Consider the following 144,179-nt stretch of genomic DNA (forward strand, 5'->3'; position numbering starts at 1 on the left):
TAGAAGCGGATAGCATCTTGGCTTCTTATTAAAATGGAATAGTGTAACCAGACCTGGAATTTGTAAAGCATCCATCCCAGGTAATTCTTCCAATTTCAATCCTCCAACCCTCTTCCTAACACAAGTAAATTAGAGACAACTTATCAAATAGAAGACCAACAGTCAACATAGGAATAAAAGTGCACATTATCATGAGGTATGAACAAATAAATTAAAGATGTACATAAGTCGCTAAAATCATACTCAGAACAGAATATATTCTATACTGACATTATTTTAGATATGCTCAAAATCATGCTTTTGCCTCAAAAAGTCAAAATAAGTTAGAGAGAGAGAGAGAGAGAGAAAGAGAGATGTACCAAAGGATTTTGGAACTTCCTCTTTGTGAGTGTGTGTGTGTGTGGCAGCTGTAAATTAATTTCCTATGAGTTTCCTTAACACCCAAATGTTGTAGGGTCAAGCGGATTATACCGTGAGATTAGTCGAGGGTGTGTGAGCTTGCCTAGACACTCACAAATATCAAGAAAAAGAAAAACTTGCCACCCATCCAATTTGGAACAAAGATTCATGAAATTAAGGGGTAAAAAGAAAAAGGTATAGAAGCGGATAGCATCTTGGCTTCTTATTAAAATGGAATAGTGTAACCAGACCTGGAATTTGTAAAGCATCCATCCCAGATAATTCTTCCAATTTCAATCCTCCAACCCTCTTCCTAACACAATTAAATTAGAGACAACTTATCAAATAGAAGACCAACAGCCAACATAGGAATAAAAGTGCACATTATCATGAGGTATGAACAAATAAATTAAAGATGTACATAAGTCGCTAACATCATACTCAAAGCAGAATATATTCTATACGGACATTATTTTAGATATGCTCAGAATCATGCTTCTGCCTCAAGAAGTCCAAATAAGCTAGAGAGAGAGAGAGAGAAAGAGAGATGAAAACAAAAGGATTTTGGAACTTCCTCTTTGTGAGTGTGTGAGTGTGTGTGTGGCAGCTGTTGTGGGGCACCTATTCAACTTATACTGAGACAGTCTTGAAGCAAATAACTCCAATTCTTGGGGATCAACAATTCTTTCCTGTTCTGCCGTCCAGACACGTACTACTCCATCTAAACAAGCTGTGACAATATCTCCATTTTCCAAAAACTTGGCATCCCAAACGCAACCAGGATGCTCAATGCTCTAGACACAAATTCCATCTGCAACAAAATAATCCAACTTCGTGATACTAAAATGCTATTAGGGTTTAGGGTTTATAAATAATTATAGTATAATAAACATAATTCAAATTTAAAAATCAAGCTACAAAAAAAAAAAAAAAAAAACCCACTCTCTTAAAGAAATTCAATTCAACACATAAACTTCAGCCAACTTCAACACCCCTTCAGGGCTTCACCAGTCCTTCGCCTTTCCACTAAAAGTTAGTCATCTCTTCCCAACCAAATGCTCCATCAAACAGACTTCAAATAGATAGAGAAACATTTCTCATAAATACATGAAAGGTTCAACTCACAAACTCGGTTTGGCCACAGTGAAGGATCTTAAACGAAGCTCAGTATCTCATAATTATGATAGAACACCACAGCAGTGTTCGTATATGTTGATATAATATGAAAACTTACACAAATTATTGAGACTCTTCGTGGATCAATAGAGTATTGATCGCGATTACAGATTCAAAGCAAAAATTACTCAAACTAATAGCAACCAAATAAAAGACTCAAGGACAATTCAAAGATGAACTTGGACCCTCTGCTTTCCCTCTCTCAAGGAGTAATGCAGATTTCCTTCCTCAAAGTTCCACACCCCTTCCCTCTGTAGCTTCCTTTCTTTTATCTCTTTCCTCTAACTCCCGGCCCTACCAAAGTGGTCCCCCCTGGTAGGTTCTTGTTTCACCTGCAAAAGATTCAACCCACACCCACACCCACACAAATACACAGAATATTTCCAGCACACTCACAAACACAATACAACGGAGAGAGGCTGATATATGTGTGTATATATATTCAATATGGAATCATAAGCTTCAACCAAGTAAGAGGGTTGCTCTCTCCCCAATGAACAACGTTCATTCAAAATACATAATAACCAAGATAATCAACCCTAGCAAAAAACGCCTATATATATATTCCCTTTCTGCTGCTGCCACGTGTTGTTAGGACCACTGGTCATCCTAACAACCATGTTGTCTAGGTGGAATTTTTATTATTTTTACCCCTCCTTTGGTAAACTTGGGTGATTGGAGGCCTAGTGTAACGGACATACTTGTCCAAGGTGTGTTTACCTATGGCCGTATGCTCCGATTAGCCCCAATTTATCTTGTCTTTATGTCTTGTATGTAGTTTAGGTAGTTGCTTTAAATTTCAAGTCGATATGCTTGGGTGTGACGTTTCGGCATTTTCATATGCAAGCCTACCAGAGATGAAAATGTTAAAAATGTACTATAGGGGAGGCATACCTGTTGAATCCCCGCCCAAGCCTTGTCGTACACTTTGCAATCTATGCTTTCTTATTGCAATTGACAGTCTTCAATGCTTGTTTTAACAATGTTTTCAATCAATTTAATCATCTTTCACGTTTTCTAAAAATATTTTCCAAGAACGTGAGGGGAGGTTGAAGCATGTGTTGAAGTTGTCTGCGATTTGTGGATTTTGATCGGCTGACTTGTTCGTCGAGCTAGAACAAGTGCCGCACTATCGTTCACATCGTGTTTGAAGAATTACGATTGTGACACCTAGCACCCTCTCTATTATTTCCCACCATCGTTACGTGTGATATTAATTTTACCTTCATCATCACGTGTGTTATTATTTTTATTTCTCCTACTATATTTAAATATCAACGGGGGCCTAACGGATTATGAATTAGATTTTATTCTTTTAGATTGGAGTCCCATTTTTGTAGCTTACTGGGATCCTTTTGCCGAAGTTCTTTAATCCTCTAGTAAATATTTAACTTTCTTTATTAAAAAAAAGGAAGAAGAAGAAAGGAATAACAAAAACTGACAAACTCCTTTAGATTGAAGTATTAACCTTTCCATATCTTTGCCGAACAATCTTCACTCCCACTAACAATGACTTCGGAAGCATGTGAATCCACTGAATACACAATGGAAGTGTCACCAACCATCTCCATCAATGTTTCACCACTTAGTGCCCATAACCTAATGGAACTGTCTAAATGGAAAAGAAAATCAAAGTCAACTTTCTAATTAATTCAATATTCTAATATAAAGAATATAACAAATAGTCCTCCCATGTGAAATGAAAAGTGGTTCTACAGATTCAGAGAAGGCAATAGAAATCACTCATTTTAATATCATTTAATATTTCATCAACAACCTATAGAGTTTATTAATCTTTTTCTTTCCTACTAAAGAAGCTCTAATTTATTACTCTAGGAATGGTCCTTTCTAACTTATATACAGGTAACAAAAAATAAATTGAAGAAATACTCTGAGCTTTTCCATTTAGAAATCCCAATGAGCAAAGACTAAAGTCTTCCCGGGTTCTTAGGATGCCAAACTCCTCTCATTGGATAGACATCAATATATCTTAGATGAGAAGCTACCTTGAATAGCCTTGCTTCCTCAGCATATAAACATAAATATATTTGTTGTATTCAATCAAAAATAAAAGATAAGCTTGTTCTGAAACCAATTCCAAAAATTTCTTCGAAAATATGCTGGGAGAGTTGTTGTTGTTTAAATACTTGGTCCTTCGAAGGTTGGAATTACAATGTAACTTTTCACATATTCATGAAAAGTTATGATTCTTATTATGAAAGAATGAAACTTCGAACTAGTTCCTAAAGGTAGTACTTTTAGCTGATGTGGCAATTTGGATCAGCCATGTACGGTTGCATTCTGTTGGAATTCTTTCCTTTTTTCTAGGCTTTTTCCTTGTTAGAATCCTAGAATAATTATGGAAAGATTATGGGAATGTATTCCTTATTTTCCTAAATCTTTTCCTTTTTTATTCCATTGTGTACTCTATTTATTCTCCCTTGTACCTATTGCTTTATTCATTAGAAAATAATAACAACACAAACAATCGTGGTTTTTCTCCCGGTACTCGGGTTTCCACGTAAATTGGTGTGAACTCGTTGTCTCTCTTTTCAATATGGTATCAGAGCGGGACAATGAAAACACCCTAGAAACCAAAAAAACCAAACCACTTATGAAAATCAAACAGAAGGGACAGCCATCAATTTTAGTGCTGCCGTAGCTGCTGCCATCGATGCTCGGATGAGTGCTGCCATGGACGAATTATTAAGCCGGCTACAGAAAACGTCCGAAAATAATTTTTCGTCATTACCGCAGCCGTCCGCGCCGCCACCGGACCACCACGCGCCGTCGCCGGACCACCACGCGCCGTCGCCGGACCACCACGCGCCGCCGCCGGACCACCACGCGCCTGGTTTTCTTCCTCAGACGGCGCCGACCATCCCATCTGTCCAACCCTTTCCTTCGTCCGCGGCCTTTATTGCTCCCCACGCCCCGATTTATGTTCTGCCATCTAATTCCAATCGGCTACCACCGCTTCTGCCGTCAAATCTGTATGGCCAGCCACCCAATGATCCTAGCTACCATCCCGATGTTAAAAACTCTCAAATTCACTCAACATTTGAGGTTGGTGAATCTTCGGCATATTCTAACCGTAACGTGCAAGCTTCCTCGGGAATAGTTCATCAACAATTGGAAGGGCTTCGACAACAGATAGCAGCACTTGAGGCTACCTTAGGGACGACATCCACTCTACCGATGTATTCTGAGAATCCGGTAAACTCGTTCTCTAATGTATCCTCTCCTTATTTGACTAATACGGTGGCTCAGTCTTCCATGTATCATCTTTCAGGAGAAAAGTTGAATGGCAACAACTATTTCTCATGGTCTCAGTCAGTAAAGATGGTCCTCGAAGGACGACAAAAATTTAGCTTTCTGACAGGGGAAATACCTCGCCCCCAACCGGGCGACCCACATGAACGATATTGGAAGGCAGAAGACTCTATTCTTCGATCCATATTGATCAATAGTATGGAACCTCAAATTGGCAAGCCGTTATTGTTTGCTGCAACAGCCAAGGATATTTGGGACACAGCCCAGACACTTTACTCAAAACGTCAGAATGCCTCTCGTCTATACACGCTGAGAAAGCAAGTTCATGAATGCAAGCAAGGAACCATGGATGTCACATCCTTTTTCAATAAGCTTTCTCTTATATGGCAAGAAATGGACCTATGCAGAGAACTAGTCTGGCGTGATCCCACTGATGGTGTACAGTACTCGAGAATTGAAGAGAATGACAGGATTTATGACTTTCTTGCTGGTCTTAATCCTAAGTTTGATGTAGTTCGAGGGCGTATACTAGGTCAAAGACCGATTCCCTCCCTGATGGAAGTTTGCTCTGAAATCCGCCTCGAGGAAGATCGCACAAGTGCTATGAATATTTCCGCAACCCCTACTATTGACTCTGCTGCTTTTAGTGCAAGATCTTCTAACAGTAGCAGTGACAAGCATAATGGAAAACCAATTCCTGTCTGTGAGCATTGCAAAAAACAATGGCATACCAAAGAACAATGTTGGAAGTTACATGGTCGTCCCCCAGGAAGTAAGAAACGCCCTTCCAATGACAAACAGAACACAGGGCGGGCGTATGTGAGTGAGTCTGCTGAACCTCCTCAACAATCCGACCCACACAAAAACCAAACTGATCTCAGTCTTGCCACTTTAGGTGCCATTGTCCAATCAGGTATACCTCATTCCTTCGGTCTTGTTAGTATTGATGGGAAGAACCCCTGGATTCTGGACTCTGGTGCCACAGATCATTTGACTGGGTCATCTGAACATTTTGTATCTTACATTCCTTGTGCTGGGAACGAGACAATTAGAATTGCAGATGGCTCCTTGGCCCCCGTTGCTGGAAAGGGGAAGATTTCTCCTTGTGCAGGGCTCTCCTTACATAATGTTTTGCATGTGCCCAAACTATCTTATAATTTGCTTTCGATAAGCAAGATCACTCATGAGTTAAACTGCAAAGCAATATTCTTACCTGATTCTGTCTCTTTTCAGGACTTGAGCTCGGGGAGGATGATTGGCACTGCCCGGCATAGCAGGGGACTCTACCTCCTTGATGACGATACCTCTTCTAGTAGCATTCCTAGGACTAGCCTCTTATCTTCCTATTTCACTACTTCTGAACAAGATTGTATGTTGTGGCATTTTCGTTTAGGCCACCCTAACTTTCAATATATGAAACATTTATTTCCACATCTCTTCTCTAAAGTTGAGATGACTACCTTATCTTGTGATGTGTGTATTCAGGCCAAACAACATCGAGTCTCTTTTCCCTCACAACCATACAAACCAACCCAACCCTTCACTCTTGTTCATAGTGATGTCTGGGGACCATCCAAGACAACAACCTCATCTGGAAAACGGTGGTTCGTAACCTTCATTGATGATCATACCCGTCTTACCTGGGTCTACCTTATCACTGATAAATCTGAGGTTTCCTCTATGTTTCAAAATTTCTATCACACCATTGAAACACAATTCCATCAAAAAATTGCTATTCTTCGGAGTGATAATGGTCGGGAATTCCAAAACCATAACCTTAGTGAATTTCTTGCTTCCAAGGGGATTGTTCATCAAAACTCGTGCGCCTACACTCCTCAACAAAATGGAGTGGCCGAGCGAAAAAACCGTCACCTTCTGGAAGTAGCCCGTTCCCTTATGCTTTCTACTTCCCTTCCTTCATACTTGTGGGGAGATGCTATTCTTACAGCAGCTCATTTAATCAATAGAATGCCTTCTCGTATTCTTCATTTTCAAACTCCCTTAGATTGTCTTAAGGAGTCCTACCCATCGACTCGTCATGTTTCTGAAGTTCCTCTTCGTGTGTTTGGGTGTACCGCTTATGTCCATAATTTTGGCCCTAATCAAACCAAATTTACCCCTCGGGCTCAGGCATGTGTGTTTGTTGGGTATCCCCCTCACCAGCGTGGTTATAAATGTTTTCACCCACCATCCAAAAAATACTTTGTCACTATGGATGTTACTTTCTGTGAGGATCGACCCTACTTTCCCGTTAGCCATCTTCAGGGGGAGAGTGTGAGTGAAGAGTCTAACAACACCTTTGAATTCATCGAACCCACTCCTAGTGTTGTGTCTAACATCATTCCTCATTCCATAGTCCTACCCACAAACCAAGTCCCCTGGAAAACGTACTACAGGAGGAATCACAAAAAGGAAGTCGGTTCCCCTACTAGTCAGCCGCCGGCTCCAGTCCAAGACTCTGAACCTCCTCGAGATCAAGGTATGGAAAACCCTACTGAACCCTGTACTAAGAATATGATAAGTGAGAATGACAGGTCTAATGTTGCTGCTCTTGAAAACGTGGAAGAAAAGGACAGTGGTGATGAGATTGAGGTCAGAATAGAAACCCGTAATAATGAAGCGGAACAGGGTCATACAGGAAAATCAGATGAGTATGATTCCTCTCTTGACATTCCCATTGCTCTGAGAAAAGGCACCAGGTCTTGTACTAAACACCCCATTTGCAATTATGTTTCCTACAATAGTCTCTCTCCTCAGTTCAGAGCTTTTACAGCAAGCCTTGACTCTACCATAATACCAAAAGATATCTACACTGCTTTAAAGTATCCTGAATGGAAGAATGCTGTCATGGAAGAGATGAAAGCTCTTGAAAAGAATAGTACTTGGGACATTTGTACTCTACCTAAGGGACACAAAACTGTGGGATGCAAATGGGTGTTCTCTCTCAAATACAAAGCTGATGGTACTCTTGACAGACACAAGGCAAGGTTAGTTGCGAAGGGATTTACTCAAACCTATGGTATTGACTATTCAGAAACTTTTTCTCCAGTTGCTAAGTTGAATACTATTAGAGTTCTGCTATCTGTTGCTGTGAACAAAGATTGGCCTTTATATCAGCTGGATGTTAAGAATGCCTTTTTGAATGGAGACCTCGTAGAGGAAGTCTACATGAGCCCTCCGCCTGGATTTGAAGCCCAGTTTGGTCAGCATGTGTGTAAACTCCAGAAATCTATATATGGTCTGAAACAGTCTCCCAGAGCATGGTTTGACAGATTCACTACCTTTGTCAAGTCCCAAGGGTACAGGCAGGGACACTCTGATCATACTTTATTTACAAAGGTTTCCAAAACAGGAAAGATTGCTGTTCTAATAGTTTATGTGGATGACATTGTTTTGACTGGAGATGATCAGGCAGAAATCAGTCAATTAAAGCAGAGAATGGGCGATGAGTTTGAAATCAAGGATTTGGGAAATTTGAAATATTTCCTTGGAATGGAGGTGGCCAGATCTAAAGAAGGTATCTCCGTATCTCAAAGAAAATACATCCTTGATTTGTTAACTGAGACAGGTATGTTAGGATGTCGTCCCACTGACACTCCTATGGAATTCAACTGCAAACTAGGAAACTCTGATGATCAAGTTCCAGTTGATAAAGAACAGTATCAACGCCTCGTGGGTAAATTAATTTACTTATCTCATACTCGTCCTGATATTTCCTTTGCTGTGAGTGTTGTCAGCCAGTTTATGCAGACCCCTAATGAGGAACACATGAAAGCTGTCAACAGAATCTTGAGATACTTAAAATCAACACCTGGTAAAGGGCTGATGTTTAGAAAAACAGACAGAAAGACCGTTGAGGCATACACTGACTCGGATTGGGCAGGATCTGTTGTTGACAGAAAATCTACCTCTGGTTATTGTACCTTTGTTTGGGGCAATCTTGTAACTTGGAGGAGTAAGAAGCAAAGTGTTGTGGCCAGGAGCAGCGCTGAGGCTGAATATAGAGCTATGAGTTTAGGAATATGTGAGGAAATTTGGCTTCAGAAAGTTTTGACAGATCTTCATCAGGAATGTGAGACACCATTGAAGCTTTTCTGTGATAATAAAGCCGCTATTAGTATTGCTAACAACCCTGTTCAACATGATAGAACTAAACATGTTGAGATTGATCGACATTTTATCAAAGAAAAACTTGACAGTGGGAGCATATGCATTCCGTACATCCCTTCGAGTCAACAGGTTGCTGATGTTCTTACCAAAGGACTTCTCAGACCAAACTTCGACTTCTGCGTTAGCAAGTTGGGCCTCATTGATATTTACGTCCCAACTTGAGGGGGAGTGTTGGAATTCTTTCCTTTTTTCTAGGCTTTTTCCTTGTTAGAATCCTAGAATAATTATGGAAAGATTATGGGAATGTATTCCTTATTTTCCTAAATCTTTTCCTTTTTTATTCCATTGTGTACTCTATTTATTCTCCCTTGTACCTATTGCTTTATTCATTAGAAAATAATAACAACACAAACAATCGTGGTTTTTCTCCCGGTACTCGGGTTTCCACGTAAATTGGTGTGAACTCGTTGTCTCTCTTTTCAATACCTCAATGTGAGTGATAATCAAACCCAAACTACCTCAAAGGAATTATTTTGTACAGTAACTCCATCTTTACCAACTGCGACATAAAACTATCTAGGGTTCATGGGTTGGGGTAAGAAAACTTTTGGACCCAACCCACCAAGTCTTTTTATCATTAAGTTTTCTTCATTTTTATGTCAATTGGCATGTATTTTATAAGCTTTGAGAGAAGAAACTTAATATAAATGTATACTTGGTCAGAACCCCGTCATTTAGCCTCAATTTTCACAATGTAGAGGTATAGAATTCAGAGAGGTTATTTTATTTTCTTAAAATTACTCCCCAACTGTTAATCTATGATTAACTTTTGCTATAAAAAATTAGTCCTTATATCCCTCTTCTAGAAATTTGACAAACATATTAATCAGGCGCCTTTTTCTGAAAAATAATTGTTCATATTTTTTTTTTGAAACAGAGACAACCCTTTTTATTAAAGATGTAAGTAAAAGAGACTAATGCTCAAACTATAGGAGAATTATACTAAGAGCGAAAAGAATGACCAAAACAAAAGTACAGACAAATTGAACAAAACAATCAAAATCCTGAGAAAACAATAGAAAACTGAGAACAAAGCGAACTTAAAACCTTTCAACAAGAAGCCCAAAATCAGCTGAAAATTGCAGACTAAAAACTTCAGACTAGATGGAAGGAAACACCAAGGGAGAGCTAACAACAATGCAGCTTTGTTGAAAAAAATATCCCTCCCAAGTCATCCTTCGATCTTGAGTGAGTGACTAGAACCAGAATATTTCATAAGAACTTTAGAGGGCCAAAATAATAAAAGCATTCGTCGAACCTCATGTGATCCACTAAAACAAACCTAAAAGATAATTGGCTGAAAAACCAAGATCAAGTTATTCTATACTCAAACCAAAGTAGTTCCACATCGCTCAACAATTGACTTCAAGCGATCTGGAACTTCACATTGTCGAGCTTGTGAGGGAAATAAAGAGACTTGTTTCTCAGTAATTAAATCCTCCCTTGTCTGAAAGCGGTATTAAGATCAGATTCTAGAGGATCCTTAATCAACTGATCAATGTTTACAATGAGTAGTGGAGGCACTTTTGATTCAGATTTTACCGAAGGAGCTCAAGGTATCGTGCAATGTGATCGATTTTCTTGGGACACATAAATAAATCTAACGCCAATTGAAACATAAGGACTAGTATTTGGAGCATGATATTTCTTCCTATCTCTACATGTAAAGATCACAAGAAAAATAAGAATTTCACAAAATAACAGAAAACAAAATTAGACAAAATCAGGGCATGGCGAGGATGAGATTAGAGATGAAGCGGTGATTAGTATTTATTGAAAATGGGAGAAAAGTAGAATGTCAAACCAATCCAAGAACATACCTCACAAATCTTCGGAGAGACGATCGTGGTCAAAGCAGTGGTTGTGGTCGAGGATGAGATTAGGGATGAAAGGATGTTACGAAAGGTATATCAACAAGAAGAAGGTAAAACAACAACATCCTGTCAAAAATCACTTAATGTGATTGAGATCTTTTAGCATGACTGCTTGAGAACTAAAGAAAAATTTAGAATGTGACTGAGAACTTTTAGCACAACCGGGCAGCAACTTCAATAACAGAAAAACATGCATAATGTAGGAAGACAGCAGATTTAAAATTATGACAGTGTATTTATGAATGTCAGGCGATACATTAATGTTCCAAAATTCAACCAAAGTATGGGATGAAAGATATACAAGAATCTTCCATGATAAGGGCAAGACCAGGATATCCTTATCCAAAAGAAAGAAAAAAATAATCAACCAAAGTAAATTCCATGTATGATTGGAAATTATGGCCAAGGCGAAGGATGAAGCGGAGAATAGAAGGAATATTGAGCAGGGTACGACTTACCATTAGCTTAGATCAAAACCAGCATCCGCATTTATGGCATAAAGAAATTTGTTTGCCAGCTGCTCCTTGCTGCATTGCTCACAAATCATAGAGTTGTGAAAATGAAAACTTATGCAAGTTTTTTTATCCTTTTTAGAAAAGATGTATATGTTTTAGTTCATCCACAAATCAACAGACTTAATAAACTGATGTAATTCAAGTTGGACTTAGTTTTTCACAATGAACTCTCCACCAATAGTGGCTAAGAGATGGAGTATATATTGAGGATTGTAAGTAGTTACAAGTAGTTGAAATAACTGTTTTTATGAAACAGTTTTAATTGCAGTCTTAACAGCTAAACAGTTTAATTATTTAAACTGTTTTACTAACTAACTACAGCTGTTTAGCCATGGCATTCTATATTACATCATTCCACCCCCTAGCATGGAACTCGACCCGAGTGACTTAGTTGACAAGGCAGAAATCATCTGGGGCATAGTACTGTTTCAGGTCTGCCACGTTAAAAATAGGATGAATGTGCAAGTCTGGTGGTAGTTCAATTCTGTAAGCGTTATCTCAAATCTTTTCTAGGACACGAAATGGTCCTAATTGTCTGTCTTTCAGTTTGTGTTCCAGTTGGAAATCGAATTTTTCTGAGGTGAATCATTACTAAGTCTCCCTCAGTAAGGGTAGCTTGTCTTCTCTTTTTGTCTGCTGCCTTTTTGTAGGACTGAGTTGATTCTTTTAGGTGGTTATGGACTTCTTCGTGTAAATTCTGAATATTTTCTACCATCTTTTCTGCTTCTGAGCTAGTGTCAATAGCTGTGGGGAGTGATGCTAGGTCAAAGGTTGTTAGTCTTGGCTGTTTTGTGTATACGACCTCAAATGGACATTTGCCGGTTGATCTATTCTTCATATTGTTGAAGGCGAATTCTGACTGTGCAAGAGCTAAGTCCCACTGTTTTGGTTTGGATCCACTAAGACAGCATATTAAGTTGTCGACAGTTCTATTTGTAACTTCTGTTTGGCCATCTGTTTGAGGGTGTGATGTTGTGCTATATTTCATTCAAGGTTGTGTCAAATTTGCTCCATAATGTCTTCCAGAAATGGCTTAGGAACTTGACATCCCGATTAGAAACAATGGTCTTTGGTACTCCGTGCAGCCGAACTATCTCTCGACAGAATAAATTAGCTATGTAGGTGGCATCATTTGACTTCTTACAAGCCACAAAGTGTGCCATTTTACTGAATCTGTCGACTACAACCATGACTCAGTCATACTGCCTTTGAGTTTTTGGTAATCAGAGCCCGAAATCAATTGATAGATCTTCTCAAATGGAAATTGGGGTAGGTAATGGTGAGTACAGGCCTGCGTTTACACTTGAACCTTTAGCTCTTTGGCAGATAGGGCACCTTTTAATAAAGTTGTTACAGTATCTTCTTAATTAAGGCCAGTAGTATCTCTTAAAGATTATTTCAAAAGTTTTATCCTGCCCGAAGTGTCCAGCCAATCCTCCTGAATGAGCCTCTTTTAGTAGTGCTTCTAGAAGTGATGTGTGTGGGATACACAACTGATCTCCTTTGAATAGATATCCTTCCATTATATGGAAGTCTTCCGCCTTGGTGTAGTGGCTGCATTTGGTCCATGTCATGGCGAAGTCAACGTCTTCCCCATATAGGTTAGGTAAGTGTTTGAATGCCTCGATCTCCATGGATAGAATAGTGAGTAAGGAGCTCTTCCTGGATAGTGCATCTGCCACCTTGTTCTCCTTACCATTTTGGTGGCCTAATGACAAAGTCGAACCTTTGTAGGAAGGAGATCCATCGTGCGTGCATCCGAGTAATATTCTTTTGTGACTAGAGATCTTTCAAAGAGAAGCGGTTCGTTAGGAGTACAAATTCCCTGCATAGGAGGTAATGTTCCTACTGTTTGAGTGCTCGGACAAGGGCATAAAGCTCTTGTTCATAAGTGCTCCAGGACTGTCTTGTTGTGCTCAACTTCTTACTGAAGTATTCAATAGGGTGGCCTTGCTGTGATAACTCGGCTCCAATTCCGGTTCCGTAAGCATCAACAGCTACTTCAAAGGGTGATGCGAAGTTCGACAACTGTAGAATAGGGCTGGAAGTTAGTCTTCTTTTTATCTCTTCAAAGCTCTGCTGTTGCTCTTCGTTCCACTTATAGTTCCCTTTCTTTAGGCAGTCGGTTAAGGGGGTCACTATTGAGCTGAAGTTTCTGATGAATCTTCTGTAAAAGGATGCCAAGCCAAGGAAGGCTTGTACCTCCTTGATGGAGGTTGGTATTGGCCAAGACTTTATGGCTTCTGTCTTCTTTGGTTCCATACCTACTTTTCCTTCTTTGATTACGAAGCCGAGAAAGACAATTTCCTTGGTGAGGAATGTACGTTTCTTTGGATTAATGTACAGTTCAGTTTCGGCCAGGACTTGGAACAATTTTCTTAAGTGCTGAATGTGGTCCTTCAGTACTATTGTTGTACAAGAGGATGTCATCAAAGTAAACCACTATGAACTGGTTTAGAAACGAGCACTGGTTCATCAACCTCATGAAGGTGCTCGGTGCATTGGATAAGCCAAAGCCATCACCAACCATTCAAATAACCCTTCATTAGTTTTGAAGGTTGTCTTCCACTCGTCTCCGGGCCTGATTCTTATTTGGTGATAACCGCTTCTTAAGTCAACTTTTGAGAAGATGGTAGCTTTACCTAGTTGATCTAGTAAGTCTCCAATTCGAGTAATAGGAAATCGGTATTTTACAGTGATTCGGTTGATAGCCCTGCTGTCTACACACATACTTCAACTTCCGGCCTTAGGTGTGAGCAGTGTTGGCACAACACAAGGGCTTAGGCTAGGCTTCATGTGACCCTTTTTCAACAAGTCTTCAATGTGGTCATGTAAATTAGGTAGCGAGGCTCCTGGGGTAAGATCAATTTGGTGTTGGATGTCACGAATTGGTGGCAATCCTTGCAAGTCCTTCTTTAGGTGAGGAAATCTGCAAACAAGTTCTCTAATCTAGTCTCACCTTCTTTCTCCAGGGGTTTGTCAGCCACTACAAGTCCCAAAAGGTCTTGCTCCCTTTCTCTCAAGATCTTCTTCCCGCTCACTGTGATGAAGAGTTGTCCTTTTTTCTTCTGCTTCAGGCCTTCAGAGTTTTTCTTTGTTAATGGGAGTTGAATTACTTTCCTTCCCATCCACTGGAACTCATAGGTGTTTTCCCTCCCCCTGTGTTTGGTTCAGGTGTCATGTTGCCACGGTCGGCCTAGGAGTAGATGGCACACGTCCATGTCTAAAACGTCGCACACAATCTGGTCTTTGTAGCTACTTTCGATGGATAGGGGCACGGTGCAAATTTCATTGATTGTGGTCTCTCCTCCTTTCTTCACCCATCCTATTTTGTAAGGATCAGGGTGAGGGTCTGTTTTTAGGCAGAGAATGGTCACAATCTTTATTGCTAAAAAGTTCTCACTGCTTCCACTATCACTTATAATGTCCTCTATAGCCATGAGCCATGATTGTATGGGTGGTTTGCCGAATCTCTGTCTATTTATCTCCAATTGGTCCCACCATGTTAAGGCTCCTCCTCCAATTTTAGAGCCACAAGTTCTCGGTGTTTTTTATCCAATCCAAGAAAGATTCTATATCCCGTTTACCATTATAGGTTGGGAGGTCAATTTTCATTTTGTAGTCGTGATGAATCTCTCGTCATGCTTTATGTCCTCTATAGCCGTGAGCCATGATTGTATGGGTGGTTTGCCCTATCTCTGTCTATTCATCTCCACTTGGTCCCACCATGCCGAGGCTCCTCTTCTCAATTTTAGAGCCACAAGTTCTCGGTGTTTTTTATTCAATCCAAGAAAGATTCGATATCCCGTTTACCATTATAGGTTGGGAGGTTAATTTTCATTTTGTAGTGGTGATGAATCTCTCGTCATGCTTTATGTCCTCTATAGCCGTGAGCCATGATTGTATGAGTGGTTTGTCGAATCTATGTCTATTTATCTTCAATTGGTCCCACCATGCCGAGGATCCTCCTCTCAATTTCAGAGCCATAAGTTCTCGGTGTTTTTTATCCAATCCAAGAAAGATTTGATATCCCGTTTACCATTATAGGCTGGGAGGTCAATTTTCATTTTGTAGTCGTGATGAATCTCTCGTCATGCTTTATGTCCTCTATAGCCATAAGCCATTCGATATTCTCCGTTGTCGTTCCAAATATTTCCTTGGTCGTCGCCACTGGAAGAATCATAATCTTGCACGTTTTGCCACTCCTCGTCGTCATCTTGCTCATCATCGTCGGCGTGTCGTAGTGGGATTCCTCCCGGTCTCCTTCTTTGATCATTTCTTTGGTTGGCCAGTTTCTAAGGTTCCTTTGAGCCCGTCAGCCACCTCTGTTTCCTGCCTTCCAGTCATAATCCTCGTTCCTTGCCGGTGCCGGTAGTTCATCCATTCTTCGAGTGAGTGAGTCTAAGTTGTCCATTACTTTGTTCATTTTGTCATGTAAATCTCCCAAGGAGTCTTCGACGGCCAGCAAGCGTACAGTGGTGGTCCTTGGAGAGAGGGTGGCGGTCTCTTCCACCTCTTCCTGCTCGCGGTTGTCCCCTGCGGCGGGGATTCTTCTCCGGCCAGCCATCCGTCTGAGGATCGGGCTGCTCTGATACCACTTGATGTAATTCAAGTTGGACTTAGTTTTTCACAACTGCCAATAATGGCTAAGAGATGGAGTATTTATTGAGGATTGTAAGTAGTTACAAGTAGATGAAATAACTGTTTTTATGAAACAGTCTTAACTGCAGTCCTAACAGCTGAACAGTTTAATTGTTTAAAACTGTTTTACTAACTAACTACAGTTGTTTAGCCATGACATTCTATATTACATCATAAACCTAACCAAGTTATTCAACCAAATTGGTGTTAGTTTCACGTAATCACGAAAAATAAAAATTTCTTGGTGGACTGGATGTTGTATGGCCAAGTAAAAAAGAAAACCCAGCCATAATGGACGAGCCGTGAAGGTGAAAAACATAGGATATGTTTGAGAATGATTTTTTAGAGTTAAAATCACTCCGTATATGTTAGAAGCCACTCTGGCATGCCCTTAACTATTGAGAATTTTAATCAATTTAATGTTTGATTTAATACTTAAACCCGATTTTCATAGCACCAAATTTGATTTTCAATGACTAAAATGTGTTCCTCAGAGTAATTTTGGACATGACATGTGATTTTTATCATTTTAAAATGTTGCTATATACTTAATTATTTTGAATCTAATTGTTACATTTGCAATTATCCCATTTTTTTTATGTTCCACGCTAATCTATATATGCCTGAATACAGTTTCAAGCATGTAGCCAGGAATGTCTCGCAAAGTACTGAGTTACTTTTTCACATGATTTTTGCTAGCAGGATAAATTAGTTTAAGCTCTAGAAGGAACCAACTTATCCCCTTAAGGGAAACCAAAACAAATAATTAAGAATAACGAGGATACGAATTTTACCCAGGAAATGGAGAAAAATGAACAAAACACCAATTTCCTTTGTATGCAAAAACATGGCTCAAGATATTTAAGGCCAAGAAGAGGTCCTCGAGAGCAACCAGTTACAAACCTAATGAAAAAGCAAGATCCAATTGTTATATTTCTGAAGTTCAGTTTTTCTCTAAGCCAACTTGAGACAAGAAGTAATGACCAACTGATGTGTAATGAAAATACTCACTTCAGAAATTTCTTTTGGTTTTCCACGGAGAAACTTTTGATAACTTCCCAAAACATCTCAATGACATAATGCTCCTGAAAGCATGAAATAAAAATTCAAATTTCGATGTTCCCACATTTCAAAAGCATAAAAGAACATGATTAAAAAAGTGAAGATGTTTCTCAGTTTCCTATCACAAATTTCTTGATCATGGTTGTGCCTGACCAAACAGGGCATTACAAACAATACAAGTCCAAAGTTTGTTTTCATAGTCATAGAAACATAAGAGAGGACTAGAAGTCTGAATAATGGTAATCAATTTATCCCCCAGTTTCAAACACAAATACAGGCATACACATTGTAAGAATTCGAAATTAATTGAAAAATATTAAAAAGAATCTAAACGATGACCAACTCCCTAAGCTCCAAAGACTTCAAAACCATCTCCCAATTACCCGGGTGAGATCCTCCAACATCATCTACAATTATGAAATTTAATTGACTTGACATCACAATTCCGATTGCACTACAATAAATCTAGTATTCGATATCCTAAACCAAGAATTGTTCAACCTCCAAAGGAAGATTAATTGTAACTAATCTTCTTGCAAGATTTCAAATTTTCAAAATTTTATCGAACACAATATGCAAAAAAATTATGCAGAAAAGAAAAGAAAAGAAAAGAAAATACATATGTAGAAAAAAGGGTTTAATAGAACTTACCCTATGAACCTGATATTAAAAGCTGAAATGAAATAGACCAGTCAAAGACAGCAACTCGATTTATCTTGGAACCACAAAAGACTAGCAACAAAACCTCACAGTATTTAGCCATTGGTCCATGATTTGACCTAAATTAGGGTTCTCTTTATGTTTTTCTTATCATTTCCCATCGCAAGGGAATTTTTTTCCCACATCTTTTCCCCTTACAAGGACTTCAGTTGTCACCACTTAGAGTCCATGTATGGCTAAAAACAATCTAGTTCACTTCGTTTATTTCTCAGATTTTAATGATTAGTAAAATTCTGCCTCTACACTTTTACGAGCATTATGCCTCTTCGAAAATGAACAACTTGAATCTTAAGGAAGACTAGTTTCCTTATCCTGAACCTGAATCTTCACATCATCAAGGAAACCCACATCTATTCCTTCAGGTGAACTCAATAAGGAAGACCCTTATTCCTCTAGGGTTTAGGCTTTGGTTAGTTGCTGCCCAGATCACAAGATCAAGTGTACTCCTAATCATTCTAGGTTCTTGCTTTAATTAGTTTAGTGTTTCACGTCACATGAAAATTAAAGGTCGACAATGGCACATTATCAAAACTACTAACCTCCTCCCCCTCCCCCTCCCCCACCCACACACCCACACACCCACACAAAAAGAAGAATAAAAATGCAAATCTAAGTGCTTAACCCTACTGACTTCGTATGGTCTAGGAGAAAAAATGTTCCTCCTTTAACATACTTCTTTCCCAAATAGTATAATTAATACTAGCATGAAATAGGATTCAAGGCACATGAGGCAGTTGATGTGCAATGATAAACGAGTCATCAAGAGATTATATAACAGCAAACCAGCCTTTTCATGCAAACCACGTTACTATCTCAGTGAGCCAGTGATACCTGGAATTCAAGCTCATTGAACATGTCGATCCATTCTTTCTGTATAAGCTGCTGAAACCCTCTCAAAAAATGAGAACTTTGCTGTCGTATCTGAGGAGGACATGTTTTCAATCAACATTGGAGTAGGGAGACACATTGGATAAACAAGGGACAAACTATGCTGAAAGTTCAAACGATGATTGGCAACAAGATGAATGAATGTGATGACATTTTCACAGGTGACACGACGGTTTCTTCCTCCAGGAAGTAGCTCTTCTTCAGTTTGCTTTCCATATTCATTGTTTATAATAACAAAATATAGCCCTAGTTCAGAAATGTCACCTTCATAATGCTGTCCAGAAAAATCAGAAGGGAAGACCCAAAATTTAAGATAAGGAGTGAGAAAAAGATTCTATGAGGATACTAGATTGATCTAGATCATCGATCAACAGGCTAAGTGTGGTATCAGCTAAAAGTGATACCAGGGAATACACACCTTTAAGAAAATAAGGTGGCGATACAATTCAGGATCCAAGCATGGCAAGTCATTTAGATAGTTCTACCTGTTGTGATGATAAACATTGGAAATATTCAATGTTGGGTTAAATATTATTCCATCTTTATACCATGCAACCATGCAATATTAAACTCTCATAAATTATATAGAAAGCTGATAGACCTCCCATAGTAAAGGTGCATTCCCGTAGAGACAAGAATAGAAAGAAGAAAGAATGATTGAGTGTTAGTTGGTATTTTTCCATTTGTGTGGGCCCTTAGGAATGTGTTTGTTAGAGTGGGGCCAAGTATTTTATTATTTCTCTGAGCAATTACTTAAGTGTCTTGAGTGGGAGGGTATGAGTATCTTTTTGGACATATGATTTTGGTCTAGACTCTCATTAGAGTCTGGAGAGACTTGGGAGCTCTCAAATCCTTTCCCACAGTTGATAAATAAAATTTTGGCTAAAGCCTTAACAGTTTTGGTATCAGAGCCAACGTTCCTGGTATGGTTGGTAAAAATTGAGCGAGGATATGAAATTGTTAATACACGGGATGGGAGTGACGGGAAGTGCCTCAAAAGGATCCACATCTAGTGAAAGAACGATTACAGACAAGGGAAAGGGAATAATGAATGAGGAACAAGTTCAGGAAGAAAAAAGTGAACAAAAAACTAACCCGGTGGTGGATGAGGGAGTTGGAGTACCATGTGCACCAAATATTTGTGAGATACCCCTTTTTGACACGAAGCTACGAAAATTGGAGGTGCCGATATTTAAAGGGGAGGAAGAAGAGAACGTGGATGGATAGCTACATCATGTGGAGTGCTATTTTGTGGTGAATATCTGACGAAGAGAGATAAGTTGGATGCGGCGGTCCTGTGCTTGGAGGGGAAGCTTTGGACTGGTATCAATGGAAGGAGGATAGAAAGAAAATCTGCAGCTGGACAGAATTCTGACAGCTTCTGTGGACGAGATTCAAAGCGTCCGACCAGGGAGATAAACACGCAAGGTTGATGAAATTACAGCAGGAGACCACCGTGAGGGATTACCGGCGGCGATTTGAACAATTTTCGGCCGGCCTTAAAGATATGAGTAATGCAGCCCTAGAAAGTAAGTTTGTGTGTGGGCTGAAGGAAGAGATCCAAAGTGAGATCTGAAAATTGAATCCAGTGGGCCTACAGGCTAAAATGTTAATGGCCCAAATAATTGAGAAGATGATCAAGTGGTTCAATTGAAGAGAATTCATGGGGCAAGTGGAAACCCTAATTTATCACTTAAAATGTCGAATAGTGGGCCAAGCGGGTCGGGAAGTCAAACTGGGTCAAAGGCCTCAAATCGGGTCGCTACATCACGAACGATTACGATTAACCCTAGCCAAAATTCATCGTATTCATCCACGACGATTACTTCATCGCAGGAATCGGGCGCGAAGAGTACGATGTCTCAACCATACCGCCGAATGACTGACAACGAAGTGCGGATTAAGAAGGAAAAATATTTGTGTTTTAGATGTGACGAGAAGTTCAGTCCGGGGCACCGCTGCAAAAGACGTGAATTGAACAACATTGTTGTTCAAGAAGGGGAAGACTTAAGTGACAGAACCGATCAAGTGGGGGAAGAAATCGAAACCAACGGGAAATAGTGAATCTGTCGATAAATTCATTGGTAGGTTTCAATTCGCCGAAAACCATAAAAATTAAAGGAGAAATAAGGGGACGTGAGGTTGTGGTGCTGGTCGATGGGGGAGCCACACACAATTTAATTGCAGAAGAGATAGTCAAAGAGCTAAAAATTTCAGTAGAAACCATGGATGCATATGGGGTTGTTCTGGGAACCGGAGGCGTAGTCCAAGCAACCGGTGTGTGTAAGGATGTAAACCTGACAATCGCCAATTTATCAATCACTCACGATTTTCTCCCTCTACCACTCGGGAGTGTCAACATTATATTAGGAGTTACTTGGTTGGAAATGTTAGGGAAAGTAATTTTTTATTACAAGTTGTCGGAGATGGAATTCTCACTGGGTGAATGGGTGGTAATTCTTCAAGGGGATAGAAGTTTAGTAATATCCCAAGTGTCACTTAAATCGATGATGAAAACCTTTGAGAAGGAAGATCAAGGTGTGTCAATCGAATTAAGTGCAGTTGAACAGTGGGGAGCAAGGGAACACATAGCAGACTACTTGAGTAAACTACAACCAAATTTCAAAAAGTTCTTCAGTCCTTTAGCGTTGTGTTTGAACCAAGCAATCAATTACCCCCACCTCACGATCATGATCATGCTATTGAATTAAAACTAGGGGCTCGTGCAGTGAACGTGCGCCCGTATCATTATCCCCAATTTCAGAAAGATGAGATAGAGAAACTAGTTAAGGAAATGCTGCTAGCCGGAATAATTCAGCCAAGCAAAAGTTCCTTTTCAAGCCTGTGCTCCTTGTTAAGAAAAAAGATGGTAGCCGGCGATTTTGTTGATTACCTAGCACTGAATCTTGCCACTATACCAGATAAGTATCTGATTCCTGTTGTTGATGAACTGTTAGACTTATTATTTGGGGCAACCATATTCTCCAAAATTGATTTAAAGTCAGGTTATCATCAAATTCGGGTGCGGGCGGCCGATGTTCACAAAACAGCGTTTCGAACCCACGAGGGGCACTATGAATTCCTTGTGATGCCGTTTGGGTTGAAGAACGCTCTGGCAACATTCCAATCAGTCATGAGTGATGTTCTTTCCCCATATTTACGCAAGTTTGTTTTGGTTTTCTTTGATGACATCTTAATTTACAGCAAGTCCTTGGACGAGCATTTGCACCAATTGGCAATGGTTTTGGAAACTCTAGTAGCTCATCAACTGGTAGCCAACTTTGAAAAATGCCAATTTGCGGTTGACAAAATTGAATACTTGGGCCATGTTATTTCTTCAGAGGGGGTGGCAGCGGATCCAACAAAAATAGAAGCGATGGTTAAATGGCCAGCACCCAAGAACGTGAAGGAGCTAGGTGGGTTTTTGGGGCTAACGGGGTATTATCGGAAATTCGTTGCAAACTACGGTTCTATTGTGCTGCCCCTCTTGACACAATTGTTAAAAAAGGTAACTTTAAGTGGAATGAGACGACCGAGAACGCATTTCAGCAGTTAAAAGTCAGCAATGATGTCTGTCCCGATGCTAGGTATTCCTGATTTTTCACAAAGTTTTGTGCTGGAAACTGATGCTTTGGGTGTGGGTATTGGGGCTGTCCTAATGCAAAATCAACGACCAGTGGCCTTTTTCAGTCAAGCTTTACCTATTACCCATAGGTTTAAGGCTGTTTATGAACGGGAGCTTATGGCAATAGTGCTGGCTGTTCAAAAATGGCGACCATATCTATTGGGTAAGCCTTTTGTGGTGCGTACAGATCAGAAAAGTTTGAAGTTTCTTCTTGAACAACGGGCTATCGGGGAGAATATCAGAGATGGATCGCTAAACTATTGGGGTATGATTTTGTGATTGAGTACAAGAAAGGATTGGAAAACAAAGCGGCCGATGCCTTATAGAGATTACCACCGGTATTTGAATTGGGCCTCGTAAGTATTGTGGGCGGGCTAAACCCTTCAGTTTTCATCGATCAAGTGGCTGGAAATGAATCTCTTAACAATATTCGACTATCCTTGATAAATGGACAACAAGCTCCAGAGGGATATTCGCTACAAGGAGGAGGATTCACCTGATATTACTTTATTATTAGCTGAATTCCATAACAGCCAGATAGGGGGACATCATGGTGCATTGAAAACATATCAAAGGCTAGCAAGGGAGGTATATTGGCGAGGTATGACAGCCCATATCCGCACCTATGTTGCTGAATGTTCCGTGTGTCAACAAGCCAAATACTTGTCTTTAACTCCGGCTGGTTTCCTTCAAGCATTACCCATTCCGGACCGTGTGTGGGAAGATATTAGTATGGATTTTATTGAGGGCCTCCCCAAATCCGAGGGTTATGATGTTATATTGGTAGTTGCGGATCTTCTTTCCAAGTATGCACATTTCATCCCTTGAAACATCCATTTGGTGCAAAAGTGGTTGCTGCTGTTTTTATGCGAGAGATTATTCGTTTGCATGGATGCCCCTGAAGTATAGTGTCGGATCGTGATCGTATTTTCACAAGTCTATTATGGGAAGAGTTGTGGAGGTTGTTGGAAACTCAGTTGAGACGAAGCACCACTTACCACCCCCAAACAGATGGTCAAACGGAAGTTGTCAATCGAGGGGTGGAGATATATCTAGGGTGTTTTTCTATGAACACACCTAAACAATGGGTTAAATGGCTAGCTTGGGCTGAATTGAGCTATAATACAACAGTCCGTACAGCCACATTGATGACCCCCTTTGAGGCCCTCTATGGGCGACCACCCCCTCTATATTACCATATGTGAAGGGCTCGAGCCAGGTGAATGATGAAGTAGACCATTTGATGAAAGAAAGAGATGAAATTTTGGGCGTTTTGAAGGCCAATTTACTGAAAGCACAGCAGCGAATGGTCAAATATGCTAATGCTAAAAGACGGGAGGTGCAGTTTGAGGTTCATGATTGGGTTTATGTGAAGTTACGCCCTTACCGACAGTCCTCTCTCAGCCGTTTTAAGCACTCCAAATTGGCCCAAGATTCATTGGTTCATTTATGATCGTGGCACGAATTCGTTTCGTTGCATACCGTTTGGCCCTTCCCAAGGAATCGCTTATACACCCGGTCTTTCATGTTTCTGTTCTTCGCAAGGTCGTGGGTTCAAACAGGCCATTATTCCCAATTTCAAAAGATTTGGCTGCTGATTTGTCTATGCAAGTGTCTCCGGTAGAAGTATTGGGAGTTCGCAAAACAATAGAAAAGGAGGACAACTTAGAAGTTTTGATCCGTTGGAGTGAGGGGACACTTGAAAGTGCAACGTGGGAACAAGCTGCTCTTATTCAAGAAACAGTTTCCTGAATTCCACCTGAGGACAAGGTGGCTATTTGGGGCGGGTAATGATAGACCTCCCATAGTAAAGGTGTATTCCCGTAGAGACAAGAATAGGAAGAAGAAAGAATGATTGAGAGTTAGTTGATATTTTTCTATTTGTGTGGGCCCTTAGGAATGTGTTTGTTAGAGTGGGGCCAAGTATTTTGTTATTTCTCTAAGTAATTACTTAAGTTTCTTGAGTGGGAGGGTATGGGTATCTTTTTGGACATATGATTTTGGTATAGACTCTCATTAGAGAAGTGTGTAGAGATTGGGGAGCTCTCAAATCCTCCCCACAGTTGATAAATAAAATTTTGGCTAAAGCCTTGACAAAAGCTAATGTAGAACATCCCCTTCTTTATGTTTCTTGGGTTTTATCCTAGAGGAGGTGTTTGAATTACCATTTTTATAGTTTAGGATTAGTTATTTGAATTAACAATTTTGTATCTTGACTTAGTTATAAGTAAACTAACTCAACCCCAAGTTAGTTTAACAACTCTTGTAATCTCCAGCCTATAAAAAGGCTTCTCATTTTCATTAATAAATCATAAAAAAAAAGGCATTATACATAAAGATTTCCTAGCTTTGCAATTACAGCACCAAAAGCAATGTACAGTTCAGATGAGACTTTATTCCAGTATAGAGTAGCTCTGTAATTGCAGATCAAGAAAGTGAATGTAGCATGGAAATCCCAAATTCAATATTTGGAAGTTAGCAATTGACAATCTCATTAGTAGGAAGACAGCAGATTATTAGCAAATTCAATGTGATTGAGATCTTTTAGCATGACTGCTTGAGAACTTTTAGCACAACCGGGCAGCAACTTCAATAACAGAAAAACATGCATAATGTAGGAAGACAGCAGATTTCAAATTATGACATTGTATTTATGAACGTCAGGCGATACATTAATGTTCCAAAATTCAACCAAAGTATGGGTGAAAGATATATAAGAATCTTCCATGATAAGGCCAAGACCAGGATATCCTTATCCAAAAAAAGAAAAAACTAATCAACCAAAGTAAATTCCATGTATGATTGGGAATTATGGCCATACCTTTGCCAAAAGAACTTCGAGGAAATGGAAAAACTGGAGATGTTGCTCATGTATCATTCCCGAACCAGGATTGGGGTAGAGCAAATGGTCAGCGATTTGCTGGATTACAAGCAGAAAATAACTTATATTAGAAAAAATGAACAATACATACCCACATATTACTGAAATTTTATGAAATAGATTTCAAGCAACCAATTTTTATATTGAAATGTGATCTCACAACTATTTTTATTTTGAAAAGCGATTTCAAACAACTATGGCTGTCTCATCACGCTTCATGTTATCCAATAATACTACAGGATTAACAAACCCATGCCATGCTAATAATAAGGAATGTCGTGATAACCTTAAATAAACCATACTGCACGTCAAAGGCTGCCCGTGTAATGTTCTCCATGACATCTTTAAAAATACCACCACCATCAATTCCTGCCTCCTCAACTCCAAATTCATTAACAAAAGACACACGTATCTGCATGCAGAAAAGTGAAGCAATTGACCCAACACAAACAAGAAAAAACTAATAAACAATTACAAGTAACTCTGCAACTATAGGATGCAGAAGAGGGAAGGGGTCGTTTTCACGAGGGCAAAGAAAAAGATAGAAAAAAGTAAGATAACAATTTCATTTTTCATAAATCATGGAAGTCTGAAATTACCGATCCTCGAAGATCAACTTCAGACAATGCACTCATCTGACTGAAAGCATCTTCCAATATATGATTTCGTCGAATTCTAAACCGGTTTCTGGCAAAAACAGCAAGAGATCCATTCCTTTGCCTAGCTGCTGCTAGTTGTGTCTGTGAAATGAGTTATAGAGAAAGTAACCATAAATAAAAAATATCTTACATATTTCTATAACTAACAGTCATCCAAGAAATTCAATATTGTGGATAAGGAAACCAAAAAAATAACTTGCTTACAGTGAAAATCTTAACCCTGCTAGTAAACGGTACTAAAAAGGGAACTCGCTTGTGTATATCATTTGCTCTGGTATTTTCCATCACTGCCTACAAAGAAACAAGGCCAAGTAAATAATTAGAATTACGATCAGATAGTGGTTTCTCTCATGGAAATTCCATTGCAAAATGGAAGGTTCACTTGGTCTAGAGACGGTAATTCTCCTTGAAGATCATTATTAGACAGATTCTTCATAAATCAGATGTGGGATATTTGTTTTGAAAATTCTCGGGTTTCTCGAAAAGCACGCATCTTCTCGGATCACTTTCCTTTATTCTTGGAGGCTGGTTCTTTTCTTTGGGGTCCCTCTCCTTTTCGGTTTTGTAACAGCTGGTTGGTGTCCAGTGATTCTAATCAGATTATTGTTGAAACAGTGAGCAACTCTAACTTCCAGGGATGGGCTGGTTTCATTCTTCATGAGCAGTTGAGATCAGTTAAATTGGCAGTAAAAGCTTGGAATATTGCTGCGCAAGCTAAGGTAAAAAAAAAACAGAGAAATCCTTGATGTCAAAATTAGAAAAATATGATTCTGTGGCTGAGTTGATTGGATTAAATCAAGAAGAGTTGAATTCTAGAGCTGCTTTGCAAGCGGAATTACTTAGTATTTATCAAAACGAAGAGCGTAATTTTATTCAGAAGAGTAAACTCAATTGGCTTTCTTTGGGTGATGAGAATACGGGCTTCTTCCACCGGTTTCTAAATGCGAAAAAAAGAAGGAACCTCATAACTGAATTAAAAAATGATGATGGGGTTGTCTCGACTTCATTCCGCGACATTGAAAGGCTTGTGCTGGAATTTTTTGAGTCACTTTATACCAGAATTCCGGGGGACAGATTCATCCCTATTAACAGTAATTGGTCTTGTGTTTCCTCAATTCAGAATGAGGCTCTTGTTACCCAATTTTCAGTGGAGGAGATCTTTAAGGCATTAAAGGCACTTGGCAACAATAAAGCTCCGGGCCCGGATGGCTTCACAGTGAAGTTCCTAATCACCCAATGGTCTATTTTCAAGGATATCTTCAAATCACTAATGTCTGATTTCCACAGAAATAGAAGATTAAATGCTTGCATCCAAGAAAACTTTATTTGTTTAGTGCAGAAAAAAGAGAATGTGACTCTAGTCAAGGATTTCCGTCCAATCAGCCTTACTACGTTAGCATACAAGGTCGTTGCAAAGGTTTTATCTGAACGTCTAAAACAAGTTATGGATGCAATTATAAGCCCCACTCAAAGCGCCTTTATTGAAGGTAGGCAAATTCTTGACCCAATATTAATTGCTAACGAGGCCGTGGAAGATTATAGGGCAAAATGGAAAAAAGGATGGATTTTAAAACTTGACTTGGAAAAAGCCTTCGATAGGGTGAATTGGAACTTTTTAGAAAAAAATTTATCTTTGAAAAAGTTTAGTTCAAAATGGACATCATGGATAATGGGCTGCCTAAAAATTCCAAAGTATTCAATCTTCATCAATGGTAAGCCTAGAGGCCGGATAACAGCATCTAGAGGTATCCGCCAAGGGGACCCCCTCTCCCCCTTTTTATTCCTCCTAGTAAGTGAGGTTTTAGGAGAAATCATAAACAAGCTTCATATTAACAGCCAGTTTGAAGGTTTCCTTGTTGGCAAAGACTTGATCCACCTCCCTTTGCTTCAATTTGTCGATGATACTCTTCTCTTTTGTAAGTATGATGTGAAGATGCTCCTTAAACTTTAAAACGTCATTAGTTTATTCGAATGGTGTTTGGGGCAGAAAGTAAACTGGGAAAAATCAGCCCTTAGCGGCGTTAATGTGGGAGAGGAAGATTTGTTTCAAACAACAAATCTGATAGGGTGCAAGGTAGAAAAGCTTCCGATTATATATTTAGGTCTCCTTTTGGGAGGCTACCCTCGACAAAAGTCTTTTTGGCAACCAGTCATTGATCGAATTCACAAGAAACTTGAAAGGTGGAAAAGATATAACATCTCTAGAGGCGGAAGACAAACCTTATGCAACTCAGTTCTGGTTAGCCTTCCTACATACTACCTACTTTATTTTCTATACCTGAAAATGTGGCTGCCTCTTTGTTAAAGTGAGTTTTTGGATTGAAGGAAAAGGTCTGCAATACTCCTTGAAAGACAGGGGAAGCAGAAGATTGGTGTTCTATATTCTGGTTTGCTTATTAGTATTTTGTTGTTTGGAATTTTGGATTAGGAGGTTTTCTTTGTTTGATGTTTGTGAATTATATGTAACGTGACTCATTTTCTGAGGTTCACGGTTTGCTTATGTTGTAAGTTGTGTTTGAATTGTCAATATAATAGAAACACTACATCAGTGTTCTATCATGATGTCATCCTTGGAATGCAATGGCTGCACACGTTGGGGTAACTGAAGTGGATTGGCGGAAACTCACTTTAATTTTCATACAAAATGAAAAGAATGTTGTTATAAGGGGTGACCCGAGTTTGACAAAGACTAGAGTGAGTCTGTAACACATGATGGAGACATGGACACCATCTGATTACGGTTTCTTGACAAAATGTCGAGCTATGGAGGGAGGAATGACATTTACCGAACTATATGGAATTGATGATGTTCCTACATTTCAAGAGTTACTACCAGCAGACAATTTTGGCTATCCTAAAAATCCAGCAACAAAGAAGTGGGAAGTGCTTGTTAGTTGGAAAGGAATACCACCTCATGAGGCTACATGGGAGAATTGTGATGATTTTACACAAAAGCTTCCTCATTTCCCACCTTGAGAACAAGGTGTCTTTGGAGAGGGAGAGTAATGATAGACCACCAATTGCAATACGATATAGCAGAAGAAAGACAAGTGGAATTGCACGTGCACAGGTGATGGAATTGGAGGAAGTGGAAACCACCTTAGTGGGGACAACAGTTAGTTACAGGGGGAGGTTAAAAGGGAGAGATGGAAGGAAAGATGGGGGTTGGTTAATCAGTTTCTGGAAGTGGAGGGGCTGTATTTTCTGGAGAGCAGAATTACAGAAGTTGTTCAGTTTAATCTTAGAAAGTGTTTTCCATTATCGTAAACTACTTTTGATGTTTGAATGTTTTATTTTGTACTTGGTTATTGTCTGTAATAGTACTTATTTGTTCTGTGTTTTCAAGACTGGTTTGAGTATTGTATTCTGTAATAGTTTGGTTGCTTAATGAACAAATAAGAACCATTACTTGGTGTTCTATCAGCTTCTCAATCAAGCATTAACATCTCAATAAGGTATTATACATGCAATCAAACAATCACAACATACATACCATTTACTCGAAACGACCTAAAACATGCTCAAAACGTGTCTAAGTTTCACTTGAACTTTCAAAACGACCTAAAACAGCTTACGTGTAGGTTCGTAACTCATAACCTACGAAAAAAGTTCAAATATTGTGAAAAAAGCACTACAAGACCCAAAATGGCAACCAAGTGTGTAAGTGCAACAAACTTAATTCAAACCAACCTAAAACGTGCTCAAAACGTGTCTAGGTATTACTTGAGTTTTCAAAACGACCTAGCAAATCCTAAGTGTAAGTTCGTAACTCATAATCTACCAAAAAGGTTGAAAAAAGCATTTCAAGACCAAAAATGACAACCAAGTGCAACAAACTCAATCTAACCTAAAATGTATTCAAAACATGTTGAGCCAACAAAGATACACACCAGCAAACTTTTGAACATAGGACCCTCCTAAACTACTCACTTTTGAACATAGGACTTCCTCAACTATCTACTCACTTCTGAACATACAACCTTGATAGAACACTTATGTACTGTTTCTATTATATTGATATTTGAGACTTAAAGTTGCAATAGAAAGAAAATTACAGAGAAATTACAAACAACAAGCAAAGAAACCCTCCTAATCCAAAACAGAAATAAACACAATTCAAAATACTACAATTAAAACCAGAACAATTCTGGCAGGCCCTTCCTTTTACTAAAAACTGCCTGCCCTTTCCCATCTCCCTCTCATCCATTTAACTTCCTGTTTTAGATAACTGTCATCCTTTTGAATAAGTAACTGTGTTGATTACTAACGTGCCTTACTTTCCTTTCTTCTATTATAAGTAAAATAACAATGGTGGTCTAACAGACCTCCTAAACTATCCACTCTAGAGCATGTTAAATCACCAATTCATCCAAAAACTAATGACGTAAATGTAATATTATATCTTCAACGTAAATGTAAATGTAAACTAATGACACTACAAGTGATTTTGAAACTAAGACATTGAAGCAGTCTGTTAGGAAGGGTGATGGAACCAGCAAGAGTGGGGGGAGTTCTTTAAAACAATCAGAGGTCAAGAGAAAGAAGGGATCAGCTAAATCTATTTCTGGAAAAAACGTGAAAAGATTGTCAGGTGATGATGATAAAAAGGAAACCACACCTGTGCTGAAACCAGCCTCCAAAAATTGGAAGTAAATCAAAGGATCAAGGCACTCTTGAAATTGGAAGTAAACGTGGTAGCACAGGTCCAAAAATCGCTGGCAAGTCGAAGAATGATGATGCCGAATCCAACAAGACTAGCAAATCTAAGGACGATGAGACATCCACACCTGCCGCTGTTGCAAAGTCCAACAAGCAAGATGTATCGAAGACGGGGAAGTCCAAACAAGAAACCCCAAAAACTCCCGTTTCAAAAGGCAAGTCTACCAAAACAGGCGATAAGTCTAATAATACCAATCTCTCCACCAAGGTTAAGTTCACATCTTCAAAAGCAAAAGAAAAAGAAAGTGGAGATGTGAAGCATTCATCAACTTCTGGGAAAACAATGGAGAACTCAAAGGGAAAGTCACTAAATTCATCCAATGATCAGGGCAGTGAATCCAAGTCAGGAAAGAAAAGAAGAAGAGAGTCAAAAGGTTGATAACCACGTCTATTCCAAAAAGGTTGGAGTTGTCTATTCTTGGCTCAGTTTGCACCACATATTTGCAAATTCTACTATGAGTAGTTCTTGGCAAACTTGATCTCTGGATCTGATGATGTCTCTCATTGGCACATTTTCGAGATTGTCGTATATTCTTAGTTAGGTAGGTTAGCAGCAATTATAGGAGTATGGCAGTTCTCTTTGTAGTTGTTTGGCGCTATTCATGTCATCTGTGGGAGGTAAATGACCAATAAAAAATAATACGCAATAAAAAAGAATCAGAAAGAAAACAATATGCATTTTTGTTTTCAAATTCTTGGTGAAATCACAATTCAGAAATGAAATTTGGTTCATTCTCCACGATAATATGGTGACCTAAATAACATAAGTTTCAGAGTCATGGGAGATTAAAAGCCTTGCTAATTGCTCAAACTCTGAATGCAAAGGCTTTTCCCATGTGAAGGAACCCAGAGAACCAGCCAAAGCAGCATGCTTCTTCCCAATGCAAGAACATTCAGTGTATCTTCTGATTATGTACTGAATGCAGTAGGAAAAATGATATGAAGTTGTAATTCAAGCTAAGGTTTTGTTGCATAAACCAAAAACTTAAATGGATAAAACACAAAATGCATCCTATTCCCACCTTATGCCTACTACATCGCTAACAATACACTTACTGCAGCACCAAGATACAGCTTGTAGCCAAATTTCAGAAGGAAAAAATATATTCAGATTTCTGCATATCGAGAATTCGGTGAAACGCACCTGAGTTTATTTACTCAACTAATCCACAACAATTTGTGATATGAACACTCTTGGCAGAGGTCCATTGACCCCATCACCATCGGCAGCAGCATTAGAAATGAGCTGTTTCCACCAACATATTACTACATTGAACCAAGCAAGGAAGGACCAAAAACAGTGTAAATGGGACGTATGGTTACTCCATTTTCCCTGTTGTTGGGTCCAAAACTACCCATCGCTCATTCCATTTCCTCAACTGCAAACATTGTAATAGAGAAAATCAGATTTGCTACAATGAAGGCTCATTGCCATAAAAAATGCTGTCTAAGAACAGAAACGCAGAAAATAGAAGGCTGATCAAACGTGACCACAATTCTGCATATGCGCACTACAAAACAGTCTGAGAATACTATCACATCGACGGCCATATTCATAAACACAAATATGCCGACAGTTAGATCACGAACATGGGCATTTCTCACATTTCTAATCTCCTTGAAATCACAAATCCCGACGTCCTAATCTTAATAAGTACTTCTAGGTGATTTAATTAAGTCTTCAAATATCACTAAAACAGTCGGAACGATTTAAATGGAAGACCTAAAGGCAGCGCAATTAAGCAGTAACCATCAATTCAAAACAAAAGGAAAGACAGAAAGAGTTGCAATGCGTTAGTTTACTGTTTCAGATCGCTTTAGAAGGGGACCCTGCAACAAATTCCGACCAGACCCAGAGGCCAGCTGCCGCTTGATCTTCTCCAAACTGTCCCCGGCATCTTCCGCTCTCTCCACCAACAACAATCATAAATTAAAAACATGTCGAGCCAACAAAGATACACACCAGCAAACTTTTGAACATAGGACCCTCCTAAACCTTAAACAGATTTTGCAGTGGGCTTCCGACTCAAATAAACAGCCTCCATGCTCCCCAAAACGTTCCTAAGAAAGGATTCATCTCCCTACCAACCAACATGCATCACATCCCATAACTTTCATTTCTTCATAAAAAATGTAACTAACTCAAGGTAAAAAAAAAAAAAAAAAACAGAACAAGAACACTAACCAACTTCTAAGGAATCAGCTCCCTGCCAACATGCACCACATCCCATAACTTTAATTTCTTCAAATACAAAGGATTTAACTCAAAGTAAAAAAAAAAAAACAGAACACGAACTCTAACCAACAAAAATAGAAAAACCAACCTTAACCCTTGATCCTTGCAGTCCATCGAGAGGTTCAGCACTGGACATGATCGAGAACATTCGGTTCCCAGCCACAGGTTTGGCCATCGACGAAGATTTTCAGAGGGAAATGAAATTTTTGGAAATGGGTAGTGAACAAAAGTAAGGCTGAAATGATTTTGTTTGGAGAGTGGGCAAAATTCTGGCGAGTGAGGAGAAAAGGGAATACATGGGGTTCGGTTTACAGGGATTTTTCTTAATGATTGTTGGAAGAACAAAGAGATTGTGAGGAGATTTAAGGGTAACGACACAAATGCAGAATGTTAAATCCAAAAAGGCGAAATGGCCAATTGAATATTTAAGGAAGTTTGATCTGCCTGCTAGCTGTTTTCTTGCTTCTTTATGGAAATGTTGCAGAAAGAGTAGAACGATGACATAGTGCATAATGTGTTTCTCTTTACAAAGTAACCAATGACTTACAAGAAAGACACCACACAACAAATGACCATTGGAAAACAATATACATATGAAAAGCTAAAAAAATTTGCAGAAATTGAAAATGAAATTTAAAGTAGAAAAGAAATGAAAGAAAAATACCCTAAAAGTTGCAAGTGCAATATGATCATAACCAATTAGTATCACCATCAAAAGATCGAACAAGCTCCAAAGTGGATTTTACAGTGTGATTCTGACTCACATAAGCAGTCTCCAGGACTGCAAAACCATTTCTAAGAAAGGATCATCACAACCCATAACTTTAAATTCTTCAAAAACAATGCAATGAAATCAAATCAGAAAAAAACAGAACAACAATAACTAAAAAATAAACCTTAACCCTTGATCCTTGCAGTCCATTGGAAGGTTCGGCACTCGACAAGATCGAGAACAATCGATTCCTAGCAGCAGGTTTCGACATCGACAAAGAATTTCCGAGGGAAATGAAAATTTTGGAAATGAGTAGTGAAGAAAAATAAGGTTGAAACGATTTTGTTTGGGGAGTGGGAAAAATTATGGCCGATGGGGAGAAAAGGGAAGACATGGGGTTCGGTTTACAGGGATTTAACAAAGACATTGTGAGGAGATTTAAGGGCAACGACAAGAATGGCAGAATGTTAAAACCCAAAAGACTAAATGGCCAATTGAATGTTTAAGCAGATTGATCTGCCTATTAGTTGTTTTCTTGCTTCTTTACGGAAATGGGGTAGAAAGAGTAGAACGATAACATAGTTCACTTTGTTCTTCTCTTTATAAAGTAGCCAAAGACTTAAAAGAAAGACATTGCACAACAAGTGACCATTAAAAAATAATATACATACGAAAGAATAAAAAATAAGCAGAAATTGGAAGTAGAAAAGAACCAAAGAAAAATACCCAAAACTTCAAAATGCAATATGATCATAACAGATTGGTATCATCACGAACAGATCGAACAAACTCCAAAACAGATTTTGCATTGGGCGTCCAACTAAAATAAACAGCATCCATGCTCGCCAAAACGTTCCTAAGAAGTGACACCATTTCACAACAAGTAGCCAATGACTTAAAAGAAAGATATTGCACAACAAGTGACCATTAGAAAATAATAAACAGAAGAAAGAATAAAAAGATAAGCAGAAATTGGAAGAAGAAAAGAAATGGAAGAAAAATACCCCAAAACTTCAAAATGCAGTATGATCATAACAAATTTGTATCATCATGGACAGATCGAACAAACTCCAAAACAGATTTTGCAGCGGGCTTCCGACTCAGATAAACAGCCTCCATGCTCCCCAAAACGTTCCCAAGAAAGGATTAAGCTCCCTACAAAAAACAATGTAACTAACTCAAGGTAAAAAAAAAAAACAGAACAAGAACACTAACCAACTTTTAAGGAATCAGCTCCCTGCCAACATGCATCACATCCCATAACTTTAATTTCTTCAAATACAAAGGATTTAACTCAAAGTAAAAAAAAAAACAGAACACGAACTCTAACCAACAAAAATAGAAAAACCAACCTTAACCCTTGATCCTTGCAGTCCATCGGGAGGTTCGGCACTGGACATGATCGAGAACGTTCGGTTCCCAGCCACAGGTTTGGCCATCGACAAAGATTTTCAGAGGGAAATGAAATTTTTGGAAATGGGTAGTGAACAAAAATAAGGCTGAATGATTTTGTTTGGAGAGTGGGCAAAATTCTGGCGAGTGAGGAGAAAAGGGAATACATGGGGTTCGGTTTACAGGGATTTTTCTTAATGATTGTTGGAAGAACAAAGAGATGTGACGAGGTAAATGTAATATTATATCTTCTAACCATTGTCAACTTAAATATGTTTTTTACTATAACCAGTGGGTTTGCTGAAATTGAATGATCAATCCATAAAATAAAAATTAAGTTGGAAGTAGAAGAAATGGGAGGAAGAAAAATACCCCAGAAGTTCTAAAAGCGATATGATCTCAATAAATTGTATCATGATGAACAGATCGAACAAGCCCCAAAACAGATTTTGCAGTGGGATTCCGACTCGGATAAACTGACTCCATGCTCAACAAAACATTCCTAATAAAGGATTCAGCTTGCTATCAACATGCATCACAACCCATGACGTTAAATTCTTCAAAACCAATGCAATTAAATCAAAGCAGAAAAAAACAGAACAAGAACTCAAACCAACGATAACAAAAGAATAAACCTTAACCCTTGATCCTTGCAGTCCATTGGGAGGTTCAGCACCGGACATGATCGACAACAATCGATTCCCAGCTGCAGGTTTCGGTATCGACAAAGAATTTCCAAGGAAATGAAAATTTTGGAAATGGGTAGTCAAGAAAATTAAGGTTGAGAGGATTTTGTGTGGAGAGTGGGAAAAATTCCGGCCGGGGGGGAGAAAAGGGAAGACATGGGGTTCGGTTTACAGGGGTTTTTCTTAATGATTGTTGGAAGAACAAAGAGGTTGTGAGGAGATTTAAGGGCAACCAAAAGAATGGCAGAATGTTTGATCTGGCTTGCTTCTTTATGGAAATGTCGTAGAAACAGTAGAACGATGACATAGTTCCCTTTGTTTTTCTATTCACCAAAAAACCAATGACTTAAAAGAAAGACATTGCACCACATATGAGCATTAGAAAACAATATACATAAGAAAGAATAAATAATATGAATATGCAGATATTGAAAATGAAATTGGAAGTAGAAAAAAAAATGGAACGAAGAACAATACCCCAAAATTTCCAAATGCATTATGATCATAAAAAATTTGTATCAACATGAACTGATCGAATAAGCTCCAAAATGGATATTGCAGTGGGATTCCGACTCAGATAGGCAGTGTACAGTCTTGCCAAAACGTTCCTAAGAAAGGATCATCAAAACCCATAACTTTAAATTCTTCAAAAATAATGGAATTAAGTCAAGGCAGTACAATACGAAACAAAAACTCTAACCAACGATAAGAAAGAAATAAACCTTCACCCGTGATCCTTGCAGTCCATTCGGGGTTCAGCACTGGACTTGATCGAGAACAATCAGTTCCAAGATGCAGGTTTCGGCATAGACGATGATTTTCCAAAAAGTGAAATGAATTTTTTGGAAATGGGTTGTAAAGAATTTGTTTCGAGAGTGGGCAAAATTCTGGCCGGCGTGGAGAAAAGGAAAGACATGGGGCTCCAATTCTAGGGATCTTTCTCAATGATTGTTGGAAGAACAAAGAGTTTGTGAGGACATTTAAGGGCAACGACAAGAATGGCACAATGTTAAATCCCAAAAGACTAAATGGCCAATTGAATGTTTAAGCAAATTGATATGCCTGTTAGGTGTTTTCTTGCTTCTTTACATAAATGGGGTAGAAAGAGTAGAACGATAACATAGTTCACTTTGTTCTTCTCTTTACAAAGTAGCCAACGACTTAAAAGAAAGACATTGCACAAATAGATACATATAAGTCTTAACTAGTCTAATAGCACCCTCCATTCATCTTCCCCTACACTGGCTATGGTATCAAAATTTTCAATTAAGTAATACGTCTACTAACGAACTTGAAAACAAAACACATCACACTAAAAAACACAAACATCACTTTAACCCAACAGAAGCAACTCTTTTTACCCTTGCACTCACTATCACATTACTATCATATTTGTCAACTGTCAAACTAACTCTTTTAAGTTATTTAGTGTGACTACAAAGTTATGAACACCATAATCTTAATTAAAACCTTTTAATAAATAAATGCCAAGTTACTACTCAAGAATGGCAAGGAATTCAAAAAACATGACAGCTATCCTAATTGGTTGAAAATGAGAAAAAGAAGACAACCTGTTTGGACTACAAAGCCAGCAGATATGATTCCTCAAATTTGACCATTCACTCTCCATACTCTACAAGTCTTCAAGCACATGATGCTGCCTACTTTCAGATGAGCAACATCATTCCGATCTTAACAGTCAGAAGAGCAAATCAAATCAATCCTAGCATATTCACAAATCACAACTAAAAAGTACAAACATTACAAAATAAAACATGCAGCGATATCAACAAGCATTCTGATAAATAATTAGCCAATTAATTGACATTACAAAATAAATAAAGAAAAAAATCATTGGAAAGATCACTGCTTAAATGAAATTTGAAATATCTCCCAATAGTTTTGATCGGTTGCCCGAGTTGTGAGAGTGATCGGTTGATATTGCGTGCTTCCTTCAAGCGCTCCCCAGCTGCACCTGTTAGCTTCTGCCTCCGGAACCAGGTAAATCAATAAGATTTATTCTACTTGTTTTAAAGCTACTTAAACCATCTGCCAGTCTCTGCACAATAAAGTACTAGTCAGAAATGTACCTTGTCTCATACTGAGTTACTTTTTCACATGATTTTTGCTAGCAGGATAAATTAGTTTAAGCTCTAGAAGGGAGTTACTTTTTCACATGATTTTTGCTAGCAGGATAAATTAGTTTAAGCTCTAGAAGGAACCAACTTATCCCCTTAAGGGAAACCAAAACAAATAATTAAGAATAATGAGGATACGAAGTGGTCCTCGAGAGTAACCAGTTACAAACCTAATGAAAAAAGCAAGATACAATTGTTATATTTCTGAAGTTCAGTTTTTCTTTAAGCCAACTTGAGACAAGAAGTAACCAACTGATGTGTAATGAAAATACTCACTTCAGAAATTTCTTTTGGTTTTCCACTGAGAAACTTTTGATAACTTCCCAAAACATCTAAAAATTCAAATTCTGAAGTTCCCACATTTGGTTTTTCAATCCAGCAGAAGCATAAAAGAACATCATTAAAAAAGTGAAGATATTTCTCCGTTTCCTATCACAAATTTCTTGATCATGGTTGTGCCTGACCAAACAGAGCATTACAAACAATACAAGTCCAAAGTTTGTTTTCATAGTCATAGAAACATAAGAGAGGACTAGAAGTCTGAATAATGGTAATCAATTTATCACCCAGTTTCAAACACTAATACAGGCATATACATTGTATGAATTCGAAATTAATTGAAAAATATTAAAAAGAATCTAAACGATGACCAACTCCCTAAACTCCAAAGACTTCAAAACCATCTCCCAATTACCCGGGTGAGATCTTCCAACATCATCTACAATTATGAAATTTAATTGACTTGACATCACAATTCCGATTGCACTACAATAAATCTAGTATTCGATATCCTAAACCAAGAATTGTTCAACCTCCAAAGGAAGATTAATTGTAACTAATCTTCTTGCAAGATTTCAAATTTTCAAAATTTTGTCGAACACAATATGCAAAACAATTACGCAAAACAATTACGCAGAAAAGAAAAGAAACAAAAATACATATATAGAAAAAAGGGTTTAATAGAACTTACCCTATGATAACCACTTGAATAAGTAGTATGTGTCCGTAGCTCATCAACATCCAAGCTGTCCAGTGAACCTGATATTGAAAGCTGAAATGAAATAGACCAGTCAAAGACAGCAACTCGATTGTCTTACTGACCGAACCAAGTTGGCTCTTTGTTTTTTTATGGGATTTTTCTAATGTATATTGCATGTGTTGTTTGTTTTTTTATAGCTCTTGATTGTCTAACCTTTTTACGTTTTGCATTTGCAAGTCTCTCTTTTGTTTCTTTGGTATGCAATGTGGTAACAAGGTCTTGCTAGAACCGGTGGGCTAACCTTTCTATGGTTCTAAACTTAGTTTCTAAGTTTGACTGCTCCCTTCGGAGTGACAACAAGCCTCGTTTTCCCCCTACTATGGAACGGGGAGGATTCCTCCTCTTTTCAAAGCCCTCGTCAAACTCAATGCTAAGTTTGACTGCTCCCTTCGGAGTGACAACAAGCCTTGTTTTCCCCCTAATGTGGATCGGGGAGGATTCCTCCTCTTTTCAAAGCCCTCATCAAACTCGATGCTAAGTTTAGAACGCTAAGAGTAGGTGGTTTGGTTTTGGTTAGGCCAAAAGTAAAGTTTTCTGCTAAAAGCTCTGATAGTTAGGGAACTCAACACATTCTACTTGACCGAACCAAGTTGGCTCTTTGCTTTTTTATGGGATTTTTCTAATGTATATTGCATGTGTTGTTTGCTTTTTTATAGCTCTTGATTGTCTAACCTTTTTACGTTTTGCATTTGCAAGTCTCTCTTTTGTTTCTTTGGTATGCAATGTGGTAACAAGGTCTTGCTAGAACCGGTGGGCTAACCTTTCTATGGTTCTAAACTTAGTTTCTAAGTTTGACTGCTCCTTCGGAGTGACAACAAGCCTCGTTTTCCCCCTACTATGGAACGGGGAGGATTCCTCCTCTTTTCAAAGCCCTCGTCAAACTCAATGCTAAGTTTGACTGCTCCCTTCGGAGTGACAACAAGCCTTGTTTTCCCCCTAATGTGGATCGGGGAGGATTCCTCCTCTTTTCAAAGCCCTCATCAAACTCGATGCTAAGTTTAGAACGCTAAGAGTAGGTGGTTTGGTTTTGGTTAGGCCAAAAGTAAAGTTTTCTGCTAAAAGCTCTGATAGTTAGGGAACTCAACACATTCTACTTGACCGAACCAAGTTGGCTCTTTGCTTTTTTATGGGATTTTTCTGATGTATATTGCATGTGTTGTTTGTTTTTTTATAGCTCTTGATTGTCTAACCTTTTTACGTTTTGCATTTGCAAGTCTCTCTTTTGTTTCTTTGGTATGCAATGTGGTAACAAGGTCTTGCTAGAACCGGTGGGCTAACCTTTCTATGGTTCTAAACTTAGTTTCTAAGTTTGACTGCTCCCTTCGGAGTGACAACAAGCCTCGTTTTCCCCCTACTATGGAACGGGGAGGATTCCTCCTCTTTTCAAAGCCCTCGTCAAACTCAATGCTAAGTTTGACTGCTCCCTTCGGAGTGACAACAAGCCTTGTTTTCCCCCTAATGTGGATCGGGGAGGATTCCTCCTCTTTTCAAAGCCCTCATCAAACTCGATGCTAAGTTTAGAACGCTAAGAGTAGGTGGTTTGGTTTTGGTTAGGCCAAAAGTAAAGTTTTCTGCTAAAAGCTCTGATAGTTAGGGAACTCAACACATTCTACTTGACCGAACCAAGTTGGCTCTTTGCTTTTTTATGGGATTTTTCTAATGTATATTGCATGTGTTGTTTGTTTTTTTATAGCTCTTGATTGTCTAACCTTTTTACGTTTTGCATTTGCAAGTCTCTCTTTTGTTTCTTTGGTATGCAATGTGGTAACAAGGTCTTGCTAGAACCGGTGGGCTAACCTTTCTATGGTTCTAAACTTAGTTTCTAAGTTTGACTGCTCCCTTCGGAGTGACAACAAGCCTCGTTTTCCCCCTACTATGGAACGGGGAGGATTCCTCCTCTTTTCAAAGCCCTCGTCAAACTCAATGCTAAGTTTGACTGCTCCCTTCGGAGTGACAACAAGCCTTGTTTTCCCCCTAATGTGGATCGGGGAGGATTCCTCCTCTTTTCAAAGCCCTCATCAAACTCGATGCTAAGTTTAGAACGCTAAGAGTAGGTGGTTTGGTTTTGGTTAGGCCAAAAGTAAAGTTTTCTGCTAAAAGCTCTGATAGTTAGGGAACTCAACACATTCTACTTGACCGAACCAAGTTGGCTCTTTGCTTTTTTATGGGATTTTTCTAATGTATATTGCATGTGTTGTTTGTTTTTTTATAGCTCTTGATTGTCTAACCTTTTTACGTTTTGCATTTGCAAGTCTCTCTTTTGTTTCTTTGGTATGCAATGTGGTAACAAGGTCTTGCTAGAACCGGTGGGCTAACCTTTCTATGGTTCTAAACTTAGTTTCTAAGTTTGACTGCTCCCTTCGGAGTGACAACAAGCCTCGTTTTCCCCCTACTATGGAACGGGGAGGATTCCTCCTCTTTTCAAAGCCCTCGTCAAACTCAATGCTAAGTTTGACTGCTCCCTTCGGAGTGACAACAAGCCTTGTTTTCCCCCTAATGTGGATCGGGGAGGATTCCTCCTCTTTTCAAAGCCCTCATCAAACTCGATGCTAAGTTTAGAACGCTAAGAGTAGGTGGTTTGGTTTTGGTTAGGCCAAAAGTAAAGTTTTCTGCTAAAAGCTCTGATAGTTAGGGAACTCAACACATTCTACTTGACCGAACCAAGTTGGCTCTTTGCTTTTTTATGGGATTTTTCTAATGTATATTGCATGTGTTGTTTGTTTTTTTATAGCTCTTGATTGTCTAACCTTTTTACGTTTTGCATTTGCAAGTCTCTCTTTTGTTTCTTTGGTATGCAATGTGGTAACAAGGTCTTGCTAGAACCGGTGGGCTAACCTTTCTATGGTTCTAAACTTAGTTTCTAAGTTTGACTGCTCCCTTCGGAGTGACAACAAGCCTCGTTTTCCCCCTACTATGGAACGGGGAGGATTCCTCCTCTTTTCAAAGCCCTCGTCAAACTCAATGCTAAGTTTGACTGCTCCCTTCGGAGTGACAACAAGCCTTGTTTTCCCCCTAATGTGGATCGGGGAGGATTCCTCCTCTTTTCAAAGCCCTCATCAAACTCGATGCTAAGTTTAGAACGCTAAGAGTAGGTGGTTTGGTTTTGGTTAGGCCAAAAGTAAAGTTTTCTGCTAAAAGCTCTGATAGTTAGGGAACTCAACACATTCTACTTGACCGAACCAAGTTGGCTCTTTGCTTTTTTATGGGATTTTTCTAATGTATATTGCATGTGTTGTTTGTTTTTTTATAGCTCTTGATTGTCTAACCTTTTTACGTTTTGCATTTGCAAGTCTCTCTTTTGTTTCTTTGGTATGCAATGTGGTAACAAGGTCTTGCTAGAACCGGTGGGCTAACCTTTCTATGGTTCTAAACTTAGTTTCTAAGTTTGACTGCTCCCTTCGGAGTGACAACAAGCCTCGTTTTCCCCCTACTATGGAACGGGGAGGATTCCTCCTCTTTTCAAAGCCCTCGTCAAACTCAATGCTAAGTTTGACTGCTCCCTTCGGAGTGACAACAAGCCTTGTTTTCCCCCTAATGTGGATCGGGGAGGATTCCTCCTCTTTTCAAAGCCCTCATCAAACTCGATGCTAAGTTTAGAACGCTAAGAGTAGGTGGTTTGGTTTTGGTTAGGCCAAAAGTAAAGTTTTCTGCTAAAAGCTCTGATAGTTAGGGAACTCAACACATTCTACTTGACCGAACCAAGTTGGCTCTTTGTTTTTTTATGGGATTTTTCTAATGTATATTGCATGTGTTGTTTGTTTTTTTATAGCTCTTGATTGTCTAACCTTTTTACGTTTTGCATTTGCAAGTCTCTCTTTTGTTTCTTTGGTATGCAATGTGGTAACAAGGTCTTGCTAGAACCGGTGGGCTAACCTTTCTATGGTTCTAAACTTAGTTTCTAAGTTTGACTGCTCCCTTCGGAGTGACAACAAGCCTCGTTTTCCCCCTACTATGGAACGGGGAGGATTCCTCCTCTTTTCAAAGCCCTCGTCAAACTCAATGCTAAGTTTGACTGCTCCCTTCGGAGTGACAACAAGCCTTGTTTTCCCCCTAATGTGGATCGGGGAGGATTCCTCCTCTTTTCAAAGCCCTCATCAAACTCGATGCTAAGTTTAGAACGCTAAGAGTAGGTGGTTTGGTTTTGGTTAGGCCAAAAGTAAAGTTTTCTGCTAAAAGCTCTGATAGTTAGGGAACTCAACACATTCTACTTGACCGAACCAAGTTGGATCTTTGCTTTTTTATGGGATTTTTCTAATGTATATTGCATGTGTTGTTTGTTTTTTTATAGCTCTTGATTGTCTAACCTTTTTACGTTTTGCATTTGCAAGTCTCTCTTTTGTTTCTTTGGTATGCAATGTGGTAACAAGGTCTTGCTAGAACCGGTGGGCTAACCTTTCTATGGTTCTAAACTTAGTTTCTAAGTTTGACTGCTCCCTTCGGAGTGACAACAAGCCTCGTTTTCCCCCTACTATGGAATGGGGAGGATTCCTCCTCTTTTCAAAGCCCTCGTCAAACTCAATGCTAAGTTTGACTGCTCCCTTCGGAGTGACAACAAGCCTTGTTTTCCCCCTAATGTGGATCGGGGAGGATTCCTCCTCTTTTCAAAGCCCTCATCAAACTCGATGCTAAGTTTAGAACGCTAAGAGTAGGTGGTTTGGTTTTGGTTAGGCCAAAAGTAAAGTTTTCTGCTAAAAGCTCTGATAGTTAGGGAACTCAACACATTCTACTTGACCGAACCAAGTTGGCTCTTTGTTTTTTTATGGGATTTTTCTAATGTATATTACATGTGTTGTTTGTTTTTTATAGCTCTTGATTGTCTCACCTTTTTACGTTTTGCATTTGCAAGTCTCTCTTTTGTTTCTTTGGTATGCAATGTGGTAACAAGGTCTTGCTAGAACCGGTGGGCTAACCTTTCTATGGTTCTAAACTTAGTTTCTAAGTTTGACTGCTCCCTTCGGAGTGACAACAAGCCTCGTTTTCCCCCTACTATGGAACGGGGAGGATTCCTCCTCTTTTCAAAGCCCTCGTCAAACTCAATGCTAAGTTTGACTGCTCCCTTCGGAGTGACAACAAGCCTTGTTTTCCCCTAATGTGGATCGGGGAGGATTCCTCCTCTTTTCAAAGCCCTCATCAAACTCGATGCTATGTTTAGAACGCTAAGAGTAGGTAGTCTGGTTTTGGTTAGGCCAAAAGTGAAGTTTTCCCCCATTTTTTATGGGCTTTTTCTAATGTATATTGGATATGTTGTTTGATTTTTTTATAGCTCTTGATTGTCTTACTGTTTTATGTTTTGCATTGTCAAGTCTCTCTTTTCTTTCTTTGGTATGCAATGTGGTAACTAGGCCTTGCTAGAACCGGTGGGCTAACCTTTCTATGGTTCTACATTTAGTTACTAATTAAGTTTGATTGCTCCCTTTGAAGTGACAATAAGTTTTGTTAATGTCGACCCTTTTCTAAAGGGATTTAGTTCATTGTGGCTAGACAAGAGGCTTCTAACTCATGTTTGACAAGACAAATTTGTTAAAACCATCCCAGTTTCTAAAGAGTGCCTCCTATCCTTTTTTACTCTATCTAGGCTAGGTTTGGACTAAGTGCATCATAGGTAAGTCACGACAAAGCAACAAAGGAAGACAAAGCTAGAAAAGTATCCATGCACTTATTTATTATACATGCAATCAAGCATTCACAACACACATACCATTTTCTCAATCATGCATTCACATCTCAATAAGAAATAGCTAAAAGGAGCTTAAAACAAAAAAGACAGCAGCTTATGCTCAAATTTCAGCACATATACTCATCAAAATTCAGAATTTCACATCATAAACCCGAGCTCAGTGCTCAAGGGTTGCCAATCATGCTTTTTATGCAAGATCTAATTAAGCTAAGAAGGTATAATGCTCATTATTGTATGGAAAGAATTCTGAAAAATTTTGAAATTTGGGCAAAATTTGAACCCCCAAGTTTACACTAAACATGCAAGCTAAGCAAGCTATTACCCACACCCACTCAAAAAATTGCTTTTTCTGTCCTAAAAGCTTTTGAAAATCAAAGTAAATGGAGAAAAATAAGGGGGGAACTTTGGACTCCCCTGGAAGGATCGACATCCATGACTTTGGTTTGAAGCTTGCATGGATAAACCTTTTCATTCCTTTTTCATTGATTATTCATCCTTGTTCCTGAAAATCAAAGGAAATTCTCTCAATTTTATATATTACTAAAATTAGGATACATATAAGTCTTAACTAGTCTAATAGCACCCTCCATTCATCTTCCCCTACACTGGCTATGGTATCAAAATTTTCAATTAAGTAATACGTCTACTAACGAACTTGAAAACAAAACACATCACACTAAAAAACACAAACATCACTTTAACCCAACAGAAGCAACTCTTTTTACCCTTGCACTCACTATCACATTACTATCATGTTTGTCAACTATCAAACTAACTCTTTTAAGTTATTTAGTGTGACTACAAAGTTATGAACACCATAATCTTAATTAAAACCTTTTAATAAATAAATGCGAAGTTACTACTCAAGAATGGCAAGGAATTCAAAAAACATGACAGCTATCCTAATTGGTTGAAAATGAGAAAAAGAAAGTTAGCCAGACAACCTGTTTGGACTACAAAGCCAGCAGATATGATTCCTCAAATTTGACCATTCACTCTCCATACTCTACAAGTCTTCAAGCACATGATGCTGCCTACTTTCAGATGAGCAACATCATTCCGATCTTAACAGTCAGAAGAGCAAATCAAATCAATCCTAGCATATTCACAAATCACAACTAAAAAGTACAAACATTACAAAATAAAACATGCAGCGATATCAACAAGCATTCTGATAAATAATTAGCCAATTAATTGACATTACAAAATAAATAAAGAAAAACAAGCATTCTGATATTTTTCTATTTGTGCGGGCAGCCGATGTTCACAAAACAGCGTTTCGAACCCACGAGGGGCCCTATGAATTCCTTGTGATGCTGTTTGGGTTGAAACGCTCCGGCAACATTCCAATCAATCATGAGTGATGTTCTTCGCCCATATTTACGCAAGTTTGTTTTGGTTTTCTTTGATGACATCTTAATTTACAGCAAGTCCTTGGACGAGCATTTGCACCAATTGGCAATGGTTTTGGAAACTCTAGTAGCTCATCAACTGGTAGCCAACTTTAAAAAATGCCAATTTGCGGTTGACAAAATTGAATACTTGGGCCATGTTATTTCTTCAGAGGGGGTGGCAGCGGATCCAACAAAAATAGAAGCGATGGTTAAATGGCCAGCACCCAAGAACGTGAAGGAGCTAGGTGGGTTTTTTGGGGCTAACGGGGTATTATCGGAAATTCGTTGCAAACTACGGTTCTATTGTGCTGCCCCCTTGACACAACTGTTAAAAAAGGTAACTTTAAGTGGAATGAGACGACCGAGAACGCATTTCAGCAGTTAAAAGTCAGCAATGATGTCTGTCCCGATGCTAGGTATTCCTGATTTTTCACAAAGTTTTGTGCTGGAAACTGATGCTTCGGGTGTGGGTATTGGGGCTGTCCTAATGCAAAATCAACGACCAGTGGCCTTTTTCAGTCAAGCTTTACCTATTACCCATAGGTTTAAGGCTGTTTATGAACGGGAGCTTATGGCAATAGTGCTGGCTGTTCAAAAATGGCGACCATATCTATTGGGTAAGCCTTTTGTGGTGCGTACAGATCAGAAAAGTTTGAAGTTTCTTCTTGAACAACGGGCTATCGGGGGAGAATATCAGAGATGGATCGCTAAACTATTGGGGTATGATTTTGTGATTGAGTACAGGAAAGGATTGGAAAACAAAGCGGCCGATGCCTTATAGAGATTACCACCGGTATTTGAATTGGGCCTCGTAAGTATTGTGGGCGGGCTAAACCCTTCGTTTTCATCGATCAAGTGGCTGGAAATGAATCTCTTAACAATATTCGATTATCCTTGATAAATGGACAGCCAGCTCCAGATGGATATTTGCTACAAGGAGGAGGATTCACCTAATATTACTTTATTATTAGCTGAGTTCCATAACAGCCCGATAGGGGGACATCATGGTGCATTGAAAACATATCAAAGGCTAGCAAGGGAGGTATATTGGCGAGGTATGAAAGCCCATATCCGCACCTATGTTGCTGAATGTTCCGTGTGTCAGCAAGCCAAATACTTGTCTTTAACTCCGGCTGGTTTCCTTCAAGCATTACCCATTCCGGACCGTGTGTGGGAAGATATTAGTATGGATTTTATTGAGGGCCTCCCCAAATCCGAGGGTTATGATGTTATATTGGTAGTTGCGGATCTTCTTTCCAAGTATGCACATTTCATCCCCTTGAAACATCCATTTGGTGCAAAAGTGGTTGCTGCTGTTTTTATGCGAGAGATTATTCGTTTGCATGGATGCCCCTGAAGTATAGTGTCGGATCGTGGTCGTATTTTTACAAGTCTATTATGGGAAGAGTTGTGGAGGTTGTTGGAAACTCAGTTGAGATGAAGCACCACTTACCACCCCCAAACAGATGGTCAAACGGAAGTTGTCAATCGAGGGGTGGAGACGTATCTAGGGTGTTTTTCTATGAACACACCTAAACAATGGGTTAAATGGCTAGCTTGGGCTGAATTAAGCTATAATACAACAGTCCGTACAGCCACATTGATGACCCCCTTCGAGGCCCTCTATGGGCAACCACCCCCCTCTATATTACCATATGTGAAGGGCTCGAGCCGGGTGAATGATGAAGTAGACCATTTGATGAAAGAAAGAGATGAAATTTTGGGCGTTTTGAAGGCCAATTTACTGAAAGCACAGCAGCGAATGGTCAAATATGCTAATGCTAAAAGATGGGAGGTGCAGTTTGAGGTTCATGATTGGGTTTATGTGAAGTTACGCCCTTACCGACAGTCCTCTCTCAGCCGTTTTAAGCACACCAAATTAGCCCCAAGATTCATTGGTTCACTTATGATCGTGGCACGAATTCGTTTCGTTGCATACCGTTTGGCCCTTCCCAAGGAATCGCTTATACACCCAGTCTTTCATGTTTCTGTTCTTCGCAAGGTCATGGGTTCAAACAGGCCATTATTCTCAATTTCAAAAGATTTGGCTGCTGATTTGTCTATGCAAGTGTCTCCGGTAGAAGTATTGGGAGTTCGCAAAACAATAGAAAAGGAGGACAACTTAGAAGTTTTGATCCATTGGAGTGAGGGGACACTTGAAAGTGCAACGTGGGAACAAGCTGCTCTTATTCAAGAAACAGTTTCCTGAATTCCACCTTGAGGACAAGGTGGCTATTTGGGGGCGGGTAATGATAGACCTCCCATAGTAAAGGTGTATTCCCGTAGAGACAAGAATAGGAAGAAGAAAGAATGATTGAGAGTTAGTTGGTATTTTTCTATTTGTGTGGGCCCTTAGGAATGTGTTTGTTAGAGTGGGGCCAAGTATTTTGTTATTTCTCTAAGCAATTACTTAAGTTTCTTGAGTGGAAGGGTATGGGTATCTTGATTTTGGTATAGACTCTCATTAGAGAAGTGTGTAGAGATTGGGGAGCTCTCAAATCCTCCCCCACAGTTGATAAATAAAATTTTGGCTAAAGCCTTGACAAAAGCTAATGTAGAACATCCCCCTTCTTTATGTTTCTTGAGTTTTATTCTAGAGGAGGTGTTTGAATTACCATTTTTATAGTTTAGGATTAGTTATTTGAATTAACAATTTTGTATCTTGAGTTAGTTATAAGTAAACTAACTCAACCCAAGTTAGTTTAACAACTCTTGTAATCTCCAGCCTATAAAAAGGCTTCTCATTTTCATTAATAAATGATAAAAAAAAAAAGGCATTATACATAAAGATTTCCTAGCTTTGCAATTACAGCATCAAAAAGCAATGTACAGTTCAGATGAGACTTTATTCCAGTATAGAGTAGCTCTGTAATTGCAGATCAAGAAAGTGAATGTAGCATGGAAATCCCAAATTCAACATTTGGAAGTTAGCAATTGACAATCTCATTAGTAGGCAGTGCACCCATAATAAAATGTAAGATTTTTAGAACCCTAAAAATTCAAGTAACGTGCAACTAGTCATTGTCATGACCATCAATACTACGATTAGTGGATCAGCACAAAATACAAAACAGTAAGACAGTAAATCTTTAAAAACCTTACTTCTGTTTTAACTTGCTCAAGAAGAATGTTGCAAAAAGTATATCAACAAGAATTCCTTCAAACATGACCTACAGGAAGAAGGGTAACTAACTAAATAAAACAACCTTGTAACTAACTTGTAACTAACCTTGAGATATCAATATATAACAGTCTCCTAGCCCGAAATATGGCAGAGAATTCTTTTGAAAAATCAATCCAACTTGAATTACATCAAATTGGTATCAGAGCAGCCCCGATTCTTGGACGGAATGGCTGGCCGAAGAGTTAACAACCCTGCCACGGGGGAAAACCGTGTGCAAGAAGCGGTGGAGGAAATCACCGTCCTCTCTCCAAAGACATCAACAGTTCGCTTGCTGGCTGTTGAAGAATCTTTGGGAGATCTCCACAACAAATTTGATAAGTTGATGGAAAGTGTCGAACTGTTAAACCGAAGAGGAGAATTCCCACAGCCACCACCACGGAATGAAATTAACTTCCAAAACGACCAACGTTTTGGTGAAGCAAGAGGCCGGCGAGCAAGGGGATACGTTAGAAACATGAACAATCCACGAGGACTTCAAAGAAGGAGACCCGGTTACGCTATACAGCAACAGCTTGACGAAGACCTTCAAGAAGATCAAGAAGATTGGCAAGAAACCCAAGAAGATGATTCTTCAAGCGGGGATGAACAAGGAAACATGTGGAACTTCAATGATGAAGCACGAGCAGGAAGAAATAACCGAAGAATTGAGGCCAGAAGAGGAGAATACCACGATTATAAGATGAAGATCGACCTTCCCATGTATTATGGCAAACGAAACATAGAAGCATTCTTGGACTGGATAAAGAGTACTGAAAACTTCTTCACTTACATGGATACGCCTGAACGCAAGAAAGTCCACCTAGTAGCCTTAAAATTAAGGGCTGGTGCATCAGCTTGGTGGGATCAGTTAGAAATCAATAGACAAAGATGCGGGAAACAACCGGTTCGCTCATGGGAAAAGATGAAAAAATTGCTGAAGGCAAGATTCTTACCACCAAACTACGAACAAACTTTATACAATCAGTACCAAAACTGCCGCCAAGGTGTCCGGACAGTAGCTGAGTACATTGAAGAATTCCACCGCCTGAGTGCAAGAACAAACCTAAGCGAAAATGAACAGCACCAGGTTGCAAGATTTGTGGGAGGCCTTCGATTCGACATCAAGGAAAAGGTCAGACTACAACCATTCCGTTTCCTGTCTGAAGCAATATCATTTGCAGAAACGGTAGAGGAGATGATTGCAATTCGATCCAAGAATCTAAATAGAAGATCAGCATGGGAAACAAATTCGACAAAAAGCAAAACAAACGACCAACCTTCAACCTCAACAAAAGCAAAAGGGAAAGAGATTGATAATCAAGAAGTAGCCGTTGAAAGAAAGAAAGAACAGACGTTCAAGCCTAGTGGTCAGAACAACTACTCCCGCCCGTCATTAGGAAAATGCTTCCGATGTGGCCAAACTGGCCACCTGTCCAACAACTGTCCGCAAAGAAAAACCATTGCAATAGCCGAAGAAGGAGGACAGACAAGTGAAGACAGTATAGAAGCAGAGGAAGAAACTGAACTGATTGAAGCAGATGATGGGGAAAGGGTCTCTTGTGTTATCCAACGGTTACTAATTACGCCCAAGGAAGAAAAGAACCTGCAACGCCACTGTCTTTTCAAGACAAGATGCACCATAAACGGAAGAGTATGTGATGTAATCATAGACAGCGGCAGCAGTGAAAACTTCGTAGCAAAGAAATTAGTAACAGTCTTGAATCTAAAGGCTGAAGCACATCCAAACCCTTACAAGATAGGTTGGGTGAGAAAAGGAGGAGAAGCCACGGTCAGCGAAATCTGTACAGTCCCTCTCTCCATTGGAAACGCCTACAAAGACCAAATTGTTTGTGATGTCATTGAGATGGATGTATGCCATCTCCTACTAGGAAGACCTTGGCAGTATGATACTCAATCATTACACAAAGGGAGAGAAAATACATATGAGTTTCAATGGATGGGAAGAAAGGTAGTCTTACTCCCTATAACGAAAAAGATTAACGAAGGGTTAAGAGGTGAGAAACAGTTATTCATCACTGTTAGTGGGAAAACATGCTTAAAAAAGGGAACAAGACATCCTAGGACTGGTTGTTATTGAAAAAACCAAAGAAAAACAGGTTGAAGACATAGAACCCAAATTACAGCAGCTCCTTCATGAGTTCCCTCATATAAAGGATATCTGGTACAAATGCTCCAACTTCTTAGACGCTGATGACTACCACATTGTTGAAGGATATCTATTTAAAGGAGAACAATTATGCATCCCGCACACCTCACTACGTGAAGCCTTAATAAAGGAAGCACATTCTGGAGGGCTAGCTGGACATTTCGGACAGAATAAGACATTGGAGATCACTTCCAAACGATACTACTGGCCGCAAATAAGAAAAGACTCCAATAATTTCGTAAAAAGATGCCCCATCTGTCAAAGAACCAAAGGCTCCAGCACGAATGCAGGATTATACTCGCCACTACCCATCCGACCTCAATATGGGAAGATTTATCAATTGACTTCGTGATTGGATTACCAAAAACACAAAGACAATTTGACTCAATAATGGTCATGGTGGACAGATTCAGCAAAATGACACATTTCGTAGCATGCAAAAAGACAAATGATGCAATCTACATAGCCAACCTCTTCTTTAAAGAAGTAGTACGACTACATGGAGTACCTAAAAGCATAGTATCAGACAGAGATGTCAAGTTCCTGAGTCACTTTTGGCGAACACTGTGGAAGAAGTTTGACACAACACTGAAATTCAGCACCACAGCCCACCCACAGACAGATGGACAAACTTAAGTAACAAACAGGACCCTCGGTAATCTGCTACGCTGCCTTAGCGGGTCAAAACCAAAACAATGGGATCTAGCATTAGCTCAAGCTGAATTCGCCTTCAATAATATGAAGAACAGATCAACAGGAAAGTCCCCCTTCGAAGTAGTTTATACCAAACTACCACGATTAACCTTTGATCTCACTACACTCCCCACAACCGTGGATCTCAACAACGAAGCAGAATGCATGGCAGAAAATATCAAAAAACTACACAAGGAAGTCCATGATCATCTTATACAGACAACAGACTCCTACAAAAAGGCAGCAGATAAAAAAAGAAGACAAGCCCACTTCAATAAAGGAGACCTAGTAATGGTACACCTGAAAAAGAGCAGATTTCCTACTGGCACCTACAACAAGCTGAAAGACAGACAAATTGGGCCATTCCCTATATTAGAGAAATACGGAGATAATGCCTTCAATATCGATCTACCACAAGACATACACATACACCCAGTCTTCAATGTTGCTGACCTAAAGCCATACCATGCACCAGATCGTTTCAGGCTTGCTGACTGATGGACTCTGGGACGAGTCCATCCTTATGGGGGTGGAAAGATGTAAACTATAGCTAGTTAGTTAGTAAAAATCCCTAACTAATTAGAAATACAGCTGTAACTAACTTCCTAAAACAGTCTTGTAACTAACTAAATAAAACAACCTTGTAACTAACTCGTAACTAACCTTGAGATATCAATATATAACAGTCTCCTAGCCCGAAATATGGCAGAGAATTCTTTTGAAAAATCAAACATGACCTACAGGAAGAAGGGTAAAACAACAACAACATCCTGTCAAAAATCATTTAATGTGATTGAGATCTTTTAGCATGACTGCTTGAGAACTTTTAGCACAACCAGGCAGCAACTTCAATAACAGAAAAACATGCATAATGTAGGAAGACAGCAGATTTCAAATTATGACATTGTATTTATGAATGTCAGGCGATTCATTGATGTTCCAAAATTCAACCAAAGTATGGGGTGAAAGATATATAAGAATCTTCCATGATAAGGCCAAGACCAGGATATCCTTATCCAAAAAAAGAAAAAAACTAATCAACCAAAGTAATTTCCATGTATGATTGGGAATTATGGCCATACCTTTGCCAAAAGAACTTCGAGGAAATGGAAAAACTGGAGATGTTGCTCATGTATCATTCCCGAACCAGGATTGGGGTAGAGCAAATGGTCAGCAATTTGCTGGATTACCAAGCAGAAAATAACTTATATTAGAAAAAATGAACAATACATACCCACATATTACTGAAATTTTATGAAATAGATTTCAAGCAACCAATTTTTATATTGAAATGTGATCTCACAACTATTTTTATTTTGAAAAGCGATTTCAAACAACTATGGCTATCTCATCACGCTTCATGTTATCCAATAATACTACAGGATTAACAAAGCCATGCCATGCTAATAATAAGGAATGTCGTGATAACCTTAAATAAACCATACTGCACGTCAAAGGCTGCCCGTGTAATGTTCTCCATGACATCTTTAAAAATACCACCACCATCAATTCCTGCCTCCTCAACTCCAAATTCATTAACAAAAGACACACGTATCTGCATGCAGAAAAGTGAAGCAATTGACCCAACACAAACAAGAAAAAACTAATAAACAATTACAAGTAACTCTGCAACTATAGGATGCAGAAGAGGGAAGGGGTCGTTTTCACGAGGGCAAAGAAAAAGATAGAAAAAAGTAAGATAACAATTTCATTTTTCATAAATCATGGAAGTCTGAAATTACCGATCCTCGAAGATCAACTTCAGACAATGCACTCATCTGACTGAAAGCATCTTCCAATATATGATTTCGTCGAATTCTAAACCAGTTTCTGGCAAAAACAGCAAGAGATCCATTCCTTTGCCTAGCTGCTGCTAGTTGTGTCTGTGAAATGAGTTATAGAGAAAGTAACCATAAATAAAAAATATCTTACATATTTCTATAACTAACAGTCATCCAAGAAATTCAATATTGTGGATAAGGAAACCAAAAAAATAACTTGCTTACAGTGAAAATCTTAACCCTGCTAGTAAACGGTACTAAAAAGGGAACTCGCTTGTGTATATCATTTGCTCTGGTATTTTCTATCACTGCCTACAAAGAAACAAGGCCAAGTAAATAATTAGAATTACGATCAGATAGTGGTTTCTCTCATGGAAATTCCATTGCAAAATGGAAGGTTCACTTGGTCTAGAGACGGTAATTCTCCTTGAAGATCATTATTAGACTGATTCTTCATAAATCAGATGTGGGATATTTGTTTTGAAAATTCTCGGGTTTCTCGAAAAGCACGCATCTTCTCGGATCACTTTCCTTTATTCTTGGAGGCTGGTTCTTTTCTTTGGGGTCCCTCTCCTTTTCGGTTTTGTAACAGCTGGTTGGTGTCCAGTGATTCTAATCAGATTATTGTTGAAACAGTGAGCAACTCTAACTTCCAGGGATGGGCTGGTTTCATTCTTCATGAGCAGTTGAGATCAGTTAAATTGGCAGTAAAAGCTTGGAATATTGCTGCGCAAGCTAAGGTAAAAAAAAACAGAGAAATCCTTGATGTCAAAATTAGAAAAATATGATTCTGTGGCTGAGTTGATTGGATTAAATCAAGAAGAGTTGAATTCTAGAGCTGCTTTGCAAGCGGAATTACTTAGTATTTATCAAAACGAAGAGCGTAATTTTATTCAGAAGAGTAAACTCAATTGGCTTTCTTCGGGTGATGAGAATACGGGCTTCTTCCACCGGTTTCTAAATGCGAAAAAAAGAAGGAACCTCATAACGAAACGACCTAAAACATGCTCAAAACGTGTCTAAGTTTCACTTGAACTTTCAAAATGACCTAAAACAGCTTACGTGTAGGTTCGTAACTCATAACCTACGAAAAAAGTTCAAACATTGTGAAAAAAGCACTACAAGACCCAAAATGGCAACCAAGTGTGTAAGTGCAACAAACTTAATTCAAACCAACCTAAAACGTGCTCAAAACGTGTCTAGGTATTACTTGAGTTTTCAAAACGACCTAGCAAATCCTAAGTGTAAGTTCGTAACTCATAATCTACCAAAAATGTTGAAAAAAGCATTTCAAGACCAAAAATGACAACCATGTGTGTAAGTGCAACAAACTCAATCTAACCTAAAATGAATTCAAAACGTGTGTAAGTATCACTTGAATTTTCAAAACGACCAAGCAATGCTTAAGTGTAAGTTTGTAACTCACAACCTACCAAAATTTCAAAATGTGTGAAAAAAGTACTTCAAGACCCAACATGTCAATCAAATGTGTTTTAAACTTAGTTTCAAACCAACCTAAAACGAGTTCAAAACGTGTCTAAGTTTCACTTGAACTTTCAAAACGACCTAAAACAGCTTACTTGTAGATTCATAACTCATAACTTACGAAAAAAGTTCAAATAGTGTGAAAAAAGCACTACAAGACCCTAAATGGCAACCAAGTGTGTAAGTGCAACAAACTTAGTTTCAAACCAACCTAAAACGTGCTCAAAACGTGTCTAGGTATTACTTGAGTTTTCAAAACGACCTAGCAAATCCTAAGTGTAAGTTCGTAACTCATAATCTACCAAAAAGGTTGAAAAAAGCATTTCAAGACCAAAAATGACAACCAAGTGCAACAAACTCAATCTAACCTAAAATGTATTCAAAACGTGTGTAAGTATCACTTGAATTTTCAAAACGACCAAGCAATGCTTAAGTGTAAGTTTGTAACTCACAACCTACCAAAATTTCAAAAAGTATGAAAAAAGTACTTCAAGACCCAACATGTCAACCAAATGTGTGTAAAACTTAGTTTCAAACCAACCTAAAACGAGTTCAAAACGTGTCTAAGTTTCACTTGAACTTTCAAAACGACCTAACAAATATTCAATACAAGTTCATAAGTCATAACCTAGCAAAAAGTTCAAAATTTTTTAAAAAGACACTCCAAAACCCAAAATGTCAAGTGTGTAAGTGCAACGAACTTAGTTCTATACAAACCTAACAAGTATTGGAAACACGTATAAGTTTTCAAACACCCTAACAACGCTTAAGTGTAAGTTTATAACTCATAACTTACCAAAAATTTCAAAAAGTGTGAAAAAAAATCTTTCAAGACTCAAAATGGCAACCATGGCTGTATGTAAAACTAACTTAGTTTGTAACAACCTAAAAGGTGTTCAAAAAATGTTTAAGTATCACTCGAACCTTAAAAACGACCTAATAATGCTTTAGTGTTACTTCATAACTCATAACCTACCAAAAAGTTCAAAAAATGTAGAAAAAGCACTCCAAAATCCAAAATGGCAACCAAGTGTGTAAGTGCAACAAACTTAGTCTCAACTTTAAAATTAGTGCGAGTTGGGAAATGTATTAACTCAAGCATGATGTAAAAACTTGAAACGACTTAAATATTTATTCACCATCACATAAAAACAGTAATTAAATATAGATAACATGTGTAAATAAAGGGAGAATCACCTTTCTAGCAGTAGCTTTAGAGTAAGACCAAACACCATCCTCCTACTTGTAAATCTGCTCGATTGTCTACTTTGTTCTACACTCGTCATTTCACCGTCTCAGGCCATCCATTGAATTGGCCACCCAGCCTTGGCATACAAGAGTATGTCTCAGCCTGTTAACAAATACCACTAAAACTAAGCAAGACGAAGAAAAAAGTTTTCAAAAAATTACCTAACTTTTAGGTCTTCATGTGACCTTTAAGTACTTCTGTTTTCTCCTTCAACTCTTTGACAGATTGCTGAAATTATGTGTTTCTGCAATGTTTACCAGAACATGAAAGATTCATTACGAAAATAAATACCATGAATACAAACCATGAAGAAATAGTAAAACAGTCAATACAAGAAGAAAAAAGTTCACTTGAAAACGACCTAAAACAGTATCACTTGAACAAAATGTGTCTAAGTATCACTTGAACTTTCAAAACGACCTAAAACAGCTTACGTGTAGGTTCGTAACTCATAACCTACGAAAAAAGTTCCAATAGTGTGAAAAAAGCACTACAAGACCCAAAATGGCTACCAAGTGTGTAAGTGTAACAAACTTAGTTCAAACCAACCTAAAACGTGCTCAAAACGTGTCTAGGTATTACTTGAGTTTTCAAAACGACCTAGCAAATCCTAAATGTAGGTTCGTAACTCATAATCTACCAAAAAGGTTGAAAAAAGCATTTCAAGACCAAAAATGACAACCAAGTGCAACAAACTCAATCTAACCTAAAATGTATTCAAAACATGTTGAGCCAACAAAGATACACACCAGCAAACTTTTGAACATAGGACCCTCCTAAACTACTCACTTTTGAACATAGGACTTCCTCAACTATCTACTCACTTCTGAACATACAACCTTGATAGAACACTTATGTACTGTTTCTATTATATTGATATTTGAGACTTAAAGTTGCAATAGAAAGAAAATTACAGAGAAATTACAAACAACAAGCAAAGAAACCCTCCTAATCCAAAACAGAAATAAACACAATTCAAAATACTACAATTAAAACCAGAACAATTCTGGCAGGCCCTTCCTTTTACTAAAAACTGCCTGCCCTTTCCCATCTCCCTCTCATCCATTTAACTTCCTGTTTTAGATAACTGTCATCCTTTTGAATAAGTAACTGTGTTGATTACTAACGTGCCTTACTTTCCTTTCTTCTATTATAAGTAAAATAACAATGGTGGTCTAACAGACCTCCTAAACTATCCACTCTAGAGCATGTTAAATCACCAATTCATCCAAAAACTAATGACGTAAATGTAATATTATATCTTCAACGTAAATGTAAATGTAAACTAATGACACTACAAGTGATTTTGAAACTAAGACATTGAAGCAGTCTGTTAGGAAGGGTGATGGAACCAGCAAGAGTGGGGGGAGTTCTTTAAAACAATCAGAGGTCAAGAGAAAGAAGGGATCAGCTAAATCTATTTCTGGAAAAAACGTGAAAAGATTGTCAGGTGATGATGATAAAAAGGAAACCACACCTGTGCTGAAACCAGCCTCCAAAAATTGGAAGTAAATCAAAGGATCAAGGCACTCTTGAAATTGGAAGTAAACTTGGTAGCACAGGTCCAAAAATCGCTGGCAAGTCGAAGAATGATGATGCCGAATCCAACAAGACTAGCAAATCTAAGGACGATGAGACATCCACACCTGCCGCTGTTGCAAAGTCCAACAAGCAAGATGTATCGAAGACGGGGAAGTCCAAACAAGAAACCCCAAAAACTCCTGTTTCAAAAGGCAAGTCTACCAAAACAGGCGATAAGTCTAATAATACCAATCTCTCCACCAAGGTTAAGTTCACATCTTCAAAAGCAAAAGAAAAAGAAAGTGGAGATGTGAAGCATTCATCAACTTCTGGGAAAACAATGGAGAACCCAAAGGGAAAGTCACTAAATTCATCCAATGATCAGGGCAGTGAATCCAAGTCAGGAAAGAAAAGAAGAAGAGAGTCAAAAGGTTGATAACCACGTCTATTCCAAAAAGGTTGGAGTTGTCTATTCTTGGCTCAGTTTGCACCACATATTTGCAAATTCTACTATGAGTAGTTCTTGGCAAACTTGATCTCTGGATCTGATGATGTCTCTCATTGGCACATTTTCGAGATTGTCGTATATTCTTAGTTAGGTAGGTTAGCAGCAATTATAGGAGTGTGGCAGTTCTCTTTGTAGTTGTTTGGCGCTATTCATGTCATCTGTGGGAGGTAAATGACCAATAAAAAATAATACGCAATAAAAAAGAATCAGAAAGAAAACAATATGCATTTTTGTTTTCAAATTCTTGGTGAAATCACAATTCAGAAATGAAATTTGGTTCATTCTCCACGATAATATGGTGACCTAAATAACATAAGTTTCAGAGTCATGGGAGATTAAAAGCCTTGCTAATTGCTCAAACTCTGAATGCAAAGGCTTTTCCCATGTGAAGGAACCCAGAGAACCAGCCAAAGCAGCATGCTTCTTCCCAATGCAAGAACATTCAGTGTATCTTCTGATTATGTACTGAATGCAGTAGGAAAAATGATATGAAGTTGTAATTCAAGCTAAGGTTTTGTTGCATAAACCAAAAACTTAAATGGATAAAACACAAAATGCATCCTATTCCCACCTTATGCCTACTACATCGCTAACAATACACTTACTGCAGCACCAAGATACAGCTTGTAGCCAAATTTCAGAAGGAAAAAATATATTCAGATTTCTGCATATCGAGAATTCGGTGAAACGCACCTGAGTTTATTTACTCAACTAATCCACAACAATTTGTGATATGAACACTCTTGGCAGAGGTCCATTGACCCCATCACCATCGGCAGCAGCATTAGAAATGAGCTGTTTCCACCAACATATTACTACATTGAACCAAGCAAGGAAGGACCAAAAACAGTGTAAATGGGACGTATGGTTACTCCATTTTCCCTGTTGTTGGGTCCAAAACTACCCATAGCTCATTCCATTTCCTCAACTGCAAACATTGTAATAGAGAAAATCAGATTTGCTACAATGAAGGCTCATTGCCATAAAAAATGCTGTCTAAGAACAGAAACGCAGAAAATAGAAGGCTGATCAAATGTGACCACAATTCTGCATATGCGCACTACAAAACAGTCTGAGAATACTATCACATCGACGGCCATATTCATAAACACAAATATGCCGACAGTTAGATCACGAACATGGGCATTTCTCACATTTCTAATCTCCTTGAAATCACAAATCCCGACGTCCTAATCTTAATAAGTACTTCTAGGTGATTTAATTAAGTCTTCAAATATCACTAAAACAGTCAGAACGATTTAAATGGAAGACCTAAAGGCAGCGCAATTAAGCAGTAACCATCAATTCAAAACAAAAGGAAAGACAGAAAGAGTTGCAATGCGTTAGTTTACTGTTTCAGATCGCTTTAGAAGGGGACCCTGCAACAATGGTGGCCTAACAGCCTCCTAAACTATCCACTCTAGACCATGTTAAATCACCAATTCATCCAAAAACTTACGAGGTAAATGTAATATTATATCTTCAACTTAAATATGCTTTTGACCATAACCAGTGGGTTTGCTGAAATTGAATGATCAATCCATAAAATAAAAATGAAGTTGGAAGTAGAAGAAATGGGAGGAAGAAAAATACCCCAAAAGTTCTAAAAGCGATATGATCTCAACAAATTGTATCATGATGAACAGATCGAACAAGCCCCAAAACAGATTTTGCAGTGGGATTCCGACTCGGATAAACTGACTCCATGCTCACCAAAACATTCCTAATAAAGGATTCAGCTTGCTATCAACATGCATCACAACCCATAACGTTAAATTCTTCAAAACCAATGCAATTAAATCAAAGCAGAAAAAAGCAGAACAAGAAGTCAAACCAACGATAACAAAAGAATAAACCTTAACCGTTGATCCTTGCAGTCCATTGGGAGGTTCAGCACCGGGGACATGATCGACAACAATCGATTCCCAGCTGCAGGTTTCGGTATCGACAAAGAATTTCCAAGGAAATGAAAATTTTGGAAATGGGTAGTCAAGAAAAATAAGGTTGAGAGGATTTTGTGTGGAGAGTGGGAAAAATTCCGGCCGGTGGGGAGAAAAGGGAAGACATGGGGTTCGGTTTACAGGGATTTTTCTTAATGATTGTTGGAAGAACAAAGAGGTTGTGAGGAGATTTAAGGGCAACCAAAAGAATGGCAGAATGTTTGATCTGGCTTGCTTCTTTATGGAAATGTCGTAGAAACAGTAGAACGATGACATAGTTCCCTTTGTTTTTCTATTCACCAAATAACCAATGACTTAAAAGAAAGACATTGCACCACATATGAGCATTAGAAAACAATATACATAAGAAAGAATAAAAAATATGCAGAAATTAAAAATGAAATTGGAAGTAGAAAAAAAATGGAACGAAGAACAATACCCCAAAATTTCCAAATGCATTATGATCATAAAAAATTTGTATCAACATGAACTGATCGAATAAGCTCCAAAATGGATATTGCAGTGGGATTCCGACTCAGATAGGCAGTGTACAGTCTTGCCAAAACGTTCCTAAGAAAGGATCATCAAAACCCATAACTTTAAATTCTTCAAAAATAATGGAATTAAGTCAAGGCAGTACAATACAAAACAAAAACTCTAACCAACGATAAGAAAGAAATAAACCTTCACCCGTGATCCTTGCAGTCCATTCGGGGGTTCAGCACTGGACTTGATCGAGAACAATCAGTTCCAAGATGCAGGTTTCGGCATAGACGATGATTTTCCAAAAAGCGAAATGAATTTTTTGGAAATGGGTTGTAAAGAAAAATAAGGTTGGAAAGATTTTGTTTCGAGAGTGGGCAAAATTCTGGCCGGCGTGGAGAAAAGGAAAGACATGGGGCTCCGATTCTAGGGATCTTTCTCAATGATTGTTGGAAGAACAAAGAGTTTGTGAGGAGATTTAAGGGCAACGACAAGAATGGCACAATGTTAAATCCCAAAAGACTAAATGGCCAATTGAATGTTTAAGCAAATTGATATGCCTGTTAGGTGTTTTCTTGCTTCTTTACAGAAATGGGGTAGAAAGAGTAGAACGATAACATAGTTCACTTTGTTCTTCTCTGTACAAAGTAGCCAATGACTTAAAAGAAAGGCACTGCACAACAAGTGACCATTAAAAAATAATATACATACGAAAGAATAAAAAATAAGCAGAAATTGGAAGTAGAAAAGAAATGGAAGAAAAATACCCAAAACTTCAAAATGCAATATGATCATAACAAATTTGTATCATCATGGACAGATCGAACAAACTCCAAAACAGATTTTGCAGTGGGCTTCCGACTCAAATAAACAGCCTCCATGCTCCCCAAAACGTTCCTAAGAAGTGACACCATTTCACAACAAGTAGCCAATGACTTAAAAGAAAGATATTGCACAACAAGTGACCATTAGAAAATAATAAACAGAAGAAAGAATAAAAAGATAAGCGGAAATTGGAAGAAGAAAAGAAATGGAAGAAAAATACCCCAAAACTTCAAAATGCAGTATGATCATAACAAATTTGTATCATCATGGACAAATCGAACAAACTCCAAAACAGATTTTGCAGCGGGCTTCCGACTCAAATAAACAGCCTCCATGCTCCCCAAAACGTTCCTAAGAAAGGATTCAGCTCCCTACCAACCAACATGCATCACATCCCATAACTTTCATTTCTTCATAAACAATGTAACTAACTCAAGGTAAAAAAAAAAAAACAGAACAAGAACACTAACCAACTTCTAAGGAATCAGCTCCCTGCCAACATGCATCACATCCCATAACTTTAATTTCTTCAAATACAAAGGATTTAACTCAAAGTAAAAAAAAAAAAACAGAACACGAACTCTAACCAACAAAAATAGAAAAACCAACCTTAACCCTTGATCCTTGCAGTCCATCGAGAGGTTCAGCACTGGACATGATCGAGAACATTCGGTTCCCAGCCACAGGTTTGGCCATCGACAAAGATTTTCAGAGGGAAATGAAATTTTTGGAAATGGGTAGTGAACAAAAATAAGGCTGAAATGATTTTGTTTGGAGAGTGGGAAAATTCTGGCGAGTGAGGAGAAAAGGGAATACATGGGGTTCGGTTTACAGGAATTTTTCTTAACGATTGTTGGAAGAACAAAGAGATGTGAGGAGATTTAAGGGTAACGACACAAATGCAGAATGTTAAATCCAAAATGGCGAAATGGCCAATTGAATGTTTAAGGAAGTTTGATCTGCCTGCTAGCTGTTTTCTTGCTTTTTATGCAGAAATGTTGAACGATGACATAGTGCATAATGTGTTTCTCTTTACAAAGTAACCAATGACTTACAAGAAAGACACCACACAACAAATGACCATTGGAAAACAATATACATATGAAAAACTAAAAAATTTGCAGAAATTGAAATTGAAATTGGAAGTAGAAAAGAAATGGAAGAAAAATACCCTAAAAGTTGCAAGTGCAATAGGATCATAACCAATTAGTATCACCATCAATAGATCGAACAAGCTCCAAAATGGATTTTACAGTGTGATTCTGACTCACATAAGCAGCCTCCAGGACTGGGAAATCGTTTCTAAGAAAGGATCATCACAACCCATAACTTTAAATTATTCAAAAACAATGCAATGAAATCAAAACAGAAAAAAAACAGAACAATAACTAAAAAATAAACCTTAACCCTTGATCCTTGATCCTTGCAGTGGATTGGAAGGTTCGGCACTCGACAAGATCGAGAACAATGGATTCCTATCAGCAGGTTTCGGCATCGACAAAGGATTTCGGAGGGAAATGATAATTTTGGAAATGGGTGGTGAAGAAAAATAAGGTTGAAACGATTTTGTTTGGGGAGTGGGAAAAATTATGGCCGATGGGGAGAAAAGGGAAGACATGGGGTTCGGTTTACAGGGATTTAACAAAGAGATTGTGAGGAGATTTAAGAGCAACGACAAGAATGGCAGAATGTTAAAACCCAAAAGACTAAATGGCCAATTGAATGTTTAAGCAGATTGATCTGCCTGTTAGTTGTTTTCTTGCTTCTTTACGGAAATGGGGTAGAAAGAGTAGAAAGATAACATACTTCACTTTGTTCTTCTCTTTATAAAGTAGCCAATGACTTAAAAGAAAGACATTGCACAACAAGTGACCATTAGAAAATAATATACAGAAGAAAGAATAAAAAGATAAGCGGAAATTGGAAGAAGAAAAGAAATGGAAGAAAAATACCCAAAACTTCAAAATGCAATATGATCATAACAAATTTGTATCATCATGGACAGATCGAACAAACTCCAAAACAGATTTTGCAGCAGGCTTCCAACTCAAATAAACAGCCTCCATGCTCCCCAAAACGTTCCTAAGAAAGGATTCAGCTCCCTACCAACCAACATGCATCACATCCCATAACTTTCATTTCTTCAAAAACAATGTAACTAGCTCAAGGTAAAAAAAAAAAAAAAACAGAAAAAGAACACTAACCAACTTTTAAGGAATCAGCTCCCTGCCAACATGCATCACATCCCATAACTTTAATTTCTTCAAATACAAAGGATTTAACTCAAAGTAAAAAAAAAAACAGAACACGAACTCTAACCAACAAAAATAGAAAAACCAACCTTAACCCTTGATCCTTGCAGTCCATCGGGAGGTTCAGCACTGGACATGATCGAGAACATTCGGTTCCCAGCCACAAGTTTGGCCATCGACAAAGATTTTCAGAGGGAAATGAAATTTTTGGAAATGGGCAGTGAACAAAAATAAGGCTGAAATGATTTTGTTTGGAGAGTGGGCAAAATTCTGGCGAGTGAGGAGAAAAGGGAATACATGGGGTTCGGTTTACAGGGATTTTTCTTAATGGTTGTTGGAAGAACAAAGAGATGTGATGAGGTAAATGTAATATTATATCTTCTAACCATTGTCAACTTAAATATGCTTTTGACTATAACAAGTGGGTTTGCTGAAATTGAATGATCAATCCCACGAAAACTCTGAAACCGGGGGATCTCGGCGCGCATTTTACTTGACCTAAGCGGCTGGCTTGGCTCCCTCTTTTTTTTCTCTCTCCCTCTCTACCGGCTGCCATGCTGGGTGAAGAACTCTAAGCACCTACTAGGCGGGATCGGGTTTTGCTTAGGCAAGAAAAGCGGAGAGGATCCCCACGAAAACTCTGAAACCGGGGGATCTCGGCGCGCGTTTTACTTGACCTAAGCGGCTGGCTTGGCTCCCTTTTTTTTTTCTCGCTCCCTCTCACAGGCTGCCATGCTGGGTGAAGAACTCTAAGTACCTACTAGGCGGGGGTCGGGTTTTGCTTAGGCAAGAAAAGCGGAGAGGATCCCCACGAAAACTCTGAAACCGGGGGATCTCGGCGCGCATTTTACTTGATCTAAGCGGCTGGCTGGCTTGGCTCCCTCTTTTTTTTCTCTCTCCCTCTCTACCGGCTGCCATGCTTGGTGAAGAAATCTAAGGACCTACTAGGCGGGATCGGGTTTTGCTTAGGCAATAAAAGCGGAGAGGATCCCCACGAAAACTCTGAAACCGGGGGATCTCGGCACGCATTTTACTTGACCTAAGCGGCTGGCTTGGCTCCCTCTTTTTTTTCTCGCTCCCTCTCTACCGGCTGCCATGCTGGGGAACTCTAGTGACCCACTAGGCGGGGGTCGGGTTTTGCAACCCTTAGCAGCTTGGTCGTATTGTTTTGTTTCTATCGGCTGTTATGTTGGGTGAAGAACTCTAAGAACTTGCCGACTTTGCTTTCTACCTGACCTAACAATCATATTTTGCTTTCAAACAATCTTATACAAATGTGTATGGCCAAAAGAGGGATTTAAAATTAATATAAAAAAGGCATTAGAATATGGCAAAAAAGGGATTAAAATTGAGATAAAAAAGAGAACCGCACATATTATTATGTACATAATTCACAATATTCAGAAAATGAACCAAGTGTTCTACTCATTTCTAAGCTATCAATATATGCATTTTCAACATATGTAACATATTCAAAGAACAAATACAATCACAAATCCGAGCTCCGTTCTCATGCGTTAGGCATACATGCTTTTTTATGCTAAAAAGCGAAGTAGACATGGTACTTATTCTAAGCATAGAGCATTGCAAAAGTTTCTAAATTTTGACATTTTTAGCAAAATTTGCAAAATGAAAATTTCCCAAAGGACATGGAATGTGCAAGGCTACAAACCCCCCACTTAAAAATATGCATTGTCCTCAAAGCATTTTAAGCAAGATTCTACGGATGGAAAAAAAAAGAAAAAAAAGAACAGAAGACCTCCTCTTGTAACCTAGTTTCTTCATGGAAGCTTGCTTGCAAAGATCCCAAGTTTGGTTATATTTCATTTTCCTTTATTCCTACAAAAAGAAAACAAGAATTTCCATCGAATTTTATTAAAAAGGTTAAACTAAAAATTTTAGAAAAATGTGCAGAATTGTTTAAGCTCGGTTGCATTTTCTAAGCATCACTTGAATTATTAAAACGACCTAACAAATATTCAATACAAGTTCGTAATTCATAACCTACCAAAAAGTTCAAAAAGATTGTTGTAGGTGTTCCACCAAACCTTTTGTAAATTACATACATCAATAAGAAAGAAGCAAGATGCCCAGTTTTTTTGAACTGCTGTTTTTCTCTTCTTTTTTTTTCTTTAACTTGCTGTAAATTGGAGATGTTTTCCATAACTACTTTGGCTTATGTAATTTACCTTCTCCCTAAATGCAACCATAAATCAAACAAAGTAGATGAATAAATTTACACCACAGAAATCCATCCTATGAAGACTAGAGCGGAGAAAGATGGGATAAGGATAAAGCATAGGAAGAGCAAATACCCGATAGGAAGTAAACTGATAAAAAATACTTTGTGTTGAGAGTAATATATCCCGAACCAATTTTCTGGCAGCCATTAAGATTTACCCACTGCAACTCTGCACACAAATATTTTCTTTTATAAACAATAATTAACACAATCTAATTGGTATCTTATGGATATAAAAGACAGCATGGATCCATATTGGAAGGATTTCAAATTAGTCTACGAACAAAGAATTTGGAAGGATTTCAAATTAGTCTACGAACAAAGAATTTGGAAGGATTTCAAATTAGTCTACGAACAAAGAATTTGGAAGGATTTGTGATCAACTAAGGAGCTCTCGACTTTCTCCGCTGGAATTTACCTTCCTTGGGTACTTATCGACCAGAGACTGGAAGTAGTTGTGCTCTTCGTCCACAGTAGTCATCCAAAGAGCAAGGGAAAGACCACGACGCGCAGTGGAATAGGAAAAAGAGCGTCGAGCACAGCTTTCGTGTCACCAGCAATCGCTTTTCCTTTATTGGTAGACCGAAAAGGCTTTGTCAAGCAGGCAGGCATGATTGTCACTCGATCGACAGTTGAGAAATCCAGCGCTGTTAGGGCTAGGAGAAGAAGATGGCCGTGAATCGCGATTTTGAGGAAGACGAAGAAGATAAGAGAAGGGGAGAGGACGAGAAAGTAGAGAGAAAGAGCCGTTAGAGAAGAAGTAGGGGAAGAAATTCTTTTATTTAAAATTCAATTGCATTATTTATTTATTTAATTAATTTCTTTTTTTTTATTTAATTTAAATAATATACATAAATTTGCAAATTGGAATATATAGTTATATTACTTATTATAGAATATCAAATGAAAATAGTGATTAGAAGAAATGTCTAAAATAAACAAAAATAATAAATATTCAAAAAAAAAAATCTTTAAAATCTGGGGATAGGGATCAACAAGTTATTGAAAATTTTTTCCTCGCCAAGTAGAATTGCTTTATCAACGATTCGATGAATGTATCTATGTTCAATTCGTGTGTGTACATGTATGAATCAAGTTCATTTCGTTAGGATGAGGCTCATCAATTTAATTAGGGATCGGTCTTATGATGAAACAATTCATTACATTGATAAATCCAATATAAAAAATCATTTTACCTATACTCATTAGATAAATCCAGTTCCTCAATGAGCGACTATGTGGATAAGATATATTTATGTACATATCTTATTATTTATAATTTATAAGAATTATATACACTAGACTCATCGTGGCTAGTGGCTTACTCAGAAATTGAATCAAATAGGCCTTTTTAACTCAGTGGTAGAGTAACGTCATGGTAAGGCGTAAGTCATCGGTTCAAATCCAATAAGGGGATTTGGCTTTTTTCATAAAACTCCAGCCGTAGTATTCATATTTGATTGAGGGAAACGTGAGTGAGAGAGAAGGGGAGATGAGGAAAAAACTATAAAGGATTTAGTGAAGAAAAACCCATTTAAAATATATTTGAATTATTTGTGATAAAGCTCATTTAAAACCCATAACAATTTCTTTATAACTAAAACAAATATTTTGTTTTTAAAACTTAGACTAAAAAAATCAAATTTTACTGCAAAAACTGAGATAAAATTGTCAGTAATGATAAAGCAAAAAAAAATATATTTTGTTTTTCAAATAATTATAATCCATAATTTTCAAGAAATGTGAAATTTCATTTAATAAGATAAAAAAAAATTGTGAACATTAGTTTCCAACTTTGGCAATGGATGAAAGTATTAGAAATTGAAAATAATTGTTAGACATGCATGTTAGCCGTCACCACAAACCAATCCAATTTTTCATTCAAAAATGTTGAATTTATAATTAATGGTTCTCGAAACATTCATACAATTTTTTTTTTTAATTTAACTTACTTAATTTAAGTTTTCTTACGATGTTCATGTCGATATTATACGAAAAATTGTCTTAAATGATAAAATTGCTGGAGATATTCACAAATATAACAAAGTTTTACCGTCTGTTAGTTAGTGATAGAACATGTACTAGTGGTCTATCAATTATCCTCTATGGTTTTAGTTTGGCGAAGAGTATTGAGAGGTTAGGAGTACAGGCTGAGAAGCAACAACAGCAACCAGAAACACTGTTGAAATATATTGAAGGAATGATCAAAGGGAAGACAACGATGGAAGAAGTACTAGAAGGATCATCAAGTGAGTTGACAGCATGGTTGATGTCAGTGATTGGACGATGATGGGAGGAAAATATGAGGAAAAACATACCAAGTTGGAGGGTGAAGATTCTGCGGGCGACCGAAGCAAATTTAAAAAAATTGAAATGCCAGTTTTTGTGGGAAATGATCCTGATTCTTGGTTGTTTAGGGCTGAGAGATACTTTCAGATACACAAACTGAGTGAGTCAGAGAAAATGACTGTGTCCATTATTAGTTTTGATGGAGCAGCTTTGAATTGGTATAGATCTCATTATTAGTTTTGATGGAGCGAGATATATCCTATTAAAGTTGTCGTGTTACTTAATCGCATTATAACGCAAAGACATTCCTTTGCTCTTTCTTGCATACAAGTTAGTTCCCATTTCTATTTTGTCATCCATATTCCCTCTTATAGAATCTCTAAGCGTAGATATCTAGTGGTAGTTTGTTCTTGTATTTCTTTTATACCATTCGTTATTCTTTAATTCTTTTATACTGCCTAGATAATAAGTAATACCTAAAATTAATATCTTGAATCAATTCCTTATGTTCGACCCGGGATCACCCAAGTAAACCTACCATTTCACTTGCACTTGGACAAGTAGTAAGAAAACTTGTACTCAAGAGGACTTAGTTGCCACACGATATGAAGGTCTAGTGAGCAATTCACATGCAGTTAACATGCTTAGTGATATATCGCCTAGATTGAGTATAATTTTCATTCACCATTTACTAACACTAAGTCCTGATTGTTGAAGAGAAACAACACCTCAATAACCGGAGCGATCGACTTCTATCTTTAGTTATTCGATCTTGAACCTTAATTGCACCGAGAGATGGCCTGGGATGAAACAAATTTACATTTATTTTATTCAGTCTCGAGCATACATTGTCCTAAGATGCTACATTATGAAAGACTTCTGCCTTTAGTTATTCGATCTCAGGCCTTAATTGCACTGAAATGGCTCGGGATGAAAGAATTCTGTCTTTATTTATTTAATCTTGGGCATACATTACATTGAGATGCTCCGAAATGAAATTTTTTTGCCTTTAGTTATTCGATCTCGACCTTAATTGCATCGAGATGACCCGTTATTAATAAATCACAAAGAAGATATAAATCGCAAGGACGTCTATGGAATTTGTGAAAAAATAATCTCGCATCATGGACTTTTCTTATTTTGTTATACGAACCATAAATATTTTGGATTTTTCTACATTTATGTAAATTACTCTTAAATTAATCTAATTAATATTTAATTGGAAATCACCGCCACTTGGATATAGGAATACGGGAGCATCCCACATTCTCTAAATAACACCCACATATGGAAGTTATTATCTTAATTTAAATTAATGATCACAAATAGCAAAAAAGTTAAAACTATTTACAAAATATAGCAAAAAATTGAAACTATTTACAAAAAGACTCAAATGTGCTATAGAGAATTTAATTATTATGCTAATTAGTTTCAATTTAATTAGTATATTTGAAAATTCCACTTAAATTTGATTAACACTAAAATAATTAGTTAATATATAATAATTATTTAAATCACATTTAATTAATATTTCATTTAAATCACATTTAAATGAATATCTCTCACATAACCAATAGTTTGAATTTAATTAAATAGAATTAAACTAAATTATTAATTAATTCTTCAATTATTTAATTTCTAAATTAAATATTTTATATTTGATTTAATATAGATTTGAATCATACTCATATATGAATTTCTCTCATAACCTATTGTTTGAATTTGTATCATATACGTATTAAATTTTAATCTATAGTTTTATTACAAATTTAATTCATATTAAATTAATATTTGAACTCATTCAAATATTTATTATTTCATAAATTAATTTTAAATCATATACAAAATTAAATTTATATAATAAAGTTCAATTAAAAGATAAATTTTATATTATAATATATCACCATACATTATACTAATTTTCAAAGTAAATATGAACATTTCAAATTACAGTCAATATGTAATAACCTTAATACCCTTTACATACTAGGAAGGGACCTAATAAATTTACATTTCAAAGTGAAATCAATTTATTTACTTTAGTTGTCGTATTATCCTTAAGAGCACCTCATGCCTCCACATCAATAATCATTTTATCTCATTGCAACAATCACCCATATAAATATTGAATCAACATATGGTTCTGTACCTAATGATGAAAAACTTGGCACTGAGCCAAGTATCTCCCCCAATAATCGTAAAGTGATTCATCCTTTCCTTGTGTGATGCCATAGATTTTCTTCCTCACACTAGTAGCATAAAAGGTTGAAAAGAACTTTTCCAAATATTGTCTCTACATCTACTCCCATGAAATAATGCTCCCTGGTGACAAGTAATAGAGCTAATCTTTCACTTCTTCGTGTTACGAGAAGGGAAAAGCTCTCATGTTCGTCTCCTCAAGGGTTATAATGTGAGGACTCATTCCATTGCAAACAATATTGGGCTCGGCTATCAAGAATAATATGGGGCTCGACTATCGAGAATATAACGACTGAACCCTAAGTGGAAGTCCATAAGTTCACTTTAGCAGTTAGCTAAATGAAAATCTACTTATAATATGGAGCAAGCACTAGAAGAAATTTGCTCTTTATTGTCAGTTTAGAACCGACATTAATGGCCTTTGGTGTCAGTTCGGAATTGACATCTATGCTAGCGTTATTAAAGGCCTTTAATGTCATTTTTGCTTTGATGTCAGTTTAAAAATGACATCAAATGCATCATTGATGGCCACTGATGTCGGTTTTAAATCAACATTTTTTATGGCGTAATTGTTGACCTTTACTGTTGGTTTTCCTTTAATGTCGTTTTTAAACCGACATCAAAGCCTTGTTTGTTTTTTTAATTTATTTATTTTAATTATTTTTCATGGTGTCGAAATCGACATTATTTGTTACGAATTACGACATGAAATGTTCGTCATCGAATATTAAAAAAGTATAAAAAATAATTGTTGCATGATTGCTAGCTGTCTACCACTCCATGGCAAACCTTATATATTACTTCCATATTTCACCTGCAAGGCAGAAGATCAACACCTACAAAACAAGCATACACTTCCACACATCCAATGGCAAACTAATACTATTTCTAGCTATATAGAATTCAAACCTACAAAACCAGCACATACACTTCCACACTTCGATGCAAACTAATAATATTTCTAGCTACAGAATTCAACACCTAAAAACCCAACATATATACATTTTTCCACACTTCCATAGCAAACCAATATTTCCATTTCACCTACAAGGAAGAAGATCAACACCTACAAAACCAGCATACACTTCCACACATCCAATGACAAACTAATATATTTCTAGCTATAGAATTCAACATGTAAGAAACCTACAAAACCAACACATACATTTCCACACTTCCATGGCAAACCAATATTTCCATTTCACCTACAAGGAAGATCAACCCCTACAAAACCAGCATACACTTCCACACATCCAATGGCAAACTAATACTATTTCTAGCTATAGAATTCAACATGGTAAGAGGCCACAAAACCAGCACATACACTTCCACACTTCCATGGAAAACTACAAAAATACACTTTTCCACACTTTCATAATACTACAAAAATACACATATCAATCAAGTAAATAATATGTAAAGTATTAAAGTATGTGTACAACAAATTCCTCCACTAATACACACTTTCCACATAGTACTACAACAAATACACTCTAAAGTCAACACCTAAAACACTACAATACAACACTTATTCATAAACTACTACAAGCAGAAAACCTCAAAATTAAAGTATGTACAACAAGTAGTACTAGAATCTCGTAGCTTATATATTAAAACAATTAGTATTAGTACTAGTAACTTATATACTACAAAAAAAGTGTAAAAGCTTACACAAATCGGCTAACAAAGCTTGCATATTTTGTTCGAATCTCGTCAATCTCCTCTTGCGTATATGCACTTTTTTGTATTAAACTACGTAAAAAGAAAGGTATGAAAAGAATAAGTTTAGATAATTTATGTAATTTGTAACATATAAAAAGTGAAAGTAGAAACTTACAAGGCTAGTGATGGGAGTACTAGAAATATGCACGATTTCATGTATATACTTTTGGACATAATACCCACACCCAACCGAATCCAATTGACGAGGACACTGCATGTATATAAATTACATACAAATTATTCTTATGTTTCATTGAAAATAATTATGTGTCAATGCAAATTACCTTTATAGGTTTCCATTTCGGATTTGACCGATAATGTTGTAAATCATGCTTAGCTTGCCATGTTTTTAATCCTCTATACATTTGGAAACATTAGAATTAGAAGACAATGAAGTCAAATAAGAAGTAAATCATAAGTCACATTTATGACTCCATGGATGTCTTCGTTAACTTTACTTCGAAGAGAGTCCAAAACATAAACACAGTTCTCTCGAAGATCGATGACATGCAACATCCAATGAAAACTACAATAAACATCTTCAATGTGAGTATACATTTAACCTCAATGAAAAACATAATAATGTGTTAATCTTATTTATTTACCCAGTATTATACGGAATTAGAACTATTTGTTCCAAGGTAGCCGCTTCTAACTGGTTGGCAAAATTTCTGGATCGGAGATCACGATCCTTGATATGTGATGTTATTTTTGCTTGGTCATAACAAAAAACTTGCTTCCACAATCACATTCATCCCAAAGATATCTAAGTAAAAGCAACCTTAGTTAAAAAGGAACAAAATAACTATAGCTATAGTATTGGACATAAAGATGAGTAAAAGATGTTTACTTACGTAATGTATGCTAGGATGCACATATAGCCTATTTCTACCATGCCGCAATAATGGAGCAAGTCCTAACGAGCTAAATAAATGAATTTGTTTTTACCGAATATTAGCTCGTTCATTAGGATGCGAACCATATCTACATCCTTCATATTGTTCACGACATGTCCATATAAGAGCTTAATGGTTCCATTAACATTTATGTAATTTGAAGAATACAGAACATCCTTTGGGGTTGAATGCTCCAAGCACAAACAAAATAATATCAAAACCTAAAATACAATCACAAATAAATATCAAAGCTTCAATAGCACATAAACAAGTCAACGAGGTCATTCAACAATATTACCTAATGCTTGATTTAAAGTCTCTATCTTGCCCTTCACTGGAATAGGTAAACTACAATCTCCTCCTGTGAGCAAGTCCACCAAGATTTTAACATTGGGACCACCATTGCTATCATCAAGTACGTTGCTATTGCAACAATATTATTAATTGTTCCTATAGCCAATTTGCACGGTGTTTACTTTACAAGTATTAAAAGCATCATTAAGAACAATTTATCCTATAAACATTAAAATTTTAAAAGTGACAACAAAGTTAATTACCTTCACTTCTTCGTTCATAGGTGTGTTGCCCAAATCCTCATCGGCATAGAGATCTATGTTAACACTTCTGATGGACGATCTCAAGTGATTATGACCCTTTTTGTAACTTTTGCTTTTTGAGTCATCTTCTACAACTTGAGAACTTGCAATTTTCTCTTTCCCTTTCACTGTCTTGAAATATAGTGATTGAGAGACAAAACCACCCATGCCACGTACACGTCCACCATGCTCCTTAGAGCCCAATGACTCAGTCAATATGTCCTCATCTCTATGTGTTTCAGCTAATGCATCCTATAGAACAATACAAGTATTCATCATTAACTAAGTTAACAAAAGATTAAATATTGTATATAAGTAAATCGCAAGCAAACTTACGATTCGAGAGACACAATCTCGAGTAGCATCATCAAAATAATCATTGTTTTTTCCTTTTCTTGCTTCTTTCCAAAGAGTTGAACGATAGGAAAGATCACACGTTATATTATGCAACCAAAGATATATATTTAATTAGCATAAACATATTAAGATAAATTATTTCATTCAATTAGAAATACTTACTAATTCTTCGGCAGGATTTTCATATCCCTTACTAGCAATGTGATGATTGTATATGCATTTTGATCTTCTTTCCCTTTGAATACGACTATAATCCTATACAAAAAATTAGTTTGTAGTTACATACCAAACCAACATTAAAGTTAACATGTAATTAAATTTATTTACCTCACATTCTTCAGTCAGTCTAGCGTCCACAAAGGATTTCCAATCTTCTTGATTAATATGAGAATAGATCTTAGGAGGAAACTACAAACATGATGGTTGATCCTTAAACGGAAGTATATACAGAAGAGTTAACGTAGTTTTGAAAGTTCGATACTTTCTTGATGCAGACATTAGGATAGAATGTCTAACATTGGGATGTAACTCAAACGACATCTACACAAGAAAAAAGAAAAAAATATTTAGACTTAGGGAAATCAAACTACATTGTAAGAAAAATGTAATTATAGAATTCATACCGATATAACTCATTTGAAACTTGTTTCCAAGATTTGTATGTGATAGGAATCTGCTGTCGAACACACACACCAATGTAACTTTGAATTTTCTTAGATATAGCTCTTACAAGTTGCCCATGTTCATTAAATTGAACGGGCAACCGTTGCCCAGTTTCTTACATGCTAACTCTGGCATAGTCGTTGGGCCACATGGCGCGAATGATTTGTTTCTTGCTTTGGGAATCATTTTTCTTTCATCCTCACTTAAGTATGTGACTCCTCCATCTATGAATCTGCAAAAAAAAACATATATGTATTAGTAAGCACGTTAGTGAGCAAAGTAAGGACATAAAATAAGCTTAGTAATTACAATCTCTGAACATAAATCTATTATAAAGGAAAGTAAATGGCATACCTTAATAAAACATTTATACAATTATTACTTATCAACCCATCTACCCTCACAATCATGTCTAATATATGATGAAGTTGTATCATCAATCTCGTGAGGTGTATCAACATTGGGCATCTTTTGAACAACTCCATAACCACACTCTAGTAGCATATCTCCTATTTCATCTTCAAAGAAATCTTCTTCAATAGTTCTACGTGGAGATGTTAAAACCACTGACCATTTAGGATTTGCAGAATCTTTCACATAGAATATGTGTTTTGCTTGGGAGGCTAAAACAAATGGGTCTGATTTATGTCCAATACGTTTGAGATCCACAATGGTAAACTCAAGCTCGTCCACTTTGACTCCACTTCTATTATCAACCCAATCACACTTAAATAAAACAAAGAATAATTGATGGTAATCAATCTCCCATATCTCTTGTATTAGCCATAAAATGTCATATCTGATATGACTGGGTTTTTATCTTTAGAACTAGACACTTGCATTGTAGTGGTTGTTATACTAACTCCACTATTTTGAACTCTCCTAATATCATCGACGTCTTTTTGTGTGGTAGTAATAACCATTGATCATGTAATCAGAATATGTAGCCACATGTGGAGAAGGTCCATGAGCTATCCATCTTAAGGAAGGCGTGATGGAATTTTTAGGAACTTCGAGAGCGAGGGCAACCTACAAAATATATTGGATCTGATTAGTTTAGATCTAAAATAAACATGGAAGTGTATGGTTCTAGTAATTACCCGTGTGGACAACCACCGACTGAATGTTCGATTATGCTCTTCTTGAATCCATTTTTTACTTCTATATTTACCAGAGTTAAGCTTACACAAACTCTCCATATTTTTTCTGTCAGAAATAACAAAATTATTAGGTAATTACATAACCAACTTATGTAAAATGAGAATAGATGGGATTTAGAACGTACTCAATGTATGGTAGAACTTCGTTTACATTTTGAATAACGTAAAGATGAGCTTGATCTAACTGCTCCTTAATCGGTCTGATAAAAGAAGAAGCTGATAATGATCTATCCACGTTTGAATATGCTTTTATTACAGATGAGTTTAGTCCAATAGTGCTAGCACCCACCATAAATTTTGAACAGAACTCTATAGCCTCTTCAACAATATAATTTTCTACCATACATCCTTCTGGTCGATTTCTGTTTCACACATAATTTTTCAAAACTTTCATGTATCGTTCAAAAGGATACATCCACCTTAGATGAACAGGTCCACATAACTCAATTTCTCTTATGAGATGCACAACAAGGTGTACCATTATGGTAAAAAATGATGGTGGAACATACTTCTCTAATAGGCATAGAGTGACAACAACATCTTCTTGCATTCCTTTTAATTGTGATGAACCAACTGTCTTCTTACATATAGCATTAAAGAAGAAGCATAGTCGAACAATTACAAGTCTTACATGTTTCATAAAATACCATGAATTGCCACAAGTAGCAACTGTTGCATAAGAACGTGATTGTTTGTACAAGAATTTCTTCCCCACTCGATGTCGTTAAAAAAATAATTGATCTCTAATTGTATTCACATCTAAAGTCTTTGCATTTACGCATTTTAAACAAGGACAAGTCATGACGTTCGACATCTTTGAATGTTTCAACCCATTTTTAATAAACATCTCAACCCCAAAAGCATAATCAGAGGGAGGCGGTGGCTGTCGTGGATCTGAACGGTGGAAGAACCTTCGGTCGGCGGCTTCGTGAATCGGAGATGAAAAGAAAACGAGGGGTGGGGCGGCTGGAAGATGTGAGGAAGAGGAAGAGAAAAAGAAAGAAAAAGAAAAACGGGGAAGGGACGTGCGAGAGAGAGAGAGAGAGGAGAGAGAAAGAAAATCTTTGATTTTCTTTTCTTTTTTTTTTATTTCCTTTTTCTTTATTTAACTTAATGATTTAAAAAAAAATTATAACAATATTATTAAATGTATATTATTATTATCTTAACCTTCCAAATCTCTTTCTCCCTTAACTTCTTTTCTAAAAAAAAGATATATATACACACATATATATAATAAGGTACCCTAGAGTTCGAGATGTTACAAGTGTAGTCTCCAACATTAAACCTTTGTCAAATAAATTTCCAAACTTGAAATAAACAAAGATTACTACTACATAAACTAAAGTATAAGAATTAATAAGAACATTTTAAGATTAGAGAAATAGAAATAAAACACAAATAATTATTATATGTTTAAAAACAAAAGATGAACTTACCGTCCCTATAACACACTTAATATAAATCTAGTCTTCACCCTATTAACCTCAATCTCCATTAACACACTTCTCACTACATCTCCATAAGTTCCAAATCAACACTCTCTATTTACCATTACATTTTCTTACCAAACTAATCCAGATACCAATATGTTAATAACACGAAGTCAGTGAAAAATGTCTCAAAAGTTAATCCTAAATTAAATTGAGGAAAATAGAGAAGTGAATATTACGTTCCAATTTCCAAACAATGCTAAACTAAATCTCTCCCTTTCTCTTATTTGTAGTTACCTTTTATATTTATCATTCACTATTTCATTTCTTCACTCTCTTTGGTACTTTCCTTCTTTACCTTTAAACCCCAATCTCCATTAACCCACTGCCCACTTCCTCTTCATATCTTCCAAATCAACTCTCTATTTACCATTACATTTTCTTACCAAACTAAATCCACATACCAATATGTTAATAACAAAAAGCAGACAACAGAAATTAGAACCTACTAAAGATTGATTCAATGATCTATTTTGATGCCTAAAAAAAAAAGCGTATGAAAATTCTTTGAACCTCCAGAAGAAGGCTCGAAAGGGCCTCTGTAGTCCACTCCCTTTCGTCCAATGTCTGATGAAGTAATACCAGATTGGTATTCAAGGGTTGAGTTGCCCTCTGTCTTGGTCTGCCCTGTGCTAGCCGAAGATGACGGCTGGGCACGCGATGGTTGCAATGGTTGGGCACGGTGGTGGCTATGGTGGTGGATTTGAAGATGATTGGACACGAGGGACTCTTGCGGCGGAAGCACGACGACGACTGTGACTGGGAAAGACTTGAAGGAAGAGTTCTGGGCGACTGCGAATGGTCGAAGATGATTGAGCACAACAGAGGCGTTTCTCGATAGCCAAAGCACAATGGCGACTGGGAAAGACTTGAAGGAAGAGTTTTAGCCACGACGGCGATTGGGATGAATTATGGGCACAAAGACGACGATGAGTTTTAGGTCATAGAATGAGAAGAGAAGGGAGAAGGAAATTCAAAATCGAGAGAGAAAATTTTGATAGGAATGGGTAAAGTAAGAGAGAGAGGGAAATTTAATTTTTACAACTTAAAAAAATTAAAAAAGAAATTAAAAAGGGGAAGGGTCTTTAATGTCAGTTTTCACATAATAAAAAAAAATTTAAAAATTAAAAATGGAAATATCATTAATGTCGATTTAAAACCGACATTAATGATCCGTCTTTTCAGAAATGACATTAAAGCCAGATTTTCATTTTTTTCACCTGACACTAAAGCCCATATTTCTTCTAGTGAAGGAAAGGTTTAGGTTTCACTTTCAGACATACCAATTGTAGTCACGCATCAATAGTAAGAGCGAAAGTTAACCTATGAGATAATTAAACACTAATTCAACAAACCATTTAGAAATTTAAATCTGAAGGCATTTCAATCAAACTTTAGTAACGCTGGGAGAAAAACCTAATTGTAGCCATTTTCATTTTTAAAAAAATTAAACAAACTTTTTTAGTCCAAGCAAATAAGCTTATCAATCTTCAGATCAATTCCTCAACTATAAAATGTCAAATTGTATTGTTTTCTAAGAGTTGCTTAACAATTTCATCATTTTTTTATGCCTCCAAAAACAAAGATTTGGCATCAACTTTAGTGGACACCCCCTCCCAAACTACGTTCTATAAGCCTAAAAGACGGGATGAAGCCAACAAATATCGCCCTCCTCTTTCTACTACTACTAACTCATACAATGATACACTGTTGGAAAGGATTTTTGGAGGTTGGAGGAAATTTGGAAGAGAGAATTGAGATAAGAGGCTACTTGTGTTATTAGACACTTCTATTTTTTTGACTTAATACAAGTCGTAGGACATCCCTCTTATTTATCCTAGTTGTCACTCCTAAATGAATGGCTAGGATTTTGGCAACACATTCTTTATTTAACGGTTACAAATGACTCTCTAGAATATTCTTTACAATTACACTCATTTCTTATATTTTCTAAATGTATCTTCAATCTTCTCTAAATATCTCCTACAATTGATTTATCTAGAATATTGTAGTAATTAATACTTTATAGAAATTTGGCTTTTATTTGGGCTATGCCTAAATATCGTTAAACCCAAAATCAAGTTTATATTTCAACATCCTCTCTTAAACTTGATTTTGTTACTCCAAGCAGGTCTCTCAATTTTGTGAATTCTTCTTTTTTAAGAGGCTTAGTGAAAATGTTGGCTACCGGATCACGAGTCTTCATGCACTCTAACTATACTTCCTTTCTTCTGATGCACTCTCTAATATAATAATAATGTGTATCAATGTGCTTTATTCTGGTTGAGGAAAACTAGTTTTTGGCCAAAGCAATTGTTGATTCGTTATCTATGAAAATTTCTGGTTGGCTCTTCTTTTGGCAATATCATAACTCCTTTAATAGATTTCTCAACCAAGTTACATGAGGTAGCAACCACATATTATGCTTCACACGAAGAGAGAGTAACAATGGGTTGCTTCTTTGACATCCATGTGAAGGCAGTGTGCACACACATATGCACACACGCACACATGCACACGCATACACAAACACACACACATGTGCACACTCACACTCACACCCATCCTCACGACCACATGCGCACTCACACACGCACACCCACCCACACGGGTACACACGCACTCGCACACGCACACGCACACACCCACACACGAACACACGCATGAGCGCATGCACACATCCACATACACATGCACGCAAACACGCACGTCCACCCATACGGGCACATGCGCACTCACACACACGCACACCCACCTACAAGGGCACACGCGCACTCGCACATGCGCGTACAAGCACACGTACACGCACAAATACGCATGCACACACGCACACGTACATGCACATGCACACACACGAACACATACGCACGCGCGCACACGTGCACACACATGCACTCGCACACGCACACCCACCCACATGGGCACACACGCATCGACACACATGCACGCACGCGCACCCACACAGGCGTATGTGCACTCATACACACACAAGCACACGTACACCCACCCACATTGGCACACGTGCACTCGCACACGCACATGCATACACCCACACACACGCACGCCCATGCGCATGCACGCACACGAACACACGCATGAACGCACGCACACATCCAGACACGCACGCTCACACACACACACACGTGTACGAACATACGCACACCCACCCACACAAACATATGCGCACTTGCACACATGCACACACACACACACCCACACACATGCACGCATGCGTACATGCACACTCACCCACACGGACACATACGCACTCACACACACGAGCACACACACACCCACACAAACACACGCGCACTTTCACACACACACACAAGCACACGCATGCGCACACGCATATGTACACACCCACATACATGCGCACATGCGCATGCACACACACGAACACACGCATGAACGCACGTCCACCCATACGAGCACATGCGCACTCACACACACCCACACCCACCTACACAGGCACATGCGCATGCACGCACACGAACACACGCATGAACGCATGTGCACACACACACACACGCACACCCACCCACACGGACACATGCACATTTGCACACATCCACACACACATGCACGCACGCGCACACCCACCCACACGGACACATGCACATTTGCACACATCCACACACACATGCACGCACGCGCACGCGCACATCCACCCACACGGGCACATGTGCAGTCACAGACACGCACACACACACACCCACATGGGCACACGCACACTCTGACACGCACACACAAGCATATGCACACACCCACACACACAAGCACATGTGCATGCACACACACGAACACACTCATGAACGCACGCACACATTCACACATGCATACACACATCTACACACACATGCACACATGCACACACGCACACACACATACGCACACGCACATCAATCCGCACGGACAAACGCGCACTCGCACATATGCACACACACACGCACACACGTACATATGCACAAAGATGTGAAAATGAATTAAATTTAAAAAACAATTTCTATTAATATTGATTTAAGAGTGTCATTAGTGTAATTATATCAATATAAAGCGATCTTATCCAATTTTACCAACAAAAAACAAGTCAAATATGGAATAGTAAATCCACACTCTTTGTCATAAGAGATATAATAACGTTTTTATGGGTCATTTTAAAAAATGACAAAACAACTTTTTCTTTTGAATTTTAGTAAATAGCATTTTTTATCTGAAAAAGATACATCAACCCATAATAGCACTACAACAAATCTGGGTTGTAGTGTCAGGTGAAAAAAATGAAAAATTGTCTTTATTGTCGTTTTTGAAAAGGTGGATCAAACCGACATTAATGATAAGGGTTTAATGTCGTTTTTAAATCGACATTAATGATCAGCCAGTTTTATTTTTTTTTAATTTTTTGTATTTTGTAAAAACTGACATTAATGACCCCCCATTTTTAATTTCTTTTTAAAAAATTGTTAGGTTTTAAAAACTAAATTTTTCCTCTCTTTCTTACTTTTCTCTTTCTTACTCTACTCTTTCCCTATCAGTTTTTCTTTTCTTTCTCTCCAAGTTAGTTTCTAATTTTGTTCTCTTCTCAATCTGTGACCCTAGATCGCGAACGGCAACCAATCTTCATCGTGCTTCCGCCGCAAAAATCCTTGGGTTTCTTCATTTGATTGTTAACTTGTGACTGCTAGGTAGCATTATTGATTATTAATTGTCTTTATTTTTTCAAATGTGCAGCCTTATTCATACTATCTTTTGTTAGAAAAATGAAAGAAGAGAAGGGATAGAAATGAGCTTGGTAACTAGCATTCTTGTAGGTGGATTTTCCAAAATGGAAAATGTAGAGTAAGTAATTTTGGTATAGCTATTTGGAGTGTTATGTGAAGCACAATATCTTCATAATGTGATGCGTTTTGGTTTTCGATTGAGATCAATCTTGGTAATTAATTGTTTTGAATTGTGTTTTATTTTATCTTTTAGTAGTAAATGTTTTTGTTTTCTTTAGTTTAGTTTGAGTATTAGTCAGTTTTGATATATTTGTAGGTTGCATCTATTTATCCATATATTTATCTTTGATCAATACCTAGCTAGTGGAGTCTCTTCTTTTTATGGGCTTCCTTATATTCCATGTTCTTTTACTATATATTTGAGATTTTCACCTTCCATAAATGAAATAAATTAACTATTTTCATTTGAAAAGAAAAACGATCCAATAGGAGTTTGTAAGATTATTTATCATCTCCATTGTTTAACTTTCTCTATAAAAACAATGTTGCTATTGATGGGTAAATTTATACAATTAAGAGTAAGAAGCCTATAGACTAGCATTGCTAAATTGAACATTCAAAATTTGCTTTGAAGTAAGAGTCGAGGATGGTATAATTATTCTTTAGTTGTATTCCTCTTTTTCTTATAGATCTTTGAAGAACCAAATTAGGTTATTTTCTTCTTCTTAATGAGTTGTTTGATCAAAGCTTATTTTCTTCTTTATTTTTGCAGCACTTTTGGGTTGCCATTTCAATTGTCTTCTTTGTTGCTGCTACATTATTTACTCTACTGAAACTTTGTGGTAATTTTTAATTTTCCACATTTAGATTGCAGTCTGTTTAGTTTGATTTTAAATAATATGTACTAATTTTGCAAATTCTAGATTTAATCTTCCCCAGGTTGTAAAGTATATTTTGGTCTTAGATAGCCAGCCAAGCTAAGCTAAGTAGATGGAAGCAATTGTTGAAGTTGAAGATTGTGAAAGCGTTTAAGATTTCTTATTTAAGTCTTGTATTAGGATCTAGTTTCATGTATTATTATAGAATGTATATACAAACGCAATATTAAGATTTCATTTTCTATATACAAATGTAAAAGAAAAATATTGTAGTTCCTAAAATAATATTAATTTTATTGATTTGTTGGTGTGAGAAAAAAATATGTATTTGAGTGAGTATAAATTTATACTTAGTAAGAGACCCATAGTGGTCTCACTATGTGTCTGTTAACCTTTCGTTAGAGTCCTGTAGCATGGTACCACATACTATTGCGCTCCCGAACGCATACTATCAAGTGGTTCCGTAGGGACACATCTAGGCTCTCGGTGAACCCGAAGGAATCATCCTATAGGAGAGTCAAACTGTAAGTGATCCCGTCGAATCACATCTCAAACAAGTCACACATGCATACACAGGTGGTGACCCTGATGGACCCCCATACGGTACAACTCTAATAGGCAAAACTAACAGAACACTATAGCCTATACATGTTTATCATAAGATCAACATCTTAGCTCAATTACACATAACTCAAAAGTAACATATTTGATTATAGCATGCCTCAACAAATAATACAATATCTAAATCATAATATGGTTTTCAAAGTAACTATTTATACGACCATCTCAAACAACATAATTCAACTCATTCCAGTGCTAACTCATTTTAGACCCAAAACAATAATTATTTGGGTGTACCAAACCCAACGAGAATTAAGCAAAAACTCACCAAGGGCTTAAATATGTTGCAGGCGGCTAAAACTGAAGGTGGCTCGACTAACAACGCTTCAGCTCGAGTCTTGAGACTCACGGCTGGCATACGACTCACACAGGAATGGCTCAGTTGCGCGTGGCTCGCGTATGGCTTACACGAAACGGCTCAGATCCACAGAGATGACTCACGAGGCTCGGTGAAGGAATACGACTCGAACTAACACGACTTGGACATGTGGCTCGCAAAAAGAAAACTTTCACAGCTTGCATCCTTCACTGTCAAGCACGATGATGTCTGGCGGTGCTGTGCGAGTGGAGGCAACGACGGGTGATGGTTTCGACAGAAGAGAGGGTTCTGACCGATGATGTGGAGGAGGAACGCACAGAGGAAGACAGGGGTTGTTCGACGGTTCGATGCAACACGCGTCGACATGGCTGGAGAGAAACGAACGGTTGTGCTTCGTGACCGTGACGCTTCGACTATGCGACTGAGACAGGGACTCTCTCACCAGAGTGCTGCATTCGATGATGGCTGGAGGAGCGGGGCGACAGCTACTCTAGGGTTAAATGGTGAAGAAGAAAGAGTGTGGTGGAGAAGATGAGCACGAAATACGAGAGAGACTTATTTAATATATACAATAAGAATAAGTATTATTATTATTATTATTGTCATTATCTTTATTATCATTATTTAATTTCCCCAACGAACTCATTTTTTCTATTTCAATTAATTTTTCTCTTTCTTCATTACTAACTCAATCCATCATCAATAACTTCTCTTGTTTCCTTAATAATTATATTATCCCATAATATAATTATTCTTATTCGTCTATAACTTTGCTTATACCCATAAACAATAATTACTCATAATACTTTCAACTTTACAAATTTAATTTACCAACCAATCAATCCAAAAATTACCACTTTAACAAAATGATTTCAAATTTCAGAATTAACCACATATCATTCCAACGCACTTAACTTCCACAAATCAAATAATTTCACACATAACACCCAATTTTTTTTAATATAACCCACATTAAAGTTAACTTACTAGTTTTGGGGTGTTGTAATCTTTCCTCCTTTGAGAAACTTTCGTCCTTGAAAGATCTAATCCTCGAATAGCTCGGGATAATGCGCTCTCATGTTGTCCTCTTTCTCTCAAGTAGCTTCCTCAACCTCGTGGTTTCGCCACAAAACCTTGACCAATGTAATTCCTCTGTTACAAAGCAGTTTAACTTCCTTAGCCAAAATCTCAACTGGCCGCTCGTCATAGCTTAAGTTGTCGTTAATTTGCAATGGTTTGTAGTCGACTATATGTGAGGGATCTGTCACATACTTCCTCAGCATGGAGACATGAAACACATCATGAACTGCAGATAATTGCGGAGGCAAGGCCAAATGATAAGCTACAGGGCCAATCCTTTCAAGAATCTCAAACGACCCTACAAAACGTGGACTCAACTTCCCTTTCTTCTCGAATCTTAGAACACCCTTTATAGGTGCTACCTTCAGAAAAATCATGTCTCCTACGTCAAACTCAAGATCCCTACGTCGTTCATCAGCATAGTTCCTCAGTCTGCTCTATGTTGTCAATATGCGAGCTCAAATTTTCTGTGTGGCTTCGTTGGTGGGCTGAACTAGTTCAAGGCCTAACATTCTCTGCTCACCAACCTCACCCCAACAAACCGGGAATCTACAATTTACCATACAAAGCTTCAAACGGTGCCATGCCAATGGTAGCTATTATAGGCGAACTCCATCAAGTTCAAGTGGGAGTCCCAACTCCCTAAGAACTCCAACACACAAGCTCACAACATATCCTCCAGAATCTAATTCAAACGCTCTATCTGACCATCAGTCTGAGGATGAAAAGTTGTACTGAAGTCCAATCTCGTGCCCATGGTAGCCTGAAGTCCTTTCCAGAACTTGAAAGTAAAACGGGCATCTCGATCAAAAACAATGGATACCGATACCCTATGCAACCTCACTACTTCAGTTATATACAATTATATGGGTTGCCCGGGACTCAAACCCAGAACTTGTGCCCACTTACTGGCAGTATAAGTGGACTTCCCTGGAATGAAGTGTGCTGACTTCGTGAGTCTGTCAACAACAACCCATATCACTGTATAACTCTTCAGGGTCCTAGGTAGTCCAGAAATGAAGTCCATAGATACATTCTTCCACTTCCACTCTAGCACACCCAAGGGTTGTAACAACCCTGCTGGCTTTTGTCTTGGTGCCTTCACTTTCTGGCACACCAGACATTTACTAACAAAATCTGCCACCTCTCTCTTCATATTTCTCCACTAGTAAACTCGCTTCAAATCCTAGTACATTTTTGTACTGCCTGGATGCATAGAAAATGGGGAACTATGGGCCTCAGTCAACAACTCGGTCTTAACTGTATTGTCTGCTGGCACACATAATCGTTTGTCAAACACGAGTCCCTCATCAGTGGATATAGAGAACTCCTCAACTTGCCCTCCTTCTACTAAGCGGCGCTTATCCACCAAATAAGGATTAGTGAGCTGGGCAATAATAATTCTCTGCCTCAAAGTTGGCTGTACTGACAATTGAGCTAACTGTGAGGTAACTTCCCCTACTAAAATTACAAGCTCAACTCTCTCAAGGTCTCTATGCAAATGAACCTGCCTAATAATGAGTGCTGCAGAATGTGATATCTTCCTACTAAGAGCATCAACTACCACATCTGCCTTACCTGGGTGGTATAAAATCTCATAGTCATAGTCTTTAACCTACTCGAGCCATCTTCGCTGCCTCAAATTCAACTCCTTCTGAGTGAAGAAGTACTTCAAGCTCTTATGGTCGGTGAAGATCTGAATCTTCTCACCGTATAAATAGTGCCTCTAAATCTTTAGTGCAAAAAACTACTGCAGCCAACTCTAAATCATGTGTAGGATAGTTTTGCTCATGACTTTTCAACTGACGAGAAGCATAAGTAACCATCATATCTTGTTGCATCAAAAAGCAACCCAGTCCTTTCTTAGAGGCATCATTGTATATCACATAATTACCAGATCCATTAGGCACTGTAAGGACCGATGCAGTAACGAGTTTTTGCTTGAGATTCTAGAAACTGCTCTCACACGCTGGACTCCAAACAAAAGGAGTCCCCTTCCTGCTTAGTTGGGTCAAAGGACTAGCTATATGACTCTAACAGGCAAAACTAACAGAACACTATAGCCTATACATGCTTATCATAGCATCAACATCTTAGCTCAGTTACACATAACTCAAAAGTCACATATTTGATCATAGCATGCCTCAACAAAGAATATTATATCTAAATCATAATATGGTTTACTAAGTAACTATTTATACGGCCATCTCAAATAGACATATTATACATCTCTTACTTACACTACTAAACAATACATAACATACATGCAACTTCCAAGTAGGGTTTAGTACGAAAAATCTCTTACTTGTAGATTCACAAAAGAAATAGTACTCCTCTGATTGAGAGTCAAATCCTCACAATAAACTCAGTCCTAAACATGAACAAAATTAAACTTAATAATTTTGTCAATCTATCACTTTACTGTTTAATTAGGCAACCAATTCAATCAAACTTACCCCAAAGATTTAAAGTTGATCTCAATACAACCTTAAATTGAAATTTGCACAATTCAATTCCTCAACCACACCTTAACCTTCAAAAAACATAATACAACTCATTCCAGTGCTAACTTATTTAAGACCCAAAACAATAATTATTTGGGCGTACCAAACCCAACAAGAACTAAGCAAAAACTCACCAAGGGCTTAAATATGTTGCAGACGGCTAAAACTGAAGGTGGCTCGACTAGCAAGGCTTCGGCTCGGGTCTTGAGACTCACGGCTCGCATACGGCTCACACAGGATCGACTCAGTTGTGTATGGCTCGCGTACGGCTTACATGGAACGGCTTGGATCAACAGAGATGACTCACGCGGCTCGGTGAAGGGACACGGCTTGAACTGACGCGGCTTGGACGTGTGGCTCGCGAAAAGAAAATTGTCATGGCTTGCATCCTTGACTGTCAAGCGCGATGATGTCCGGCGGTGCTGTGCAAGTGGAGGCTACGACCGATGATGGTTTCGACAAAAGAGAGGGTTACGATCGACGACGCGAAGGAGGAGCGCACGACGGAAGATAGGGGTCGTTCGACTGTCCGATGCAACACGAGTCGACACGGCTGGAGAGAAACGAACGGTTGTGCTTCGTGACCGTGATGCTTCGACTATGCGACCGTGACGAGGACTCTCTCACTGGAGTATTGTGCGCGACGATGGCTGAAGTGGGGCGGCGACTGCTCTAGGGTTGAATGGTGAAGAAGAAAGAGGGGTGGAGAAGATGGACATGAAAAATGAAAGAGGCTTATTTAATATATACAATAATAATAATAATACAGTATTATTATCATTACTATTGTCATTATCTTTATTATCATTATTTAATTTCCCCAACGAACTCATTTTTTTCTATTTCAAATAATTTTTCTCTTTCTTCATTACCGACTCAATATATCATCAATAACTTCTCTCTTTTCCATAATAATTATATTATGAATAATTATATTATCCCATAATATAATTATTCTTATTCCTCTATAACTTTGCTTATACTGATAAACAATAATTACTCATAATACTTCAAACTTTACAAATTTAATTTACCAACCAATCAATCCAAAAATCACCACTTTAACAATAGGATTTCAAATTTCAGAATTAACCACATATCACTCCAACGTACTTAACTTCCACAAATCAAATAATTTCACACATAACACCTAAAAAATTTCAATATAACACACATTAAAGTTAACTTACTAGTTTTGGGGTGTTATATTGAAATCAATCATTTCCTTCATCCACCTTCATCTACGTTTGTGCCCAGCTCTCACGACCACCATCAAAATATTTTTCTCTCCAGTGAATCGTGTTTGTGAGATAGCCAGATTCAGCATTCACCACCCACAAATCTCCAACTCTGAACCCATTCGGTTAGATACCCACCTAAAATCGGACTGATTCTGATTCAGCAGTTACAACCCACACGTTTCAGCAGTCACCGGTGAACCTATTTGATGAGATATCTGGTGAACCCATTAGTTTGTAGCTTTAAAAAAGATAAACTCTTATACTTTTGTGTACGTTACTCTGAACGCTTTTGTTTACTGTGATGTTCTATGCTAATTTGTATTGTTTTCTAACATATCTTCCAATTGCTAGGAAGAAGTTGCTTAAGTGATTCTTAAAGAAGGGTAAGGAGAGGTAATGATTCATACTCCTTGAAAATTAAATCCGTATTTTTATTTATTTGTATTATCTTTAAGATTTTGAAAAGTTTTTTTTACGCTTGTGTATCCAAAGAATGAATGGATGCTTTCGATTTGTAATTATTGAATTGGTTTGTGCTTCAATATTACAAAATCTTGGAGCATGCATGCATGTATATTTTAATTGATTGTGCGATGATAATATACTCATGCACACGAGTGCACATGCACTTTTTGTATTTAATTGAAGTTTCTCTTCTTTTTTTTTTAAGTTGCTCATCGGTCTTTTGTAGATATATTTGGTACTTGGTATATGTTGTCAGTATTTAAGCGTGTCGGAGGGCTTTTTAACACACCTCAAATTGTTAGTAAAAGAAAATCAAACTAATTACTTCCATTCATTTGGAATTATAATGTCATAATGATGGTTAGAAGTTTGTGTTTGGTCTTCGTCGATGGTTTTAATTTGAGATTTGCTTGTTAGTTGATTGAGTGATATGATTACGAGTTTTGTAGTTGTTTGAGTGTATATAGAACTTTTTGGTTGTTTGGGTTTATATAGAACTTGTTAGTACGTTTTTGGAATGTGGATAAGAATTTAATTTCTTTTTCATATGTGCTTATTTGATAGTCTTGCTTTATTCTAATTGTTTGGTTGTTGGGTGTATATAGAAATTTACATTAATTATATTTAGTCTTCAACTTTTTAGGTATTATTGTTGATTATAGTTGAGTTCACAAGTGTAAGATTACTTAAATATTCCTTATTGTTTTTTTGACATTTTTTTGTAGATTAAATTGCATCCTTATATAATATGGATAAGCCATGGATGAAAAATAATAGAATGTTAACTGATTATGTTGTTGGGGTTGAGATGTTTATTAAAAATGGGTTGAAACATTCGAAGACATCGAACATCATGACTTGTTCTCGTTTAAAGTGCGTAAATGCAAAGACTTTACATGTGAATACAATTAGAGATCACTTATTATTTTTTAACGGCATCGATAAGAGTTATCAAGTATGAATTTTTCATGGTGAATCACTACCAATGAAGAGAAACAATGAAAGTGTCTTTAGTAGTGCAAGAGAAGAAATTAACGTGGATGATGTTGATGACATAATTGGGATGTTTGATGTTGGTGACATAATTGGGATGTTTGAGGGTGCACACAATTATTTTAATGACCAAGTTAGAAAATTTTGAGAAACTACTAGATGATGCCAAGAAACCATTATATCCTAATTGTAAAATTTTTACCAAAATATCTACATTGATAAAATTATATAATTTGAAAGTTAAATTTGGATGGAGTGAAAAGAGTATCACGGAGTTGTTAAAATTAATTGGTGACATCTTACCTACTCCTAATGAAATCCCTACTTCTACTTATGAAGCAAAAAGATTTTGTGTACTCTTGGAATGAAGTACGAGAAGATACATAAATGTAGAAATGATTGTTCCTTGTTTAGGAAAGAACTCTCTTATGCAAATGTACGCCCCTTTCGTGATGTTATTATTTTTAGATTTTGAGTTTTCACTTATAGTCATCGGATATAGTGTGTTTATTTGATATGTGAATATATATATGTGTGTGTGTGTGTGTGGATGATGTGTATTTGTTGTAGTACTTTATGGAAGTGTGAAAAAGTGTGTTGGTATATTATGTGTTGGATCTTATTCATTGCGGGTGAAATAGGAATCCTATTGGTTTGTCATAGAGGACAACATGCATTTATTTGATATGTGAATATATATAGGTGTTGGATTATATGTATTTGTTTAATTCTATATGGAAGAAGTGTGGAAAAGTGTATTTGATGTGTATAAGGTTTGCCATGGAGTAGTAGCTCTAGCATTCTATAGCTAGCAAGCGTGCCAACAATTTTTTTTACATTTTTCACAATATACGATGATGAACATTTCCTCTCATAATTCGAGACAAATAATATCGGTTTTGATGTCATAAAAAATGGACAATAATGCAACAATATAATAAAAATAAATTTAAAAATGGGCCAGAAACAAGGTTTTGATGTCGTTTTAAAAATGACATTAAAGGTGTCTTTAATGTCAGTTTAGAAATGACATCAAAGGCCTCTTTAATGTCGGTTTAAAATCAAAATCAAAGGCCAAGGACATTCAAGACCTTCAATAAAACCATCAAAGATATTGATTTTAAATTGACATTAAAGGCCTTTGATGTCGGTTTTAAACCGACATTAAAGAGGCCTTTAATGTCGTTTCTAAACCAACATTAAAGTCAAATCGACATTAAAGGCCTTTTATAATGCTTGCAAAGACGTCAGTTGACAACTGACATTAAAGGCAAAATTTCTTCTAGGGATTTGAGAATTTTTGGATGTGTCATATATGTTCCAATTGCTCTATTACAACGTACTAAGATGGATCCTCAAAGAAGGCTAGAAATATATGTTGGATTCGATTCTCCATAAATTATTAAATATCTTGAAATCTTGAACCTCTTACGGGTCTACATGATTTATTGATTATCATTTTAATTAGACAAATTTTTCAACGTTATAAGGAGAAATTAAAAAAATTGGAAAAAGAAATTACATGAAATGTATCATTATTGTCTCATTTGGATCCTCGTACAGATCAATGTGAACTTGAAGTTCATAAAATAATTCATTTGCAAAATATATATAGCAAATCAGTTACTAGATGCATTTGTAGATGCAAAGAAAGTAACTAAAACACATATCAGAGTTGCAAATGTCTCATAAAAAATTGATATCCCAACATAACAACTTGTCATTAAAGATAAAAATCCTTGAAATAGAAATTGAGTCAATAACTCGATTAAGGATATGGATGTTCCAGAAGAAATCCTATGACACAAAATATCGAAGAAGATAAAACAACTAAGACAGGAAAGAGATGGAATATAATTAATGCAGTTGTTGATAATAGTTTGCACTTGATACTATATTAAAAAATGAAGATCCATAACCAAAATTCGTTGAAGAATGTCGACAGAGAAAAGATTGGTCTTTGTGGAAAGAATCAATTGAGGCAAAATTAAATTCACTTTCAAAATGTCAAGTTTTTGAATCAGTAGTCCAAACAGCAAAAGGTGTCAAACCTGTGGAATATAAATGGATATTTGTGAGAAAAAGAAATGAAGATAATGAGATTACAAGAGATGAAGGAAGATTAGTTGCACAAGGTTTTTCACAAAGACCTGGTATTGACCATGAGGAGACATATTCTCTGATGGTGGATGAAATCACATTAAGATTTTTTATTGGCTTGGTTGTGTATAAAAATTTGGACATGCATCTTATGGATGTAGTCATAACATATTTATATGGATCTCTTGATAATGATATTTAAATAAAAGTTCTAGAAGGATTTAAGATACTTGAAATATATAAATCAAGTTTTCGAGAACTATATTCAATAAAGTTACAGAGATCATTATATGGATTAAAACAATCAATACTAATGTGGTATATAATCATCTGAGTGAATATTTGTTGAAAGAAGGATATCAAAATATTCAAATATGTCCATGCATTTTTATAAATAAATCATAGCCAAGATTTGCTATTATAACTCTATATGTTGATGACTTAAATATAGTCTGAACTCTTGAAGAGCTTTCAAAGACAATAAAATATCTTAAGAAAGAATTCAAGATGAAAGACCTCGGAAATACAAATTTTTGCCTCAGTTTGCAATTTGAGCATTTGGCAGATGAGATATTTGTTTATCAATCAACTTATATTGGAAATTTTTTTAAAAGACTTTATATGGATAAAGCACATCCATTGAACATTCCAATGCAAGTTCGTTTACTAGATGTAAAGCAATATATATTTCAACCCCGAGTTGATAATGAAGAACTTCTTGACCTATAAGTACCATATCTTAGTGCAATTGTTACACTTATGTATCTTGTTAATAATACAAGACCAGATATTGTATTTTTAGTAAATTGATAACTACATCTTCCTTTGTGGACTTAGAAGCACTGTGGTTTCTTTAAGAAGTTTGAATATAGTCTTTGTTATTGTGTAGAATTGTAAGCTGCTAGTTTTCTTGTTAAGGCTCATTCAATTTCCCATTTTAATCATTTCACTTAAAATTGTTGACCCACTTGCATCTTGGAGTTATTTTATTTCAAATTCTTGATAAGCAAATCAAAATTTGGGACGTATCTACTGGACAATGTAATATAACTGTGCAACATCATACAGACAAGGTAAGAATCTCAATTGTATTGCTTTGATCGTGCGTGTTCGAGTTCATTCATTCAAACTTGCACCAACAATGATCTGTTCATGAGCATGAATGTAAGCAAGCTTTGAGACATCTCACATTCACCTTTTGCTGAATTTTATACATAAAAAGTGAAAAGTCTAAATTTGAGCATTTTCATATTAATTGGTTTGATCTTTTTTTTTTTTTTTAGGATTAAATCTATTATCATTAATCCTTCTAGGAAAGAGTATGGTTTGATGGTGAATTACTACACAAGGAGAGGTGATATGAACGGTGCACGTGAAATCTTTGAAAATATGCGAGCTAGGGAAATAGAACCATGGTCTCATGTCTACACAAAGTAATAACTACTCCTATTTTCTCCCTTTCTTTCGTCATATGTTAATTTGATCTCAATGTTAGCTTAATATTTTTGCTTCATTTATTGACATAAAGGTCACCATTCTAGTTTTGAATATGGTTAAAGTTTGATTGATTTGTATAGAAGGCCAATTAAGTATTTTATGCTTGAAATATATATTTTGATGGTAGATATGTCGTTGCAAAAGTATATTTACTATATTAATTCAATCTAAATATTTTTCAAGTGTGTCGTTTTGCGATAATAGTAAGCTTTAATGATGTGCAACATTATTCATACCATCTTTTGTTAGAAAAATGAAAGAAGAGAAGGAGGCATAGAAATGAGCTTGGTAACTTACACCATTCTTGTTGGTGGATTTGCCAAAATGAAAAATGCAGAGTAAGTAATTATTATTAAATGTGTGCATGCGTAGGTTCATAAAATTTTCGTTATATATATATACATATATTTCTTTTGCATATATAACGTTATAAAATATGGCCACGGGCGTGTTGCACTCATAGAAGTACATAATCATTGTGATGCTATTGTGGATGGAGCAAATGTTGGCCTCTGTCAACATAATTTTGTAGATTATGGATTTAATCTTCCTCATGTTGTAAAGTATATATTTTGGTCTTACATAGCCAGCCAAGCTAAGCGATTATGAAGATTTGTTTAGCATTTTATGAGAATGGTGATGCATTAAAGATTCGATTTTATTGAAATCTTGTTCCTTTTAATAAAGATGTAGCACTTCATTTCACATGCTATCTGTCAATGCTCATCATATATTAATTTCTAACTCGCACATCCTATTACTTGTAAATTGATGCATATGATGCTTTTTATGCTAGGATCAAATTTATTTTGTAGATATTTATGTTTTTTTTTTTTTTTTTGGTATAGCTATTTGGAGTGTTATGTGAAGCAAAATATCTTTAGAATGTGATGCGTTTTGGTTTTCGATTGAGATTAGTCTTGGTAATTAATTGTTTTCAATTGTGTTTTATTTTATCTTTTAGTTAATTTTAGTAGTAATGTTTTTGTTTTCTTTAGTTTAGTTTGAGTATTAGTCTGTTTTGATATATTTGTAGGTTGCATCTATTTTTCCATATATTTATCTTTGATCAATACCTAGCTAGTGGAGTATGGACTTCCTTATATTCCATGTTCTTTTACTATTTGGGATTTTCACCTTCGATATATGAAATTCATTAACTATTTTCATTTGAAAGGAAAAACGATCCAATAGGAGTTTGTAAGATTATTTATCATCTCCATTATTCAACTTTCTCTATAAAAACAATGTTGTTATTGATGGGTAAATTTATACAATTAAGAGTAAGAAGCCTGTAGACTAACATTGCTAAATTGAACATTTAAAATTTGCTTTGAAGTCAGAGTCGAGGATAGTATAATTATTCTTTAGTTGTATTCCTCTTTTTGTTGTTGATCTTTGAAGAACCAAATCAGGTTAACGAGTTGTTTGATAAAAGCTAATTTTCTTCTTTATTTCTGCAGTACTTTTGAGTTGTCATTTCAATCGTCTTCTTTGTTGTTGCTACATTATTTACTTTACGAAAACTTTGTAGTAATTTTTAATTTTCCACATTTAGATTGCAGTCTGTTTAGTTTGATTTTAAATAATATGTACTAATTTTGCAGATTCTAGATTTAATCTTCCTCAGGTTGTAAAGTATATTTTGGTCTTAGATAGCCAGCCAAGCTAAGCTAAGCGATTGTGTAGATGGAAGCGATCGTTGAAAGTTGAAGATTGTGAAGGCGTTTAAGATTTCTTATTTAAGTCTTGTATTAGGATCTAGTTTCATGTATTATTGTAGAATGTATATACAAACGCAATATTAAGATTTCATTTTCTGTATACAAATGTAAAAGAAAAATATTGTAGTTTCTAAAATAATATTAATTTTATTGATTTGTTGGAGTGAGCAAAAAAATATTTATTTACACGTATCTAATGTCAGTTTATAAAAAATAGACAACAATGCAACAATTAAATAAAAATAAATTTTGTAAAAATAGATCCAAAAACAAGATTTTAATGTCAGTTTAAAAACGACATAAAAGGCAAACCGACACTAAAGGTCAACAATAACACCATAAAAATTGTCAGTTTAAAACTGACATCAATGGTCATTAATGTCGCTTTTAAACCGACATTAATGATGTCTTTGATGTCGTTTTTAAATCGATATCAAAGTAAAAACGACATTAAAGGCCTTTAATAAGGCTAGCATAGATGTCGGTTCCGAACCGACACCAAAGGTCATTAATGTCGGTTTAAAACCGACATTAAATGGTAAATTTCTTCTAGTGTCAGATTCCTCTGAAAGCTGATAATTCTCCCTTTCGTCGACTCAAACTCAGACCTCCTTTACTCAAATTTATCCGGTAGCCCTACTCTAGAAACTAGAGTCAATTTGTGAACTATTGAGAGTAATTTCAACCAAAACGCACAAGTATGATAGGAGAAATGTCATTCTAAAGTTTCCTATTTATATTGAGTCTTACATGAGCCTTTATTGACACGACCTACTTGCCGAAATTTAACTTAAGTATGTAGAGAACACTTGTAAAGTACCCATGGACTCCACCTCTTCATTATCTTGTCTAACCAAAACACGTAAGTGTGGAACATCAAGATAAACACCTAACTAACTTCAAACATGGCCGCAAGCACTCCTTCCTCGCGTGCAAGTCTACTCGCCCAACATCATGTTGTCTAGCTTTCTCGCCTAGCATCTTAACGCTTAATAACCTCTAAATGACAAGCTTTCCTCGCCCTAAAAAACTTTCTCGCATAGCCTTGCTAACCTCTTTTGCTCTCGATCGCCTAGGGACACTCTTCACCACCCAATAACCTCTACGGACAAGCATTGTCGCCTAGCCAAACACACACTCAAGCTTAGCTACCTACCTTGTCCAAACGCCTAAATAACCACTTTAGAGGTTATATTTCCTTCTTTTGGCTGCCTACACATCACCCTATAACCTCTAAACGCTTTGTCCTTAAACCTTTGACACTTAGTCAATTATTTTTACGGTTAAATTTGGGTCTTAAATCATGTATTAAAATAAACCAAATTTTAAACTACTCATAATTTAAATTTTTTAAGTGAATACTATTTTTTAATAAAATTTTAGTTTTTGTTTAATGATAAATAAAACTTTAGAGATCACCCGATTCTTTTTATAGTTGTATCCACAAAATAGGAGAGATTTCATTTTTTTTTTAAAAAAAAATCAACTTTAAACGTGTATGCACAAAAATATGGAAGATTTTTTCTTCCTTCTTTTAGGGTGAATTTTAGATTTTAAGGATAAAATCTATTTTTTAAAAAAGAAATTTTACTTTGAAAAGTAGGTGAGATTTTAATTTTTTTTTAAAGGTGAAATTAGGTAAAATATCCCTATAATCATTCACTAAAAGGGGCAGATGATGTTTCTCCCACAGCCCCTTTATAAATATATATACACATACACACACATATAGAAAATGGGGAATTTTCAAAAAGAGTAAACAATTTACCCTCAATAAAATATTTACATTTTCATACAAATTTTTGTATTTCATAGAAAAGAAACTGTAATTGATTTTATTTTTGTCTTTCAATAGTTTGTTTTTATGAAGTTTAAATAATTTGTTTTTTTTATTGTTTTTTATTGTAATTGACATGATATTACAATGATTTTATGAACAGAAAAAAAAACTATTCAATTGGTCACTACAGAAGACAAAGAAATAAAAAAGTGAATTCGAACTTCATTATAAGATTGGAGATTTCACAAATGATTCAATTTGAAATCAAAAAAGACATATTGACATATTACTTGAAAGTGTGTCATAGATTTAAGGCTTCACAATTTACCAAATCTTCATCATATTTACCATTTTTACGAACTGGGTGAAAGAAAAGTTAGAAAGGGTGTGCATTATATCATAACAACTACATGAAAGAGTGGAGGAGTGTAAACGGATTGAGTTGGGTTGGACGACATTCCTAACCCAACCCATATTTTTAGGTTGGTTGGATTGACAATATGAATAACCCAAATAGTATTTTTAACCAACCCAATCAAACCCTTAAATTATGGAATAAGTTGGGTTGGGTTGTCGAGTTGAGAAGAAGATGGCGAACGTCGGAGATTGTGAACACTAGAGATGAGAGATCCAAACGAGAGGGAGAGAGTGAGTCAGAGAGATAAGGAGTGATGTGAAGACTGAAGTTGAATGAAGTGAGGATGAGGAGTAAGTCTCTGAGCTACTTCTTTTCCATTTACTAAACTAATAATATAAATAAATAAATAAATAAATATATATATATATATATATATATATATATATGTATATATATATATATATATGTATGTATGTAAGACCTAGATCCAAAAGGTAAGTCCTATTGAAAAAGAGCCTTGTTGAAAAAAGGGAGTTCATTTGAGTATAAGTGTTATCGAGTTAGAGTAAGTTGACCACCATTAATCGCTTCCGACCAACCTCTGATGACTAGTTTTTGACAATTGTAGTTGACCAAACTTCGAATGCTTGTTTTATGGCAATAGTCACAAGAAAATTATTGACCACCATTAATAGTCGTCGGCGAACCTGTGGTTACTGCTTTTCTGGCTACTATTTTTTAGCAACCTTCGACGGTCAACTTTCATCTACTGTTTTTTCGACAACCATTGTTGATCGAACCCGACAATCTTTTTCTAACAACCATCGTCGATCAACTTCTGATGAACTTTTTTATGGCAACTATTTTTTTTTATCACTAGCAGTAACTTCCTTGTACCATTTTTCCCGTAATCGCTGCTGGTCAACCTCTGAAATCGTCGACCATTTTTCAGCGACTATTGCTAGACAACTTTTGTTTATTGTTGATCGACTAGCATTGTTGGCCAGCTTTCGTTGACCATTTTCGATGACCCATTACTGGTTAACTTTCCTCAACCATTGTCGGTAAACTTTTGTCGGCTGTTTTTTATGACTGTTGCTGGCAAGTATCAATGACCGTTGTTGGCCAACTATTAAGGACCATTTTTTTTTTCAATTAGCATAAAAATAGAAAAGGACAACATTGTCATCTACCTAATTATAGAAGCTACTTCTAAAGGAAGGTCAAAAATGGAAGAAAAAAATTTCTCCTCATTCAAGCTTTTATATATACTATAGATAATATAGAAATCTAAAAGGGAGTATTGCAAATATAGTTATATATTGTAAATGTACATCTATCCATAACCAACATAGGTTATCAATCGTCATATAACTCTCATTCAATTCCATGTTGTAACATTCATCCTACTAAGATTCATATTGTAATTTGTACCATGACATGACATGTCTTATAATTAGAGATATGTGATGTCTTTCTTAGATATACCATAATTGAGTTCAATTGCTTTCCATGTTTTCTCCCTTCTCTATTATTCTCTTTTGTGTTGTTTCATTGTTCTGATGTATTTTCTTTATTCTTATTTTATAGTATTAAAATCCATAACAAACACAATGAGTGTTTTTTTCTTTGAATTATCATTTATGTAAAATAAATTAATCAGGATAATTTAAGTTTGTCTTTAAAGTATAAAACAACGTAGGATAAATTTAAGATAATTTGTTGGTTTTTTCCCCCAAAAGTAGAACAAAATGCAAAATTATTTGCACCATATAGAACAATTTTGAAAAAGGAAAGAGCCCACAAGTTCATAACGTAAAATAACAAAAATACCTCGGAATTAATTGACCACAAACATACACAAAAAAAGCTTCTAATTTAAACGATAGTATAATATAGTCTAAAATATCGTTTAGATATTGATACACAATCGTTTAGATGTTGGTAAGTGATCCGTTTGAATCTATTACTTATCTATTTAGGATAGACACTGATAGTGATCTATATGAGATAGATGACTGATTGTTTAGATTTTGGAACAAAGTCATTTAGTAAAAAAAAAGAAGAAAAATAAAGAAGATGAAAGATGACGTACAAGGAAGAAATTATGGAACAAGAGATGAAGAAATCACAAACAAGAAGAAGTGAGAATATGAGGAAGATATGTCGGAATTCAATACTCATCCAAAAAAATTCGAAACCAACCACGAAATCATGGAACTTGTGAAAAAATAACAATGGCTTCATGAACTTTTATTTTATTTTTATATGGACGATAAATACTTTTGATTGTTGTTTTATATATATAAATTAACCAAATTTGTTCCGTGACGAAGTAGCCTAGTAATATTCTCCCTTAATCCGCTTTGGACTGTGCTTTTCTTTCCTTTTGTGTTTTGAAATACTAAACTTTTCATATTTTTTTTAAATGGAAAGATAAGCTGATTATTATTAAAACAAAATTGTTAAACTTTTTGAGAATACGAAATGAGAAATTCTTTTACATTCCAACTCTTTAGATTCCTTTAAAGAATGTGTTTACTTCTTTATTTTATATTTCATTAACGTTAATTATTTACAATTAATTGAAAAAATTATGAGACAAAATTACACATGTTTTACTTTTCTCAACAATAGAAACATAAACTTGTAAACATGAAAAACTGTAATGACTGTTCTTTACTACGAAATATATTGTCAAACAATAACCAAGATGAGAGATAATAACAAAACAACAAGAAGTAAACGAAAAAACACACGAGAATTGTGTCCGGGAAAGTTAATCCACGGAAATCAATAAGTCAAGCAATTATAAAGTTGTACTTGTATAAACACTCTTCCGCTCACAAAGACAATCGTAGAACTAATTCACTGGACACTTGGGAAACATTCTCTTTAATACTTAGGCTCCCCTTAAGTATGCTACTATTAGTGAATAACTACTCAAACTCCCCTAAATAATAGAAATTCTTGATTAATCATTCCTCTTTACTTGTGAACTCCCTTCACGAATAAACTTAGACTCCCCCTAAGTTGATGAGATCTCCCTTCTCGATAGAGCCAACTTTAGGATCTCCTAAAGCAATGTCATTAGATTGGTTTCAAATTAATCTTTAGCCAAGCATTCACACGAACAACAGCCACACGCACATAGGAATGAATCCTTTGAATATCGACTCTTCTTAGCCCAAATGGTAAAGAGAAATCAAGATATATGCAGCAACCCTAGCACAAAGACTTCCTTAAGCTTAAAAAGGACAACATAAACAAAGAGAAAAGCTTAGAAAAAATGGACATAATGGGTGTCCATGAGGGGTCATTATATCAACCTGTCTAATGTATGTCCCTAAAATTTTGAATACCAATAACTTGAGATGTTAAAGAAAATTGAATATGGTCTTTTAGAGCAAAGAGTACATAAAGAACACAAATAGAGAAGAAATAATAAAGATGAAAGAAATGATGCAACTTCAAGTGTTGGGAAGAAAATGATGAATAAAATGGTAATTTTAATAGTAGAACGTGAGTTACAAAGTTTTGTTTTTGAATTCTACCCCTTCTTACATTCAATTATATATATTATATGCATAATAGGGTTGGGTGAACCAGATCAGTATTTTTTTCCTCTAATTTAATCCAACCCAACCGTGATGATTATTCTAGTTTATTTTACTTAAGTGTTTAGAGTAACTGCTTTTATTGAAATAATGTTTACAAATAAGGGCCATAATTTTAGTCCAAAACGACCCCGTAGTATCTCTATTCTACCTCTTACCCCGAACATCCCCTCCCTCTTGCCTCCAAAACATCCTCTTCGTATCTTTTTTATAATTTACCGATTCTGTGGCTTTCAGTTTTCACAATTTTTTGGTAACTTCTTTTCCCCAAAGAATATTGCTCTCTTCTTCGCCGGTTCCGTCGCGAACTAATTTTCACCTCCCCAACTTCTGCCTGACTTTCTTCCGTAGGGCTGCTGGTATCCGATTCTTGTTTACAATCTGTTCCCATTCTTCCTTTGCTATCTTCGCTGCTAACATTGTTGAAATTGTTCGGTATTGCCATTTCCCGAGTTTGAATAGCTTCTTGTAGGGATTGGCTCTCAACCGAAGGCCATTCAGGTACCTTCTTCGTCCCTCTCAATTACCCTTTTTGTATTTGCATTTTAGGGATTACTTCGTATGGATATGTCACTATGATCAATCCTATTCCTGTTTCAAGAACGGGTGTTTGTTCTAGTCTTAAGGGAAAGTGAAGTATTCTCTTTCATTGTAGGTCGGATTTTTAGTCATTTTTTATTTTGTTATTCCACTCATTGAATTTAGTTGTTAAGTAGCAGGACTGGAACTACAATAGAGTAATGGCGTCTTCAGATGATGAGGCTGAGACCTTACCAGTACCACCTGTCTCAAATTATCACTTTGTGGATCACAAGGAAGAACCTATTTCATTCTCTATTTTGCCGATTAAATGGGATGAAGGGGAGAGACTGGAGGGCAGTCAAGAACCTGTTTTCCTCCATGGTACAGTTGATAATGGACTTCAAAAGGTTTATAAACAGGTTACCGCATGGAGATTTAATATTTCTGGTTCAAAGCCAGAGATATCGGTGCTTTCCAAAGAGAATGTGTGGATTACACTTCAGAAGCCTAGAAAGAGCTTTGAGGATACCATTAGAACCATCTTGATCACAGTGCACTGCCTTCATGCTTTGAAGAGGAATCCAGATACATCTAGCAAATCTTTGTGGGATCTATTAGCTAAAACATTTAGGTAACATGAATTCATTTCATCTTTTACTTTGATGCTTTTGTATTTGTTGTTTTTAAGCCATTCATTTTTGCAGCTTGTATGAAGTGAGGCCTTCCAGAATGATTTGGTGGATCACATGTCATTAATCGGAGAAGCAGTTAAAAGTGATGATATATTGGCCAAGTCCCAGGTTCTCTTTCATTCTTGTGCAGACAATGAAAAGATTATGTTCATTTGTTTTGTTGAATAAAGTTTTTTATAAGGATGTGAAGAAGAAACAAAAGGGCAGGGGGGAGGGAGGAAGGAGTTCGTGATACATTCCTAAGTCTCAAAGCCACGCCCACAGGCAATAGAGTTTCAATTAGTGCAAGATAAATAAAATTTTTGACTCAACCATTCCACAGTTCTAGGTTATGTTGACTTCCATCCTCAAAATATTTTTTATACCCTCTTTTCAGAAAGTTCCTACAGGACTTCTGGAACCATATTTATCCCCGTAGGCTTTTCATTTTCTATAAAGATAATTCCCATACAATCTGAGATCCAAGTCCTCAATTTTAGAGGGAGCTGTCCTGATCAGTTGGTGGAATGCAAGGCCCTGATTTTCTGTGGGTAATGATTGTGAAAGTACACACGGTTAATCTCCTTGCGGTCAGCTTGCAAGCACAGAGTGCAGTAGCCAAGTAGGATATATGTTTCATATCATCTCACAAGTGTTGATTTCATGGCATAAAAGAGTACAAAGACTCCAAAAACTCTAATGAAGATTCTGTTACGTTTGGGACTTTAGATGACCTTAAAATCTTGAAAATAGTGGTAGAGGGTACAATGTTTAACTAGTTGAGGTACTTAAAAAAATGTCAACAAAGAAGAGATCTGGTTTTGCACAACTTAGTCGCTGGGCTATTGAATTGAATTAATTCTACAGAATACGAGTCTTTGCCACTTGTTAATTCAAGAGATAGTAACAAGGAAATTTTGCATGTGGAACATGCATTTATTATAATTTGAATAATTTTGGAAAAAGTATAGTTACTGTTCAAATGATAGTTATTTCAGTGGTATACTTTGTCATTTTGTTTGAATTAGAAACACTTTCATAGATGATAATATTGTAGAAGAGGGGGGAGGAAAGCAAGCCCGATGCTGAAGGAGGTTACAAAAAAGTTATCCAACTGGCTGTAACTGTGTAAGGAGAAACAATGTTCTACCAGGGCCACAAAAGTAAGGGGTGTAAGAGATGATTGAAGGATTGCTCTTTGTTGTCAACATTGGATTTCCAATCTTTTAGGCTTATAGTCAAAGGATAGGGAAGATTATCTACGGATGTGCTTCATTTTGCAATTTGTATGGAGTTATGTTTGGAAAGAAATATTTAAGCTTATAATGGGCAGGAGATAGATGAATAAAACCTTTAAGTAGGAATTCTTTTAAATTTTGGGTATCTTCAATTAACATTGTGCTAAAGAACCAGATTTTGCTAAATAGATGACCTATTTGAAAACTCCATTTGGAGGGTTTGGCTTTTGGATCCCCAACCTTCCCCCACATCACTGCTGCTTATATGTTGTAAATGCCTTCGTTAATGGGTCCTTTCTATTGTATCCTGTTAGAGAAAAGGCCAAGAAAATACATGGTGGTACATAGTTTTGTAGCATCATCTTGGAGTGTTCTTTCTAAATTTTTTGTACCTATTCTCTCTCTATAGTTTTCAGTATCTTCTTTGGTTTTAGGGTTTCCTTTTTGTATATTTCATTATTTTTGATGAAATGTTGAAGTATTCATTTTCTGTAGTGCATTCCTTTCTGTTTTGTTTAAAGTGATCCATTGATATTTGATAATTCATTTTATGGATCTTGTGTCCGATTTTAACTAAATGATAAGGTTTTTTTTTCTTGTGGAGAGAGTAATATTTCATATCTCAACTGCCAATACCTGTTCTCCTGTTATTTTTTAATATACCTTCTGCCTTTTTTTCACAATACACATATTGTTTTTTTCCCCTACTTTAAATTATCGAGGTTGGTTACTGGCTTTGCAAAATTGTTTGTTTCTTAAAATCATAGTTCGATGGAATTTCCTTCCCTTTTAGCCTTCTTCTCAGAATGACATAGAAATGACAGCTCGACCAGGAAATCACACACAAAAGTGTTTCTAGTTCAAAATAATATGATCTAGTGAATAATTACAGAAGTCATTGGAAATTTTCTCCCAAGTAGAAGCATCAAGCTAAGCCTAATAAGCTATTTTGATTTTCTTATAGCTGTGATGGGAGGTGCATGAGGTCCTTTCATGCAACTGAAGAGGATGGTGATTGTTTCTCGCTCGGTCTCTCTAAAGAAGAAGTAGATGTATGATAATATTCATGTATGTTTTCTATGCTTGCAAACTCCCTTTGTTAATTTTCTTCAATATCTATGGGCTTGCTGGCAGGCAATTGAAACCTTTATTTGCAAGAATTGCGAGTACAAACAGCACCAGTGCTATGCTTGCGGGAATTTAGGTTCATCTGATCAGTCTTCTGGTGCTGAGGTATGGGATTAATAATGTTTACTGGATGTTTTTGATTTTTTTTACTTTCAATATACACTGTTTTTGCGGGGTATGTTTTTCTTAGAGAGAAACACGAATGAGAGAGAGGAAGGTGTCTTTGCGGGAATAAAATGGGTCATAAATCCAATTTGAACAAGATATCAAAGTGAAAATTACACTTTTGATCCTTGAGGTTTGTTTTGAATTGTTGTCTAAGTTTGAAAATTGAACAATCGAGTCTCCTACATTTGAAAAATGCTTGATTTTGCTCCCTTTATTAACAGGATCTACATGTGGTAATTACTATGAATAAAAATATTATTAATTAATATAAATAAGTTGAATAAAATACTAATTTTAATTTTATTGAATTCTCTCTCTCCTCTCCTCCTTCAACCCCTCTCCATCATTGTTGTGCCGCTCACCGTTGTTGCTATTAAAGGAAAAGCCCACCAGCTCCCTTTTTCTTCCTCTTCCAACAAAAAATGTAGTAAATATGAACACAAATACAAATATAGGATAATTCAATAGGATACAAATGATATGCCAATTTTTGAAAAACTAGGATATGGATACGTTGAAGATACATTATTTTAATTAAGAGAATATCAAATATATGCAGATTTAACATAAAGATGCTAAATGTAATGCACTAATAGACATGAAGTGTCAAGTTCAGTGTTTTTAAAGGCTCAAGGCGCACTAAGGCGCATTGGTCCTCTGGAGCCTAGGCACAAGGCGCAAAAAAAGGCGTGAGCTTTTTTTGATAAGACGCACTATATATAAAAAGAAAAGAAAATATATATATATACACTCGTAGCAGAGCAACAATGTATAAAATATAAGTACCCAATATAAGTAGCCTAAACAACAAAACACAACAGAAAACTACCCAGTATTCAACAACAAGTCAACAATCAAAATAAAAGTTCATCCCTAAAGATCAAACTCATCATCACTAAATTGATCCTCGTCTTCATTCACTCCTTCGTTAGACTTATTGCCATCAGTATCTTCTTCTTCCAAATCGAAGTCATCTAAATTTACTTGTTTGCGTTGCGTGGTAGACGAGGATGAACATGAAACATTAGTCTTTGCTCTAGAGGTACTAGCTCTAGAATAGAATGATGGTTCTTTTGCTCCGACAGCTCTAGAAACATCACCCCACGTTAAAGAATCATCGTCAAATACCAACTCATCATCCTCCTCAGAATCGTCATCCAATCTTCCAATCAACCATTCGTTACTATCATCAATATCTTTTAAGGAGATGGGATCGACAATATCTTGTAGGTTGTATCGATGTTTTAATGCTGTGTTGTATTTGATGAACACTAGATCATTCAAACGACTTTGAGCAAGCCTATTTCGTTTCTTGCTATGAAGCTGAAAAATTAGAAAGTTTCATTATCAGTGAATCAACAAATTTTGATTCTCATTCTCAATGTACTTAAGGAGAGAAAAGGTAACTTGTTCAAACACACTCCAATTACGCTCGCATCCAGAAGCGCTACAAGTAAGACCTAAAATTCTCACATCAAACTTTTGCAAGCTTGGAGTTGATTGTCCAAAATTATCCCACCATTCCACTATAGGCACAAACAAAAAAATATATATTAATAGAAGAACTTGTTGCTAGTATCGTTGAGTAATCGTTTAGTTGAAATTTACCTGGAGATATTTTGTCCCTTTGTCTGATTGCTAAAGATTGTCCGAATAATGCTTCAGCTCTCTTATACTTGCTTAGTTCTGCAAGTATTTTGTCTTGTACTTCCAATGAAGCAACCATTTTTGTTATGCATGAGTAGAGTCCATTAACTATTTCATCATCCTTCTGGATATTAGGATTCAGATAATAGAATGACAGGTTTAAATAATACCCCGCTGCATGCAGGGGACGATGCAACTGAAGCTCCCATCTTTTATCAATTATGGTGAAAATGTCCTTGTATTTTTCTTCATTATTATTAAAGGATTTAGCAATAGCTTCCTTAGCTCTATCCATGGCCTCATAAATATATCCTAGGTGGCTTCTTCTCGCCATCAACCAATCTAAGAACTCGGACTAGTGGGCCAGATACTTTAAGAGTGAAAACAATTGTAGTCCAAAAACTAGCCAACAAAATAGTCTGAACTACTCGTTTCGCTTGTTGCTCCTTACTCCATTTGCTATTCTTCCATTCATCTGAAGTAAACATCTTCCTCAGATTATTCTTTTGACGATGTATACTCGATAATGTAATGCAGGCAGTAGCAAAACGAGTCTTAGCTAGTCTAACTAAGTCCTTTTGGTTAGTAAAACATCGCATCATGTTTAACATTCCAGGATGAACATATATGAAATTGCTAATCTCCATGCCTCTTTTCAATGCTTTTCGAATATTCGAGATCTTGTATACATCCTCCAACATCAAATCTAAGCAATGAGCGGTACACGGAGACCATATTAACTGTGGTCGCTTTGCTTCTAACAATCTCCCTATTAACAAAGAAAATAAGTACACATTTAACGTAGAACTCAACTAAATCTAACAAATTAAAGTTATAACTTGTAAGTAGTCTACATTCTTACCTGCCATCACATTTGCTGAGGCACTATCGGTAACTACTTGTCCAACATTTGCTTCTCCAATTCGGTCTACAAAATTATCAAATAACTCGAACATCTTCTTTCCATCTTTCACATAAGATGAAGCATCGATGGACTCAATAAACATGGTGCCTTTAGGACTGTTAACTAAAAAGTTAATTAATGTCCTATTTCTTCTATCGGTCCATCCATCAGCCATAACAGTGCATCCAACCTTGGCCCACTTTGCCATATGGTTACTCATCAACTCATTTGTTGCTTCTAATTCCTTTTTCAAACATGGAACTCTTAACTCATGATAAGATGGTGGTTTCAATCTAGGACCGAATTGTCCAATTGACTCAATCATAGGGGCAAAACTATCATATGTGCAGGCATTCAGAGGCACTCCTGCATCATAAAACCATCGAGCAATTCTTTGGATGGTGTGCTCTCTCATTTCCTTCTTGTATGCCCCATTCAATGAAGTTTGTTTTCCTTTGTCCTTTCTATTTTGAACCACAGTTTCTGGGTTAGGAGTAAAAAATGCATCCATTGGACCCTTTTGCCTTGGCTTCTTCAAGCTCGGGCCCCTTGGTGTTGTTATGTTGTTTACACTAACACTCCCTTCATCTTCATCCTCGATACCGTAATCTTCTACATCAATGTCCACAATCAGATTTCTTTGTTCTTTAATCTCTTTTTTTTTTGGACATGTACTCTTTAATTTCTTCCTTCACGTGATCCGAACATTTTGTACAGGCGGTGACATTTCTGTAACCATCAGCGAGGTGTTGTTTCATTCTATATACCCCTCCTTTTGTTACTTTCGAACAAAATCCACAGACAAACGTATTTTTATCTTGGTCATTTTGCAATTGACCATATTTCCATGCCGGATTTTTTCTTGAACTTTTATCAGCCATCTATGATCTAAGTTATAAAAAAAAAAAAAAAAACAGAAGCTATTTAAAACAGAAGCTGTTATAAAAAGATAAAAAAACAGAAGCTATCTATGGATGGGATGAAGCTGTTATAAATGGAGGATTGGAGGGGAGTGTGTTGTGAGAGGGATGGGATGAAGGTTGAGTTTGATGGGTTATTGAAGGAAGTTGTGGTCGAGAAGTATAAGAAGAAGAAGATGTCCAAAACTTGCACACAATAAATAAGTCAAGAGACAAAACCAATAGTCACTCAATGGGTATACCACGCTATGAAAACACAAAACGACATATGTAGTTCGTAGCCGTCAAATCAGCAAATTGATAGCTAACTTAGACCAAAACATACTAGAACCAAATGAATCTGTGACACAACAAAGTGTCACAGTAGAGTATGAAATTTAATGCAAGATGTCAAATCAACAAAGGAGAGATACTCAGAATTCCACATCTAAAAAAATAGCCCACTATGCTTAGCATGAAATATAGACTTTTGGTCAAAACTTGATTGTAGTTATCTCAATCCTCTGCTATATTTCATCTCATTCCTCTCGAGTTTCATTGGAATTGTAGGTGGAAACTTAGTTCTCGAAAATGAAAGAGAGGATCCACCTTCCATTCTCTTAGCAACCAAATTAGAGGAAATGACAATAGAGCCAAAAGATGCAATAGATAGAAAACATTTCAAGTTCGTTCATCCATATTTGTTCTTTTCACCATTCTGAGCAATCAATATGTTAAATGAAAGTAAAAGGATAAAAACTAATAATCCTTTGAAAAGCATGTACGAAATGGAAGAAGTTGTTGAGTGAAAAAAAGGAATGTGAGATTTTGAATGTGAATCTGACGAAAGACAATGAATTGATTAAGAAGTTGTTGGAGGAATCAGGCAGGGTAATTGAAGATTTAGAGAGGAAAGTGGATGTGAAAATGAAGGAGAAAGGTGAGATTGAAAAGGAAAAAAATGGGCTGGAAATGGAGGTTGAGATTTGAGAAGTTAGAGAAGGAAGTTGCTCAATTAAAACAGAGTACATTCTGTTTCAAACAGGAAAAGGAAGAGAACGGGAAGAGAATTTCTGAGCTTCAAATGAGAATTGAATAAGCTGTGGTGAAAGAAAGTGGGATGCTGTGGAGTTTGATGTTCTTGTCAAAGAGTTACAGAAGAAGGAGAAAGCAATGCAGATGTTAACTGAACAAAGAGATTCACTTGATGTGAATTTAAATCTAATCCAAGAGGAGGCAAAAAGTTTACAACGTACGATTGAGATACTCACCCGCGATAAAGCTGAAATGGAGGAGGTGAAAACTGAAGCAGAATATTATTGTCTTCTCTTTTCCTCTGTTTTTGCACCAAAAAACAGAGTAATGGCAGCCGCAGCACCAAATAGATTTGTTGACGCTTTGTGTGAAGAAGAAGGGTGGAAAAGGAAGCAAAAAGTTTTGAAGTAGAAGCAGAACGGAAGAACCGAAAAAGTAGATGAAGAGTCGTGTTGAAGAAAATTCATGCGCGGGAGGAGAAGGGTGAAGGGTTGTTTCTTCACTTTCACGTAATAGGTTTAAAAAATTTAGATAATAATAGTTTTTTATAATTAAAGCCCAGCCCATAAGTTATAAAAATAGCCCACTCCTAATTCGACTTGCGCCTTTGAGGCGCGCGCCTAATCTGGGCTTTTTAGAATTCTCCGCACTTCCTCACAAATAAGCTCCAAGTGGGCGCCTTGAGCCTAGGCGCACCTAGGCGCGCGGCTTAGTGCGCTTTTTAAAACACTGGTCTAGTTGATGACAATACTACAAAATACTTTACCAGAAGTACTATCAAAGGTATTGAAATACAATTTCTCTTAAAAAATATTGAAATACAATTGCAATGGAATAGAATAGAAAAGGTTGGCGCACCAGAGTTAGAATGACAGAGGAGAAGAAGATTAGAGAGAGAAGTACGAGGATAAATGAAAAACTTCTTCATTGAATTGTTAAAGATATTTAAGTGGGTTATTTTGTGTGACTTAGGCGGGATGGATGAAGATTAGATGATTCTAGTTTGGTCTTTTTAAATATTTTTTGATGTAAACTATAGCTAGTTAGTTAGTAAAAATCCCTAACTAATTAGAAATACAGCTGTAACTAACTTCCTAAAACAGTCTTGTAACTAACCAAATAAAACAACCTTGTAACTAACTTGTAACTAACCTTGAGATATCAATATATAACAGTCTCCTAGCCCGAAATATGGCAGAGAATTCTTTTGAAAAATCAATCCAACTTGAATTACATCAAATTGGTATCAGAGCAGCCCCGATTCTTGGACGGAATGGCTGGCCGAAGAGTTAACAACCCTGCCACGGGGGAAAACCGTGTGCAAGAAGCGGCGGAGGAAATCACCGTCCTCTCTCCAAAGACATCAACAGTTCGCTTGCTGGCTGTTGAAGAATCTTTGGGAGATCTCCACAACAAATTTGATAAGTTGATGGAAAGTGTCGAACTGTTAAACCGAAGAGGAGAATTCCCACAGCCACCACCACGGAATGAAATTAACTTCCAAAACGACCAACGTTTTGGTGAAGCAAGAGGCCGGCGAGCAAGGGGATACGTTAGAAACATGAACAATCCACGAGGACTTCAAAGAAGGAGACCCGGTTACGCTATACAGCAACAGCTTGACGAAGACCTTCAAGAAGATCAAGAAGATTGGCAAGAAACCCAAGAAGATGATTCTTCAAGCGGGGATGAACAAGGAAACATGTGGAACTTCAATGATGAAGCACGAGCAGGAAGAAATAACCGAAGAATTGAGGCCAGAAGAGGAGAATACCACGATTATAAGATGAAGATCGACCTTCCCATGTATTATGGCAAACGAAACATAGAAGCATTCTTGGACTGGATAAAGAGTACTGAAAACTTCTTCAACTACATGGATACGCCTGAACGCAAGAAAGTCCACCTAGTAGCCTTAAAATTAAGGGCTGGTGCATCAGCTTGGTGGGATCAGTTAGAAATCAATAGACAAAGATGCGGGAAACAACCGGTTCGCTCATGGGAAAAGATGAAAAAATTGCTGAAGGCAAGATTCTTACCACCAAACTACGAACAAACTTTATACAATCAGTACCAAAACTGCCGCCAAGGTGTCCGGACAGTAGCTGAGTACATTGAAGAATTCCACCGCCTGAGTGCAAGAACAAACCTAAGCGAAAATGAACAGCACCAGGTTGCAAGATTTGTGGGAGGCCTTCGATTCGACATCAAGGAAAAGGTCAGACTACAACCATTCCGTTTCCTGTCTGAAGCAATATCATTTGCAGAAACGGTAGAGGAGATGATTGCAATTCGATCCAAGAATCTAAATAGAAGATCAGCATGGGAAACAAATTCGACAAAAAGCAAAACAAACGACCAACCTTCAACCTCAACAAAAGCAAAAGGGAAAGAGATTGATAATCAAGAAGTAGCCGTTGAAAGAAAGAAAGAACAGACGTTCAAGCCTAGTGGTCAGAACAACTACTCCCGCCCGTCATTAGGAAAATGCTTCCGATGTGGCCAAACTGGCCACCTGTCCAACAACTGTCCGCAAAGAAAAACCATTGCAATAGCCGAAGATGGAGGACAGACAAGTGAAGACAGTATAGAAGCAGAGGAAGAAACTGAACTGATTGAAGCAGATGATGGGGAAAGGGTCTCTTGTGTTATCCAACGGTTACTAATTACGCCCAAGGAAGAAAAGAACCTGCAACGCCACTGTCTTTTCAAGACAAGATGCACCATAAACGGAAGAGTATGTGATGTAATCATAGACAACGGCAGCAGTGAAAACTTCGTAGCAAAGAAATTAGTAACAGTCTTGAATCTAAAGGCTGAAGCACATCCAAACCCTTACAAGATAGGTTGGGTGAGAAAAGGAGGAGAAGCCACGGTCAGCGAAATCTGTACAGTCCCTCTCTCCATTGGAAACGCCTACAAAGACCAAATTGTTTGTGATGTCATTGAGATGGATGTATGCCATCTCCTACTAGGAAGACCTTGGCAGTATGATACTCAATCATTACACAAAGGGAGAGAAAATACATATGAGTTTCAATGGATGGGAAGAAAGGTAGTCTTACTCCCTATAACGAAAAAGATTAACGAAGGGTTAAGAGGTGAGAAACAGTTATTCATCACTGTTAGTGGGAAAAACATGCTTAAAGAAAGGGAACAAGACATCCTAGGACTGGTTGTTATTGAAAAAACCAAAGAAAAACAGGTTGAAGACATAGAACCCAAATTACAGCAGCTCCTTCATGAGTTCCCTCATATAAAGGATATCTGGTACAAATGCTCCAACTTCTTAGACGCTGATGACTACCACATTGTTGAAGGATATCTATTTAAAGGAGAACAATTATGCATCCCGCACACCTCACTACGTGAAGCCTTAATAAAGGAAGCACATTCTGGAGGGCTAGCTGGACATTTCGGACAGAATAAGACATTGGAGATCACTTCCAAACGATACTACTGGCCGCAAATAAGAAAAGACTCCAATAATTTCGTAAAAAGATGCCCCATCTGTCAAAGAACCAAAGGCTCCAGCACGAATGCAGGATTATACTCGCCACTACCCATCCCGACCTCAATATGGGAAGATTTATCAATTGACTTCGTGATTGGATTACCAAAAACACAAAGACAATTTGACTCAATAATGGTCATGGTGGACAGATTCAGCAAAATGACACATTTCGTAGCATGCAAAAAGACAAATGATGCAATCTACATAGCCAACCTCTTCTTTAAAGAAGTAGTACGACTACATGGAGTACCTAAAAGCATAGTATTAGACAGAGATGTCAAGTTCCTGAGTCACTTTTGGCGAACACTGTGGAAGAAGTTTGACACAACACTGAAATTCAGCACCACAGCCCACCCACAGACAGATGGACAAACTGAAGTAACAAACAGGACCCTCGGTAATCTGCTACGCTGCCTTAGCGGGTCAAAACCAAAACAATGGGATCTAGCATTAGCTCAAGCTGAATTCGCCTTCAATAATATGAAGAACAGATCAACAGGAAAGTCCCCCTTCGAAGTAGTTTATACCAAACTACCACGATTAACCTTTGATCTCACTACACTCCCCACAACCGTGGATCTCAACAACGAAGCAGAATGCATGGCAGAAAATATCAAAAAACTACACAAGGAAGTCCATGATCATCTTATACAGACAACAGACTCCTACAAAAAGGCAGCAGATAAAAAAAGAAGACAAGCCCACTTCAATAAAGGAGACCTAGTAATGGTACACCTGAAAAAGAGCAGATTTCCTACTGGCACCTACAACAAGCTGAAAGACAGACAAATTGGGCCATTCCCTATATTAGAGAAATACGGAGATAATGCCTTCAAGATCGATCTACCACAAGACATACACATACACCCAGTCTTCAATGTTGCTGACCTAAAGCCATACCATGCACCAGATCGTTTCAGGCTTGCTGACTGATGGACTCTGGGACGAGTCCATCCTTAGGGGGGTGGAATGATGTAAACTATAGCTAGTTAGTTAGTAAAAATCCCTAACTAATTAGAAATACAGCTGTAACTAACTTCCTAAAACAGTCTTGTAACTAACTAAATAAAACAACCTTGTAACTAACTTGTAACTAACCTTGAGATATCAATATATAACAGTCTCCTAGCCCGAAATATGGCAGAGAATTCTTTTGAAAAATCAATCCAACTTGAATTACATCATTTTTCCTTTTAGTTTTGGGTGGGGGCAATGGGCTTTTTAAATATGCTACCTAGTTTGGATTGGGAAAGATTAGATGCCTTCTTTTTAGAAGGTCCAACGTGTCCACTTCAGAAGTGCATTTGATATTTGTTTTTTATTAAAAGCAAATATGTCAAATCACTTATCCGATATGTATATGGGAAGTATTTAGGAGTATTGATATTTGATACGTATTTGATACGATTTTTTGCTTCACATGGAGTATTCATGCTTCATAAGCAAAAAAAACCCGCACCCCACTCCCCACTCCTTTCTTCTTTGAGAAAAAAAGCCCTCGCCTTGCCTTCATCCGTGAGAGGGCATCGAACTTGTACACCATTATGTACCCTTTGAAACCACCAGCACCAGCACCAGCACCCTTTTTTGACAAGAAACAAGCTTTTTCATTAAAATAATGATATGAGACTATGCTCAAAGTACAATGGAAACAACAAGCATAAAGCTGTGGATCAGGAGGTGCACCCGGGCATCTCAACTAGGTTGACACCCCATTAGTACCATCAACACCTTGAAAAGAAACTTGCAAATAACTTAATAACTTAAAAATTACAATCATTGCCAAGATATTTTTTTTTGAAACGAAAATAAGCCTCTTTATGAAGGATAATGAGACTAAAGCTCAAAGTACAAGAGTATTATACCAAAACCAAAAGAACTAAGGGAAAAAACAAGCTAAAACATAAACAAAGACTATAATCGGGCAACATAAATATGATGGAAACTTAAATACGAGTCCGAATCAGAAAATAAACGAGCTAATCAAAGCCACACAATACAGTACATCAGTAGAAAGCTAAGTAAAAAGCAATACTTAAACACTCTCTCAAAATTAGCCCACTCCACTCGTATAAAAAGTACTGCACATCCAAATCTTCAAGATGATAGGAGAAAATGAAAGCCAAGAAGATGCAAACAGCTGCCTCAAAGCTAACTTGCCAACACAATCCAAAGTCCAGAGGATCTGGAAGTAGTCTTCTTCCAATCCACATAAACTTGCCAGCACTGCCTTCAACTCATTACTCCAGTTATCAAAGAGAAGTCAGCTTTAGCAATGTCAGTTTTCTGAAAAAACCTTCAACCCACCTTGTAAGAAAGTCCCTGAAAATCTTTAAAGCTTCCAACTAAAATCTGGCCGACATCTTTTGAGCTCTATATGCTTTCTATGACTTCTTTAACGAAGCTGTCCATTCTAGAATCTTGAATTAGTAGTATGTCTGGACTAATTTCTTTTGAAAACTTCTAAGAATCAGCCACCATGTTTTTGTCCAAATCATCATGCAATTCAATAGCTAATCTTCAATTTTCAACCGTGAGGATATCCACTGAATGACCTGTTTTCCTTTGGATTAGGCTAAAGAGATTTCACAGGTATCCACTATGGAATGCAATTTTTAGGTATGTATTTTTCTTTTACAGTGGAGTAAAGGAAAGCTTTTCTTAATGGAAAGTAATTGAACCTCTTCAGATTGGAATAAAATACTTAAAGCCTTGTTCATATCAACTGGCATTTTATTGTAATTTCTATCTCCTCATTGTCCTCTTCCCTGTTCTTCACTGCTTACACTTGCCAATGACTCTTCATCAAAGTCTTTCGTACCTTTATGAGAAGTCTGAAAATTGCTATGTAATCCTCGCACAGAAGGAGGATTGAAAGACTCTTGGGAATTACATCCGAAATGGGAACCAGGTTTATTCAAAAAAGGTAAAGAAGCTGACCTGTTTTGATTTAGGCCAGGGACTTGGATCTTGACACAACAGCCTCAAGCAAGTCAGGGTTTGTGATTTTTGTCCAAGAATTGCTAAAAGAAGTCCTTTTCTTGGTCAAGTGTTTTCGGAAAGGCTTAACCAAATAAGAACTTCCTTGAGACATTTTAGGAATCTTGCACTTCTTGTTTCTCTTCATTCGTTGATGCAAGCAAATGTTAGCCGGAAATTTCTGAGGTATTTCGAACTCACTCGTATTGTGAGATGGAGACTGAAGAAGATCATTATTCGAGTTATCCTTGGACAATTGGAATGCCATATTCACTGTACTGTTTGATTGGTTGGAAAAAGGCAAGGAAGAGTTGGATTCCAAGGCAGAGGAAGATATGAGAACACGGCTGGAAGGTGGAAGGGTTCTTGAGTGATTAGTTAATGCTGCTGAGCTGTCTTTTGGGAGGAATAACGGAGGAACTACAACAGGCTCTCTTTTAAATTTCTTTTTCGTGCCCTTACGGATGGAAGCAGAACAATTACTTTGCAGAGAATCATTTCCATTCACATTCTCTTTCCTTGTTAAAGCTTTTTTCGTGTTCATACTAGGCTGGAAAGTAGCCCCATTTGAGCTTTCCACCATTTGAGGTTAGACCAAAGCCCAATGAATTAAATGCATAGATATCTTCTGCTGAATTCTCTCTCTTCCTTGGATACAGCCTATTAATTTCTAACGGACATATTTCATTTCCAATCAGATTGTCGGCCTCCGGCGCCGGTGAGGAAACATGAATTTGATTCAAAGCTTCTAATGGATTTCTTGAAAAGGAGGGAGCTGTTTTAGTGGATTTAAACACATCAAGTTCTTGAGGGAAGAACAAAACATTAACATCTTCATCTTCCAAAGCTTGCCTAACCCTTAGTTAATCAATAGGGTTTTTGAAAATCCTTAAGAATAAGACTTCCCTTGAAAATACATGGGGGATCCATAGGCTCAATATCATCAAAATTCAAGAAAAAATTACTTCTATTAAAGTCTGTAATTTCAGTGGTAGTAGGTATAATACCACATAAATTCGGTTTAACTTGAATTCTTGCTTCGTTGCAATTGGTTAGATTAAGCGTTTCTGTGGCAATGCTTTCTAAACCCTCAAAATTCTCTCTGGTGGCTTCGAAGGTTTTTCTACACTAGTAGTCCAGAGGAAGGTTTCCAATTCTTAACCATCTGCTGCAGCCTTTCATTACCAACGGCTGGCTGTTTTTTAATCTATCCCATTTTTCGAACTTTAGGTGAAATGGCCCCATCTCCTGCCATCTCTCAGGTTCATTGATGAAATCTTCAACCAGGCCTTGATCCAAACTAATAAGAGCATTTTCATCCAATAGTGGGTTGATGATAATTCTTGTTTGGAAAAAGATTTCCAGCAGTTTTCGAATTTCTCTCCAATAATCAACGCAAAGAGTATTGTAACTATCCACAACTATTCTGACGTAGCCTAAGTAATCTCAAGGAGAAATCCTCCAAGAACCAAGATTGAGAATCTTTTATTAGAATGAATAATGTGCTTCATACAAGAGGAGAAGACTTCTATTACAAATGGGGCTAAAAAGGGAATTAATCTAGAATATTACCTAATTACCCAATTAACTCTTAGTCTTCTTACATCATTTTCAAACTTTGTTTGAATAACTTCCGAGTTATTTGTCACCCCCTGACTCTGTTTTGCTCTCTTCAAAATAGAGGAAACTTGAGAGCTTTCTCCTTCATCTTTGGTCACAGCCTGATAATCAACTTTAATGGCACTCTCTTTTTTTCTTTTCATCATGGGTTAAGTTACCATCCGATTTAACTTTATCTGTGAAGCTTGTACTCTTAGCCTGGGCTGGATTAAAAGATGTGGCAATTTTATGTGAATACCAACTTATATACTCTGGTTTTGAAAAGGAAATTCTCCAGCATTTTGTGAAATGCCACCCACCCCTGTTTGTCTTCTCCCTAACACACTCGAATGAAGGAGTGTCCACCTGAAAATGGCCATAGGTCACACAACATAACACCCAACCCTTTTTTGCCTTGAACTTTGACAACTTCAACCTTCCTTGGTTTAACTCCCCCATTTCTGGAAGAAACAATCTGCTGGGCCTCTTAATAACACTGATAATGCTTTCAGGCACCAGCTCACATCTTTGACAAGGAAGCTATCGTCTTCTGACCAAATGCGATAATACGATTGAAGAACTTCGTAACTTACCACTTCCATTGCAGTCTCACTTCTAAGCTTCCCTGTGCAATTAAAACGAAACTCAACCACCAGACCTTTAGTGATTGGTCTGTGGGTAGACTTCACCAGGAGGCTAACGTTGTTAGACTGAAAAGTAGTCGTTGTGAGGCTACTGGATAAAGAGAGAACCGAAAGGGGAGCAGGAGGGAGGGGGGAGGAGGGATAACAAAGAGAACTTACCTTTTAGCAACTTCCAGATTTTCTGTTTCATTTGAACATTTGTTGTTTCTTCTCACTACATCAATAGAAAAGTTCTTGATCTTTGTTCCATCGCCAAGAATATTCAAAAATAGCAAAACAAGACTATGAAGTGTAGTAGAGGAAGAGAGCCATCTTATCCACGGTTGCATCAACAATTACATGGAGATGAGAGCACTCCAGTTTAAACTAATATCTTGACTTGAATAATCAGCAGAAGCCTTGGCCCCCATTATTCTACACTCTACATCAATTCCCCTGAATATGTTTTTGCTACCAACTCAAAAGTGATAGAGTCTAAAGAATCACTTTAGATGGTGGTTTGCCAACCCATGAGGCTTTTCTTTGAGTTCGAAGAAATGGCACGAGCTCGATCCTCATGAAATTGATGTCAACTGAGTTGATTTAATTGGAAATGATGTTAGGGTTGAAAGAGAGCTTGATTGCATCAAATGAATCAGGAGGGAGAAGGGGAAAGTGGTGATGTAAGAAGAATGTGGTTAGCTGGGTCATAGTCTTAGGTTAATTCCATTTTTTACCACCACTTGTATTAAAACTCTATAAGTGGAAGTCTTCCCCTCATGTATGGACAAATACTGAATTATCTTTTGTTCGAAGAGTTCTCGTAGATTTTCTAGAAAGATCTCCTTGCTTTTGTTCAATTCATTCATTGTGTGGTGGGGAAGGGGAGAGATACTTCCTTTTGGGAAGACCATTGGATGGGGGAGAGATACTTACTTTTGGGAAGACCATTGGATGGGGGAGAGACCTCTCTGTTTCTTATTCCCTCTTTCGTATCATTTTCTTGATCACAAACACTGTTTTGTTGCTGATATTCTCGTGTGGTCTAGGAGCTCGTATTCCCTCTCTTTTGGGTTCTGTTGTGCTTTTTCCTATAGGGAAACAATAGAGGTACTTGAGGGCCACTCGTTTAGACGTGGGTGAAGTGGTTCTCCCCTAGGTCTATCTGTTTTCTTGTGCTGTGGAGGATTGAGATTCCTAGGAAAGTTAAGTTCTTTAGTTGGCAAGTTTTACACGACCGTAAAAAGAAAAAAAAACAGGATGGATAGGCTTAAGAGGAAGATGCTCTCGCTTGTAGGTCCTTTCTTGTTGCATTCTTTGTAGAAAAGGGAGGGAGATCTGGACCACATTCTGGGCATTGTGAGTTTTCCAGCTTGGTTTGGAACTCTTTGTTTTAGACATTTGGCGTTAGGGGGACTTGACATAGAGATGTGTGTGCGTTGCTTGAGGAGTTCCTTCTCAACCCTGACCAGTGAGAAGGGCACTTCCTTTGGGTCATGGGGGTGTGTTCTATTTTATGGGTGGTGTGGGGTGAGCAGAACAATGGGGTTTTTAGGGGTGGGGAGAGGGTCCCCAGTGAGATTTGGTCCCTTGTACGTTATCATGTTTCTTTGTGGGCCTTGAATTCGAAGGAATTTTGTAATTATTCTATAGGTGTTATTTTGCATAGTTGGGTCCCTTTTTCTAGAGGGTTCCCTTCCTTTTAGTGGGCTGGCTTTTGGTTAGCCTCCTATTCTCTCTTTTTTTTTCCTCATTGAAATTGGTTTTATCATCATATAAACAAAAAATACTCACCCTCAAAGTCAAGTTTATTTATTTATTTTGAAACGGAGACAAATCTTTTTTATTAATATGCACTCAAAGTACAAGAGAGTTATACAAAGAGAGTAATACAAAGTCAAGTTTATTTGTACTCTGCTTATATTTGGAAAGTTGTTAAAGATTCAATGAAACTCCTCTAAAAATAACTCATTGTAGGTATAAAATCGATTGACCATACACTTCACTACTAAAATGGCTATCCTTCACGTATTATATGAATATTTACTATATGAATCCTGCGCAATATAGACATTGGCTCCCTTTTTTTTTTGTTTTATTAATTTGTTTTTGTTTATTATAATCATAATGAACTTAGGTGAGCCCTAATATCTTTCCATCTTTACATTTACACTAGAGTTTTTTCACAATCTTTTGGTTCATAATTTTGTCGACCCTTTGATTGGGTTTGAGTTGTTTGACTTTTTTTGCTAGTTTCTTGTTTGTAGGTTTGGAATCTTTGTAGTTTTAATGTAATTTATTTATTAGCATTGTGTTAGATACCTACATTTGTATACATGGGTTTATATTGTATAAGGGTAATTAGATTAGTATAGGGTTAGGGGTATAAGGGTAATTAGATACTTAGGAAGTTACTAGTAGTTATTGTGTAAGTGTGGTTACTAGTAGCTATTATGTGTGGTTACTAGGGTGGTTACATCTTGTTATAAATGGAGGGAGGGTAAGTGAGAGAGAGAGGTTATTATGTGGAGTGATTTAGGGCTTGGGTGAGAGTACTCAAGAGGGAGGTTCCAAGTGCCTTATACTTGGGTTTATCTTGTATTTTCTTATAGTTCATTATAATAAATTAATATCTTGTTCTTGTTAGCAACTTTCTAACACATTGTTAATTTTGCCAATAGCTCATATCTCCCTTTGTAATTAGATCTTTTAATGAGTATTAATAATTGCTAGGCTCTTCTTTATTAGTTTTGTGGGTGGGGGTTTCCTCAACCCTTTCCTCTTAGATGGTCCTTCTTGGCTTTTTTTGTTGAATATACATATGCTTTTCTTATTAGAAAAAGAGATTTACTTATGATGTTAGACATCAGTCTCTGATTATTACCTAATATGAGTTACTATTGCTCTTTAGGTCTTCCAATGCGTAAATGCAACTTGTGGTTATTTTTATCATCCTAAATGTATTTCAAGATTGCTTCATCCGGAGAATAAAGTTGCCGCTGGAGACCTTGAGAAGAAGATTGCATCTGGAGAATCTTTCTCATGCCCTGTGCATAAGTGCTCTGTTTGTGCGCTCGGCGAAAATAAGAAAATATGGGAACTACAGTTTGCTGTTTGTCGACGGTGTCCAAAATCATACCACAGGAAATGCTTACCAAGGTATCCTTTGAATTTCTATATAGTGAATCAGAGTGTAATTTTTTAAGTTCTGGTGCTTAATTGGTTAAAGAATGCATTGTTTTTGTTAGGAAAATCACTTTTGAAGGTTCTGAGGATGGTGAAACCCCGACCAGGGCATGGGAAAAGCTATTACCTAATCGCATTTTGATATATTGCTTGTAAGATTGCTGTGTCAGCTGTTACTACTATTTCCTTTAATCAGTATTGGCCTATTAATGTTTTTTTTTCATTTAATTTGACCAGGGACCACGAGATTGATGAAGAAATTGAGACTCCTGCTAGAGACCATATAAAATTTCCTGGTCTTGAAGAGAGTAGGCTTCCCATTCAGAAAAGGAAACTTCCTATCAGTGATACAAGACGAGGGAAGACGATAGTTTTTCGTGGGAGTAGGGAGAATGTTGTATCAAAGAAGGGATCTATGCCAGATGACCTTCAGGGAAAATCTGCTGCAAAAGTATCCAAATCATTTGAGAGGTCCTCATCTGATGGGAAGCTTCTTGGTAAAGTGACTGCGAAATCATTGTGGAGTTCTGAGTCTAAAAATGTGAAATTGGTAACATTTCAAGAAACTGTTTGAATCAAAAAGGAGAATCTGTCCTCATGGACATTGATAAGACGATCAAAGTGAAAAAATCCTCCTTAGTTGGCAAGTCTGCCATACCAACCAAGAGATTTGATCCAAGTAAGATTTACAAGGAGGATAGAAGTGGGATGCTCCTATTAGATGCCAATTCGGAGAGGAGGTAACTGCCATTTGTACTTCACATTTGGTTTTGATGCCCTCACCCTTAAAAAATGAATTAAGGAATGACAACAGTTATAAACTTCCCTAAAGTGCACGCTTGCATGTTTGGTAAAGTGGATTTGTTTCTAAAATATTCTTTCTTTTAACCTAGGTTAATGGACATGATGAAAAATGTTGCATCGTCAATTACTTTGGAAGACGTAATTAAGAAGCACAAAGTCCCATCTACTCATGCATATTCTTTAAAACATGTAGTGGACAAGACAATTAAGATGGGGAAGTTGGAAGGGTCAGTTGTGGTAAGAAAATTATTAACTTTTGTATCCTTAAAGTGATCTCGTGGTTTCTTATCCCTTAATGGTCTACTGTTTTGGTTGTTAGGCTGTTCGAGCTGCTCTGCGCAAGCTTGAGGAAGGATGTTGCATTGAGGATGCAGAAGCTGTTTGTGAGCCTGAAGTTCTTAACCACATATTTAAGTGGAAGGTGCTTACAATTTCTTATTGCACTGTTCTAAAGAAATTTCTTAGGCTTTTATTTGCTCAGCTGCTTTGACGAAATTTTTGACAAAGCATGGTCTTATACTGACTAATATTTTGTGTTTTCGAAGTTTTGAACTATTTTGTGCTTTCATCTTAGACATTCGGCCCCTGCTCTCTATTTTCCTGTTTACATCTTTTTCCTTATGCTGAATCATTTGGTGGCAGATGCCTTTTCTCGTTTTAGTAGCTCTAGGATATTGTTGGGATTCTGTCATTTGTTGTTTGATAGAGAAGCAACTGACATAGTGGCTCTTGTATCCTCGAACGAGACATTTGATATTAATACGAAGGAGAAGGATTGTTTCTCTTTTGGAGCTTGAATCCTTCTAAAAGTATTTCTTGTAGTTCCCTCTTTTGGAGCTTTTGTGAAAATTTTAAGAATGTAGTTCCCTCTTTTAGAGATTTTGTAAAATTTTTCTAGAAGACTTAGCACTTCTGTTTGTGGTAAGTCAATCATGGAAGACTTCTACAGATATTTCTTTTAAAAAGGAGACAGCCTCTTTATTAATATTAATATAATAATAATGAGACAAAAGCTCATAATACAAAAGAATTATACAATGAGCATGTAAGCATGGATCGGGGGTGCACCTGGACATCTCAACTAGGTTGACACCCCCTTAACACCCTCATCATATCCAACCAAGCTAAAACCCGTAACAAAGGAGTAATGGCTAAAGGCAAAACAAACACAAAAGAAGTACAGGGAAATACAAATACAAATACAAGACTAAACATCCTTCTAAATAAAAGGCGACCAAAAACTTGCACCAAGACAAACTCGAGATCATAGGAGGAAGAACACTATGAGGAGGCTGAAAAGAGGAAGACTTTTACAGATTAGATTGGTTTTTAGAAAGATGATCCTTTTTGTAGGGCTGCTTTTTCACATTCTGTATTGGTGGGCAGAAAAAAGACTTCAATCATATCTTTTTGAATCATGACTTTGTTTGGTTAGTTTGGAGTTGTTTCTATGAGGTGTTTGACTTTCCTTTTGCTAGACACATGCTGTGTTTTAGAAAGCCTCCTAGGCGCATGCATAGTGCCTCGCCTTGCACACAAGTGCATCAGATGTGGTGCTTTCAGTGAAGCCCTACGGCCCAAAGTCCTAGGCATTGGGGTTTTTTTTTCATTATTTTAAAAAAGTAATTATTAGGGTTTTTTCCTTCCATATTAATTATAAATAATAAAATTTGCTTGGCCTAAATGGAATATTTTTTTTTCCTATGGTTACTTTTATTTTTTTCTTTTATATTCCAATTCAACTATCCTCTTTTTTATCTTGTATTTTTATATTATCTTGTATTATATATAGAGAGACTGCACCTTAAAAAAAAAACCCACATTTTTTTTCCGCCTTGCACTTAAGCCCTAAAAGACTATTGTGCTTTATTATGCCTTGAGCATTGAAAAACATTAGACACAGAGATCACGGAGATGATTGAGGAGTTTCTTCTTCATCTGTCCTCTAGGTTGTAATTTATTTGACTGGAGTTTCTTTCTTTAATTGGATTCACTTGTGTGAGCTTTGATTTTTTTGGTCTTTCCTTATATAATTATTTTTTTTCTCAATGTAAGTCTTGTTCTTTTTTCTTGGTCTTCAATGAATTTTTGTGTATTTGAATTAAATGTGTTAGCATCGTTGAATTCTTTGTTTTCTTTGAACAATCACTTTTAACTGACTTTGTGAATTCCTTTACTGTAGAGCAAACTCAGAGTATATCTTGCACCATTTCTGTATGGCATGCGCTACTCCTCCTTTGGTCGTCATTTTACAAAAGTTGAGAAACTTGTGGAGGTATACTTGTTTTTGCAGCAATGTTTTTCTTCGATTTAAGAGTACTTTGGTTGTCTTATCTTTTTAATTATGGAAGCATGGTCATGATATGTTATACTGGGTACTTCAAGGAACTTGTTTGGTGACAACAAGATTGTATTGGGGGCAAAGTATCAAAAATCCATTGTCGAAGCATGATGTGTACTACTGCACATCGGGACTCCCAACGATAAGCCAGAATTCAAGTAGTACAACCTTAATTGAACTTGGAGATTTAAGACATATGAGAAATCCAAACTTCTCTCTTTTATGTACGTTCATTAAATAAACATAAAACTGCTCTAAGTTCTCTCTCTCCTCCTCTCCTCTCCCCTCCCTCCACCCCACTCCTTCCGATCTCCCCTCTCCGACAGCCAGGTTTTTTAAGCAGTCCTCTCTGTTAAGTCTCAGAGATCACCATGGAGGTGGTTAGCTGGAAAATTGACCAGTCACACTATTGCATTTGACATGAAGGAGATTGTTGCTTCATTGAAGATGTAGAAGCCGGCAGAAGCATCTCTCTATCCGTTTGCCAACTTAGATGGATCTGGTCAGCATTAACTGATCTTATCATTTTCCGGTAGGTTGACACTTCAGGAAATTTGGGGATGTCGACAAAGGCAGATTGAGAATTTCAAAGTTTCAAGCTAAGTTGGAATGGATACTGAGCTGTGATCATTGGCCATATTCAGGGGGCTCTTCAATATCAGAGTGTGCTTAGGTAGTGAGAAGCAAGACTGGAAGTTGTTTTGCTCAATGCTAGATAAGTTTGTCGAAAAACTGGATTATGCTAGATGGTTTTCTAATAATTCCCTCAAGATTCCTCCTTCGAATTTGAATAGGAAACTAAGTTATGTTGAATTGGCAAAATCAAGTCTTTCCAGTTCCCCTGTTCCAAGACCTATATTTAAGGTAATTGACCAGACTCCTAGTAAAAAAAGCAAGGCTCAAAAGTTAGTCCATCTTCCCCCTTCAAAACAGAAGGATTTGCTGATTAAGAATCTTGAAGTTGTGAAAGTCAATTTTGAAAATTTATGGACTATAACAAAGTTATTTGCCTCAGATGACTGGAAACTGATCCGTAAGGTTGGAAGCTTTTTTCCAATAAAATATTGTTACAAATCCTTTATACGATGAGAATGCCCTCATTAGCATTGACCGAGGATCAATTTTAGATCTCATCCATGAGGAAGGAAAATGGCAAGCCTGGGGGAATTTTCTCAAATTTGAAAGCTGGTTTAAATTTAAACACAGCCGGCCACTCGTCCAAAAAGGGAATGGCGGTTGGCTAAAAATTAAAAAACTTCCCTGGGATTATTGGTGTAGGAGTACCTTTGAGGTCATTGGGGATCATTTTGGAGGTCTCTTAGATATAGCCTCCGAAAGTCTAAATTTAATTAATGTTAGTGAAGTTCGGATTCAAGTTAAGAAGAATTCTTGTGGTTTTGTGCCATCCACGATTGAAGTCACTGATCTAAGGAGGGGAAATATATATCTTCATTTTGGAGATTATGAATTCCTAAACCATAATATTCCCCTCAGAGCTGAAGAGTCCTCTTTTAATCTTTAAATGAAAGGAATAAAGGAAAAGGGGCCCACTTCAATAAATCTTTGAGTTATAACGATTTTAGCCCAAGAATTTCGGAGGACCTTAGCAAATTTATTGCAAAAAAGCGTTACAAAATGTTTCTGTTTTTAATATTCCAGTAGCCAAAGAGTCCTCTTTTGAGTCTTTAAATGAAAGGAATAAAAGAATAGGGGCCCACTTCAATAAATCTTTGAGTTATAACGAATTTAGCCCAAGCATTTTGGAGGAAAACCCATCAGACTTATTGCAAAAAAACGTTACAAAACGTCTGATTCTTTTCTTTTTGTTCGAACAGGGGCCAACTTTCTTCAAAAGTGGGTATTTTCAATCGTTCCAAGTGTGCCAAAGACAGCAATTCCTCACATATTCCAAAAATTCTTAAGCACTATATCGCGCAAACCTCCTTCAACAATGTGTGGGCTGCCTTGCTAAAATCTGAATTAAATGGGGTTTGTGACCTTAAAATCCCCCCTTTGGACTGTTTTCGGAATAACACCATCAAGCATTCAGTTTCTGCCAATAACCCAGATCTTTTGGAAGTTTACAGCTTTAAAATCCAGGTCCCTGAGAGTTTTTACAGGTCAGTAAATAGCACTTCTCCTTCAAAGTGTCTCAACATTTCAAATTCCTCCACCTCCACTGCAAAAACATCTTGTCAGCAAGGCTCCCCATGCAAAGCTGAATTAACTCCTAAAGACCAGCCGAAAATTTTCTCACCTATCAGTGTTAGTAGTGAAGAATAAGTTGCTCTTAGTGAAGTTGACCCTAAATTAGATTAAAAAATTGAAGGGACGGACTTAAATGTTTTGTTTAATGAGGAGGGTTTTGTCACAAATAATTTTCGTCCAGATTTGCCTAAAGAGTTGATGTCAATAGTCAGTGATTGTGGAATTATTGTGGTCTAATTTAGAAGTGCAGCCATCCCTATCCTTCTCTCCGCCATAATGAAGATTGTCTCATGGGTCACTAGGGGCATAAATGATTCCTCTTAATGTGCAGCACTAAAAAATTCATCATAATCTGCAATCCAGATGTGTTCATGATTCAAGAGTCTAAGAAAGATAGTTTGAATTCTGTTTTCATAAAATCACTGTGGAGGTCCAAGGTTATTGGCTAGAATTTGTGGCATCTGTTGCGCCATCTGGGGGAATTCTTGTCACATTTTCTTGGCTGGGAAAGGATTTTCTTTCTAGTGAGACCCTTTATCACATTTTTTTTTGTTTTGTCCCGTCTCTTATTTTGGCTAGGAAAGGATTTTGTCCTTGTTCAATTTAGTTTGGACTTTTGATCGCTCTCTAGGCGCTAATGTGGTTCAGCTGCTGTCGAGTCTGTTTTTTCCCAAAAATCTCGCATCATTTGGATAACTTTGTTAAAAGCTTTATTTTCAGAATTATGGTTTGAGTGGAATCAACATTTCTTCCATGATAAAGCAAAGTCAAAGAGCAGAAATTATGTGTGCAGTAGATCTTAGTGTTGCAGCTTGGTGTTCATTAAAAAATGAGTCTGCTAATTTTTCCATTCAAGATATTTACCTCAATTGGAATGCCTTTCTTAATCGAGCCTAACCATTGCCGGTTCATTTTCTCTCCATTTGCAGTTCTTACTGTCTGAAGTTTGAAGCTTTGAAGTCTTGACCTTGTTTAATTTTATTTTGAGATTGTAATTGTTTTTTGGGGTTTCTTTTAATTTTCTGTTTTTTTTTCTGGACCTGGTAATTGGCTGTTTGTTTGTTTTGTTTTGCTTTGATATTTACTCGATAGAACACCAAGTAGTGTGTTCTACTAGTTTATTTATCAGCCAAACTTTTACAGAAAACAGAACTAACACAGAGTCTTGAAAACAAAGTACAACACAAGAACTAATACAAAGTTCAACATAAAACAACAAAACAGTAAAGGAGTTCACGATAATGGAAATAACTTGCTACAGACTACAGAAACTGAACACTTTCTGCATTCCCTGCTCTCCAGGAAATTACAGCCCTCCACTTCCAGAAACTGACTAACCACCCCTCTCTTCCCTTCCTTCTTTCCCTTTTAACTCTCTCCCATGTAATTAACCATGGTCCCCACCAAGGTGGTTTCCACTTCTTTCTCCATTTCCCTTCTCTTGTTCACGTGCAACTGCCTCCTTTTTCCTCCAGCTATATTGTAAAATAATTGGTGGTCTATCATCACTTTTTCGGGATATGATGATTGACGCTATGGGGGTGTCGACCTAGTTGATATGTCCCCTTTCTATTTCTTCTTTATTGCTCTCTTTGTATAATTTTCTTGTACTTAGGGTTCTTATTAATAAAGAAGTTTTGTCTCCGTTTCAAAAAAACATGAAACTGCTCTCTCTCAGCAGTGTTTTCAAAGCGCAAGGGGCACCTCAAGGTGAGAGGCGACATAAAGGCAATGCCTGAGCGAAGCGAGGTGCAATGAATGAATAAATAAATAAATAATATATGAGGTAGAACATAAGTTTATAGACAAATGTCAAAGCCTCAAAGATTAATAATAGTTCTGTAATCAAGAAAAATGAACAAAATCGATTGTATAATTCTCTTGTACTTTCAGTTTGAGTTCTATTTAATAAAGAAGTTTGTCTCCATTTCAAAAAATAAAAAATAAAAATGAACAGAACTCTATAAGTACAAGTTTAAAACACCATCAAATATCAAATTCATCAACATCCCCATCTAACTCTATGGTTTCGTCCATTGCTCCTCGGCCATTGTTCTCCTTGATGTCTAATTCATCTAACTCTATGGTTTCGTCCATTGCTCCTCGGCCATTGTTCTCCTTGATGTCTAATTCCTCTTCATCGTCGTCCTCATCTTCATTACTAACTACTTGTATAGTTGGTGCTTGCTTTTGAACTCTAGAAGTGGAGGGAGAGGTAGTTGACTTTCCTTTTGATCTAGTGTACATGAGGGGTTCTCTAACGCCGCTAGCACGAGCTACATCTCCCCATGTGAGGTCGTTGTCATAAAAAACTAGCTCATTGTCAACTTCAGCTTCATCATTTTCTTCATCCAATGTTTCGACCAACCATTCATTACTCTCGTCGATATGATTTAAAGAGATTGGATCAAGTTGATCCTTTAGATTTTTTTTGAAAAGGAAACAACCTCATTTATTAATAAATGAACAATGAAACTAAATCTTATAGTATAAGAGGATTATACGATGAGCATTCAAACCAAGGATAAGGATGTGCATTTGAGCATCCCAGCTAAGTTGACACCCTCTTAGTATCCTTATCATATCCTACATAATAAAAAGATAGAACAACTAATAACGTCCAAGTGCAGGACTAACCACAACCAATACAACTCAAAAAGGACATAAGAAACAACTTCTAACCAGACTAGGAATTAAAAATACAGCCAGACAAAGAAAGATTCTGAAACGGTTGGAAACACCAGAGGCTGTGAGCCAAATCTGAATCATCAACAAGGAGGAAAGTTAAAAGGGCTGCCAGTTTAGTAAGATATATTGCATAGAGAAGTCTTTAAATTGTTTTCGTAGAGAGCATCACAAAGAGGCATTCAGACGTGCGCACTCGTATCTATTGAACCAAGAGGAGGCTTTATTGTGGAAGACTCGCAGATTTCTCTCAAACCACAGTTCCAACAAAATTTCCTTGACGGTATTGCACCAAAGCAAGGAGGCATTTTTTCATCATAACCGGACCAAGAAGTAACTGTCTAACATTATTCTTGCATTCTTTATCAAGGTCTCAGCTGAGATTAAAGGTGTGAAAGAGTTTACTCCTACACTTGGCAGCATATACACATTCAAACAAGTGCTGGAGTTCCGCATGAAATTTGAGATAGAATGGGCATATATGTGGCGAAATATAATGAGTGGGTAACTTCTTTTGCATAATGGATGCACAAATTGAACTCCTGAACAACATAATCGATAGAGTTATACTTACCCTCGGGCTTTTAGATTTCTGAAGGCTTTTTTCCAACTGTAGGTCCATCGGAGTGGCAGGAGACAAGTGCTTCGATAATGACTTTACTGAAAAAACCCCATTAGTTTCCATTAACCAGATTCTTTTATTCTCAATATTGGATAATCTTGTCCTTTCCAAGGAGCCCAGGAGAAGTTGAAAATTAGAGATTTCAAGCTCCTAACAATCTTCTGAAATCAAGAAACCCAGAGGAAGTGGAGGCGTTCCAATGTTCTACAACCGAGCCTTTTGGATTAAGGGCAATTCTGTACAGCTTGGGAGTGTGGTCTTCAAAGCAATTCTATCCATTCATGGATCCAACCAAAACAAAATTTTGTCACCCTTTCCAACTTTAAAAGCTGCCACACTATCTAGAAATATTTATCCAAGGGCTTCTTAAACTTGAATTTTCTTTGCCACTTGTGTGCCACTGGAAGAGGCTACTCCCGTGAATACTACAAACCACCTTATACCATAGAGAGTTTTGTTCTGCCATGAACCTCCACCTCCACTTGGCAAGAAGAGTAATGTTTCTAAATTTCAGCTTGTCCAGCCCAAGGCCCCCATCTCCTTGGGGTTTGGAAACTAATTCCCATTTCACTAGGTGGTTCAACTTGCTACCGTTGTTCCCTTCTCAAAAGAAGTTCCTCCATGGTTCTTTCAATGGAATTAGAGATTTTTTTGGCATGAGGAATGTTTAGCAATTCCTCATGGATGCCGCTAAGGAGATCTTACTTTCCCCAATATTAATTCCGCATATAGATGACTTTTCCCAATTTATCTTTTGCCCATAACACTAAAATATTTCAAGCGTCTTTTTAACGTTTTCATGAATAACTTCATCAAACTTGGAAAATATTAAGGTGTTGTCTGCAAATTGAAGGAGGGGAACATGAACATTGTTCTTTCCTACCATGAAACCTTCATACAAACCGTTCAAGTGTAGATTTGAGATGAAACTACTAAGCACTTCGCTAACCAGAAGAAAAGAAAGAGGGAAAGGGGATCCCCTTGCTTTAACCCTCTTGAGGCTTGAATTCTTCCTCTGGGCCTCCCATTGACGAATTCTGAATACTTAGGGTTTTTAACACAATCCATGATCAATCCAGCACACAAGCAGCAGAGACAGCGGAGTTTGAAGGCGTTTTCGGAGGCAGTGTCTGTTCCTAACAGAGAAAACTAGGGTTTTCACGACTATGTCTTGCTTGGATATACAGCAAGTTCTCAATGATTACAAAACCAAAGACCCACTCACCATCACTACTCTCAAGCTCAATCAAAAGGCTCTTTCTGATATAAATGGTTTGTCCCTTTTCAAAAACTTGGAGAAGCTTGATTTGACATTCAACAATCTCACATCGCTTCAGGGGTTGGAGTCATGCACCAATTTGAAGTGGCTCTCAGTTGTACAAAACAAACTTGATAACTTAAAAGGAATTGAAGGGCTTTCTAGACTTAATGTATTAAATGCGGGAAAGAATAAGCTTCGGTCAATGGACGAAATTAGACCCCTTGTTGGCTTTTGTGCTTTGATTTTGAATGACAATGAGATTGCTTCTATTTGCAAGCTTGATCAGATGAAGAACCTGAATACTCTGGTTCTTTCTAGAAATCCAATCCACAGTATTGGAGATTCTCTGTTGAAAGTGAATTCAATGAAAAAGCTATCCCTTTCTAACTGCAAACATCAATCTATTGAATCCCTCAAGTTTTGTATCGAACTTAAAGAGCTTAGACTTGCTCACAATGAAATCAGGATGCTCCCCAATGCTTTGGCTCATAACAAGAAGTTGTTGAATTTGGATTTGGGAAATAATGTCATCATGAGATGGTCAGATTTAAAGGTATTGAGTTCATTAGGCTATCTGAGGAATATTTATGTTCGAGGGAATCCTATTGCTGAAAGTGCTAAGTTAGATAAAAAGATTTGTCGACTGGTTCCAGGCTTGCGTGTATTGAATGCGAGATCAATTGATAAATGCATTCAGAATGAGAATGATAATGGGAGTGATAAAGAAGACGACACTCCAATCAGGAGCCTAGATCGTCAAAAAGAGAAAAAGGATAGAAAACTGAATGGGAATGTTGAAACACACCCGTCTGTTCAAGGCACTGATGGCAAACTTGATCATACTAATGGTGCTGATGTGGACAGGAAGTTGGAACGCAAAAAACGTAAGATGGATAAGGTCACCAGGGAGGAGAAAGTAATTCCATCTCTTGACAATAAGATAAATCTCGGTACCAATGATATTGATAAGGAAAAGAAGACTTCAAAGCAGAAAAGAACAAAAAGCAATAAGGAGCCATCTTTGCCAATACACAAGGAGACACTTACCAAGATTGAAAACCATAAGAAGAAAGCAAAGAAGGAAGGGGAAAGGCAGATTGGTGTTATTGACGACGCTGAAGTGCCATTTGAACAGCTTTTCGGAGATGATCTTATTGAAGACATGGATGCTGTTCTCCAAAAGGTTGGTGAGAAAGAAGTAGAGGAGATGAATTTAAAGCCTAACTTGGCATCATTTTCAGCTAATAGAAAGGAATCTAAAAGCCAAGATCGAGTTGGAAGGTTACAAATATCCCCAATAGTTGAAATTGGAATGGACGGAATATCAACATGGGGGGATGAGTAATTGCAATGCAAAGGCATTCAGTTACTTAGGAAAATTTGGATCAATCATGGCAGCACCGTGGTCGGACAGGTGTGGAATGCAGTAATAGAAAAAGAGAATGGGTTTTAGAAACTCATTTCAGTTGTTGGTCTTGCAATGAGCTATGAAGCGTCTTTTGATTTGGGGGAGTTCATGAGATGGAGGATTTTTACTTTTCTGACTTAAACAAGTGACATGCCAAAAGATTTTGTAGCTTGTTGGTACCTGGGCAAGTTCTAATTTGAAACTTACATATTTCTTCTTCAACAGCCTTAAAATAGTGCATAATTAGAACTGTTAATGCCTAAATTGAAACAGAGGTGTTTGGGGGTATATTATTTCAGTTTTTATATTATTTCTATAATAGAGTTTGCCTTGTGTCTCTTAAAAAAAAAACAACACAATCCATGATCGAAGAGATGATCCATCAATGATTGAAATTTTTCTGCTTCAAAATTCTTTCCAAGAAACCCCAATCAACTCGATCAAATGCCTCTCCAAGGTCCAGTTTGTAATCCATCCTTGCTTTTTTTGGACCTATAATACTCCACAACTTTATTTGCAATAAGTACAGGATCCAGAATTTGGCGGCCATCCAAAAAGGCACTTTGAGTGAGAGCTCTAATACTGGGCATAATTATCTTCATTCTTTCAGCAAGCACTTTTGCAATCAATTTGTACAGCAAAGTAGTGAAACTTATGGGCCGGAAATCAATTACCTTTACTGCATCTTCCTTTTTCTTGATCAAGCAAATAAATTTCTCCTTTACATGCATTTAGTTTCCCAGTCCCATAAAACTCATTGAATAATTTACAAAGATTTTCCTTGAGGAGATCCCAAAATTTGATGAAGAATTCTACTGTGAAGCTATCCGGACCTGGAGCCTCTGTTTCTTCCCATTGATTTTAATGCTGCCCTGATCTCCACCAAACTAAATTTTGAAATAAGCCTTTTATTTTGATCTGCTGAAACTACAGACCAATAAAAAACGGAGGTGTGAGGAGATTTCTCATAGAGGGTGCTGTAGAAATCAAGTATTAAATGCTCAATTTCAAAGAATAAAGTGGTTGGGTTTCCTTGATTATTAACAAGCTTCGGAATTAGACTTCTTTTTTTTTTTTTTCTCCCCCGATGAGAACGATGGAAGAAACTCATATTTTTGTTCCCCAATTTCAGCCAAGTCAACTTAGTTTTCTGGATTATATCTCTTTCCTCCCTTCTACAAAGAGCTAGAAGATCCACTCTCTTATTAACAATAAGTGATCCACTGTGCACGTATCCGGTTGATCATATTTTTTCTCTTCTAGTGCGATGGCTTTTAATAAGGTTTCTTCATGACTTTTCTGTTTTCTTTCATAATCTGAATGCCATGATTTGAGTTGACCCTTAATGTTTTGGAGTTGAGTTGATAAGGCAAAGCCCATCCAGCCCGGAGGAGTGCTTGTGGTTAATGAATTTTCAATAAATTGGCAGCAATGCTTGTCTAGCAACCAGCTGTTGCAAAATCGAAAAGGGGAAGGCTCCCACTCGAATGCCCCTGCTTCTAATAAAAAAGGGAAGTGGTTTGAGGAGATCCTTACTTGACGAGTTACACGTGTGTTCGCAAAAGCCTTGTCCCGGTCAAAAGTAACTAAAAATCTGTCAAGCAATGATCTCAAAACTACTCTTCCTTCTCTTGACCATGTTAATTTTCTGTTCAGTAAAATAACTTCAATGAGTTTCCATTCTTCAATGAATTTATTGAATTTCCTCATTCATGCCACAAGTCATTCTACTTGCTGGAAATCGCTCCCCTTTGATTTGGTCATATTAAAATCCCCTCCCAAACACCAAGCTTCTATACAATAACCAATGAGGGAGAGCAGCTCTGACCAAATGAATTTTCTCTCTGTAATCAGTAGGTCCATAAATATTGGTTACCCAACACAACTTATTGCACATTGTTCTGCATTTAACTGACAGTGAGTGGCCCCTTTCAATACTTCAATAAAAGAAAATTTACTTTCATCTCACTTGGTTAACATTCTTCCTGATTTTCCATGAGCTTCAAGAAAGATCCATCCAGTTCCTTTTGATCTCCAAGTGGATTGAAAACAAAGTATTGACCCATTCCAATCTTGAAAGAAATATGGGAAAAAGGAAGATGACAATAGGCAGTAGCTTATAATCCTTTTCCGTGGGATATATGAGGAAGACTTGACACTGAGAATAGGCTTTTGGTTGGAAATGTGAGGAGCTATAATAAGCTGTGAGCACCTTCCACCCAACAGAGAACTTTTGCTTGTAATATCTTTGAATCCACTTGGTCAAAAGGGCCTTAGTATCTCTCCACCTGGCTGCTGTTAGCTTGCACTGCTATTTGGATTCTTGGTTGTGGCCTCTTGATCCTACTTCTGGTTTTACTGTTAGATCCCTTATAGCTGACTTAGTGGGCACGGTTGATCCATTATTGTCTGATTTTTGTTCTGTGATTTGGAAAGATAGATTTTCCTAAAACGATGAAAATTTTTCTTTAAGATCTTAGTTGGGGTGCCATCAATACTGCTGATTGTCTTCCACGTTGCATGCTTTATATGTCTATTTCTCCTTCTTGGTGTCACATGTGTTGCTGCTACGCTGAATCTTCGATCCATTTGTTTTTCCATTTTCCTCTTGCTGCCAATTTTTGGGATATTCTTTTTAGGCTTTTTGATGGTCTTATACGTGTCTTAATAACATTTTGGACACATTGGCTTCTCTTCTGGTGGGTCAACCCTTTGGTGGTACAAAGATGACACTTTGGTTGACATGCGGCGTTCTTTTGGTATCTGTGGGGTGAAAGGAATAAGTGGCTTTTTCATGATTCTTCTTCCTTGTTCAAATATTTTATGGAATTTGTTCTGTCTATTTCTTTTCCTTGGTGTAAAGCTAAGCCCCCCCTCTCTCTATAGATAATCTATTTTAGTTAACAATTGGACATCCTTCTCTTCTATAAGTTCCTTTAGGTGTTTGGGGTTTTCCCCAGATTTCATTTATAAATGAAATGTTTTTTTTACAATTGGACTTCTCTTCTGTACTGGGTATCACCCGAACCCCCTTGCAAAATTAGTTTCTTCACATTATCCCTCTTCACAAAGTGGGAGGAGGCATTTATGAATATTTCTAAAGTGAATACTTCTTTGATGTCCTGACTTATTAAAAGTGTATTGAATTTTCAGATCGCAAAGAACATGGAAGTGTTTATATGGTCCTGAGATTATAAGAGTCTTAATAATCAGGATAGGCTTCAGAATTTGATGAGGTTTAACCTTTTTGCCTGTTCATATGCAGTTTGTATATGGAAAAGGAGGACAATATTTATCACCTTTTTCCTCATTGCTTCTTTGCTTCCAAGGGAAGAAGCTTTCTGCTTAGTACCTTCAGATTTCCGCTTGTCTTTCTAATTCTAATCATATTGATGACTGGCTTTCTCAAGTGAAGTTGAAGTCCTTTGGGGTATGCTGTCGGGGCATTCCTTTAGTTGCGTTGGCTTGAAAGTAACTTTAAACTTTTTGAAGCTAAGTCTTCTGATATAACTTCTTTTGGTGGAAATTTACAACTCATCTCCTTGTGGTGGGCTCATAGTTATAGCCAATTCTTTTGCAATTATCCAATTTCTTTGCATCACAACAATTGGTCAAATTTTCTGCAATTAGTTTTTTTGGGATGGGGTTCACTTTTCACCGTCCCTAAGCTGTTTCTACTTCGCTTTTGTCTGATGATGTCTCTTATAAAACATCAATGTGTGATAGCAGAAGGAAATTGTTAGCAGCCGGTCTTTTTTGCTGTCCAGACATATGGACGTGTTTTCTCCATTATTTTTCCTGTTTAATTTTTTCTCGCTCTCATTATTTTTTCCATTTCATAGTCCTTGTAAATACTAAAATGTCTTCTGCAATGCAGATTGTTGATAGGCTTCATTGGTACATAGAGAAAGGCAATACAGTAAGTCCATTATGTTGATTTGTTTGATTTTTATTATATTGAGCAGAATTCGTTATTTATTTTTCTTAGTGCAACATTTTCTTTCAATGCATTTCATTGTTAGGAGGCTATCTGTTACCTTAAATATTCTTTAGATTCATTATGCACTCCACAATCTCACAAAAAGTACAAGCCTCGTATGTTATCCTTTTGAACTCCTATGATTGTGAAAGTTGAGAGATGTTTACAATCATGGAACCACTCGGGGAGGGGGGGGGGGGGTCATCTAACTCTTCTACAAGCAACCCTTTCAAACTCCCCACGTCCTACTTATCCTTATTTACAAAAAGAAAGGTATCGTCTATGATTGCAGGATTGAAAGATTTTAGAATAAAAAATAGAAGCCATGTTAGATATTCTCTTCGAATTGTGCTCAGGGCAGCAAGTTAATTGGGAGAAGTAAGCATTATATGGAGGCAATATTGATGAGGCTACATTGATCTCTACTTCTTCAAGGCTGAATTGGGAGGCTGGTAATTGCCTTTATATATCTTGGCTTACCTCTTGGTGGTTATTCTAAACAGCAGTCTTTTTGGCAGCCTGTTATAGATAAAGTCCATTTGAAACTCGATAAATGGAAAAGGGTATAACTTGTCCAGAGGGGCCGTTTAACTTTTTTTTTTTTTAAGATAAGAAACATTTCATTGATAAAATGAAACAGGGGAAACCCAAACTCCTAAAGGTGATTAAAAAAATATAGCCAATTAGAAAAGAGAAAGGAGAGACTATAGTTCTTAAAAGGGTGCCCATTTTTGTACCAATAAAAAGCAGTAGATAAAATGGTGTCCAAAAAAGAAGTACAAGAGGCAGTAGAGTCCTGAAACAGCCTCCTATTGTGCTCAGTCCATAAAGTCTAGGAGAAGGCACGAACAATAGCCAACCAAATTGTCTTTTTACATCCCACAAAAAGGTGACCCACCAAGAAGTTTTTATTGGAAAGAGAGATCGACCAACCAAAAAGCATCCCAGATGATGTGCCAAAACTGAGTAGCAAAGGAACGGTGCGCAAATTGGTGAGAGGCAGATTCCGCAGCAGTTTGACACACAACATACCAAGTAGGAGAAAAAGACATATACGACATTTGGCGTTGGAGGCAATCAGCAGTATTAATGGCACCGTGACTAAGTTCCCAGAATAATTTAATTTTCTTTGGGTAGTGATCAGACCGAATAATAGAATAAAGATTTCTGGTAGAGGACCCTATTGAACAAGTTAAATCATCAATTAGGGATTTAACAGTAAAAGAAGCAGAGGAATCAATGACCCGTTAAACTTTATGTAATTCAGTTTTGGCCAACCTACCAACTTATAATATGTCCTTATTCCAAATGCCTTTCTTGGTGATACAAGAATTGGAGACTTTTATGTAACTTCTTTTGGGAAGGTCAAAAAGGCAGCAAGCTGAATCCTTTGGTTAAACAGGAGTTAGCTTCGAAAGCTCTAAAAGATGGTGGTCTAGGGATTGGAAATGAAAACAGAAATACAGCTTTATTGTTTAAATGGAGTTGGAGAATCCTTAAGGAGCAGGACTCTTTATGGTGCAAAATTGTTAGAAGTATTCATGGAGTTGATCCAAATCTTTGGTGCACTTCGGGTAAGCTTGGTTTAGGTTTGAGAAGTCCATGGATCAGCATTTCAAGTTGCAAAGTTTAAGCTTGGTAATGGGAGGAATATATTCCTTTGTACAGATTCATGGTGTACTGTCTTCTCCTTTGGATGGTCTACTCCTATTCCCAATGATATTTGGGCCTACTCACTCTAACATATCCTTTTCAATGAATAAAAAGGGATTATGTGGACACATATGATTCATGCTTATGAATTACATAGAAGAAGAGAATGGACTGCTTCTTCAACGATGTTTTTTGTAGTTCTTCCTCCACAGGGATGTTTGTTGTAGCTCTTGATTTCAATCCCCACCCTAAGGTCATTTCAATTATCATGCTACAGTGATGAGCAACAAGTAGATTGACCTTCAACAATACCATTTGCCAATAGGTTTGCCATAATGCTCTAACAATAAAGTTTATCAAGAAATTAAAATTTCAAGATGAGCAACCTTGCTCTGATACCAATTTTTGGATCGGTATGGCAACCCTAGAGGGGTGAATAGGGTTTAAATAAACTTTTTTGACAAATAAAAAGTAAAATCAACTAATTAGATACTTTTTAAATTTAAATAAAGAACTTTGTAAACTTTGTTAAATAACAAGATTGATAAAAATATATGAATGGAAGTATGCAATCAAACTCAACCAATAAGAGTATGTAACTAAAATTAAATTAAAAAAGAATTAGAGAAGATTTAGAGAAGAAGACACCGTAATTTTATAGTGGTTCGGTTAAACTCAACCTACATCCACTTTCCCAAGCACCTCTTGGGATTTTGATTGAAAATCTTCTTTGGACTCTTTCCACGGATTTGAGCCGAACCGATTCTTGCTCCTTTTTTGGGTTCAAGAGCAAACTCGATCCTTTCCACGGGTTAGGATCCAACCGTTACAATATGTTGAAGTTTTTAAATCATACAAAAGAAAACTCTCTAAAAGAGTGAGTATATAATTTGAAGCTCACAAATTTAATCCTCACAATACAATAAGAAGCTCTCAAGAATAAGATGAAAAGAATAAAAATTGGAAGCTTTAGAGAGAATAACAATGTTGGCTTTTTGCTTGAGGATTGTAAAGATGTTGTGATCTTGTGTAAATGTGAAGTATTTAAAAAGAGAGGAAAGATAAATTCAAAATCATTTGGGTCATTAGATATAAGTAAAAGAAAAATGAATGGTTGAGATTTAAACTTAATTAGCCGTTAGACACAATACAAATAATAATATAATAATATGTCTTTTCAAAATACTTTGTTTAAAAAGAAATCAATAAAGCAACTTCACCATCTTTTAAAACAACTAGCCGTTAGACACAAGGAAAAATAATAATATTAAAATCATTTTCTTTTTAAATTCATTTTCTTTATAAAAGCCAATAAAACATAACAAAAAGCCACATTTGTTACTCCTTCATTGCTCCAAGTGGCTTTCTCTAATTGGTTCAAATTGAATGCTTGGTCGCCACGTCACCATCTCGGGTATTTTTCTGTTAACCTTCTTTTAGCAATATTTTCTTCATTTGAACTTCGATTTGGGTGATTCAAGAGGCGTTAGAATCATTTTTCCAAGCTCTACGATATGGTCTATTCAAATTAATAAAATTGTCAATAAAAAAATCAGATTTGTTATCATCAAAACATAAATTAATTGAATAATTAAAATAAATAAATTTGAGATTAAGGGCCAAAAAGCCAACAATCTCCCCTTTTTTATGATGACAAATCATTGAAGAAAAATAACTTGAAACACACATGATCAACAAGTAATTCTATTATCAAGATGTATAACCATAAAGCTCATGTATATATTTCACCACAAAGAACATACTTGAAAACAATTGATAAGAGAACCTTCTTTGTCCTTAATTAATTTTTTTTCTCTAAAAAAATATGCATTATTCAATAGAAACAATTATGCAACAAATTGATAAAAACATATTTTTCTTATACTTCTCCCCCTTTGGAATCATCAAAAACAATACCAATGAAGTTAGCTCTCCCAAAAAACATGAACACATACAAAATGTCTAATTCTCCTCCTATCAATATGCATTACGGTAACAATATCAAGTAAGATATAAAATCAAGATGCATCCCAACGAATAATTCCAAGCTCAAGCCTATTTTTACAAAAGCTTTCTTCACTCAAAGGCTTGGTAAATATATCCGCTAATTGATTATTGGAGCTTACAAACTCAAGAGTAATATGACCATTTTGTACATGCTCTCTAATAAAGTGATGCCTAATATCTATATGCTTAGTTCTAGAATGATGAATAGGATTCTTAGTCAAATTTATGGCACTAGTATTATCACAAAATATAGGCACATTATCAAATTTTAATCCAAAATCACAAAGAGCTTGTTTCATCCAAAGAATTTGTGCACAACAACTAGCAACCGCAATATATTCCGCTTCGGTAGTGGATAAGGCAACCGAATTTTGCTTTTTACTAAACCAAGATACTAAGGAACTACCAAGAAATTGACAAGTCCCACTAGTACTTTTACGGTCAAGTAAACTACCGGCAAAGTCCGCATCGGAATATCCTACCAAATTAAACTCAACATTTCTAGGATACCATAATCCAACATCAATAGTTCCAAGCAAATATTTAAGTATCCTTTTAACGGCATGGAAATGTGATTCTTTAGGACAAGATTGAAATCTAGCACAAAGACATACACTAAACATGATATCGGGTCTACTAGCGGTCAAATAAAGTAAAGATCCGATCATACCTCGATAAGTCTTTATATCCACACACTTACCTTTTTCATCTTTGTCAAGCTTAGTGGTAGTGCTCATAGGAGTTTTTGCAACTTTACCTTCATTGAATTTGAATTTCTTGAGCAAATCCCTTGTGTATTTTTCTTGACTTATGAAGATGCCATCCTTGAGTTGTTTGATTTGAAGGCCAAGGAAGAAACTAAGTTCTCCCATCATACTCATCTCAAACTCATTATGCATACACTTGGAAAATTCTTCACACAAAGATGAATTAGTAGAACCAAATATAATATCATCCACATAAATTTGCACTATAAGCATGTCATTATTTTTAACTTTAATAAATAGAGTATTATCAATTTTTCCCATCTTAAAGTCATTCTCAAGTAAAAACTTGCTAAGTCTATCATACCAAGCTCTTGGAGCTTGTTTTAAGCCATAAAGAGCCTTTTCCAACTTATAAACATGATTAGGTAAATCAAAACTTTCAAAGCCCGGAGGTTGTTCTACGTAAACTTCCTCTACAATATATAACCGTTTAAAAAAGCACTTTTTACATCCATTTGATACAAAATGAAATTTTTATAAGAAGCAAAAGCAAGCAACATTCTAATAGCTTCTAATCTAGCAACCGGTGCAAAAGTCTCTTCATAATCTATACCTTCTTCTTGACAATAACCTTGAGCTACAAGTCTAGCTTTATTTCTAATGATATTTCCATTTTCATCCATCTTATTTCTAAAAACCCATTTTGTTCCGATTATAGATGCATTAGAAGGCCTAGGGACTAATTTCCAAACTTTGTTTCTTTCAAATTGATTTAATTCTTCTTGCATAGCTAAAATCCAAAACTCATCACATTCGGCATCTTTAAAACTTCTAGGTTCAATTTGAGACACAAAAGCAAGATTACTAAATAAATTAAGAGAAGAACGAGTTTTGACACCTTGTTCGGGATTGCCAAGAATTAGATCCTTGGGATGGGATAGAGCATATCTCCACTCTTTAGGCAAGGATGAAGAACCCTCTTCTTTCTTTTCTATGATGTTCACATCTTGCATACTTGGAACAATTTCTTTGCCTTTGTCATTAACAAGTAAATCTCCAAAATCTTTTTCTAAATCATCACTACAAATAGACTCATTAGAAACATTATTCCAAGATTCATCAAATACAACATGAATAGATTCCTCAATAACTAAAGTTTTCTTATTGAAAACTCTATAAGCTTTACTAGTAGAGGAATATCCTAGAAAAATACCAACATCCGTCTTAGAATCAAATTTTCCAAGTTTTTCTTTGTTATTCAAAATAAAACATTTACAACCGAAAACTTTGAAATACCCAATATTTGGAATTTTACCATGCCAAAGTTCATAAGGAGTTTTATCTAAAGAGGGTCTAACTAAAACTCTATTTGAAACATAGCAAGCGGTGTGAACGGCTTCCGTCCAAAAATATTTAGGTAAACCATACTCATTCAACATTGATCTAGCAAATTCTTGCAAAGTACGATTTTTCCTTTCAACTACACCATTTTGCTACTTCCTCTGCTCGAAATGCATCTAAAAATTTTAGGGATGCATATAATCATTGGACAAAGGCCAATGACAAGGCCTGTGTGTATCTCTTGTCTAGTATGTCTGACATACTAAGCAAGAAACACAAAACCATGGTCATTAGACGTCAGATCAAGGATTCGCTTCAAGAGATATTTAAGAAGAATTAAAAAGAAAGTAAATATAATTTACTTGCCTTAGAAACATGTTTAGTGGAAAATGACCAAAATGTCTAGATACTTGATTTAGGAGCCACTAGTCATGTTTGCTCTTCTTTACATAAAACTAGTTCCTTTAAGCAGCTCGAGGAGGATGAGATACACTCAAAGTTAAAACGAGAGATGCCATTTCAGCTCGTGTAATGGGAGATGTTAAATTTTCTTTTTAAAATAGATTCTTGTTTTTAAAAAACTTGTATATAGTTCCTAAGATTAAAAGGAATCTTATATTTATTTCTTGTCTTATTGAACAATCATATAATGTAACATTTTTCTTTAAATGAAGTGTTCATTTCTAAGAATGGTGTACACATTTGTTCAGCTAAGCTTGAAGACAACTTTTGTATGTATTAAGACCTAACAAAGCGAAAGCAATTTTAAATCATGAGATGTTTAAAACTGCTAATACTCAAAATAATACCTATCTTTGGCATTCAAGATTAGGTCATATTAATCTCGATAGGATCGGGAGATTGGTAAAGAATGGACTTCTAAATGAGTTAGAAGATGATTCATTGCCTCCATGTGAATCTTGTCTTGAAGAAAAGTTGACTAAAGAGACCTTTTACTAGAAAATGCTATGGAGCCAAAGAGCCCATAGAACTTATACATTCAGACCACTATGGTCCAATGAATGTAAAAGCTAGAGAAGGTTTTGAATACTTCATCTCTTTTATAGATGATTATTCAAGGTATGATTATTTATACTTAATGAAACGTAAGTCTGAAGCTCTTGGAAAGTTCAAGAAGTATAAGGCTGAAGTTAAAAATCTATCAAGTAAAAAAATTAAAATACTTTTATCTGATCGAGGTGGAGAGTATATGGATTTGAGATTCCAGGACTATATGATAGAACATGGAATCCAATTACAACTTTCAGCACCTGGTACACCTCAACAAAATGGTATATTAGAAATGAGAAATAAAACCTTGTTAGACATGGTTCGTTTAATGATGAGTCATGCTCAATTGCCTTGCTCGTTTTGGGGGTATGCAGATTGAACAATGTTCCTCGAAAAGTGTTTCTAAAATACCTTTCTGTAACGATCCAACACTTTATACTAAGGTGAGATCATTACCACTAAAACAAATAAAGACTTTTTATTTAAATCAAAGAAAATACTAAGTTTTAAAAAGAAACACTCATAAAATATAAGTAAAGTATATAATAAAATATTAGTTCGGAACCTATTTAAAATAAAAA

At 36.9% G+C, this 144,179-nt stretch overlaps 5 protein-coding genes, 4 long non-coding RNA genes and 1 pseudogene across 11 annotated transcripts; 5 read left to right on the plus strand and 5 right to left on the minus strand.

Annotated features, from left to right (window-relative positions):
- Positions 1 to 25,085: 25,085 nt before the first annotated feature.
- LOC116404534 (E3 ubiquitin-protein ligase UPL6-like) lies at positions 25,086 to 26,205 on the minus strand. Its single transcript, XM_031887167.1, has 4 exons — positions 26,088 to 26,205; positions 25,824 to 25,964; positions 25,511 to 25,636; positions 25,086 to 25,263 (listed from the first exon to the last, which is right to left on the minus strand). Exons 1-4 carry the CDS (start codon positions 26,166 to 26,168, stop codon positions 25,153 to 25,155), a joined length of 459 nt encoding a protein of 152 aa, XP_031743027.1. The 5' UTR covers positions 26,169 to 26,205; the 3' UTR covers positions 25,086 to 25,152.
- Positions 26,206 to 29,971: 3,766 nt separating this feature from the next.
- On the plus strand, positions 29,972 to 58,343 carry LOC116404539. The gene is made up of 2 exons (XR_004217385.1): positions 29,972 to 30,976; positions 58,291 to 58,343. It is a non-coding gene; the product is annotated as an uncharacterized LOC116404539 (long non-coding RNA).
- LOC116404536 lies at positions 30,976 to 32,620 on the minus strand. Its single transcript, XR_004217382.1, has 3 exons — positions 32,406 to 32,620; positions 31,747 to 31,981; positions 30,976 to 31,211 (listed from the first exon to the last, which is right to left on the minus strand). It is a non-coding gene; the product is annotated as an uncharacterized LOC116404536 (long non-coding RNA).
- Positions 37,543 to 53,768, minus strand: LOC116404535 (E3 ubiquitin-protein ligase UPL6-like). The gene is made up of 6 exons (XM_031887168.1): positions 53,642 to 53,768; positions 53,329 to 53,454; positions 52,982 to 53,080; positions 48,979 to 49,046; positions 38,737 to 38,817; positions 37,543 to 37,687 (listed from the first exon to the last, which is right to left on the minus strand). The coding sequence occupies exons 1-6, from the start codon at positions 53,675 to 53,677 to the stop codon at positions 37,669 to 37,671; spliced, it is 429 nt and encodes a 142-aa protein (XP_031743028.1). The 5' UTR covers positions 53,678 to 53,768; the 3' UTR covers positions 37,543 to 37,668.
- On the plus strand, positions 49,067 to 51,087 carry LOC116404533. The gene is made up of 2 exons (XM_031887166.1): positions 49,067 to 50,778; positions 50,981 to 51,087. The coding sequence occupies exons 1-2, from the start codon at positions 49,227 to 49,229 to the stop codon at positions 51,010 to 51,012; spliced, it is 1,584 nt and encodes a 527-aa protein (XP_031743026.1). The 5' UTR covers positions 49,067 to 49,226; the 3' UTR covers positions 51,013 to 51,087.
- Positions 58,344 to 72,535: 14,192 nt separating the features above from the next.
- LOC116404394 lies at positions 72,536 to 74,319 on the minus strand. Of its 2 annotated transcripts, XR_004217238.1 has the most exons (4): positions 74,224 to 74,319; positions 73,849 to 74,139; positions 73,590 to 73,652; positions 72,536 to 73,161 (listed from the first exon to the last, which is right to left on the minus strand). It is a non-coding gene; the product is annotated as an uncharacterized LOC116404394 (long non-coding RNA). The 2 variants fall into 2 exon arrangements; XR_004217237.1 differs by lacking the exon at positions 74,224 to 74,319 and having other exon boundaries at positions 73,849 to 74,219.
- Positions 74,320 to 82,076: 7,757 nt separating this feature from the next.
- Positions 82,077 to 83,391, plus strand: LOC116404706. 2 transcript variants are annotated; one of them, XR_004217717.1, is made up of 3 exons: positions 82,077 to 82,245; positions 83,054 to 83,123; positions 83,205 to 83,391. It is a non-coding gene; the product is annotated as an uncharacterized LOC116404706 (long non-coding RNA). The 2 variants fall into 2 exon arrangements; XR_004217716.1 differs by lacking the exon at positions 82,077 to 82,245 and adding an exon at positions 82,381 to 82,399.
- A 1,802-nt stretch (positions 83,392 to 85,193) lies between these two features.
- Positions 85,194 to 86,206, minus strand: LOC116404505. Its single transcript, XM_031887019.1, has 3 exons — positions 86,089 to 86,206; positions 85,707 to 85,728; positions 85,194 to 85,611 (listed from the first exon to the last, which is right to left on the minus strand). Exons 1-3 carry the CDS (start codon positions 86,204 to 86,206, stop codon positions 85,194 to 85,196), a joined length of 558 nt encoding a protein of 185 aa, XP_031742879.1.
- Positions 86,207 to 102,007: 15,801 nt separating this feature from the next.
- LOC116404506 lies at positions 102,008 to 137,048 on the plus strand (annotated as a pseudogene).
- LOC116404621 (leucine-rich repeat-containing protein 9-like) lies at positions 129,003 to 132,974 on the plus strand. Its single transcript, XM_031887706.1, has one exon. It carries the CDS (start codon positions 131,398 to 131,400, stop codon positions 132,835 to 132,837), a length of 1,440 nt encoding a protein of 479 aa, XP_031743566.1. The 5' UTR covers positions 129,003 to 131,397; the 3' UTR covers positions 132,838 to 132,974.
- Positions 137,049 to 144,179: the final 7,131 nt, after the last annotated feature.

The sequence above is a fragment of the Cucumis sativus genome, chromosome 6, assembly GCF_000004075.3.
Source record: "Cucumis sativus cultivar 9930 chromosome 6, Cucumber_9930_V3, whole genome shotgun sequence".
NCBI classification, from domain to species: Eukaryota; Viridiplantae; Streptophyta; class Magnoliopsida; order Cucurbitales; family Cucurbitaceae; genus Cucumis; species Cucumis sativus.

Excerpts from the sequence above, each read along its gene's own strand:
- LOC116404505 (XM_031887019.1), bottom strand. The coding sequence starts at position 86,206 with ATGGACTTCATTTCTGGACTACCTAGGACCCTGAAGAGTTATACAGTG. Across the intron at positions 85,729-86,088 it reads GAAGTCCACTTATACTGCCA|ATTCCCGGTTTGTTGGGGTG; the intron begins GTAAGTGGGCAC and ends GGTAAATTGTAG. Across the intron at positions 85,612-85,706 it reads TCCCGGTTTGTTGGGGTGAG|ACTGAGGAACTATGCTGATG; the intron begins GTTGGTGAGCAG and ends AACATAGAGCAG.
- LOC116404535 (XM_031887168.1), bottom strand. The coding sequence starts at position 53,677 with ATGAGTGCATTGTCTGAAGTTGATCTTCGAGGATCG. Across the intron at positions 53,455-53,641 it reads AAGTTGATCTTCGAGGATCG|ATACGTGTGTCTTTTGTTAA; the intron begins GTAATTTCAGAC and ends TTCTGCATGCAG. Across the intron at positions 53,081-53,328 it reads TGCAGTATGGTTTATTTAAG|CAAATTGCTGACCATTTGCT; the intron begins GTTATCACGACA and ends TTGGTAATCCAG.
- LOC116404621 (XM_031887706.1), top strand. The coding sequence starts at position 131,398 with ATGTCTTGCTTGGATATACAGCAAGTTCTCAATGATTACAAAACCAAA.
- LOC116404534 (XM_031887167.1), bottom strand. The coding sequence starts at position 26,168 with ATGGAAAATACCAGAGCAAATGATATACACAAGCGAGTTCCCTTTTTA. Across the intron at positions 25,637-25,823 it reads AAGTTGATCTTCGAGGATCG|ATACGTGTGTCTTTTGTTAA; the intron begins GTAATTTCAGAC and ends TTCTGCATGCAG. Across the intron at positions 25,264-25,510 it reads TGCAGTATGGTTTATTTAAG|CAAATCGCTGACCATTTGCT; the intron begins GTTATCACGACA and ends CTTGTAATCCAG.
- LOC116404533 (XM_031887166.1), top strand. The coding sequence starts at position 49,227 with ATGGCTGGCCGAAGAGTTAACAACCCTGCCACGGGGGAAAACCGTGTG. Across the intron at positions 50,779-50,980 it reads GAATCTAAAGGCTGAAGCAC|ATATGAGTTTCAATGGATGG; the intron begins ATCCAAACCCTT and ends GAGAGAAAATAC.